This window comes from Lytechinus variegatus, chromosome 16, assembly GCF_018143015.1.
Source record: "Lytechinus variegatus isolate NC3 chromosome 16, Lvar_3.0, whole genome shotgun sequence".
Taxonomy (NCBI): Eukaryota; Metazoa; Echinodermata; class Echinoidea; order Temnopleuroida; family Toxopneustidae; genus Lytechinus; species Lytechinus variegatus.
This window is the reverse complement of record NC_054755.1, coordinates 24,167,379-24,311,557: the sequence shown is the minus strand read 5'-3', so window position 1 is coordinate 24,311,557 and position 144,179 is coordinate 24,167,379. Positions and strand designations below refer to the sequence as shown.

The 144,179-nt window shown below is 36.6% G+C and overlaps 3 protein-coding genes across 3 annotated transcripts in view; 2 read left to right on the top strand and 1 right to left on the bottom strand.

Moving 5' to 3' along the window:
- Nucleotides 1–69,000: 69,000 nt before the first annotated feature.
- LOC121429785 (thialysine N-epsilon-acetyltransferase-like) lies at nucleotides 69,001–80,332 on the bottom strand. The gene is made up of 5 exons (XM_041627016.1): nucleotides 79,911–80,332; nucleotides 75,504–75,642; nucleotides 73,285–73,461; nucleotides 72,047–72,087; nucleotides 69,001–70,772 (listed from the first exon to the last, which is right to left on the bottom strand). The coding sequence occupies exons 1-5, from the start codon at nucleotides 80,022–80,024 to the stop codon at nucleotides 70,557–70,559; spliced, it is 687 nt and encodes a 228-aa protein (XP_041482950.1). The 5' UTR covers nucleotides 80,025–80,332; the 3' UTR covers nucleotides 69,001–70,556.
- A 10,360-nt stretch (nucleotides 80,333–90,692) lies between these two features.
- Nucleotides 90,693–125,029, top strand: LOC121430300. The gene is made up of 9 exons (XM_041627579.1): nucleotides 90,693–92,014; nucleotides 93,184–93,328; nucleotides 99,643–100,828; nucleotides 103,840–103,955; nucleotides 109,959–110,096; nucleotides 111,111–111,267; nucleotides 113,476–113,617; nucleotides 121,953–122,101; nucleotides 123,172–125,029. Exons 1-9 carry the CDS (start codon nucleotides 90,798–90,800, stop codon nucleotides 123,519–123,521), a joined length of 3,600 nt encoding a protein of 1,199 aa, XP_041483513.1. The 5' UTR covers nucleotides 90,693–90,797; the 3' UTR covers nucleotides 123,522–125,029.
- A 13,975-nt stretch (nucleotides 125,030–139,004) lies between these two features.
- The window catches only part of LOC121429883 (echinoidin-like), a 5,462-nt gene continuing 287 nt past the window's right edge, over nucleotides 139,005–144,179 (top strand). Inside the window, exons 1-3 of the mRNA XM_041627139.1 lie at nucleotides 139,005–139,224; nucleotides 143,150–143,327; nucleotides 144,020–144,179. The exon at nucleotides 144,020–144,179 is cut by the window's right edge and continues 287 nt beyond it. Coding sequence (XP_041483073.1) covers nucleotides 139,094–139,224; nucleotides 143,150–143,327; nucleotides 144,020–144,179 — 469 coding nt within the window. The 5' untranslated portion in view covers nucleotides 139,005–139,093. The remainder of the gene's footprint in view (nucleotides 139,225–143,149; nucleotides 143,328–144,019) is intronic.

Below are 144,179 nucleotides of genomic sequence, written 5' to 3'. Positions count from 1 at the left end.
TGATTTATCTCTTTTAAATTTGACAGCTGGAATGCAAACCATTATGGGACACATCAGTGCCATTCCGGTCAATCTCCAAGATGAGTGTGTGGGAGACGTCCTAAGATGGTTACATGACGTCACCATGAAACAACCTGACGCAAAAAAGGAACAAACCAGTACGGGAGAAAGTCGGATTTTGACGTTGGTTGCCCGCCATACACAAGGGATGTAGTTTGCAGTCACACATGACAATGGACAAAAAGCAGAACGACCGCCATTTCGTCCAATCAACATTTAAATGTACTTTGACTTTCATTTCGCAAACTTTTCGTAGTTCACCCCTTTACAATGTTTACCGGCCCCTTTACCCATTCATTGCCCCTTTATTCTTTTCCTTGTTTCGTTCTTTTTGTATGTGTTCCGGACCATTCGTTCATTTCTATCACCATCGACGAAGGCACGAATCAAAACTATCATATTCGATTTGTGGTCCTGCCGGTTATAACACACATTTTGCATGCGACATGCACGAGCCTAAAGGCCTCCTCACACCCAACCGAATTATTTTATAATTAACCTGAAATATGCCTTAATTGCGATGGCTGGCGAAAGGCATTTTTTAGGAAATCGCTTTCAATGGTAACTGATAGTAAATCATATTTACCCTTCGTGTTTGGGTTCGTACACCTTCTGAACTAACAGCTACAATTATTCAAATTCGCGCGGAATTTTGAACATGTTTAAAATTTCCTGACGAATTGAGAAATCGTTGGTCATCTGTTTGAATTTGCATCTCTTATTTAGTCTGCGGTTATCATGGTTATCGTTAGTTTATCGTTCGTGTTTTATTGTCGCGCATAGTCCCTCATCGCGCTTTTGCCAAAGTGGACCGATCTCGAAAGAATCCTTAACGAAGCAACACGATGACACAAAGCACACGAACGCCCGGTCTATTCCCTCGTCTTCGTTTCTAATCGCACGCCATATCAAACCATTGCTCACTGTTCGTTCGCCTTATTGGGTTATATCAAACATTCGCTCGCCTTCGGCTGCAGTGTACTCAAAGAGGTGAGCCGAAAAATTGATATCCTTCGCATTTCATATTTATCTTTCGCTTACCGTTCGTTGATAGAATTTGAGACTAGTTACTGATAGCTTGATTTGACGGAAATTTTATTTGAATTCGTTGAATTCGCGTGCATTTCGTGCATTTTCCCATTCGTCACCTAAGCTTCGTCCGCCTACGTTCGGTCAGGTGTGAGGGGCTTTTAATATTGGAGAGGGCAACTGAAATTGATATTCATATCCTGTGGATCAGCTTATCAGACCATGTAGTATTCGGATCAGTGGTACACGAACCTCAAGATCAGACGGAATTGTAGACGAATTACAACTAGTAGGAAATACGACTTTTTGACTAGATGCTTACTTTGGCCATTAGGGCCCCTCCGCCCCCTCTCTCTCTTTTACTACCAAGAAAAAATAAAGAAAAAAAGAAAGGAAACTGGACAAAGTATATTGTCGTTTTTGTCTCACCTGCATAGCAGAGTGAGACTATAGGCGCCGCTTTTCCGACGGCGGCGGCGTCAACATCAAATCTTAACCTGAGGTTAAGTTTTTGAAATGACATCATAACTTAGAAAGTATATGGACCTAGTTCATGAAACTTGGCCACAAGGTTAATCAAGTATTACTGAACATCCTAATAGAGTTTCATGTCACATGACCAAGGTCAAAGGTCATTTAGGGTCAATGAACTTAGACCATGTTGGAGGAATCAACATCAAAATCTTAACCTGAGGTTAAGTTTTTGAAATGTCATCATAACTTAGAAAATATATGGACCTAGTTCATGAAACTCGGACATAAGGTTAATCAAGTATCACTGAACATCCTGCATGAGTTTCACGTCACATGACCAAGGTCAAAGGTCATTTAGGGTCAATGAACTTTGGCCGAATTGGGGGTATCTGTTGAATTCCCATCATAACTTTGAATATTTATGGATCTGATTCATGAAACTTGGACATAATAGTAATCAAGCATCACTGAACATTTTGTGCAAGTTTCAGGTCTCATGATTAAGGTCAAAGGTCATTTAAGGTCAATGAACTTTGGCCATGTTGGGTTTTTTTGTTGAATAACCATCATATCTCTGTAAGTTTATTGGTCTAGTTCATAAAAAGTGGACATAAGAGTAACCATGTATCACTGAACATCGTGTGCGAGTTAGAGTAGTATTCAAAGTCAGCACTGCTGCTATATTGAACCGCGTGATGCAGGTGAGACGGCCAGAGGCATTCCACTTGTTCGGAATATTTTATCAAAATCCATTACAAAAATATATAGTATGAAATTTTGCCCATATCCCAAGTCTAGTCGCCTCATTTTTCTTCTTTTTTTAAAACCTCATTACGCTTCTTATCACTAGACATGAGCTTTGCAAGGGGATTCTAATATTTATCTTTTTAAGGAAGGGCGAAAATATGAAAGTAAGAAAGAATATCAGCAATTGAACTGGAAAATAAGGGATTAATGACTGTTTGAAATAGAGATCATTCATTACATACGAAATTTCAAATAAACATTTATTGAAGTAGACTGTGCCATATGATAGGATTATCAGGAAATTGGTATTTTTAATGGGCATCTTTCTTGTAGAAGCATTCCTCTGGAAAAAAGATGTTATACAAGATGCATTTTTCCTTGTTTCAGGAAGTAATTAATTCGAAAAAGAATAATTATATTTTTGTGGTTTGAGCAAACTCTATAGCAGTCTATATTCTCATAACAAGATTATACTATCATTTAAGGCTTTGTTCAAACTTTTACCGACTTTTTTTCTGACTTTTCTTCAATTTGATGACATTTGAAGGTTTGCAATGGTGATACTCGTGGAAAAGGTTTACGGTACACCATGTGGAAAGGTTAAGTGGATTGCGGTAGAAGTGAAAAGGAGATTCGAGAAAGTGAAAAGAAGAGGCGAGAATGTAAAAGGTTGAGGTTAGTCTTTATAAGGACTAACCCTTGGGAGTGTTTCATGAAAGAACGTTTTATCTGACAAGTCCTAGGGACCGTTTCATGAAAGTTGTCACCAATGACAAGATATCTTTCTCCGACAATTACCATAGTAATTACCGTCAGAGGCAATTAAGAGCTTCTCAGCCAATCACAAGCAAGGATTTCATTGAAATAGTCAGCACTGACAACTTTTATGAAACACCACCTATTTTATTCGACAGTTGCGGTGCTGCACCATCCTAAGTTTGCTCAATCTCGAGATTTTAGCCCGATTGGCCCTCTTCGCGATTATTCTCGAGATTCAAGAAACCCCGTCTTCACCATCGCAAGAACAGCGATTCCTGCTCGAGCGAGGCATCGATGCATTATGGTCTGACACCGTGAATAAATAAACCCGAGTGCGTTTGCACCGACGAATTAGCGCGATAATTCGTAAAATAGCGCGCTATTTTGCAAATAGGATTGCAATCTCAAGATTAATCCTACGACCTAGCGCGATAATTGCGTCTCCACTGCAAATAATTTTGAGATTATTCAGATCGGGATAATTTGCCGGTCAGAAATAGCGCGCTAATGTGGAAACTCGGGATGGTGCAGACGGCCCTTTAACAGTGCTTCTAGCCAATCAAAATAAAGGACAGTTGTCACATCTGACAACCTGTCGGATAAAAATCTACACTCTTAAAATGTTGGGCAACATACTGACCACACAATAATTGGTTTAATAATGTATCAAACTCTGGGTAGTTTTCATCAAAACTGTGTAGTATTAACTCAAAACACACACTATTGGTTTAAAACTACCAGCAATTGGATTGGATTGTTGCGTGGACAGTATGTCAAGTTATCCCGGGGCAAATTATCCCGATCTGAACAATCTAGAGAAATGGAGACGCAATTATCGCGCTAGGTCGCGGGATTAATCTCGAGATTGCAATATCAAGTCAACTTGGGATTATTTGCAAAAGACCGCGATATTTTACGAATTATTCCGCTAATTCGCAGGTTTAGTATCCCTAAATTAGACCCCAAAGTAGCCAATCTGGAATAAAATTATTGGAAATGGTTTTTTGACTGATTTGAGTAGGTATGGGTGTCAACATTTACCAAAAAAAAGTTAGGATGAATACGGGTTGGGGAAAGTGCTTTTTTTCAAGGTCAAAGGTCAATGACCTTTGTTTTGCATCACTTTATTGTACGAAAAGCAATAAAGGAACAGTGTAAGAATGACAAAAATACATATACATTTACAGAGTAAAAGAGAGCCCATGACATGGTCACATTACTGCCGCAAGCAGGGCAGATTAACATAATGCAGGGGCGGATCCAGCCTTTGCCAATAGGGGGGGGGGGGGCCCGGAATTTTTTTCAGCCATATTTTCCCCGATCAGCCGCTCGAATATGATTTTTGCCGGGATTTATTGTTTCTTTGAAGGGGTAGTCCTAATGGTCACTTTTTAGCTTTATTCTTATGAAACATAAATGTACAATGTATAATACCATAACCCTTATTTATATAATGCGAGCGCAAAGCGCGAGCTAAATTTTTTGGAAACTTATGTACTTTTTCCTAAAATTTTGAACATTCTGGGAAATGTTTGTTTTCCTGAAAAAAAAATGTGTATGCAAGTTAATAATTACTACGAACGTAAAGAGTGAGCAGAAATGAAGTGATGGAAAAGGTACTGTTAAATACTTGCTTGCGATTAGCCATGAAGACGTTACACATTTTTAAAAATCAAATAATGCGAGCGCGAAGCGCGAGCCGAAATTTTTTGACATTTTTACCTAAGGAATGAAAATTCATAGCACGTTTTGTAACTTAACAGAATAGGTATATAATTAAACATGCGAGCACGAAGCGTGAGCAAAAAATTTCGAGATTTAGACCTACTGAACAAGACACTCTATTCAATTAGTTTTTGTAAATCATGAAAAGGATGAGTAAGTGGGGATCTTCCTTACATTAATAATGCGAGCGCAGAGCGCGAGCAGAAAATTTTTGTATACGTTTTGAACTGCTCGAAATTGTACCTGTTATGGACTGCTTGCATTTAGCCATGAAGATGTTACATATTTCAACATTCAAATATTGCGAGCGCGAAGCGCGAGCTGAAAAATTTTGACCTGTTTTACCTGAATAATGGAAATGCTAAGCACTTTTTGTAATCTTGGAAGGACTCTAAGTATATAAACTAAACTTTATTGATGCGAGCGCGAAGCGCGAGTGGAAAAATTCTGGACACTCTATTCATTTTTTATCATGAAAAGGATAAGTTATTTATCCGCGAGCAGACACTTTTTGATGTTGTGATCTGAAACTGGATAATGATTTAAATAGAGAACAATCTGCGTATTTGAATTAACATGTGTTTTAGATTTCGACCTAGAATTTGGGTATTCTAAGTACCTTTCTTATCATGAAAATCAATAAAGCGAGCGCAAAGCGCTAGCTAAAAATATATGATATTCCGATCTATCAAAGGGTCAATTTAAGCTCTGTATTGCAAACACTTTGTGGGAAAATTGTGAATTGTGATGGATCACAGTTAAAAAAGAGCTGATGTATTTTATTATTATTACTTTGAGTTTTTACATAGGACCGGGACATTCTTTAAGGGCATTATGTCATCATATGAAAATGATGACATATATTTACAATTTTGGAATGAATAAATTTGTTATCAATCAATATCAATATGATGACTATCTTCCTATTTCTCTTCCTAAGCATGAGAGCGCGAACTCTGTTAATATTATGGCCTGAAAACTGGACATTTAAAGCACTTTTGTAATTATGAATAAGATGATATCTGTCAATTCGAGCAGAAATCGCGAGCCGAAATTTTTGATGAACTGTCATCAAAGTAATTTGATTTAGAATTAATATTGGGATATACATAACTCACTAATCAAAATGCTAGCGTGCAGCGCTAGCTGATATGTTTTGAAAATCTGACCTGAATAGGAAACTTTTTGAGAACTTTATGGAATACAGGAAAATAATTTGTACCTGACAAATCAAATTTTGCGAGCGCAAGCAGAAAATGATAATATTCAGACCATATTACAGACATTTTTACAGAGCACTTTTTTAAAATCAATTTGTAAATCAAACAAAATAATGAAAGTTCAAAATTTTATATCCTAAGAAATAGATTTTTCAAAAAAATATTTTCAAAGTCTTCCCCTCATGTTATTTTATTCAATCATGTTCCTCCTTTTACGTTTGCCTTTCTTCTTTTCTACTCTTTTCCCTTCTTTTCTTTTTCCTTTTTTTTTCCTTTTTTTTTGCTCCGCCAATAGGGGGGGGGGGGGGGGGGGGCCGGGCCCCTCGGGCCCCCCCTGGATCCGCCTATGATAATGTTACAGTTATATATAGTTAAACTACCAAATAAGATGGAACATTCGGTGAAAGTATAATAAACTGTTAATCATCAAATTAATTTGTAATTAAAGTAATTATAGGCCTGTAGATAAAATCATTTTAGATAAAAACCAAACATTGAGAAAAAAAAGACCATGACGTATGTGGACTCATGCATTAGCATGAATTACACTGTGAATTGATGTGTACAACTTTACGCTATGTACGCAGAGGAATCTGATTTTCCCATTGGACGTTATTTTTTGAGTAGTATATTACGAAAGATGATGTCACTGCCAATTTAGAAAGGTTGTCTCTGAAAATTTTGTAAGGGGTTGGTTTGCCAAATTCATTTAAAAGCATTTTAAGTCGTTTTGTGTTATCCGGGGTAATGTAGCCTCTTGATCCCACCTCAATTGGAAAGTATTTTACTGAGTAGCTGTTGGATTCAATGTCAGAAATGAGTGGGGCGTATTTTCTTTCTTTATATTCATGTGTTTTTTCTGTATTGGTTTCAAAAGGGACCGAAAGTTCCAGTATCACTAGTTTCTTTTCATTTTTCCACAATGCACATATATCAGGGATCAGATTCGTCTGCGTACATTGCAACGGGACGGTAGATATCCCCTGTTTTTTGGATTCTGACTTGAGGTCGGATGTAATATCTACCTCCTGGTTTGATGTACCTTTCCGCAATGTTTGCAATATGTACAAAAGAATATTGTCATGCCGCCATGTATAACGACCTTCGTCAAGGGCAACGGGACATGCGTTAAGAACGTGGTGAACCGTTTCCCGGTTATTACATCTATTACATATATACTGTATAATTGTATCTCTGAGATGGAAAGGTGCAGGTTGGTGATAATGGTGTCAAAATGCACAAATTCATACCAGAATATCAAATAAAATAAAATTAAGTACCTAGAATGCACATTCACCGATAAAATTCAAGGTCAAAGCCTTTCAAAGGTCAATGACCTTTTTTACATTATATACCATACTGCATAATGGTATCTCTGAGATGATAAGGTACAGGCTGGCGATCATGGTGTCAAAATGTACAGATTCTTACAAGAAGATAAAATAGAATGAATTCAAGTACTTAGAATTGACATTCACCAATGAAATTTAAGGTCAAAGGTTTTAAAAGGTCAATGACCTTTTTACATTATATTTACCATACTGTATAATGGTATCTATGAGATGAAAAGGCACAGGTTGGTGATCATGGTGTCAAAATGCACAGATTCTGACCAGAAGACCAAATGAAATAAAATTAAGTACCTAGAATGCACATTCACCCATAAAATTTAAGGCCAAAGGTCAATGTCCTTTTTAACATAAGATAATGATAATGGTATCTCTGAGATAAAACATCACAGGTTCGTAATCTTGGTGCCAAAATGCAAAGATTTGTACCAGTAGATTAAACAACACCAAAATCAGTATACAGAATATTGTTTCACCCTTGAATTCCAAGTTCAGATGAAATATTATATATATATATATATATATATATATATATATATATATATATATATATATATATATATGTATATATATATATACATACATATATATGTGTGTGTGTATAATCTGTATGACATAAAAAATAACAAAACATTTATCCTATGTGTTCATATTTGTGATAATGTAAATAAAGATGGCTAATTTGTAATGAAAACATGGAGGTTTCATAATTTCAGTCTGAAGTAAGGTCATGGAGAATGTATTTAGGGGTCAGAGGTCAATGAACTCTTTCCAAAATATTAGTGGAAATTAAGTTTTAAAAAGGTGATAACCAAATAACACTTCTTCATATACTGCGATGCATTTCCAAAAACAATGAAAAAAAATGAAATGGATTATGCAATTTGAAATTTGATGCATCATAATATCTAAATCAAGGTTGTCGTGTCTTTTTCTCTCCAGCGATAGTCCATTCATCTCATTAGCTTAATCTTCTGAAAATGGATAGGATAGGTCTAAATCTCATGTCACAGCTAGCATCATCTGAGAGCATTTCCAAACAGCAGAGGGATGACGATGAACATGAAATGAAGGCCATCATTAGAGCTGCAGTTTTTGTCATAGTAAATGGCATGTATCTCAACTTTAACAAAGATGAATTCCCGTATTATTATTAATTCCCTCTCATTGCGAGCTGCCAGAATCTCTTGAGATGCTAATGCTGCATGACAAAACTTCATATCTGCTCTCTAGCTGCCGTAGGTCACCCATGATGCTATTTCTACTAGGTATCAGTTTGTACAAGGATCATGTATTTGGTCCAGAACAACTGATTGTTATCATGCATAGTAATGAAATTCAAAAGGAGATAATAGCTTACAAGTACACATCCATTGACCTAACAACACTCCTACAGCACCAATTCCAGTTCTTGAGGATCAAGCTGTGCAACATATCAATAATAATATAGATCCTGGTATGTTATCCCTTGACAGAACATAAGGCTTTCATTGAATGGGCCAGATCAAAGTCCTGAAAATGTCAGGTTTCCAAGAGTTTGATTACTCTTTGCTGAAGTTGAGACACTTAACTGCATTTACTATGACAAAAGCTGCAGCTCTAATGATTGCCTAATTTCAATTCTTCATCATTGTCCCTAGCTATATGAAAATGTTCTTGGATGATGCCTATCTTTTCCATTTACAGCTTAAGTTATAGTATTGATTGTAGCATTTGAGGTTAGTGAAATATTGCTACAGAGAAATTAGTACCTTGATTTAGATTTATAAAATGCATATCTAAATGCTGCTACTTTAGACAACTTCACCATTTCAAATTATATCATACATGATTTTTTTTACACTTTTGGCAATGCATTACTACAGTATATATTAAAGAGTGCTATTTGATTTAAATTTCACCTCGAACTTGTATTTTGACATCATCATTGGTCCAGGAATCAACTATTAAATTTCTGTTCATTTTGTGAGTCTTTTTCCCATCAGAATCACTATATACCTACATGCCACAATCAAGTTATCGACCTATTTACTTAAATTTCCAGCCGTTTTTGACAGTTCATTGACCATTATGGCCATTATTTATCCTTATTTCAAAGTGAAATTATTAAACATCCAAGTTTTCATTACAAATAGCTATCTTTCTTTCTATTATTCACAAAAAATGTGAATATAATGGATTAATTTTTTTTTGGGGGGGGAATCATGAATGGATATATCAATATTTATTAACTTTTGACCTTTGACATTGGATATCAAAGGTGAAGGATAATTCTTTAATATTATTTTGTGCCTTGTTAACTTCTTGCAAAAATTGCTTTTTGACACCAAAATCACCAATATGCAGCGTTTTATCTCAGAGATACCATTATACGATATATATAACCTATGTAAAAAGGTCATTGACCTTTGACCTTGAACTTTATGGATTAATATGCACTCTGGGTACTTATTTTCATTTTATTTGATCTTCCTGTAAGAAACTCTGCATTTTGACACCAAGATCACTAACCTGCGCCTTTTCATCTCAGAGATACCATTATACCGTATATGGTATATAATGAAAAAAAGGTCATTGACCTTTGAAAGGTTTTGACCTTGAATTTCATTGGTGAATGAGCACTGGATGTACTTGATTTTATTTTATTTGATCTTCTTGTAAGAATCCGTGCATTTTGACACCAAGATCATCAACCTGCGCCTTTTCATCTCAGAGATACCATTATATCGTATATGGTATAGAATGTAAAAAAGGTCAATGACCTTTGAAAGGCTTTGACCTTGAAAGTTTTCGTTTAATGTGCATTCTGCGTACTTAATTTCATTTTATTTCATATTGTGGTAAGAATTTGTGCATTTTGACACCAATATCACCAACCTGCGCCTTTCCATCTCAGAGATACCATTATACAGTATATATGAAAAGGTCATTGACCTTTGACCTTGAAAAAAAGCACTTTCCCCAACCCGTATTCCTCCTAACTTTTTTTTTGGTAAATGTTGACACCCATACCTACTCAAATCAGTCAAAAAACCATTTCCAATAATTTTATTCCTGATGGTTACTAATTACGGGATACTAGTTCAGACGCACTCGGGATTGTTTTATTCACGGCGTCAGACCATAATGCATCGATGCCTCGCTCGAGCAGGAATCGCTCTTCTTGCGATGGTGGAACCCAGGGAGCTCCAGCCAGCGAACCGGGCCTGAGCCCAGGACTCGTTCGTGTAATATTAGAACAGCGGGTATACTCTCCAAAATGGGGCAGCCGAATGGGGTCGCAACAGCAGCACAAATAAAAGGGGGAAAAGAAACTATGCACCTACCTCGATTATATGGATGAAGGTCTATATTGTGAATCAGAATTCTGACATCGAGGCACAAACTGGACCCTCAAAAAAGGAAAAGTTATGTCTCGTTTGTTCTCCTTCTTTCAAAATTGAAAACAAAATGGCCGATCGATAACGAGAACCTACGCGACATGGAGGTTTAACTGTTCCTTTTTTGAGGGTCAAATGTGCCTCGATTTCAGGATTCTGTGTCTCAATAGACCTTCATCCATATAATCGAGGTAAGTGCCTAATTTATTTTCCCCCTTTTACTTGGAGTGCTATTGCGACCCCATTGTACTCCATTTTGAAGGATACCCATGTCTGCCTAGTATTACACGGACGAGCACTGGTGGAGACGCGGTTTCTTGAATCTCGAAATATATCGCGAAGAGGGCAGATCGGGCTAAAATCTCGAGATTGAGCAAACTCACCGTTCACGTTATTAGCATTATTTTAGGGTAGGGTGAAGTTTTATCGATGATTTTTGGGGCTTTCGGACATCGTTCTGAGCAGTCAACGTCTCCGCCTATCCGCAATTTTGATATCGTGCTGAACATCTTCGAACGTAGAGGGCAGTAACACACGGCTGTGTGCTAGCTGTCTTCTACATTAGTTGGTACTTTGCTAAAATTGAGCTTGCGTTTGTGATGTTTCCCAGGCCCCGGCCTGGTTTTCCCTAAATTTGCAACTGTAAATAACTCCGAATAAATAAAAAAAATCAAAGAACTTTTATGACCCCCAAGGATTATGATTATTTTGCCTTAGGCCGATTTCATTCTAATTTATCCTTACAAGATTATAACTACAATAGTATTGCCGTCATAAGTGAATCCAGGCTACGTGCCAGTCTCACCTTCTTTCATTTTTTTTCAAAACTATTTTTTTTATTTCGGCGTATTATCAAATATGGACCAACATATTCAGGAGGTACTTTTGACACCATTGCTGTCTCTATTCAGAATATTGTTATCACCATGAAAGGCCCTGATACATTGCTTTGAATTCTATCAAAATGCCCTCAAGCTATAAGCCATTGAGATAATATGCAAAAGGCCATTTCAAAAGACACTTCTTTTTCAATTGAGAACGCTCTGTATACACATAAAACCACAGTATTGTTGTTATTATTAATATCATAAAAACACTTCTATTGGTATAATTATCTCTGTTTCGGTTGACGGCATGGACTTTACCCTAGTTACATGGTCAGTTGCTTTTCTACGAAAATAATAGAATCACACAAAGATTGGGATAATTATGACTTGACTTATGACGCGCCTAGTATTAGATACCTTTTGGGTATTCTGTTTCGGCTGGAGGTAATACACTGTTTTTTTTTCTTTGGGTCCGTAGCCATTGCCAGTATTCTTATTCTCTTGAATTAGTAAGAATATCATATTTGGCGCTTACGAATATAGCGGAACGACTTCTCTATAAAGCGCTTTACATGAATCATTGAAGCATGCGCAATGCGCAATGACGTCATCTCGTAGGCAGTCGTCTATTACGACTTGCGATTCTAAAAGTGCTTATTACCTTCGTAGTCGTCGTGTCCTACACGTGCCCGTAAAACAGTTTGTGTACGTTGCCTCCTCTCTGTATCGGTTCCAGCAATCCTATGTCGGCATGGTAGGGTAAGAGTGATGTAGATTACATGCCATAATCAAGGACATGAGAGTTAGTCTGCAAACACAGACTTTTCAACCAATGACGTCTAGTTTGAATACTAGACTCCAATGATTCAGTCTGTGGTAGAGCCAGTCATAGTATGTAGTGAATCTAGTCTCACTAATTCAGACTCTGTATCATGCAATATGCAAATTGCGAGAACTACACTGCAAAAATGAAGTGCTATTTTAGCACCTTTATAGTGACTGCACTACGAGTGCTGATTTTGTAGTTTAAATTTGAACTAAAAGGTCAGCCCTCGTAGTGCAGTCACTATACAAGCACTGTTAAGTGCTAAATTAGCATTTCAGTTTTTATAGTATAAGGGTCTGTGCCTACAGACTAAAATAGTGTACGTATAATTAGGAACCAATGGCATTATATTTTCTTAACTATAAAACCCGAAACTTGTCGGCGAATGTGATTTTACTAAGGTTTAGCACTTGAATTTTACACACGAATAGCACGTCCCCATTGAAAATGCGAAAACTCCCTGTCCCTGAGCAACGCAATTTATCTTCATTTTTTTTTTACATCGTTCACAATGCACACTGAGAACAATAGGTTCAAATTTGCACCTTTAAAGGTGCAGAATCGGGGGGGGGGGCACTTACATTGACGAGTGGATACCATGCGCGACCAAAAAAACACGTAAAAAGGATGTCTTTTTCACGATAGGGTACGTTACGTACGTAACGTGATAAGGGTGTCAAAAACACAAAAATAATGAAAAAGGGTATCTATTTCGCTAGGAAAATTACGTGTTTAGGGTCGAATTTGCCGGGATGATAAAACCAAATTAAAATGTTTTATAAAGGATGTCCTTTTTGCCCCAACACTTCGTGTTTAGAGTCCGATTTGCGCGAGGTGTTGAAGGTGGGGTCGTACTAAACCAAATATTAAAGGTAAAGCCGAAGGACCCGTAACAATAAAACATTCCTGTACTTGTCTAGGGTTCATTTCAGGGAATATTTGCCAGGAGTATCGTTTTGTTTCCAATACTTGTTAAGGGTAGGGTTTCACACGCCAATACTTGTTAAGGGGTGCATTTTCAGAATATAGAAATTACGTGTTTAGGGTGCTTTTCGAGACCCCATGGTCGCGCATGGTATCCACTCGTGAATGGAAGTGGCCGCCTCCCCCCCCCCCCCGTAGTCAAGAGCTCTTCCCACTATGCTAGCGAGAAGCGTTGATACCGGAAGGGGTTTTAGCGAATGTATGCAGAGAGTTCGACGAGTCCAGACTTACAGGCTCTACGAAAGCCATATTTTTCCAGTAAATTCAGTGTTCTTTTTTTTCTTGTTGGCGATTGAGAGATTGAAATAATAAAAGGATATAGGATTTATGTAGCGCATGTATCCACCTTTAAAGGTGCTCAAGGCGTTCCTATATTACCCCGGTTAGGCTATAGTCTCCCAGTGCCGGTGTGGCACAGCTTGTTGAGGAATTACTTCCTGCCGGTACCCATTTACCTCACCCGGGTTGAGTACAGCACAATGCGGGTAAATTTCATGCTGAATGAAAACACGCCATGGCTTGGAATCGAACCGTCCCTCATTTTGAGAGAGTCTTAACATCTAAACCACGGGGAGGCCGAGGTGGATAAAAAAAAACGAGGCCGAGATGGATTACAAAGAGAAGGAGGGCGATGTGGGGGAGAAGGGATTAATGTCATACGTGGTCTTATAATTCAAAGTCGTGTGAATGAAAGTGTGTCAGACTGGTATGCAATGTTTACCTGGAAACAAAATACAGCCTGAGTGACCTGTAGAGCGATATTTATACAGAGAAAGTATTTCTTAAAGGACAAGTCCACCCAACAAAAACTTGATTTGAATAAAAAGAGAAAAATTCAACAAGCACAACACTGAAAATTTCATCAAAATCAGATGTAAAATAAGAAAGTTATGGCATTTTAAAGTTTCGCTTATTTTCAACAAAATAGTTATATGAACGAGCCAGTTACATCCAAATGAGAGAGTTGATGACATCACTCACTATTTCTTTTGTATTTTATTATATGAAATATGAAATATTTTGATTTTCTCGTCATTGTCATGTAAAATGAAGTTTCATTCCTCCCTAAACATGTGGAATTCCATTATTTTAACATTTTGTGCTTCAGGCAAGGAGGTCCTAATTGTCAAATTCGTAAGAATTGAAATATTGTATAATTCAAACAATAAAAAACAAAAGAAATAGTGAGTGAGTGACATCATCGACTCTCTCATTTGGATGTAACTGGCTCGTTCATATAACTATTTTGTTAAAAATAAGCGAAACTTTGAAATGTCATAACTTTCTTATTTTACATCCGATTTTGATGAAATTTTTAGCATTGTGCTTGTCTGATTTTTCTCTATTGATTCAAATCAACGTTTTTCTGAGGTGGACTTGATCTTTAAATCGCAATTGGTTTCTAAATACAGTATGTCAAAGAGTGTTGAAAGGTGAAAATGGGAGTGACGAGCCCGGGGGGGGGGGGGCCACTTACATTGACGAGTGGATACCATGCGCGACCAAAAAAACACGTAAAAAGGATGTCCTTTTCACGATAGGGCACGTTACGTACGTAACGTGAAAAGGGTGTCAAAAACACAAAAATAATGAAAAAAGGGTATCCATTTCGCTAGTAAAATTACGTGTTTAGGGTCGAATTTGCGGGGATGATAAAACAAAATTAAAATGTTTTATAAAGGATGTCCTTTTTGCCCCAACATTACGTGTTTAGAGTCCTATTTGCGCGAGGTGTAGAAGGTGGGGTCGTACTAAACCAAATAAGGTAAAGCCGACAACCAAAGGATCCGTAACAATAAAACATTCCTTTACTTGTTTAGGGGTTTATTTCAGGGAAATATTTGCCAAGAGTATCGTTTTGTTTCCAATACTTGTTAAGGGTAGGGTTTCACACGCCAATACTTGTTAAGGGGTGCATTTTCAGAATATGGAAATTACGTGTTTAGGGTGCTTTTCGAGACCCCATGGTCGCGCATGGTATCCACTCGTGAATGGAAGTGGCCCCCCCGGGGTGACGAGCCGGCTTGAGTGACAATTATGTTGCACAATAGTGTACCCACAGGGGAGACGAACACTGGTCCTTTGCCCATATCTTATGCATCTCCCTATATCACCCCCACGTATTTTTTTTCCACATGTGTGCGCTCTGACCAAGACTGGGAGCATCTTCATTCTCCCTCGAATGTGATTTGATTAGATTTAATTTGAAAATGTATTTATGAAAAACACACATGGCAGCCCTAAGCTGAAACGGTTTGAAAAGGGCTGGCTGGAGGAGGACCTGGTGAACTTACAATAATTTAGAGTAAAGTCAGACTGTCAGTGATTTAAGGCTTTGGAGACTATAAGGGTTACGGCCGAAGAAAGATTATTCTTAAAAATAATAAATGACATCAGTGTACAATTGAAAGGAAAATATTGGACCGAACTGAGAGTGCATCCTACCAGGTTAGTTTTTAATTAGAAATGGAGGTCGAAATCAGCCCCCACTCATTCCACGTAGGTATTCGAAATCGTTAATAATTATTCAATTTCAGTCACGAACTTGACTATCAAGATGAAAATCCAGTTTATTAGAGCATAGATTTTTCTTTTATTTAATTGAAAAGATCATGGCTCATCTCAAACATGTCATAGCGCCCCATTCATGGTCTATCCATTCATGACCATTTTTATTATTTTAAAACCTTTGCCTAAGTCAAAGTCTACCAATATCGCATTAACCTTTTACCCGCCTTTTGAGTGGCATTTCAATTGCATGAGGGTTGTTTTTTTCAGTCAAAATGAAAACCAGGTTCAGAACATACATCTAAAGAGCAATATTGCAACTTGATTTATAACTAATGCACAATCAGGAAATCGATGGAATTTTGAAGAGTTTTGTTGAAGCACACCCCTTTCTGCAGCACACCGATAGCGTATTTTAGCATACACTTCACAGACCCTTTCTACAACGTTATGAATCTATTGAAAATGTCCGTCAAATCACAATGGACAGATAAGAGGTCATTGTCGAAAGTTGGTGGACCTGCACAGCACGTCCATTTTAAGATTTGGACTGGACAACAAATTGCAAATATGCTGTTTGTTCAGAGTCCAGGACGACACTGTTGTTTTGATTCACAGATTTTCGACAAAGCCTGCCTAGTTATTAAGGGCTCTTGACAAAAGATTTTCTGCGTAAAGCGTCTGCGAGGTGATTGCTAAAATGCTACCAGCTTGTTTATTTATCATCTTACCCCTCTCATCACTGGCATACAGATGATGGGGAAGGGGGGGGGGGCTTGGGGTCCGTGGACCCCACTAAAAAATCACTATCAAGAAGATAAAAAGAAAATGAGTGAGAAAAGAAAGGAAACGGGGTGAAATTTAGAGTCGTTTTCGGAATAAAACATCAAAACCCATTCCAAAAAATATATTTTGTATAAAATTTTTGCCCATATCCAAAGTCTACCCTCGCGTATTTTTTCTTTTACTCGTTATGCTTCTGATCACGAGAGGTAAGCTTTGAAATGGGATTCCAATATTGATGATTTTTTTTTTCATGTTAGAGACAAAAATATGAAAGTTAGAAAGGAAATATCAGCCAATGAGCTTGAAAATTAGAAATTAATGACTGCTTAAGAGATCACTCTTAATATTCAAAATTTCAAATAAACATTTAGTTAAGTAGACTGTGCCATGTGATAGGATTATCAGGAAGTTTGTATTTTTCGTGGGCATCATTCTTGTCGAAGGGCGCTCCGCTGGAAAACTTAAAGACTTAATTTATTCAAAGAATGATTATATTTTTGTGGTTTGAGCAAACACTACAGAAAAAGCAGCAGTCTCTATCCTCATAACAACATTCTGCTATCATTTTGGTTAATCGGATTCGTTCAAACTTTTACCGACCTTTTTCTGACTTTTCTTCAATTTGATGATTTTTTAAGGTTTGCAGCGCGGTGGTGATACTCGCGGAAAGGGTTTACGGTACGCCATAAAAATTGTGGAAACGTTAAGTGGATTGTGGTAGAAATGAAAAGGAGATTCTAGAAAGTAAAAGGCAGTCAACGTGCCAGAAACGTCGATTTTTTTCTCCTTCTCTACAACCCCTACTCGGTGACTCCAGCCAGCCTTCTCCCCTTTTCTCCACGATTCCAATTACTCAAGCCTCTCACTTATCTGTTTTACAATACTTATGAGGACCACGCTCATCTCAGTAAAGAATACTCGTCTATGTACCTTCACACCTTCAACCCTTCCACTTTCAGTTTTCACTTTCTCGTCTCTTCTTTTCACTTCTACATGTACATCTACCCACTTATTTCTTTGCCTAGTGTACCGTAGAACTCTTTCGCGAGAAAATAATTTGGGCTTGATTCTCAGAGTACTTGAGGAAGAGACAGTGTACGCTTGATCACCTTTCAGATGCAATTTTCAGGGAAAAGGTTTAGCATTAAATAGATTAAGGGGTCTCAATGCTCTTAACTCGATAAACCTATATTAAAGAGCTAGCTGCCCAGGTACGCATTAACCCATTAAAGATATAGGTGGCCAGGCATCTCGCCCCTCGATCTCTCTCAGCACCCACTTCCCTACATTCAACTCTGCCGTACCTGACCCCAGGGTTGGTGTCAGGGTATTGCGACAAGGGTCCAGGTTGAGGGGTAGGGTTGAGGAGCTAGGGGTTATAAGACGGCCTAAAGGTTCCCTTTTTTCCTCACACGAATATTAGGGGTATTTGGCGATTGAAATGATCCGAAAATCTCCCTTTTTATGCTCTTCTTCTCTTCTTCCTTCTTCCATTTTCTTCTTCTTTTTGCTCATTTTCTCCGCGATTAAAAAAAAAGAATCTATTTGAGAAATCACGAGGGTGGTTGCCTCAGTCATTTAAGGCATCAGCCCCTGCCTCGACCCCCACCCCTCGTCCCCCTTTCCGAAAAATAATGCGCATTAATACCATTCATTACGTTGGGCACAACCATCATGACGGAAGTTGGTCCATGGAGGTACCTCCATAGAGCTATTAGCTCCATGGTTGGTCCATGACATATATCTGACAATTGTCCATAATAACCAAGGAGGTCTAACTGACAAAGAATGGTGATGATGATACCAATAGATGTTTTCGTTCTATTGCTGTTTCCTTGGTTAAGTGATCAGGGATTCGAGGCAAAGGCATTGTCTACGCAAAGGAAATTTGCAGATCAGACAATGATATTAAAGGGATGCTCTAGGCTGAAGATACTTCAATAAATAGAGTAAAATTCACAGAGCAAAATGCTGATAATTTGATCAAGATCGGATAACAACGAAGTTAGTGCATTGTAAACATTTGCACTATTCTGGTGAAAAAGTGGCATGTCTCAGTTCCTGAATATTCATTAGGTGGGCTGATGATGTCATATCCTCATTGTTTCTTTTGTATTTTAATCTATGTAATTAGGTTTATTTAAACATTTTCTACCAAGAAGTAAAACAACTGGACTGACAACTGATTAAGTACATAAGTTATTTATTGCTGCAACTTACTTAATCTTTATGGAGACACATCATTTACACGTGTATGAAAAGTGAAACATATATGACTTCACGTAATAACATAAGAAAAAGGAATGTGGGGAATGTGACATCATCAGCCCCCTAATAACATGAATGATATAACGTATATTCATGACGACGTGCATAATATCTGTTTTTAAAGAAACATTGCTAAACTTTGATATTCAATAACTTCGTTATCCGATTTTGATGACATTTTTATAGCATGTCGCTCTGTGAATTTTACTCTTTTTATTTAGACATAAATATTCTCAGCCCGGAGCATCCCTTTACAATCGTATTCCCCGTTGATCAGTAGGATCACTGTCAATTCGGACACCATCGACACCCAATTTAATCCAGAGAGGTGGCAAAGATCTCACGAATCTGTCAAGTCACTTTAAAAGTCAAGTAAATCTTCTTCTTCATGATGTCTGAAGGATGCTCTGTAATAGATCACTACTGTCTTGTTTGAACTGTAACCTTGTGCGGTAAGTTGCTTTGGGGAATTCAGGTCCCTGTTTTTTTTCTTTTATAAGGATCTTTGGGATTTTTTTAAATGGATTTTGCATTGGTTTATGATGACTGATTTGATTACGGGGGTATCTAGCAAGGTATTAAGGGAAACAGTTAAAGAGGATATTCACGCTGAAAGCACTGCTGATGTTACAATGATCATGGATTATCGTCATGGAAGCCCTTAAACTCTAAAAAATGAAGTGCTAATTTGGCTCTTAAAGAGCGTGTATAGTGACTGCACTTCGGAGTGCTGATTTGTAAATTGAACTAGACAAATCAGCACTCCGAAGTGCAGTCACTATACACGCCCTTTAAGAGCTAAATTAGCACTTCATCTTTTAGAGTGTAGAGAAGGCGTCTCCACAGACGAGTCCAGGGGCACCGGAAACTAAGGGGGGGGGTGGTGGGGGCGGGTTGGTGGGCCTCAGCCCCCACTTTTTCGCAAAGCTGCAGTACTAAAACCTAAAAATGACCCTCTGATTGTAATTTTTTTGCATGGTCACCCCCCCCCCTCCCGTCAAAACCCGGTTTCGCAGCCGCTGGAGAGAGGGCACCGACCTTTGGCAACACAACAGATAGGAAACGAACACGAAAGCGAAAACGGTTACAAACACGAATTATTACCGAAGATGGAAACAGCTTAAGAACAAATATATAAACTAACAATAAGAGAACATAATATTGTTTGAAACGAACACCCGTTAACGATGTTGCCAGGGAAGTGGAAGGCCACTTCCATGATGTTACAAAGCGCTCGCTTGCTAACCACGTGAAAACGTATTCCCTCTAAAGCTATATCTCTGTATTGATTTGACATTTTCTTTTTATTTTATAGCGTTATCATTTTTTTTTATCCAGGAAAGCATATAATACCCATCGAGCTATATAATGAAACCCCCATTCACCTGGATGGAGAGAGTTCCATTTTTTTCTCTTTCAAGTAACCCGTCGTAATAGTTATGAATACAGACTAAGCTGAATACAGCTGACAGATAAATAAAAAATAGGCATGAATAGCTCTACCCCATGATAATAGAAAACTAGTCAATAATAGAATATGCATTGAATTTCTAACCCCCTTATGATCCCCTAAATGAGATGTATAGCAACAGCGCCCCTCCCCATCACTTTCTGTATGATAGCTGCTCTGTTTTGGTTGGCTTTAGTTTAAAGCCAGCCTGACACTTGCACGATTTTGTGTCACGCATTGGCACGACTCAAGTCGTGCCAGTGCGCAAACTAGTCGTGAACTGGCGTGAAGTGTGCGTAAACACGTCGTGACTCCGTGCCATGTCGGGACGAGAATTTTGAAATGTTCAAAATTTTGGTCACGACAAAATTTAGCGACCGGGTCGTGAACTATACGCAAACTGTTCGTGAACACGTCGTAAACTCGCCGGGACGATGCGGGAGGATGCGTGGCAGTGCGCGCCATGCCACGACTGTCACGAATAGTTCACGAACAGCTCACGTCGAGTTCACGAGTAATTCAGCACTACACCGTCCGAATTGCACAAACTCGTCGTGCCAATGCGGGAAGTGCGTAAACTATGCGCAAACTATGCGTGAACTCGTCGTGCCAGTTCGTGTCAATGTGGACACTGACGGGCACGCATTCGTGAACTATTCATGAACTCGTCGTGAACTTGTCGTGAACTGTGTGTGAACAAGTCGTAAACAGCGCGGGAGCCTCCCAGTTCGTTACCCCAAAATGGCACGACTTGCCACGACAAAATCGTGGCCAAAAGTCGTGTCTTTTGCGTGAAATGCTATCCAACTTCAAATGCTCATTCCTTCGCACCAGGTTCGCCTATTTTATTCTCTCGCATGAAATAGCTTTATATCTTGCAACTTTGACAACAGTCAATAAAAAAATTGTGTTCATTGAAGTTACTAGAGGTGTGTCCTTTTATGATTACCAGAAAAACAAATCGTCAGAGCATCTGCGCTTTACGCCAATTATGACATTTTTTTATCATTAAGGGAATTGAAATAAATGAATATGATTACCGTATCAAAATGCAAATTCGGATTTCCATCGCACAGGTATAAATAATAACAAATAAATGAATGATAAAATGTTTGGCGTTCTTTCATGATAGACGGTTTCGCCTTAATTATTGCGAAAAAGGTGTTTCTATTTAGAGATGAAGCGTTTGATATATATATAAATATGTAATAAGAAGGTAAACATTGCAATTGTTACGCTAGATAATTGAACGATGCATTCAGTGACAACTATCTTGAGTGTTTTAGTAAAAGTTACTAATTCACACAGCAAAATGATAAAAAAATCAAGTCTTATAACAAATTAAATTTTAAAGTTCAGTAAAATATGGTAAAATAAAAACCTATAAGCATCGGAAAAGCATGCGTTTATGAAAATTTATTAGGTATACTAATGATATCATGCAAATTCTTTCCTTTTCTCATATTATAACATGAACTTGAAAACATTATTATTTCGTATTTTCATACACGTATGTTTATATTTTCCTTGTAAATGAATAAGTTGCAGCAAAGAATATTCATGTATCAAGTTGGTTGTCAATCCATTTTTTTCACTCTTGGTAGGCAAAAATTTGAATAAGCATAATTCTATATAATAAAGTACAAAACTGATATAAAGTGGAGATGTAACATCACCAGCTTGCTCATTGCAACTTCGCGAAGACATTCATGGAACTGGATCACCGAAATAAACTTGAATTTTCAGTGTTTTGTTTGTCTGATTCTATTTCATCTCTCCAAATGATATTACAGCTTGGAGTTCCCCTCTAAAAAAACGCATACATTCGTAATTCCGAAGCTTCGTTATTCCGAAGGTTCGGATACGCCGAAGGTTCGTCAGTCCGAAAACGAAATGATTAACGAACCTTATTTCGTTTTCGGACTAACGAACCTTATTTCTTTTTCAGACTAACGAACCTTATTTCGTTCTCGGATTAACGAACCTTCGGAACAACGAACCTTATGTCGTTCTCGGATTAACGAACCTTCGGAATAACACCACAAATGTTCGGATTAGCGAACCCTTTTACATTTTCGGATTAACGAACATCGAGGTATAGGCAATTTACGTGTTTCGGAATTACGAAGTGTAACCCTAAAAATGTATTGAATACTCGAAAGGGCTAAGGGGGACACCGTTCTGATGACGGACGACTTTTTCAAGAAAAGAGCAATATGCATAATTTTTGGAAAATAGTAATATGGTAAATGATTTCAAATGTATTGCTTACATAGAGATTTATTCATAATATAATGTCGTTCTTTTTTAAATCGTTGCAATGGATACCCTTTCCATAGGAAGGGCTAAGTAAAGAGGGATCGATTTAAAGGAAGTAAGTTACACCGCCTTTTCTTTTACCTTCGACAGGGTATACAATCCATGAAGAAATTAAACTTTCAAAGAGAGAGAGAGAAAAAAAACCCATGCAAGTAAAAAAAATTCTTGCAGAGAATGCTATCTGAGTGTCTTAGAGTAGTAAATGAAAAACCGACAACCCTTTTTTTTCATTTCTTCCAGATTTGTTTTTATTTTATTTCGGACAAACGATGATTAAAACATGGTAAACACTGTTTGCATTTTGCTGCAAAAAAAAAATCTTGCCCCAGTTTACTATTTCGCGGAATCTGTTTTGTCTGAAAGATATCTCTTTGTACTTCTTTTAGAGCAATATCTATTTATAGCAGTCCTTTCACTGACTTATTTAATTCTGAAAAATGGTTCCACTCAGAAGGCATTTAATGAGCCTACTGAGCTGTCAGTTTATAGTCGAGGAAACAATTTTAGTGTTTTGATTGCTGCTTAAGCATGTTAAGTGTGTTGCATCACTCCCTCATCTATACGCCAATAGAGATGGAACGCACACAGCAAAAACTGTGGTGTTAACCGGTGTACATAGAGGACCACACCAATTATTTTACACCGGTGTTTAATTGGTGGTGTTAGTTTACACCTATAGGTGTTATTAAAACACCTATGGCTGTTACATTTACACTCTTTGGTGTTATGTTCAATTTCTAGGGTGTTATTTTAACACCTCATGGTGTGGTCCTCTATTAACACCAATAGGTGTCAGTTTTAACACCGCAGTTTTTACAGTGCATGCCTCACGAACGGAAAGCCGTTGAAATGAATAGGATTATTTTATCTTTAAAGGTAAAACGAACCAGCAGCCTACATAATAACCCCTCCTGAAGGCCCCAAATACTCATATCTGGCCAGGTTCTTTACCCATATTGCAACATTCTTCAAAGTGTAGTCTTGTGTTATCGGCCCTTTTAAATGGCAACACATTAATTTACTGCTCAATACACCCTTTTTATAATAATCATGATATCAAGAAGGAAAACAGGGTCATTTCCTCTCAAAAACATTTTAGTTTCTCCATTGAAATGACATTGTTGACTGATTTACCTTTTCTATTACTAATAGTTAAGTCAGTGGGTATATTTTCAGGCTAGCCATTCATAACAAATACACACTGCAAAAACTCCGATGTTGATTTAACACCAGCCCGGAATCTATGTTCACACCAGAGAAGTTTTGAAACAACACCAGTTTGGAATCAAATCCGTTTAATTGTAATTGGTGTTGTATAAACACCTATCTGGTGTTAGACCGAAACCAAACTGAAGTTTAACACTTCTCTTGTGTGGACATATATAGATTGTGGGCTGGTGTTAAATTAACACCATTGTTTTTGCAGTGCAGTCAATGAAAGACAACACACGGTTCATTTGGTTCATTCCCCCTTCAAACCGAACATGACTAGCCTTCGAACTGCAGCTGAATTTCATAATGTTATCCGGAACCTGTCAAGCGAACTTGAATGTTAGATGTACTTTCGATAGATGATGGAGTTCAAGGTGCCGCCTCAGAAAAGAAAGACTACAGAGGGAGATGACAAGAGACAGAGGGGGAAGGGGGGGGCGGAGAGAAAGAGAGATGGAGACAGGGGGGGGGGGAGACGTGGGTATAATTCCGTTTCATGGTGGGGTGCTCACTTACAATGCCATAGCGCAACTTCGGCGGGCAAAAGCAGAAAGAAAAAAAGGAGAAGAAACGAAAAACAATGTCATGGTTTTAAAAAAAATATTTTGCCTTATGGTTAAAATATACAAACATGTCTCCACTCGGAGTACCATATTTTCGACCTTGCTGTGATTACTTTAAACTGTTTGCGCACTCCCTTTCATCCCCTAGCTGGGTTGCAACCCTATACGACATGGGTGCCGATTCGTGTTCGGTCACTTCGCTCTCTCGCACTATGACAATAGCCCCCCTTACAGCAGTGACATAGTTCACCCCGCTAGAGTTTCCGCATTGTGGAGAAACAACATGATTTACATGTATGTGCCCTTGAACAAGAAAATCGCACCTTTATTGTATGCCGTATTGTATACCATGTTACCGGTTAAAATTCTTGTTTACATCGGTGAAAGATTATTAAAAAATAGCAATTTCATCATGTTCACCACATGGAAAAATTCACCTTTTCTTCTTTTTTGAACAGTCGCTATGTCTTCTCACATGCTTTAGACCCTAGCTGAAGCGTGCATGGTTTAATTTGTTTTAAAATAAAAATCATTTTCTCGCACAATCGCTTCGCTCACTCACATATATATATATACTGCCACTGGCCTATTATACTTATATCTGCCTATAATTCGAATCCTGTAATCCAGTACGTAGTGAATCCCAAAATCATGGACAAATTTAAACTAATTGTTTGTTTAGATCCATATCATGGGGAACCTTTCGATAGATTAAGCATTATTTTATCAAATCAGTTTTGATGACGATATGACCTAATTTTATGCGTTTTTTAATTCGAGTTATAATTCAGTAGGAAATATACATTCAAAATTACATATTAACACAAAATTGGACAACCATGGTAAAAAAATATTCCAGTAGATAGATGAAAAGATTTCAACAGAGCGTGTCACCCATTTGTTATCAGGCCGGGTGGCGGCTCCAGGGGGAGGGGGGGGGGGCATCCGGCCCGTGCCCCCCCCCCCCTTTGAGAGTCGTAAAATATATTTTTGGTGGAAAATGTCTTGCATTGGGAAGCGCCTTGTTTTCTTTGCTTGTCAACAAGTTTGTGAACATAAATGCCCCTCCCCTTTTGGAAAATCACGGGTCCGCCCCTAACCAGGCCAATCGTTATAATTGTTCACGAGAGTGGATCACCAATAATTTACTCTGCCAGGAAAATGATTATGTTGTTATGTTGGAAAGCCGATCCCCGCCAAACGAGCGCTAGACTAATCAGAACGTAATGGGATTGGAATTGCATTTTCTATCAATGGATTATCACTCAGCTCAGTTCAGGTGAAATTATCATTGGGCCTACCAGTAGGGTTCCCCTCTTGACAGTTGAATTACGTCATATTTTACAACTTACAGGAAAAAATGAACCTTAAAGCAATGTAGAACATAAGAAATACAACTATAAATACATAGACAAACTATAAAAACATAGACAACTCCCCAATAGTGTTGGATTAAAATGACGATATTTACATCGCCTGAAAAAAAAAACATATCAAGAAGCAAAAATATAGCATCAGGTTATAAGCAGATTTTATCATAATTATTATTATTATCAATGCTATTATTATATTATTATCATTATTACTATTGTTATCATTAATATTATTATCAATATTAGAAGTATCATCATTGTTATTTTCTTTTGTTTTAAACTTTTAAATTTCGAAATCAATTGAGGTCATTGTTGTGGTCCTTAACTCTACATGTTATAATGTTGTGCTATGTTATATGCTTCGACGTCTGTCTTCCGTAATATAGTTCGCTTTGTTCCGTTGTGCTCATTATATTTCTTAAAGACGTTAAACAGAAATCAATAAAATCAAAATCTAATATAATCTAAGTCAATGTATATACCTGGATTCATTGTAAACAGAAATCCCATGCTTGTTTGAAAAAAAATCCTTGAACCTATACACTATACGCTCTGGCGGATCCAGGGGGGGGGGGGGCAGCCGGCCCGTGCCCCCTCCCCATTGAGAGGCACAATTAAAATTTGTATTAAATGCAAAAATGCCGTTAAAACAGAAGTGCCCCCCTTCGAAAGTAAAGACCTTTTTATTTTGTTATTATTATTATTTTGCTTGGCATTTATTTCGTGGACGAAATCTCCTTATTTTATTGTTGAAACTTTTTTGGGGGCTTGTCTAATTTTTCATCGGGAAAATGTGCCCCCCGCCCCTCGAAAAATCGGCTTATGTCGAAAGGGTGGGTGCTGTCGCGTTAGGGTGCGTCAACGTGAACGCGAAGATTCGTCCAAAGCCCCCCCCCCCCGGTTTGGCCGAAAGGGTGCGTTGGGAGCGCCACGTCGCGTCGCGTTCACTGGAACGCGCCCTTTCGTCCAAGGCCCCCCCCGGTTTGGACGAAAGGGTGTGTTTAATAATAATAAACAAATAAATAAAAATACAAATATTTATAAGAAAGCTGAATATAAGGTATTTTGTCAAACATTGCCAATTTGCACGTAAATTAGTGGATTTTCAATCATTTAAAGCATTGACAGTTTGAGGTAAAGAAAGAAAAGTTCAAGTAATAATAATATTGATAATAATAATAATAATAATGATAATAATAATAATAATAATGATAATAATAATAATTATGATAATAAAATCAGATACCCACCCTTGCAATAAGCCACTTGGCGCCAATTTTTCACTCCAAATTCATTTCCATAAATTCACTCTTTGGGGTGAAAACTATTATTATTATCATTATTATAAGTATTATTATTATTATTGTTATTATTTTTATTATTCTAAGTAATATTATTATTATATACAAACAACACGCACATATTATTATTATTATTATCAAAATTATTATTAGTTGAACTTTTCTTTCTTTTCCTCAAATTGTCAATGCTTTAAATAATTGAAAATCCACTAATTTACGTGCAAATTGGCAAAGTTTGACAAAATACCTTATATTCAGCTTTCTTATAAATATTTGTATTTTATTTATATATTCATTATTATTAAACACACCCTTTCGTCCAAACCGGGGGGGGGGGGGCTTTGGACGAAAGGGCGCGTTCCAGTGAACGCGACGCGACGTGGCGCTCCCAACGCACCCTTTCGGCCAAACCGGGGGGGGGGGGGCTTTGGACGAATCTTCGCGTTCGCGTTGACGCACCCTAACGCGACAGCACCCACCCTTTCGACATAAGCCCGAAAAATCCTGGATCCGCCCCTGACTATATGTGTTATACATGTTAATGTCGGAAGTAGAATGAATGAAAGTGGGCTAGGAAGATGAATATTAAGATAAATGTCTGGATGAGCACTGCTCCATTTATGTTATACTTAAGACCACGGAAAAGGACAAACATGACAAAGGCACGTATCGCCTTGAGGAATGGTATTAATCCATATAATCAGATAAATCGGGAAAATAAATGGTAAGCGGATCTCAGTAATGTCATTAAAAATATCCTGTCCAGTGAGTTGTACCTCAATGATCTATCCATGAAAATAATGACTCTCGAATATTGTTGTCATCAATAAAACAAGATATAATCCCGGATAAACCATGTATTGTCAAATGATTTTGAAAAGGATTCGTCAGGTTTACTAGAAAATGTATACAACTATTCCATATGTCACGGTCATGTACGGGCATGATGATTTTTTGTTGTTGTTCTTAGACATATATTTTGGGTCATATCCTCTTTTTATTCTTTCCTGTTCCTGTCGAGGGGAATAAGCTTCTGGAATCATATTTATGACAGGAGAGATCAGATGAATGTATTCAAAGAATGCAACATTTTACTTTTTTAGGTTCGAAATACTTTAGAGCCTCTTTTAATGGCATTGTAAATTGTAATAAATTAGAATCATAAATCAATGATAAATTGTGCTTGAATAGACTTATACTGAATTCAGAATTCAATGGGGAATACAGCTTGTGATATATAGATCATAGAGCTATTTTGACATCGTGAGTAACCTTGATCACGTCAATGTAAAATCTTTATTGAAAAGGCGTATCATAACCCTTGCAAAAAGCTGTATTTTAGAGAAAAAAAACAGAAAGCAAAATAGAGAACATTATCGATTGAAGGGATGCTCCAGGCTGTAGATATTCATATGTCAATAAATAAAATAGAATTCACAGAGCAAAATGTTGACAATTTGATCAAAATCTGATGACAAATAACAAAGTTATTGAATTTTAAAGATCTGTATTATTCTGGTGAAACAGTTCTAGGCATGTCTTCATGAATATTCATTAGGCATGTTAGGTGACCTGATGTCATGTCCCCACTTGTTCTTTATAAAATTAGGTTTATTAAAAAAAAATTCTACCAAGAACTAAAACAGTTGGATTGACAACTGATGAAGTCCTTTAGTTATTTATTTGCTCCAACTCATGTCATCATAATGGAGACACATCATTTACACATGTATGAACAAAATATGATTTCATGTATTAACATAAGAAAAAGGAAAGTGGGGATGTGACATCATCATCCCATCTTATGAATATTCATGACGACATGCATATAACTGTTTAAAAAAAATATTGCTAAACTTAAAGATTCAATAACTTCGTTATTTATTTTCCGATTTTTAAGCATTTTTGTATTGCGAATTCTACTCAATTTATTCAGATATAAATATTTCTAACCCGGAGCACCCCTTTAAGGTTTGATGGAAATCCGTCAAAGAACAACGAAGCTATGAATTTTCAGATTTTCGATTTTGTGACGTCACAGACCAGCAGCTCCTCCATGAGATCAGAATGAAAAATATATATATATTTTCTCGAAATTGTTAAAGTGATTCAATTTCTATATATTTCGATATATCATTAAATACATCATATCACACCCCAACAGCTCGGGGGGGGGGCGTCTTCTTTCTCTCCTACCCCCCTCCCCTCCCTCTCTTCCCTCTCTCTATCCCTCTCTATTCTTTTCTATTTCTTCTCTCCCTCTCTTGATCAAGCGAGGAAAGAGAGAGAGAGATCATCTTTAAGAACATTTATGAAAAAATATTAAAATTCAGGGCTTACATTGACGACTGAGTGGATACCATGTGCGACCCCAAAACACGTAAAAAGGATGTCTTTTTCAAGATAGGGCACGTTACGTACGTAACGTGCCCTAAGGGTGTCAAAGACACAAAAATAATGAAAGAAGGGTATATATTCCGCTAGGAAAAGTTACGTGATTAGGGTCTCATTTGCGGGGATGATAATACAAAATTAAAATGTTTTAAAAAGGATGTCCTTTTTGCCCCAACACTACGTGTTTAGAGTCCGATTTGTGCGAGGTGTTGAAGGTGGGGTCGTATTAAACCAAATGTTTGTGTAAAGGTAAAACCGACGACACAAGTCCGTGACATGATAATATCCTTGTACTTGTTTAGGGGGTCATTTCAGGGAATATTTGCGTTTTGTTTTCCAATCCTTATTAAGGGTAGCGTTTCACACGCCAATACTTGTTAAGGGGTGCATTTTCAGAATATGGAAATTACGTGTTTAGGGGTGCTTTTCGAGACCCGATGGTCGCGCATGGTATCCACTCGTCAATGGAAGTGCCCCCCGGGACATTTTCGAATGGGAAGGTGGTGTGATCCTCCCGCTGGGTAGGCTTACGATCACGGTGGAGCTGTGTTTGGACATGGCTCCATGATGACAGCTTTTGATCCTGTAGTTGTCGATAATTCATTGTCAGTGCGTATACGCCTCGTTGATTCCATTTGTCATTGTACCATTGGATTATTTGAGCTAATACGCTATTTATCAGTCTGGATATTGTTGTCTAATGGTTCATAAAAGGTCGTATTTTCATTAGATATAATGATGGCATTGCATACAAAGCTGTCCTTTTGGCTATTTGTTTAATATCTGGGACACTCTAAGAATGAAAGAAATAGAGAAGAGAAAGAAAGACTCTGAGGGGGGGGGGGCTCTGATGGTAAGGCACTCTGTCGGATCCCACGGTAATTTTTTTTTTTTTTTTTTTTAAAGTGCACATCTAGTTACCAATAATGCATATAGCATTTCCATTTATTTCAAAGCAGGATAAAAGAGCATTGTAGATTAAATACCTTGCTCACGGGCATAGGTGCCGCGGCCGGGGATCGAACTCCGGACTTCCCATGTATAGCCAGGCGCCTTAGACCACTCGGCCACGGCACCTCCACGGCACTCCACAATGACGGAGTGAAACAGAATGGACGTGCTTATTCAAATATTATCAATAATACGGCACGTTGTATGTCAGGTTCGAATCCCACGTAATGCATTTCCTCCTCATTAAATTAGTACTCTAGGCTGAAAAAGATATGACTTTAACATGCTAAGAAAAAATCAGACAATCAAACACTCACAATTTGATAAAAATCGGTCAAGGAATAACAAATTTGAGGCATTTCAAAGATTTGCATTATTCCGGTGAAACGTCTTGAATTGAATTTTCAATGAGCAAACCGATAATGTCATATCCCCATTTGTTCTTTTTTATTCTATTATGTGAAATTAGGTTTATTCATTTTTTTCCTCGAAGAACAAAAAAATGTATTGACGATTGATTTAGTGCATTAGATATTCGTCATTCACACATGTATGAAAAATGAAACAATTATGATTCACTCTCGCGCTTTGCGCCTGCATTATTCAGTCAGTCATAAACATGATAAAGGAGAATGAAACTTTTGGAACAAGATAGCTTGTGTGTGAACACAAAAAATTCAAAGAAACAGGTCAACAAAAGTTTGAGAAAAATCGGGCAAATAATGAGAAAGTTATGAGCATTTGACTATTGCGATCATCATTGCTATGGAGATCCTCACATTGGCAATGCGACAAAGATGTGTGATGTCACTTGAGAACAACTCTCCCCATTACTTAAGTGTATATTTCACTCAAACTGCCTCTTTTATCACATCCATCAGTAGACCATGTATTCTTTCTATAGGAGCGCATGTAATACAGATTTTAAAGAATACATCATGGATAAGAGTTTGTATCACCAAAAGAAAAAAAGGAAAAAGAGACATTTTACGGGTATTTTATAGTCCATCAAAGAGGAGGTTGTTCTTATATGACACCATACATCCTTGTCGCATTGCCAATTGGAGGATCTCCTTAGCATTATAGTGATTGCGATATTCAAATGCTCATAACTTTCTCATTATTTGTCCGATTTTCCTCAAAGTTTCTTTGTTCTCATTATTTGATTTTTCTGTCTCGACACAAGCCTGCTTGTTTCAAAGGTTTCATTCCCTTTTAAACATTATGTTCATTACAAAAAAATACTTGCAATGTCCTGTTATCAGGTCAATCCAGGCACATTTTTTGTGTGTGTATGTATACCTACCAGGGCTCACAAGGCCTCAAGCCATGCTTATCGTGGAGTCCTGATAACTTCTTTCTTGAAAGAATTTACTTTTCCACAGAACTGAAGAAATAAATAAATGGAAAAAAATAAGCTCGCGTTTCGCGCTCGCTTCCATGCTCCTGACTTCATAGAAATACTTTTCCTATAATTATTTTTTAAGTATAGGCCTACGGCTGTTTAAAAGACGTCACTTTTGAAGTTGTTGTACAAAACATTGCAGATCGCGCTTTGCACTCGCTTTGACGTGTTTGTTTGGTCCAGTAGCATAATGAGCCAAAAATTTGAGGGGGCTCGATATGGCGTATCGCGTTAATTGATAAGAAGTACGTTGCAAGCGAGCGAAGCGAGCGAGCAAATATTTCGACATCTTTATTTAAAAAAATCAAAGTTTATGATAGATTTTGACAAATATGCGGAAGATAATATCATATTTAACCTTATCCCTTTCCTTTTTTTTTGGGGGGGGGGGGGCTCTTGCCCCCCCCCCACATGCACGCCCTAGGACTAGACCACCTTGGGTCATGAACCGATTGGAAACGGATTGCTCACTTCTGATATTAAGCTCCACTTCATCTAATCAATTGTATCATCATCAAAATTGCATAAGTGTTACATTAATTACATAACTCTGATTACGTAATTATATGGCGTGTCATCAATTTTGTCCCATAAAGGCGATAATTGCAGGTTATCACGGTTAAAATGAAGGAGTTTGTTGAATTTATGCAAATGACGAGCCATACGTAATCAGGGTGATGTAATATCAATGTATGTCTGGACTGACAACGTGGATATTATTAGTCCATATTGTTTTTACCAACATTTTTACGAAATTCATGTGTGAACAGGAATCGTATGATTTATAATTTATTCCTTGATTTAGCATGCTTTTATCAAAACTAGCAAACACGAAATATTGAATTCCGCGTTTTTATTTCAAATTGAGATAAAACTGACGAAGTTACGGATGATTATACAGGTTTTTGGTGAATGCATATCATGAATATGTTCAATGGGTAAACTGATGATATATCCCAAGTCAACTTCACATGACATCTTCCATACTATTTTGTTTTGCACAATTATCATTTATTGTCTTCGGGATATCGAAAATATGAAATATGTCATTGAAACAATGCGAGATTGAAAGTTTTGTGAACTTGTTGTTTTCAAACCTATTTTGAGAAATCTTTCATTTTTAATAACTTAACCTTTACTCTATCTATTTAAATGCACCTAATACAACTGTATTTTTTTCTTTTTCATTTGGTTTATACTATTAATAAAAAAGGGGGGCAGACTCTACAATCTCTGCTTTTATCACCTACCCGCATTACCAACACGTTGAATAATATTTTTTATTTTATCTTTTTTTATTTTTGTACATATTCTTTACTGACATTTCAAACTTTATTACATCGTCGACTTTTGCAATTGTTGGAAGTGTATTAAGTACATTATATCGCTCTTTAATCTTACCTTATCTTTCATATTGTAATGTAGTTTGGGCAAACACGTATCCAAGCCATTCTTGAAAAAATATGGTCCCTCCAAAATAAAATAGTACATATCATTTCTGGAGCTAACAATATGCCGTTTATACACATTGATTCATTGTTTGATTTAGAAACTCCGAGAAATCAATGAACTTCAACATTGTATTTTTATATAGGTCTGTTAACTTCCAACTTTCACCAAAATTTGGTAAGATATATTTGTACCTATTTAAACTGTTTATAATTTTGACAATCCCTCTAGAAACCAAATATATATTTAAAAACATAGAAAAGTTATCTTTCAGCACAATATTCAGTAGGCCTATACTGGTCCTAAAATATAGAATGATCTTCCTGAAAATATTAGAAAGAGTGGCGACATCAAGTTTTAAAGGTCAAGTCCACCCCAGAAAAATGTTGATTTGAATCAATAGAGAAAAATCAGACAAGCACAATGCTGAAGATTTCATCAAAATCGGATGTAAAATAAGAAAGTTATGACATTTCAAAGTTTCGCTTATTTTTAACAAAATAGTTATATGAACGAGCCAGTTACATCCAAATGAGAGAGTTGATGATGTCACTCACTCACTATTTCTTTTGTTTTTTATTGTTGAAATTATACAATATTTCAATTTTTGCGAATTTGACGATTAGGACCTCCTTGCCTGAAGCACAGACTCTTAAAATAATGGAATTCCACGTGTTCAGGGAGGAATGAAACTTCATTTCACATGATAATGACGAGAAAATCAAAATATTTCATATTTCAAACAATAAAAAACAAAAGAAATAGTGAGTGAATGACATCATCGACTCTCTCATTTGGAAGTAGCTGGCTCGTTCATATAACTGTTTTTTATGAAATGAAGCGAAATTTTGAAATGTCATAACTTTCTTATTTTACATCCGATTTTGATGAAATTTTCAGTGTTATGCTTGTTCATTTTTTCTCTTTTTATTCAAATCAAGTTTTTGTTGGAGTGGACTTGTCCTTTAACTATAAGTTTGAAAAATGTTTTTACATATACAGTACGTGCCTATCAGGTAGCCAGTTCTATGACATTATCACTATGCATTCGTTGTTGCCGCCTTTTGTACTATTTAAAGGACAAGTCCACCCCAACAAAAAGTTGATTTGAATAAAAAGAGAAAAATTCAACAAGCACAATGCTGAAGATTTCATCAAAATCGGATGTAAAATAAGAAAGTTATGACATTTCAAAGTTTCGCTTAATTTCACAAAAACAGTTATAGGAACGAGCCAGCTACATCCAAATGAGAGAGTCGATGATGTCATTCACTCACTATTTCTTTTGTTTTTTATTGTTTGAAATATGAAATATTTTGATTTTCTTGTCATTGTCATGTGAAATGAAGTTTCATTCCTCCCCGAACACGTGGAATTCCATTATTTTAACATTTTGTGCTTCAGGCAAGGAGGTCCTAATCGTCAAATTCGTAAAAAATTAAATATTGTATAATTCAAACAATAAAAAACAAAAGAAATAGTGAGTGAGTGACATCATCAACTCTCTCATTTGGATGTAACTGGCTCGTTCATAAAACTATTTTGTTAAAAATAAGCGAAACTTTGAAATGTCATAACTTTCTTATTTTACATCCGATTTTGATGAAATCTTCAGCATTGTGCTTGTCTGATTTTTCTCTATTGATTCAAATCAACATTTTTCTGAGGTGGACTTGACCTTTAAAGGATAAGTCCACCCCAACAAAAAGTTGATTTGAATAAAAAGAGAAAAAAATCAACAAGCATCACACTGAAAATGTAAAACAAGAAAATTATGACATTTTAAAATTTCGCTTCATTTCACAAAATAGTTATACGCACATCCCGGTCGGTATGCAAATGTGGGAACTGATGACATCAATCACTCACCATTTCTTTTGTATTTTATCATATATGAAAAATGAAATATTCTTCAATATTTTCTCCTCATTGCCCTGTGAAACAAAGTTTTATTTCTCCCTGATAATGTGAAATTACCATTGTTTAACATTTTATGGTTAAGTCAAGTTGATCCTTACTGTCAAATCTGTAAAAATTGAAATATTGTACAGTTCAACCAATAGAAAAATAGAAATAGTGAGTGAGGGACATCATCGATTCTTCCATTTGCATGTGACTAAATTGTGTATAAAATTATTTTGTGAAAAATAGGAGAAAATTTAAAATGTCATATAACTTTCTCATTTTACATCCGATTTTTTCGGCAAGTCCCTCCGTTTTACTTTCAAATACAAATGTCATTTCAGATAAATTTATTTACTCAATTGTGTTCTTTAAATTTATGATTATGTATATATACATATTATATTTCGTAGTATTTTCGACCTTGTTTTGTTATGTTTATTATATTATTTTTATGTTCATTATATTACTGTGAAACGGAAATAAATAAATCAAATCAAATAAATCAAATTTTGATGAAATTGTCAGCATTATGCTTATCTGATTTTTCTCTATTGATTTAAATCAACATTTTCCTGAGGTGGACTTGACCTTAAACCATGCATATTCATCTTGTATCATGCGAATGTGCCCACTCTTCTTCTACTTGCTCGTCTCTCTTGCTCTTTTCTTCACCTCCCTTCCATGTCTTTTGTATTTCGTTACCTTCCCTTAGCCATTTATTTTGGTATTTGTTGTTTAGTTGAATATTTATACACTTACAGGCGTATTCCAACACAAACACCTGCTGCTTTCTTGTACGCCCTCTCCATAGTACGTAAATTATTGTATGTACATTCATTGTTATATTAGTACACTACTGATCTTTTTACTTTATGTTAAAACAGATGTAACCTGTGTAATTTCAATCGGAAGAAAATAGACGTTTAATTGAATTGCACTGAATTGAAGCGAAAGGAAATGAAATGATTTTTCTAACTGGAAACAGGCTATAAAGCTAATTTGATTGCAAATTATCTTTCATCCGATTTCTGAGTGTCGATCTTATGCAATCAAATCAACTGGGCGTGCAGAATGCTAATCTCTGTTATATTATCCCGGTCTATTAACGCTATTTTCGTAAAATCATTTGAAGAAAATTGGTCAAGCATACACTTTAACTGGCCAAAACCTTTCAATCTTATGTATTTCTCTCAAGATCTCAGTTTCTCAGTTCTGCGAATTCTTTACCCCATTAACAGAAATTCCTTCATCTTTTCTAACCTTATAACACTTTACCAAAGTTTGAAATTTAAATGAATCGTTCTTAAAGAATTTAGTCTGTCATAATTATCTATACAATATATCGCACATCCTCTTACTCAAATCATTGTGTGTGGGACGAAAGTCATTTGAGACGGTTCATTAAACTAGATACAATGAAAGAATCAGTTGGATGCAACACGTACATTCGTCAGCTTTGCCTCCTTTAAACCACCTTCATCTCCGATATTGGCTTATATTGGACCTTCGTTGTTTCATCAATTATAGTAACGCACACGTATTTCAAAGCGACTATAGAAATTGATGAATCTCGCACCCCCTCCAACGCTCCTTTTTAAAGCATTTTGCTTATGATAGCTGGCCCCTGCATTTCAACTCTTCAAATACTTGTTTATATACACAGTAAAAACGCTGTTAAAGATTTTATACAACGCTGTTTACTATAATTATGAACCTTACAGTATTTGTTTAACCGTTTAAACAATCATGTTTAATTTATTGAAGATTGGATATTGAAAATTAAATTTTGTTGCTTAAGATATAAACACTCGTTTATATCTTTATATAGTGAACAGTGTTGTATAATTTTTTGTTTATACTCTGTATATTATATATATAGTATATATACATATATATATATATATATATATATATACGTGGAAAACCAAGATGCTTATATATATATATATATATATATATATATATATATATACACAACAAAAAAGTAAGTCCCCCTTGAACAAACATCAATAATTTCCGAACCAATTCGAATTATTGATATATTTTTACATGAGCGTGTAGGTAATTTTATAGGCTACCCTCTGAGTAAATGTTATGGACATATTTTACGTCATGCTTCAGTGAGCACCGTCAGAAGGCAAAAATGTCACTTTTCAAAAGTCACAAGCCAAATATCATGACTTTGATTCCATTTTACTGGAACTAATTCCACATTCTCATCATGAAAAATAGTCAGAAGGCTTGTAAAAGGTACTTTCTAAAGTACAATACAACTTTTTCGCTTAATTTCATGGTTGAATAAACACGAGTCCAAATTTGCAATAATTGGATTTTTTACACATTTATATCACTAAGAATGAAAGAATATGATGACAGTTATTTTTGGGAAGAGTATCTTCAACAATTTTCATCGTTTCACGGTTCAATGAACATTTATTGAAAACAAAAATACGATTTTCAAATATCATAGACAAGTATTGTTTCATTTTGGTAACTGAAAATGATCTTTTCTCAACTTTTTCGTTATGTTCACGACCATTTAACATGCTTCAATGATTCAAAGGCGTTTAACTAAACATTCACGCTTGAATGAACATGTGGATTGTGATGCTCTATTTTTTACGTTATTGGAAAAAAATGCAATTCGTAACTATGGATATCTGTTAAAAACCTCCTTGCATAGTTCATTTGATTTGATTTTTATGAAAATCCCGATGTTAAATGCATCAGTGAGCACATAATATTCGAAAATTATGCAAATGAGAAGAAAGTTCAAAGCCTTGGCCCCACTCTGTGCCGTGTTGAATGGTTATTTTGGTGTGCGCGCCTTTTGGATAGTGTTACTCTGAAGCCATGTGCGAAGTTTCATGAAAAAACTGTTGGCAGAAGTAGCAAAAACCGTCCATGAAACAAACCCTCATTTCATATTTGTGAAAATTTTGACTTCTTCTCTCATAGACTTGTGTACATTATGAGTGCATATGTTTAAGAATAAGTAAACCCTCATTCAATATGGTGGAACTTTTTTTTCAAGGCTGTCTTTAGCAATGTCATTTGGCAGTAATGTTTTTTAGCCTATGGGCAGAATTCTGTACAAAAATGAAATCGATATGTTTATTCATGGATGAGTGAGCACGCATCAAAGTGGGAAAATTTGTATTTTCAGTGTCACAGACTCATTTTAAAGGGTCATAAAGTGCATATTGAGGGCAAATTCGGTTTCAAATATTTTTGTTTTATCATCCATCATTTCTATCACCACGCACTTTTCGAACTTAAAACATTTTCATGGTTGAGCGAGCACATTCGAAAACTTAGGAATGAATACTCTTTATACGGCTTAAATGTATTCTTTTCGTAACAATTTTTCATGACCAGTTTAATTTATGGGCAAATTAGTGGTGGACCCAGAATTTTAAAATGGGGGAGGGGCCTATAACCGGGGGAGCCACCAACATTTTCAAATTTTAAAAACATGTTCTAAAGCAAGTTGTAAAGGATACTACCATAACCCCTATGATGATACGTCAAAATACAGGGGCCACGCAACGGTTTTCAAAGTGGGGGGGGGGAGGTGGGGGTAGCAGAGCCAAAAGTGGGAGGGTGGGGGCTGACCATGCAAAAAATCACAATCGTATAGTCATTTTTACATTTTGCACATGCTTTTTAAAAAAGTGGGGGGGGGGGGCTGAACCCCCTCCCCCGCTTCCGCGGCCCCTGCAATACAATGCGCTCACTCAACCATGAACATACGATATCAAAATTGTGTGTGGAGTGGCTAAATGATGGATAGTAAACCAGTATACCACCATAAAATTCACCTAAAAAACAACTTTTGTCTAACATTGTATTTGCACAATCTGAAACACGCGCTCTTGTGACTTTCAAAAATGGTCATTTTTAATTCAATTTTTGATTATTCATGCATGACCCAACCGATCAATTTCATATTTCCCCAGGACTTGCCTAATGAGTGTAGAAATCTACCTACGAAATATCATATCTCAAAATAATTCCGTTCAAAAGTTACAGCAATTTGATTTAGGGGGACTTACTTTTTTTGTTGTGTATATATATATATACATGTTGTCAGGAAAAAAAAATCATTATGCATTTGAAGAGTTCAAACATGTGTTTAAAATATTTACTTGGTCCAGCTTAGAGAAGGCTTATAGACAAGCAGGTACATGTGCTTTGAATACTTTAAAAGCAAGCATTAGAAACGATTGATACCCCCCCCCTCTTAAAGGCATTGTTTAACTTTGTGAGCAGCCGATTTAAAAAATTATCAAACCAAGATGAAACATGTGTACAAGTGCATGTATTAGAACTAATAAACCCTGAAAACAACCATTATTGAGAATGAAAAGCTAAAACTGCAAGGCAAACCCCAATTTTGTAAATAGGCGTCTTATAGACGCCTAAATAGTACACATAACTGTATGGGATGAAATTAAGATGGTGTTTCCATTCACTTTATATTTCAATTTTTGAAGCACTAAATGATTTTCGACCGCAATTTTTTCAGGGCTTCATTTTTGTAACATATCACAGACATAGGTGACAAGTGTGACCTTCTAGCTCAGATTTTTTAAAAGTCAAACCAATGTTAAACAATCACTTTAAGAGTACAAGTGTACCAGGTTTATGTCATATTTTAGGGGTTACAAATATTTCTTATTAGACGAAGCATTTTCATATACAGGTGTCGTAAATAACCAAAAGTGATCTAGCATTGTATGGTGAGTGTAGATGTATACAGATACAACAGGAAGTGTCTTTAATTAATAAGAATGTGTTGCTTTATGCACTCATCTGTTATTGAAATCCTTTGAATTACTTTATAGAAATTTTACAGTCAGACCTAGGAACGATAGGGTATATTAGGAGGTTATTATCTGTAATTCAGGGAGAACCACCTAAGCTAGAATAGACTACAGATGTTCGTGTAGGCAGTATAAGTTATAACTGAGAGACTACGTCGGCGACGAGATAACGACCCTAGCTGCCCCCGGTTCTCCACCGACATGACTGGTCAAAAATCATGTCATCATTGGGGGCTCGATCCCGTCCACTAATTCGTTGAAGCCACATCTCTCTTATCTGGGGGCTACTCATCGAGGGGTAACACAGTCTGCGGAGGCAGAGGCCGAGTGGAAGAGACATCGCAACCTGCGGAGGCCAGGAACTGGACCGACCACCATCAGGGCCGAGTGGGGCATGTCGATCAGACCAGATAGGATGATGGAGGCTCACATCAACGATTACCGTCAAGTTAAGTTATATTTTGTTATCCATAATCCACATCTATGTATATTTTCTTGTACAATCATTGTCAAAGAAATAGTGAAATTAAATTTTTTTTAACTGTGATCCTCAGTTTTTACGTATTCCTTATTTGGTGTCAAGCAGCAGTAGTTAAATAATAAAAAAGTCACTTCCCATGCACGTGACACATGTATATTATGTATGTTATCTGCTGTCCATAATGTTAAAGTCCCAGTTGTAAGTTGATCCAACAGTTTGTATGGTTTTTGTCATATATATAATGATTACTGTGATTTTACGATTCGAATTATCAATAAAAGCAGAAACGCCTGCAAAAAAAGAATTTGTCTCTCTCTCCCTCTCCCTCAATGTATCTTTCTCATTTTCCTGTCTCCCATCCCTTTTCTATTTTCATTCTATATTTTTTCTATCATTTAATTTCAGAACGTAAATGGGTGACTCATTCTAATACCCATATATTTTAAAAGAGATTCCCACGCCCCTTCATCACTGATCAAAACCAATCTATGGTTCGGATCCGAACAGGTAATCTACATTTGAAGGGGGCTTTCATCTGAAATCATTCAACTTTACGGTGCTAGCTGTCGGAATTCTTCATCATACACGGGGTGCAAAAAGGAACTAAAGATTTTTTTTATTTAAAAAGATGACTTATGGTAATCAAGCACTTTGGTGAACTGGGAGTTATACCCGTATTCGGACAGAATATATCTTTTCTATAAGGTTAGATGCATTTTCAGACAGAGCCCCCGAATTTTTTTTTTTTACAGGGGGTGCTGGTTTGAATTTGACGAGGTAAAAAAGTTTTCTCTACACAATGAAGGTCAGGAGAAATTTGACAAGCAAAAAAAATGATAAAAATAAAAGTGTTTCGCTTCAAAGTGAAGGTGTTTTTTTTTGGTCCTGGACATATTTGACAAGCAAAAATAGGGGGGGGGGTAGCTACAAAAGGAGGCGATTTGGGGTCCAGCAATCGGCAGTGGCGTAATGAGCCCATCCCCTCCCCCCCCCCCCCCAAAAAAAAAAAACTGAGTGAATAAATCGAGCAAGCAATTGTTTTTTCTTCATTGATACATCAACTAAGATTGTGACAGAATTCGTCCTGATATTCGGAAATTAGTATCATATTTCATCCTTTTCTCATTCCTGTTATCTCAGTCCCTTTTTCCTTTTTGCAGTTAGATTTTTGGGGTTAGGTGGCCCCGCGAACACCTCCCATCTGTAGACCAGTGGCCATCGAAACACCATCACAGGTTTTCATCTAAAAGGGATTTAGCGCCTTGTAGCAATAAACAATATCATATCTATATACCAAGTTATTAGAAACGAATACAATGGAGGTTCGCCATGTCAAACACACTCACCTCTCATCTTCAAAGGGAATAATAGTTTTTTTTCCTATGAGCCGTGTTATTCTTTAACAGATATCGACATCTGACCGCAAGGACAACAATACAATTAAATGCTTGGATTTTCCCTCAAAACTATTCGTATATTCTTAATGTTCACGATAACACATGTACCGTAGAAACTGATAATGCAAATGAGCAAATACCAATATCTGTAGACTACTTACAAACTGCCACTCCCTGTCTACATGTTTAGATTACTATCTCTTTTCATGGTGAATAAAAATACACGAATTATAATTTTCTCGCTCAATTTGGTTTGATCATTTCCCCGGCCCGTGAATTTGTTGGAGTCTTTATTTGAGTAAAATTCTCCGATGATCGTGATGATAAAATTTGCATTTTCTGTGTATCATTTTAAATTTTTTATGGAAGTTAAAGGGATGGTCCAGGCTGGAAATACTTATATTTCAATAAATAGAGTAAAATTCACAAAGCAAAACGCTGAAAATTTGATCAAAATCGGATGACAAATAACAAAGTTATTGATTTTTTTTTTTATAAAGATGTGCATTATTCCGGTGAAACAGTACTAGGCATGTCTTTATGAATATTCATTAGGTGGGCTGATGATGTCATATACCCACTTGTTCTTTTGTAGTTTATTATATGAAATTATGTTTATTAAAAAAATTCTACTTAGAACTTAATAAATTGGACTGACAACTGATTAAGTACATTGGTTATTTATTGCCGCAACTAATCTCATCACAATGGAGACACATCATTTACAAAAGTATGAAAAAATTAAGCATTCATGATTTCATGAAATAACATAAGAAAAAGGAAAGTGGAGATGTGACATCATCAGTCCACCTAATGAATATTCATAACGATGTGCATCGATAACCGTGATAACTGCTTTCACAAAATATTTATAAACTTTAGAATTCAATAACTTCGTTAATTGTCATCCGATTTTGATCAAATTTTCAGCATTTTGCTCTGTGAATTTTACTCTATTTATTTAGATATAAATATTTTCAGCCCGGAGCATCCTTTTAATGATTTGAGTATGCTCGATGTTTTTTTTTTACAGGTACTATACATGGTGAAGGTATTTTGCCTCTTTGTTCGAATACAGAATAATTTTGTGAATAAAAAAGAAATTCTGATTAAATGGGGACAATCCTCCACATGCTTAATGACAATCCTTCTTCTGCAAATTGTAAAGGTTGAATGTGTTTGGTAGTAGATCATATTTATTTAGAATGACATTTTATTTAATCCATTTTTTGTATCTATGATTCACCCCCCTAAAAATAGTAACCAATAGATAACATTTGTTGTGTAATAAAAATTGTATTAAACACGAATGTTGTGAATGCAGAAGAAAAACATTAAATCAAGCACTCTGCATTCCGTGTGAAATGTTTAAATGATATATTTAGTTCGTTGTTCGGTTTTAGATGTACTCGATCTATTTGATTTTGAGATTATGCAGTGAAAGAAAAAATCCCTCTAACAACTACAAACATCTGTCGATCATCATGATCATGCCAATGTTGCCCCTATTTAGTTGGCTTAAATTGACCATGTTCATCTCCCAGCTGATGCTTGAGAAATTTAAATGCAAGATAAAAAACCACTTTAATCTGTATTGAACTGTTACACACTCCAGCACAGGTGTGTAAAGTACCGACATGTATATATATATATCGGGTGAACCAATCGCAAGGAAATAAATAATGTCGGTGCGTCGTGGTCTAGTGGTTCTGACTCTCGCCTTTCAAACAGAGGGTCGTGGATTCGAATCCTAGCCATGGCGTGTTTTCCTCCAGCAAGAAATTTATCCACACTGTGCTGCACTCGACCCAGGTGAGGTAAATGGGTACCGGCAGAAAGTAATTCCTCAAAAAGCTGTGCGCAAACAGAATCGGTAGACTAGCTTATATAGCCGGGGTATAATATGGGAGCGCCTTGAGCACCTAGCAAGGTGGATACGTGCGCTATACAAAACCTATATTATTATCATTATTTTATAGTAATACAAAATAATGTAACCCTTTTATTTCATAGGATGTGATAATAAATCGTCAACTTTCCATGCGGAAATATTTATTTACATCAGTTTGATTCTAAAAAGGTATCATCACGTTGATGTATATTGTCTTCTTGACAAACACAGCATTTTGCATATCAGCATTTTCTTTCCACATTAGGGATCTGCTATAGAAAATAATGACGAAAGATAGTTCAGTTTATGCGTGTTCCAAAGTCTGGAATACTCGCCCTTTGAATGGTAATTTTAGAGAAACACTGTATCCTTTGCATATATCAAGAATAAACATGATAAATCAAGAATATATTCCTCAGGAACAATTTGGTGGGAAAATAATTTTTAATTAGTACAATCACAAAATTATATTGTCATAGTGGAAAAGACATTGAGATTTATCATTTCCAATGAGAGGTATAGAGCCATCATGTATCAAGACGATTCCAGCCAATGCTGATAATCTGTTCTTCGTTTTTGTGCTTTAATAAATCGATTCTCCAATTTGTTTCCAACGTTAATATCTTCAAGACTCCAGTGGATCTCATGTTCTATACTTGTGGGCCCCACCCCGGACATTTATCTTCTTCAATATTTTATGAAGGGGGCCTCATGTCTGCGCACCTAATTATTTAACTTAAGAAGAAACGCGAAATTGCATTTTATTTCACACAAATTTTTAGTTGATAATGTTCCTTATATTCTTAGTGTGCCAAAATCTCATAAAAATTTGAACGAAATATATGATTTTCTTGGTAAAAACCCTCAGCCAGACATTTTTAAATTCGATATTTTCCCACCTTGAGCCAGATTTTTAAAATGATTATTTGTCTATGTATTGAAGGTGTAAAGTTTACGGTCGTTATTATTTTTACCAGATTTTTACCAGGTTAAAATATTATTTTTTACCAGATATGCGGGTGCGCAGACAAAGGACTGCATGCACACAGACTTGGGGGACTTTACCATACGTATCAGACCCCTCCCCCCAAAAAATGGGTGCTGGTGGTACGTTTACTAAAGCGACATGAATGGCCTAATTTATCACTGAAAACAAAATGACAACACAATACCCCACGTTTTGGGGTTTTCTCGCAAAAAACACAACAAAATATAACATGATAAAAAAGCAAAACACATTCGATAATTTTATGCAATGACCAACCCACCTCTCAACTCGAGTCCCTCACCCCCTCCATGCCCGGATCTGATCAACCCACCTGTGTCGCTTGATAATTTTCTGCCAATTTTATCAATTGTAGGATTTTTCAAGAGATTGTACAACAATCTCTTGTGGTTTACATGCCTGTATACCCCTCATCTCTTCCAATATTTACAGATTCCTGAAGAGCGCAGCTGCAAGGTCGTGCCTGGCACGGTCCTCGAATGAAATGCAAATGTAAATACCCTTTCATAAACCCATCCTCCAATTAGCCGCCTAATGCGGATAATTCAATAAAAATTGCGTTCACAAACTCCGAAAATAATCCGCAGTATTTTTACGAGCGCACGTCCTGAAAAAGGCGGATAATCGTCATGGCAACCGCACACACCCCCTCCGATGTGGTTGCGTCGGAAAAGGGTGACCTTGTCCGCGTTACTTTCGAAATGCGTTCATAAAGTCAAAATCTTATGCGAATAATTGCAGCATCAAAATAATGCAGATAACTCTGGTCCTCCTCCGATTTTACGACCAAATTACGCTGCTATTAGCCTCATAATTGGGTTTATGAAAGGGGGATACGACAGAGAATTATAACAAGGAGATGTGATATCTCCTTGATTATGATATCAACTCGTCGCCATCATTAGCTCATTTCATAAACCTATCCTCCAATTAGCCGCCTAAAAGAGTAATGCGGATAATTCAATAAAAATTGCGTTCATAAACTCCGAAAATAAGCCGCATTATTTTTACGAGCGCCCGTCCTGAAAAAGGGGGATAATCGCCATGACAACTGGACACGCCCCCTCCGATGCGGTTGTGTTGGAAAAGGGTGACCTTGTGACCGCACCATGGCAATTATCCGCATAATTTGGAAATGCGTTCATAAACTCAAAATCTTGTCCCGATGCTGCTATTATGCGGATAATAGCAGCATCAGAGTAATGCGGATAACTCTTGTCCTCCTCCAATTTTACGACCAAATTATGCTGCTATTAGCCGCCTAATTCATTTTAATGGGGTTTATGAAAGGGGTATCAGATCAATTTAAAGTTCATGAATTGTGTCTTGTATTCATTTCATGAGCAGTAAGAAACCGAACTGAGAAGTCGTGAACAAGCAGTATACGATTTATTAATTTTTCTCAGGGGTTCCACCACAAACTAAAGAAGTCGCATTTATTATGTGGCAAATTACAATTACTGGTATTAATAATATCTGTTACAATAATTATGATAATGACGGTAAACTTACCCAGGGTAGCCACTTGAGTTCCGAAAACAGGTCTCTCTGTCATGCCAGTGGGTCCTGCTATTATTATAACACCGGCTTTAGCTCGGCTACCTCGGCGCTCAAGCAGTCAATGAATATCTCCCTACTGGGTACCCACTAGCATACCTAAGGGGGGGGCAGACTGCCCCCCTGACGAGTCACAACTAATGCAGGGGACGCACCCCTGCCACCCTGACGCACCCCTGCCCCTGACGAACATTTTTTTATCTGGTACGAAATCAGTTATTTGTGGTTGAAGACCTTTTCTTTTTTTTTTGCTTGTGAATTGTTTTTCTGGTACGAAATATGTGGTTGAATGGTTGAAGACCTTTTTCTTTGCTTGTCAAATTTTTTCGTAGATGAAATATCTTCCAGAAAATTTCCCCCCCCTTTTGGAAAAACCCGGGTACGCTGCTGTGGGTACCCATTCACTTCACCTGGATTGAGTGCATCACAAAGTTGATACATTTCTTGCTGAAGTAACACTCGCCATTCTAGGAATCGAACTTATACGTCCTTTAGAATTAAAAACGAGAGTCAAGACCACTAGACCACGACACCCCCACGCACGACTATTACTATTAGGGAAGAGTGGGTACGAGCTTAGCACTGTTAATAAGTCTAGCGTTGTGGCGGAGTTGTTACAGCGCGCCTGTAATCCAAGCTCCGTTGCACTGTAAAAAACTGTGATTTTACAGAAAAAAGAAGATTTTGCATAAAGAAAAAAGAGAATCATTCTCTAAATTCATAAAACAGGAATTTTTCTGCAATTTAACAGAACTGGTCTGTTTAAAAGGGGGGAAAAGGTGTTTTATTCAAGGAAATTTTTTAAAGATTCCATACACCAACTACCATTTTCCTGTAGGATTTCAGGTGTTCTCGAGACTCTGATGCAAGAACTTCTTTTGTTTTAATGATATATTTTCTAACAGTTTGGAGAAGGTAGGAATTGATGCAGAGGTTCGAGGTTCGAGCCCTGGTCACATCTTTCTAATGGTGACGTAAAGGTCGCACACACATACACACACACCCAGGCGTTGTGGCGTACACCTGTAATCCTAGGTACCTGTGGGAAAGATTTGATGCAGAGGTTCGGGGTTCGAGCTCTGGTCACGTCTTTCGAACGATTGGTCCAATACGTTCATTTCTATTCCTTTTATTTACCTTCCTTTCCTTTTCGTTTGCGTTCCTTTCTGTTCTTCTCCCCCTGGTTTTGTCCCTTTCTCTTTAAGTTTATTTGAATGTAAAGAGAACACACCTCATGCATTAAACTAAAAAGTTGTGCTATTCAGAAATACGTGTAAACTGCGGTGTTAAAACTGACACCAATCGGTGTTAATAGAGGACCACACCCTGAGGTGTTAAAATTACACCCTAGAGAATAAACATAACACCAAAGAGTGTAAATGTAACAACAAAAGGTGTTGTAATAACACCTGTAGGTGTAAAACTAACACCACCAATTTAACACCGGTGTAAAATAACTGGTGTGGTCCTCTATGTAAACCGGTTAACACCACAGTTTGTGCTGTGTAAGACTCAGGTTCTTTATTACAAAATGAGACCCCCACAAACACAAAAGAAAACAAAATGGGAAGAAATTTTCCTTTTTCGTTCATGGCTTCATGTATAAACTTCTCTTTTTTTTCTTGTTCTGGTGTACATTCTTTCTACATTAGTCATCTGTTAATTTGTACCATCCCTAGAATTTCATGAGTCCTTCTCATTTTAATAGACATTGAGAGATGTTTTCAGTCATCCAAATAATTTCAAAATAAAGCATGTTTAATGTAAGGTCTGCCCACTGTGAAGCGTTATTTTGGTCCACAGTGATATGACTTTTATGAAGTAGATCAACATGATTTATCGCATAATAACTTTACTCGTGGGATACCTCAACATGCTAATAACGGATTGTAATGTTTGGTATTAAATTGTTTGTACCTATGACACAACCGCGTAGCCAGGATTTCATATTGGAGGGGCGGTAAATGCACGCGAAGCGTGCCTACAGAGCGCGCGAAGCGCGCTCCCTAGGGGGTGGGTGCAGGGATGGGGAGTTTCCGCCTCCCGCGCGAAGCGCGAAGCTTTTGGTGTTTCATAAATTAAAGTGAAAAGGAGCCGTCTCTCTTGTCTCTAGTATCAGCTCCAATTCAGTTGACAATATTGTGATTTTGAACTTTTTTTTCATGAACTTTGTTTTCAAAAGTGATAGTGAGCGAACGCAAAAAAAAAGGAATACAATGGAGGAAATTAAAACAATAACCCCGCGCGAAGCGCGAAATCTAAAGCGTTTTTTTTCACTTTTTTGCCATGAAAAGGGGGACCGATATAATGGTATTCTCAAAGATATATTGAATATTTCCCTTGGATACATCAGATTTGATTACAAACAATTTAGCGACAGTGCATAACTCGCAAAACAGAGGAGAAGTATAGTGTAAATGCCGGGAGGAAGATATTCCTCCCCGCGCAGAGCAATGAAACTCTGAAATTTCAAAGGGCGGACTTTTCATCAAATGCAGATATCTTTAATACCCCATCGGCTTTAATTCAATTGATTTTCTAAGATTATTGAACTTCATTACAAGGAAAGTAGTACGTAAAAAGTTTAAACTTAATTCTGTGATTGAAATTATATAAAAAAGTATGCCTAATTTCTTTGACTTATCCTGAAGCGCTTCACTTTGAATTATAAAGAAGTCATTCGAATTTTCAAACTGAGGGCATAAAACAGGACAGGAGATGAATGTGCATGGAAATGACATAAAGTTTAATAGAATTTGATAATAAATATTGTACTTTTTATTTAATACGACACGAATCTTATACCTTCCTCTTTTTAAATTATGAACCCGGTTACCCCAAATTTATGGTTGGTTAGTAATGAGCTGAAAAGCGGACTCTATGGAAGTGACGGCAGAAATTGATATAAAGATTTTACCCGCCCGGAGCCGATCCGTCTAGAAGTTGCGCGATCAGTTAAAAAAAAAGATAACTTCATATACTTCGGCGTTCATATACTTCGGCCTAACCTTACTCTAATTCCATGCCCTAATGTATAACTGGCAAGAAACACATACAGCTGAGGTGGAAGAACAGGGTTAGAGAAAGGATGGGAGAAACAATGGAGAACTTCAATATTATCATTTAACCGCGCACAGCGCGGAAGCAAAATTCATATATAAATTTAGAGCAAGAGTGAAGGAGTTTCTCTTTTGAGACAAAAAATAAAGAATAAAAAAGAAAAAAAACCGCAAAGCTACCTTTCTTCCTTTTCCTTTTCTCCTCTCTTTTTTCCTTTTTTTTTCTTTGTGGGGACTTTTTTTTTGGGGGGGGGCGGTACTTATTTATTTGTGTATTTCAGATGTGAATTATACTTCTATATAAAAATAACATTTCCTTGGAATCAATCCTTCTCTTTTTCCAGGCAAAATGTCATCTGTTTAATCAGCCCATTCGCTACAAATATATTTTAAAAATGTAATTAATCACAGTTAAAATCCCTTTAAATGTCAAGTAACAAATGGAATGATGTGACAAATAATAGTTGAATAAAAAAAGCACTGGAAAATATATTAGGTCAGTACAATGGGGGACGGGGGGTGGAAAATTTGTTAGAAGAATTATTTTGGCCAAGAAATATACTAAAATCCATATCATTGGAATACAGATGGGGTCTTGCCCCCCCCCCCCCTCCCCCCCAAAAAAAATGACAAAGAAAAAGGGGAAAAGGGAAAGAATAACGGGTAAAATTTCATATTTTCCTATCAATATTATGTCAAAATCCTTCTCAAAATTATATTTTTTGTATTACAAATTCAATTTGTTTGCCTTATACGCCTAGACCCATCGTGTGTGTTTATTTTTTGTTTTTTGTTTTTGTCCTAGACATGATATCCTTCAGAATGCAATATATAACAATGAAGATTTACTTTTATTATCAATAATGGCAAGAATTACATATCAATGTAAGTCGAGTACTGATGTTTATGGACATTTTGAGCGGTATTTTCTCTTTCAACGTGTTAAAATCCCTCATCTCTTGAAATGTAGGTCATTTCTTTTTTTTATTCCTTTGAAAATTTATTCTTTTGAAAAGTATAGTGTTATTTGCGAAACATTACGCCACTGATCCATATTATGTGGTTGTTGTAGACATGGTTCTTCTGAAAACATTAAATAACAATGGAGATTTTCTTTATGATCAATGATGGCAAGAAATGCATGATGAGAATCGAGTAGCTTCATTTTTATCATGTTTATGGATATTGGATATCATAGAGAGCAGTATATTCTCTTTTTAAAAGATACAATCTCTCATCTCTTAAAATGAAAGGTCATTGTTTCCTATTTCAATTCCTTCGAAAACGCATCAATTTATTCCTTTGACATTAATGTTACTCAAACTTCTGATTCATATTATGTCGTCGTCGTAGAAGGCATACATCTGAAAACAATAAATACCAATGAAGATATACTTTTTTGATCAATAATGAAAAGAATTACATGATGGAACTCAATCCTATGGATGTCAATTAGACTGGTATATTCTGTTTCAAAAGGTAAAACCCAACATCTCTTGAAAAATGTAGGTCACTGCATTTTTTTTTAAACCTAGAAAATGTGTACTATTTCTTGGCATGGGTGACGATCAAAGGGATGAGGATGGGGGTATATATCCCCCATAGTATCTCAGGTGGGGGGGGGGTGTAAAATCACCCCCAATGATTCACGGTAGAATACAAACTATAATAAAATCAAAATCTCTTACAAAATTTGTTTTTTTTTTGTTTTAAAAGAACTAATATTTTGCTCACTCGCTTTGCTCGCTCACAGTTTAAAAAACAAACAGATTTTGCCCCCAGATACCACGTACGGCCCACTCAGAATTTTGGCTCATTTACGATGTCCCTGATGCCCTTTCTAAGCATAGAAATGCCCCCTCATAAAGAAAGATATTTTTGTAAGTCATCCCCCATCTTGATATCCGATCGACGCGGGTACTTAGTAAGCAAAACGTTAACCGATATTTGGAATCCTTGCACAGTGTACATCATCATATCTTTTGAAGATTAATGGTGACAAACTGTTCCAAACACACATCTACATTTATCTTCGAAACATACCCTTCCATGTCATTTTAGATGATCTTCTCACAATGAAATAGACCGCATTTATCAGATTTATTTGACATCTTAATCCGACGAGTATCCCAAAGGAATTATAAAATCATTAGCCTGGAGGACAGGTTTATCTATTAAAAAGATAATGCAGATAAATTTATTAATTTAGTGTTTTCGATTTTATCACCCTTCTTATCAAACACTCATAAATCGCAAACATACATGCAATCATGTAATTATAGGCGAATTGAGAGAGGGGTTGTGACGTAGACACAATATTTATCAATGAGTCAATATCAAGGTAAGAAAATCTAAGACGAAGTAAAAAAAAAAATGATTCAAGGCAATCCATTATTCATTTCAAATGTTCAAATGTTCAAATGTCATTCCGATTATAGCCAGCTAATCATTAATGTTAGATGCGCCTCAATATTAAGGTAACCTCTGAGAAAATAGGTTAATTAGTTTTCTCCTCTTCGGTAAAATTCTGTTGGGTACACCATTCAAAATGTTCATAATCAATCACATAATTAACTGTCAAGAATATGGGAAAACATGTAATAAACACGCATGGCTGTACGGTGGAAGGGGGGGGGGGGGGGCAGGGGTTACTTGTGCGACCCCTAGATATTTTGAAAACTTAATTCGTTTCCTTATTTTTATTTTTAAATTCACGAAGAGTATTATTTGGTTAATTTGCTTGATTTTAAAAAGGAAAATAATGGAATTCGCTCAATCAATCAATCAATCAATCAATCTCACTTTACAAAATGCAAGAGCTCTCCCGTGGTAAGCTTGGTTGATTCGCTCCCTCACTTTCGAGTTTCTTTTTTCCACGTCTTTCTCCCTCCCCAAGACAAAAAAATCTACGTACGTCCATGGGCAGGATCTGAATTAAAAAAGCTTTGACATTTCAGGTCACTTATTAAAAAAAAAACAGTCGATGATTAGCCAATGTGTGGTACGTTCACTAAGTTTGTCATACGAAATGATAAATTTTCATTTTGTTAATTTGAAAAATGAGGAGGGTCTATATTGAATTATACTAGAGGTTAAAAATTACAGCAATATCAATTAAGAAATTGTTTTTGATTGAACATTCAGTGTCTGTTTGATGGAGAAAAAACATGAGGCCAAATGTAGATTAAATAATTTTATATATGACTTAGCCCCTAGCCGCTGACAGGAACTCTTTTTTGCAATAATTAATTTTTCTATTAATTCCAGATTTGACAATAAACTTATAAACTGCTTATACGCCAGGTATAACTCTAAAGAACTAAAGGTAAACAAACTTCGCTCACTATATAAAAAAGTTTCAACTCGCGCTTCGCGCTCTCATCGATCTAAATCCTTAGGAAGTACCCAGTCTTATTGTAGAACGTAAGCTGATAATGTTCTTTCAACTTCTTTACAAATGGTGTAAACAGGGGGACTAGGTGACCATGGACACAAAGCGTTTCACGACTAAGAAAAACAATAGAAAAAATAGAAAAAATTTGCTCGCTCGCAGCATTATTAGGAATTGATTTTACTTCATACGCCGTGCACGACCCCCTTTGGCTCACTTGGCCACTGCCTCCGCCCCTTCAAAATAAAAAGAAAATACTCCCTCACAAATACAAAAAAATTCATGGAACCAGTGGCGTAACGACGGGGGAGGGGCGTGGGGGGCACGTGCCCCCCCCCCACCAATCGGCTGGCCAAAAAAAAGACGGGGGAAAGGAGAGCGGGAGAAAAATAGAGAGGCGTAGTAGAGACAGAAGAAACTAGTATATTCTATTATATTAGGTTATACATTATATTTTATTTATAATATATATATATCATGAAACATATTTTGCTGAGGGCCTATGATATTGTGTTCATCATTCCTGGTGCTCGCAATTTCTGTTGAATGAAATATATAATCCTGTTGTAATAAAAACATCCCGTTTTCAAGTCAATATACACCATATACATGTATTTCCACGAACTTCGAGTTATTGTTTTATGTAGTGACTTGCTTCTTTGTCATGACTACTTAAATAGATTGCCCACTTTTAAAGTCTAAATAAAAATTATTCCCAGTTAGTTCTTGCGTTAGTGGATTGGTGAGATATGTCTGCTCTTCATGAATTCCTGAAAAAAGTCCTTAAAATTTTCCCTTTACTGGTCTGAATAGGCCTACTCTATCATAAATTTTCAGCTCGCGCTTCGTACTCGCATCATTTAGTAAGTGAAATACGTATGGTCTTAGTGAACAATTACAAACAAGCCTGAGAATGCCCCTCTCCAGGTCTCATATTAAAAAATATCAGCACGCGCTTCGCGCTCGCAGTATTTGATTAGTGAGATACATATCATGTTCATAATAACAATGAGTACAAAAAATGCTTCTTGTGTTTAGGCGTAATTCTTACAAAATCAGCAAGCGCTTGACGCACGCATTAGATGACTGGTGAGATATGTATGCTCTTTATTAATTCATTAAAACTATAGTCCTTTTGTCCCTGTTTGGGGTTAATATATACAAAAATTTCAGCTCGCGCTTCGCTCTCACATTGTTAGTTTAGTGTGACAGGTACATATCATAATTACAAAATATTGCTTATCTCCCCTTTTTTTTTTAGGTCTGATCGAATGTCAAAAATTTTCAGCTCGCACTTCGCGCTCGCATTATTTAATCATTGAGATACATATCTGTTTAATGACACAGTCCTTACAATGCTTCTATTAACTCAGTATACCTGGCAATTGAGCGCGCATTGCTCGCCTAGTAAGTGACTCAAAATTTTTGGTGGTGCCCCTCCCAATGCCGTGACCCACGGTACGCCACGGTATGGAACTCCCCGTCATGCCCATTGGCATAACATTCGAAGATTTATAGTAAGGAAGGTGACAAATTACATCTTTAAACACTACCCCTTATGTCATTTTAGATGAGTTCCTCGAGATCAAATAGACCACATCTATCAGATTCATCTGCCTTAATCCAAAGTGTATTCCAAAAGACTTATCAGTAGCCTTGAGGAGAAGTTTATCTACAAAATAAAATAATGCATAAATTCCGATTTTATCCCCCTTTTTATCAAACACTCATAAATCACAAACTACAATGTAATAATAAGCAGATTGAGGGGGCGGGGGGGGGGTAAAATCGACAAGATAACTTGAGTATAAGTGGGTCAATAACAATATGAGAAAAGTTAAGACGAAGAACAAAAAAGAAGGCAATAAGCGATTTATTTTATATTAATTTTCAGTCATTTCCAGTCTGATAGATTTAATGCGCATTTTACGATGCGCGAGGAAATATCTTAGTTTTGTCCTTTTGTTGATATCCTCAATGGTGAATCGTAAATGTATTTTCATATGCTCGTTAATCAATCAATTTATTTGTTATAAAGAAGATGGGAAAAGATACTCTTCTTGAACTTTTTGAAATGCACGTGTGTCTACATGTATCTATAGATTGCAAGGGGGAGGGGGGGGCATAAAACTTCTCTGAATTAACGGTCTGAGGAAATCCATTAGAGATATGGAAAAAAATCATTGTATGGTGTCCGCAAAGAGGAGTTTCAGTCGCTTGAGAATACATAATCATGGAACAATTTATATTTTTTTGGTTGTCAAATTCTTTTTTTCTGACCAAAATCATTTTCGTTTTGTAGTGAAAAACTTCATTTTTTGGTTGCTTGTTTAAAATATAAAACCACCAATCGCAAGCTATCACATTTCAGATTTTATTATTTTTCTCGTAAAATGGGAGTTAATAGATCAACATTTTATATCTAGATCCTCTCCAATTATTGCTCTTCATTTCAAGGGGATATGTTACATTGCCATGTTTACCTTTCCAAATGAAGCAATGCAAAGTTTCAAGGCAATATGTCATACTCTGATTAATCTTTTCGATATGATTTCTTGTTTTATCACAGAAGAATGATTAGGAGACTTTCATTGCTTCTCAAACTCTTTTTTTCTGATCAAAAAGATATTAATTTTGTAGTAAGAACCTTTATTTTTATTTTATACTTTAAAAGATAACCAACACTCCTTTTTAAAAATCGTTCGGGGGGCGCTGGGTCGAGGGAAGTCATCATTCGTAAGCTATTATTATTCAGATTTGATCATTTTCCTCGTAAAATGGGAGTCCATGGATCAAATTATCTAGATCTACTCCAATCATAGGCGCCGGAAGCGGGGGGCAGGGGGGGGGCACTTGCCCCCCCCCCAAATAAAATTATCGGGGGCAAAACAAGATTTTGCCCCCCCCCCAATGTGCCCCCCCTAAAAGTAGAAAAATTATAAATTATTTAACATGTTTAAGGACAAAAGTAAACGATAAAGGCACTTTTTTGCCTAAAAATTGTCATTTCCATTGTCAAAATGAAAAAATTTCGCTCCTGACGGGGCAATTACATATTATAGTAAGCCTCGCGTCTTTAGACAAACATGTCCCTCTGTGGAACATACCTCTGATAAGCCCCTTTTCCATCATATTACAGTGTGATAACGTTTAACCTTTTAATGAATATATTTCAGACTAAAACTGAACATCTCGAGGTAGGCCATACTCTCAATCATCCAATATCTCACCTATCAATTTTACTTCTTCCGAAGAAGCAAAATTGATAGGCGAGAAATTGGAAGATAAATATTGAAAGTAGGTCCTGGAGTAATATTTCTTGAAATAGTGTGTAGTTCTAAAAATGACTGTAAAACAGAAATGGATAAAGAGTTAGAGCGGATTGAGTAGTTGGATTATTGGATAAATGAGAAGAATGATGCTAGTTTGAGTCGGCGAATGGAGTGCAGAGCAGAAGCTAGTACTCATCTATCAACTACTCAAGCCTCTTCAACTCTTCAACATTTTCTGGTTTACTGTCTTTTTCAGGACTACGCTCATTTAAACAAAAATTACTCGACTATCAACTGTCCACTCCCCTATCAATTTCACTTCTTCCTCTATCCACTTTTTCGAATACTCCACATGGTGTACCGTCAAGCACATCCGCTATTGGAATGTGATTGTTTTCTTCTAAATAATGTTACATAATGTACATTACGAACTGCGGTAGTTTGTTAATCAGTTCATGATTATTTACAAGTGAATATTTCCTGGAATTCGATATTCATCATTTCCTAGTTATGGTCACATTTCCCCAGAAAATATGTAAAGAAAAAAGAAGATTTTGAAGGAGTCATTCAAAAGTGCTTCCCAGCCATACAAAACATGCAAAAGGAAACATATAAATCGAGTAATGTTTTAAAGTTTAATGATTTTTCAGAAAATTTTTAAACTGTTAGACAATTAAGCTTGTCATTTTTTTTTCCTCCAGTTACAAAATATGACACGTATTGCCGATGCATGGATAATCAGGGACTATCTCCAATGCTGAGGTCAGAAATGATTTAAATAGAATGGGGATTTAAGTGCTTATCGACGTCTGCCACCTCAGAACAGTATGACATTTTGAAACACAGTAAAAAAAAATATACAATGCTGTTTACTACATACAGTAATTGTTTAAACAGTTTAAACAAGTGTTCAAATCTTAAGCAACAAAGTTTAATTTTCAATATCTAATCTTCAATAAATTAAACATGATTGTTTAAACGGTTAAACAAAATACTGTAAGGTTCATATAGTAAACAGCGTTGTATAAAATCTTAAACAGCGTTTTTACTATGTACTTGACTAGCTACCCTCTTCCCCTATTATGACTGGCAACCATCTTCCTTGATTGTGTCTAGCGACCTCATTCTTTATTATGAATGGTGACCCCCGTCATTGATTATGACTATCGACCTCTATGAACAGCGACCCTTATAATATTATGATTTGCGGTGCTTGTGACAAGCGGGTATTATGACCAGTGGTCCTTATGACTAGCGGGTGGACCCCGTTTTATTTGTCTACTTTAACTAAAATTAAACATGTTACACTGTTGGAAAGGAGGGACCCCCCTTTTTTATATTGGAACATATTTGGGATTTCTTCGAACTTGCCTTGACCAGTAACAATATGTCTGAAAAGATAATGGATGACGCTCATAACAAAGGCATTCCCGGTCAATCAAATACCCCCATACTACCATTTAAATCTTTTCATAGAGCGGTCACCTTTGTGACGAATCCTGACCTTAACACGTTATTTGGGTCAAACTCGTAACAGATTTGCCGTTGGAATGCCGAATAAATAATGATATATTGTGAGAGCCTAACCCTTCAATTGTCAACCAATTAAAGAGAAAGTTCACCCTGATGAAATATTTATTGTAATATTAGCAGAAAAAAATCAAATATCTTAAAAAGTTACTAGAATCTTAGTTTTTTTTATCAGTGACGTCATATACGAGTAGCTTCAAAATCAATGGAATGTTTTGTCTAAAAAAAAAATGAAAATGGGTTTATTGTGCCTCAGTCAGCGTACAAAATATTTCACACCCGCCCCTAAAAGAAGAATTTTTTAGCCCTCACGAACAACTAAAAAAATTGAAATTTATGCATTTTATATTACATAACACATGGGGCAGCTGCTTGTATATAGAGAACTAGTAAAATTCTGATAACTTTCTTAATCTTTGTTAAATTTTCCTCAAGCCTACACCAAATATTCTTTTTTGTGGTATTTTTACAAGAAACTTTTCATCGGGGTGAAATCCTTTAAAACACGGTGAAGAAAAACAAATTCAGGGCATTGGTATGGCCGGAATGGGGTTTCCTTTGTTACAATCAAGATGCAATATAATGCGTTTTCTTTCATTATACAAAATGAGTACTTCAAAACGGAAACGAATAAAGGTCAGAAAAGAGTAGAGTAATTTATAATGATTTTCGATAGAAGAACGATTGTAGTCGGTCCGCGACCACTTTTGGGCGTCATCTTAACAAAAAATCTTGTAAATGCATGCCTCAGCCCTATTTTTCTTTTCCCTTGATTCCCCCCCCCCCCCATTTCTTCTGTTAAAATAGTATTCCAGGCTGGAAGTGATTTTACCTTATTTCACAGATAAGATAATTCACAGATCAAAACGCCGAAAATTTCATTAAAATCTGATAACAAATAACGAAGTTATTTATTCATTTTTTTTTATTCTAGCAATGTTTTGGTGAAATATTTTATATGCACGTCGTTATGAATATGCAGTAGATAAACTGATTTCACCAAGTCCCTAATTTCAATTTCCCATGTTAGTACATGAAACCATAATTATTCAACATTTATTGTGTGACTCCAAGAATATTTGTGAATGTGTGAATGCAAGTTGTCAATCCAATTTCGTTCATTCTTGGTGGATAAAATTCGAATTAATACAATTTTATATAACGTAATACAAACTAATAAGCATGATAAGTGGGTATATGACATCGTCAAACTGCCCATTGCATACTGTATTCATGAATACAAGCATAGGACTGTTTCATCGAAATAATACAAAACTAATGTCATAATTCTCTCATTCCTAGTGCGATTTTGTCTGATATTATTTTATCGGTTCAACTAAATCATATTTACCTTGTTATAGATGATTTGAATGTTATATTCTGTATTTTTGTACAAGTTTTTGTATTATGAATAATTATTTGACTTTGTGAACAGTGTTTTGTTGATGTACAATTACTTATATTATTTTGAACTGAATGATTTTAATAAATACTACTACAAAATTTTCCGCCTTGAGTACCCCTTTAAGGATGTCTATTGGGGAGTGGCGTGTTTCCCCGCACACGCCGCCCCTCATTTTTTATTAACTTTCTCTTCTTTCATTCTCTCTTAAACCATTTTCATACTTTCCTTCTTTTTCATTGATTTCTTTGATTTCTTTTTCTACAAACTTTAGATAATCGCAATAATCGCAAAAGAATCTCCAATTTGTTAACCAGTTAGCCTATCATATTCATCAAGAGTTGCTTCCCTACGAAAGCAAAACATTGTGAATTATATAGGCATAAAATGCACGAGGGACATGGTAATAATGGATGTCCTGTAACCATGGTAACTTGTCCCATTTGTGGACATTGTCAACACGATGAAACTAAGTGGTCAAAGCTTCTTGGAAAGTCATCTGAACGATTTAAAAAAAAATCTTAAGGATGAACATATTGGTGTGGAAGAGGGGTTGAATTCAATGCAATATATAGCCTGCATTTTGATTTTTCATTGCCGTGTAAATCATTTTTAATGAAGATTTTGTACATTATCTACTAATTGTAATGTTTCGAAAGACTTTATTCTATGAAAGTTATGTAGAGTCCCAGGATAGGCTGGTCAACATAACCAGTGTCTTGGTGAATATAAGGCCCTTCTAAAGAAGGGGGTAGCAGCACTCTGTGCGGCGCCGCTTTACCGTTCTATTTCTATTTTTAGTGGTAATTTCCTGGAAATTGCAGTTCTATTTTTAAGCAAGAAAAATGTTTCAGTAAATTTGTAAGGTTTCATACACTGACTACCACATTTCTGTAATTTTACACAGAGTAAGAAAGACAATGCAGTGCTGTAAGATTACAGGTGTTCTCGAGACTTTTATGTGGGAACTTTTGTGTTTTTAAGGAGAAATTACACTCCCCCCGCCATCCCGGCTTTAAACCCATGCATACAAAGCAAATTTGATGAAAAATATCACAGCAATACGTCAAAAAAGTTTTGTCTCGTTGAAACAGACTATTCGCAAACATAATTTTATTTTACTTTTAGATTCAACTTATACCATATCATAACCCCCCCCCCCCCCGTTTCTACCGACCATTTCATTTTATTTTCGAGTGCTTCTAAACCCGTTCTTAGGATCCAAACAAGATTTTTTTTTCAAATGATGGGCGTTCTACTTAATGCTTAACGACGATATGATGTTTGTGACCCATTTTTTAAATATACAAAATACAAGATTCTTGCAGATTTCATATTTTGTTATCAGCCCGTATCATAGCCAGTGGCATTAAATTAAGACTTCGCGAAAATAATACTGTGACGAAGTGTTCTCCCCTTCTCATTCAAAACGAAAAATATTCTCACGTCGTCCTCTCTTCTCACGTTTCATTTGTCTTTTGTCCAAAGTAAATCAGATATTTACCGAATTGTACCTGCTCATTTCGCCTTTGACATTTTGATAAATTTGTTTGACGTTTGAAGAACTATTTACTGTCCGTTATCGCTAGTGCGCAGAGTTAACTCCCTCAAACGATGTATGTGCTTGACATGCATTGTAACTGTCACAATTGCACAACACTCTAAAAATGAAGTGCTAATTTAGCTCTTAAAGACCGTGTATAGTGACTGCACCTCGGAGTGCTGATTTGTCTAGTTTCAAATTTGAACGAGAAAAATCAGCACTCCGAAGTGCAGTCACTATGCACGCTCTTTAAGAGCTGAATTAGCACTTCATTTTTTAGAGTGAACTTTATTTCTGTCATTGGCGTGGTTTACAAGATTTTCTCTTCGTGATATGCATTTTGTTGAAAACCGAAAGCAAGTATAAATGGAAAAAGGAAATGAATTTGTAAATGCTCTATGACCAACGAAAGCCTAGGTAAACCATTCGGGATAGTCTGTTAGTAGAATGGCGGTTAAAATTGGGGATGATATAATATTCTTTTCTTCTTTGAACATGTCAGCACGAGCATGATGAAAGATTTGGGATGTTTTAAACCGAGTTTAAAAAAAGCATTTTTTTCTATTACAGAAATTCGAATTTTAGTTGCCTTATAATCTTATTCATCTTTTAAAAGGCGACATATTCGAATAAAAATCAAGGATTTCGTAGCGCCTTTATATAAGATGGATTGGTTTTTGACAATTTCACAATGCTCATTATCGAAGCTGATAAATGTTAACAGAAACTTCCTAGTTGGTTCAACAAGCAAGCTGTCTGCGTGTCAGGGCCATGGCAAAGATTTTTTTATAGGGGTGTCTTTTAACGAATTTACAAGCAAAAACAAAAACAAACAAATCAGTTAAGGCAATTTTAGTAAAGTAAAGTGTAGTAAAGGTGATTTTGATTATACCTATACTGGATTTCCAGTATCTGCTGCCTATGGCGAATCGTGGGGTGCTTTCCCTGGGTCGTGCATGTACAATTTAGATTTTATTGACTTTGTTGGTTTCTAACTCTTTTTTTTCAAATATGTTAATTTCAGATTTTTTGTGATTGATATTTAATGGCTAGGCAAATAAATATAAGTGTGACAGTTAGGCCCTATATTTGAACATGACAATTTACTGTTTCCTGACTGAACAATAAATAAATTGTGTTTGTTCTCTCATATAGGTCCATGGTTATCCCAACGGACCAGTCTTGCACTTATCCATTCTATCCTGAGAGCGGAATGGTTACAACCTTTGACCAAATTAATGTTTGCTGCTTGTTTCATCGCTCGGAAGCAAATACATGTAGAATCACTCTCCATCTATAATTCCTGTTAATCCAAGAAGATAAAATCCCCACTTAATCTCTTTTTTTTACTTGTGGTATAATCTTGAATCGTATTCCTAATTAGCATTTTTAATCTCTTCTATGGCATCAATGTGAACAACCGGTGAAGGACACTGTGCTATAATGTAAACCGTTTTGTTCCGGAACAGAAAGAATCAAAATTCCTTGCTTACAAACGAAGCAAATATAATCACTCTCCATCTATAATTCTTGTTAATCCAAGAAAATAAAATCCCCACTTAATCTTTTTTTTTTACTCGCGGTATAACCTTGAATCGTATCCCTAATTAGCATTTTTAATCTCTTCTTTTTGGAGCAATGTGAACGACCGGTGAAGAACAATAAAACCATTCAAGTGATAGACTTATGTCCCGGGGGGGGGGGGGGCACTTCCATTGACGAATGGATACCTTGCGCGACCATGGGGTCTCGAAAAGCACCCTAAACACGTATTTTCCATATTCTGAAAATGCACCCCTTAACAAGAAATGGCGTGTGAAACCCTACCCTATTGGAAACAGAACGATACTCGATCTTGGCAAGGATTCCCAAGTATAGCGATATTTCAATTGTTATGTCACGGACGTCGGCCGTCGCGACGGCCGACGTCCGTGACATAACAATTGAAATATCGACGCGTCGGTTTAACCTTTACCTACACCGTTGGGTTACTCTAGTGTTTGACTCTTGGGGCAAAAAGTACATCCTTTATAAAACATTTTGTCTTCTACCCTCGCAAATTTGACCCTAAACGCGTAGCTTTTCTAGTGAAAATAGATATACCCTTCTTTTCATTATTTTAATGTTTTTTTACACCCTTATTACATTACTTACGTAAAGTGCCCTATCTTGAAAAAGACACCCTTTTTACGTGTTTTTTTTTTTTTTGGGGGGGGGTCGCGCATGGTATCCAGTCGTCAATGTAAGTGCCCCCCTCCCCCGGGACTTATGTAAAGGATGTTGTCTGGGTTAATGACTTGGTTAAGTATATTCAAGTGGTAGATGAAAAGATTAGGATCAGATCGACAAATCTGTACCACGTGATTAGTTTGTTTTGTTTTCAAGAAAGAATTAGGCATGCTTCCCGCCATGTGTTTGGTATTAAATCAAGCGGGACACGTGGTGCCAACAAAATAATACAGACACCAAAGCGAACACAAGGTTGTTAGAAAGAAAGAACAAAAAAACAAGAAATCAAGAATAGAATGAAGAGGGGGAGGAGGGGGGCTGGTACCAGAATGATTGACGTATAGATGCACATTTAATGAACATTGACACAAAGTATGCCCATTCACACCATCATCAAGAAAGCAAATGAGAGGGATGGTGATATGAAAGGGGGATAAAGAAAAAGAAGAAAAGAAGAAGAATACCATTGCATATGCCATATATTTTTCAAAATTAAACTTTATTTGCAGTCGAACTACAACACAGCATCTATGAATAAAATTTTTCAATAATATATTTTTTAGTGCGTCCAGGAAGAAGTAGAAAAGAAAAAGGAAAAGAAAACATGAAGAAGAAGCAGACGAAGGAGACAGGGAAGACGAAGTAGGAGGAGAAAAAAGAAGGAGGAGGAGAAGAAGAAGAACAAAAACAAGAAGAACAATAACAACATCAACAATGACAAGAAGAACAAGAAGCTAAGGAAGGGGAGACAGAAAGAAAGAAAGTAAAAACGAAAATAATAAAAAAAAAAAATTATGAAATACAAAAGAAATAGCGTCATGGGTTATATTATTTATAAGTTTGCATACCGACCGGTTGCTTGTTAATAACTGTTTTTTTAAATCAAGCAAAACTTTAAAACGTCATAACTTTATTTGACATTCGAGACATCCAATTTGATAAAATTGTCTGTATCAAGCTTGCTTAACTTTGCATTTTATTCAAATCAAATACACCAACTCCCTTCATGAGCGGCTTGGGCTGTTCCACTGGCGTACAGATAGAGGGGCTTGGGGTCTTGCCCCCCCCCCCCAACAAAAAAATCCCGACCAAGAAAAGAAAAGAAAATCAATGAGAGAATGGTGAAATATAATATTTTCTGATTATTATGGCCCGATCTTTTACAACATTTGAATTTTTGTATGAAAATGTCGAAATGTTTGCTTGCTCGCTTCGATCGCTCGCAATATCTTTTAATAAATCTTACGCGATACGCCTTATCCCCATTGATTTTTGTTTTTTGTTTTACGCCTTCTGCATGTTCGGTCTGTTCCTAATTCCTGATCCTCCCCATGCACGGTAGTAACTTCAGTTTAATATGAAACCGCTCTGCCAGCGGGCATGATGATTGGGGGGGGGGGGCACTCGAATTTGGAAAAAAAGGTAACGACGTGCGGCCCTTAAAAACTGAAACCATATTTTAAAGAACTGAAGTTGTTATAAAATGAGGGGCTTAAGAAATAGATGGCTGTCTCAGGTGCCTGGGAACTGGAATTTAACATGAAATGGGGGTCTTCAATATTGACGCCTGAATGATGGGCTCAGGAACGGGAGAATTAACGGGTGGGTCAATGAAATAAGAAGGTGAAAGTAATTCAGTGGCTTGGGAACTTCTGGGAGGGCGTCCGCAGGGGATGTTAAGGCGAGGCCGGGGCTAGGATTAACAAGACGACCGAATCTTTCATGTTTCTTACTTCTTTTGTTTTGTTGGTATGAATCGGCTGGGGATCATACCACATTATCAAAATAATCGAACTTTATGAATAGCGCTGTTTCTAGTAGATATTCAAAATGGCGCGAATCGCAATCTTCATCATATCCATTTCCGTTTTCAATTCGATTGTTGCTAAAGCCACTATTCATTCATGCATTGAGTAAAAAAAAATCAGGGCGGCTGTGGGTGGGAATTTTCATGAAAACACAGTTGTATATTCTGTTAATGGTACTCGTCTTGAAATATAAAGGAGAATGAAGGCTAACTCGCATCCCCATAAAATATATAAATAAAAAATACAAAGAAAATGACATTCTTCTGTGAGTCACTGCACAGACGGTTCGATAAGACTGCCTCACTCGAAAATCGATTGAATCATTCACAGATTGTCTAAGTTTCCTTTTGTTTGTGAAGACGACACATATCTAATCAGCTCTGATTACAGAATGAGTGACGGTGTCACTGAACAAAGCACGTGCGAAGGGATAATCGCAGCGTCTGTCTGAATGCAATTTCACCCCCCCCCCCCCCACACACAGATAAACTCTGCGCCATAGAAAGTGAGACAATAAGTGACAACTAATCGCTAATCGTCTATTTTATTTCTTGCACGCATCATTTTCTTTGTCTTCTCTTCCTCTTTGACATTTTCTCGAGGAAACTTTTTTTAGCATGTCTATTGCATCTTATTCGTATCTTAAACCTCATCCATCCTTTCTTTCTCTCTCTCTTTATTGTTTACTATTATCTCTCACTTTTTTTTACATTTCTCGAGTGAACTCGTTCTCCATCTCCCTCTCTCACTATATTTCTATTTTTCTCTATCTTTCTTTCTATCTATCTCCCTCTCTCGATTTTTTAAAAACATTTTATTAAAGGAACCATTTATCCTTTTATCTTTCTTTCTATTTATATCCTTCTATCTCTTTACCTCCCTCTTTCTATCTATATATATACATTTTCTTCGAGTAAATTAACCATTCCTCTTGTTCTCACACTCTCTCCTTTTTATAAATATTTGGGTAGACTCTCTCTCTTCCTCCTTTCTCTCTCTTTCTCTCTCTCTTCAAAATTTTCCCCGATTATTTTTTTTCTATATCTTTCTCCCTCCTTTACTATCTTTCATTTAAGCTTATCATCATCTTTTAATTCGTTATTTTCTTCCCGTCTCTCCAGAACTCGTTTCTGATCCTCCTTACTATTAGTTAGTGTTTTTATTGTCCCCGTTTTTACAATTCTTAAATTCTCTTTTCTATCGTTTCATTTCTAAAGCTCAAGAATTTTCCTGCTCTCCCTCTTTCATTTTTTCTTCAATGTTTTTCTAGTCCTTTCCTCACATTCTCCATTTCCTTTTCACTTCTCTCCCTTTCTTCCATCCCTCGCCACGTTTTTTTTACCCTGGAACCATGACTCAAAACATGATTCTGCAGAATCACGATGATTCTAGGGCAAAAAAAAGTGGCGCATAATTTAAAGGTCAAGTCCACCCCAGGAAAATGCTTACTTGAATAAATAGAGAAAAATGAAACTAGTTTAGTGCTGAAAATTTCATCAAAATCGGATGTAAAAATAAGAAAGTTATGACATCTTAAAGTTTCGCTTATTTTCACAAAATAGTGATATGCACAACTAGGTGAGCCAGTCGATGATGTCCATCACTCACTATTTCTTTTGTTTTTTGTTGTTTGAATTATACAATATTTCATTTTTTATGGATTTGACAATAAGGACCAACTTGACTGAAACATATACTATTAAACAATGCTAATTCCACATGTTCAGGGAGGAATTAATCGTTTTATCCCTTGACAATGAGGAGAAAATCAGAATATTTTATATTTCATACAATAAAATACAAAAGAAATAGTGAGTGGATGACGTCATCAGTTTCCTCATTTGCATACCGACCAGGATGTATAACTGTTTTGTGAAATTAAGCGAAACTTTAAAATGTCATAACTTTCTTAGTTTACATCCGATTTTGATGAAATTTTCAGTGTTATTCTTGTTGGATTTTTTTCTTTATATTCACATCAACTATTTTTTGGGGGTGGACTTGTCCTTTAATGCACCCTTGGTGAGGGATGAAGTAAAGGGAGAGAAGTGGAAAGGAAATGGAGAATGCGAGAGACGCCTTACATTCCTATCATCCTCTCGATTTATTCCAAGAAAGAGCTATGAAAAAATCGCCTTACGAAACATTTATCTTATTTATTTACGTTATTATGATTTTAATCGGATCCAGGGTTTTCCAAAGAGGGGGGTGGGGGCATATTTTCCCGAAGAAAATTTGACAAGCAAGAGAAAAAAAGTCCTCGCTTAAAGGGGGGGTGCACACTTTAGTGAGAATGGGATATTCAAATTACAAATTTTGATTATGCCTCAAAAAAGGGGGGGGGGGCACGGGTTGGACGTGTCACCGGATAGCCACTGCAGCTCGAAGGATAGGCCTATTTACAAACGGGTATGGGGGGGATTAGAGAGTCACTTTACTTGAGAAATATTCAATATTTGAGATTAAAAGACGCCGGATATTTTACGCCCGATACTTTTTATGGATGGTTTAATTGTATTTGGGAGAATGGGAGAGTAGTTTCAAGATTAAGCATATCGGATTCAGGTTGTTCGTGAGATTCAATCGCATTTCAGTCAGTTTCTTGAGGGAGTAATCTTTGTTGTCCGAAATCAAATAGTTCTGTCACTGTTACTGTTAGTTGTTTGATGAAGCTTTGGATTATATAAATGTGCTTATCCATTGAAAGACTCTAATAGTGTTGCAATACAGAAACAGCGTTGCAGCACTATATGCAACATATTTGCACGTAGTTGCAAAACTTTATCCAAGGCTATAATCCAAAGCTTCGTCAAACAACTAAGAGTTCGGAGAACTTTTGAATTCGGACAATTACTCCCTTGAGAAACTGACTAGAATACAGATGGATTAAACGAAACAAAAATTTATCCGATAGGTTTAATCTTTAAAGTACTCTCTCAAATACGATTAAAACATCCATTAAAAATATCGCGTGTAAAATATCTGGCATCTTTTGATTTAGAATATAAGATATTTATTATCAAAAATAGACAGAGAGCCTGTCATTGTGATCTCGTTCGCTTTGTTCCCTCGATTCCAACCCCTTTAACGTTTCACCTGGTCTCATCCCGATCTGTTAATACAAAAGTATGACTGTGTACGACCGTAGTAATAAAATATAAAGTGTCCGTATAAGCTCTTGTCATAATTTACTCTCATATTTAAAGCACCTTGGTTTCAACCCGGGGTTTCAACATGGACCTATTGTCATGATTGCTATGTTCATGATTAGTTAAAGCGACTAGCAATTGCAATACTTCAGGACATGTCAGGAGACGGATGACGTCTTTTCACGATCACATGTTAAATCAGAGTTTTAGTAAATACATCGCGTGAAAAAAGTGTTATAAGCCGATTTTCATACATAGTTTTTGAAAGGTATAATAGATTGGGATGTAGTGAATATAAAGGAGACAATAGAAAAACAATATTGAATGAAAGATGAGTAAACTGCAGAAAGAAAAGGGAGAGAAAATTGGAAAATAATTGGAGAGTGCGAGAGAGGTAAGGAAATGCAAGGATAAAACGTTTAATGAAAATATAAAGAAAGAGAGCAGGCAGATCATTGAGCTGGAGAGATGAAACTGATGATAGAAAAGAGAACTTTAAAATAAATGAAACACCCCCAGAGAGAGAAAAAAATACGGAAGAAGAAGGCGTAATGGATAGACACACTCTAAAAAATGAAGAGCCAATTATGCTTAGGAGCATGTCACGAGAAAAATCACCACTCAGAAGTGCAGTCACTATTACACGTTCTTTGACACCTGCGACAATGCAGACCTGAGAGGGAAATTGAACTGGGGTCCTTGTCTAAGAAATTAATGCAGTTACTGGGATTTTAACACACGATAAGTATATATACCACTAGACCACGACTTTTCCTCTATTCCATCTCAAACATTCAAATCAATACAATCTAAGATCTTGAATATATTTAGATATATGTATATGTAGATATATATATTTATTTGTAGTGTCTGAAAATCAGTTATGTACACATTAAAAGCAAATAAATAACATTTCACGATTGATAGGTGTCAGTTATCATGATTATAGCCCGGGGGAGGGGAGGAGTCGGGAGTCAAATATATTGCTGTACACACGTGTGACCCAAAAACGCGTTTAAAGGGGTGTTTTTTAAATTTTGGTTTTGGACGCGGTCCGCGCGTGGACTAGTTAAGGGTATCAAAAACACAAATTTTCAAGAAAAAGGGTAGTTTTGAAAGTCTGGTCATTGGTCAATCACAGAGTCAAACGTATTTAGGGTATGTTTTTCCCCCATAGCTTTTTTTTTAAAGATGAGCCAAATGTGATTAGGGTATTTACCCCCCGAAGTCATATTTTGGCGACAACTTGTTTAGGGGCCAAAATGTGTAAATAAAGCCCGCGAAAAACTTGTTTAGGGGGTTGGTATTTTGCACCCAGAGAAAAACTCGTTTAGGTGGTGTTTGGACATTCCTTGGTCACGCGTGTACGTGTACTGCAATTTATTTGACTGCCCCCCCCCGAGGGATATCGTACATACAAAATGACAAGTAACATGAGTTAATACACAGTGTAAATAATTCTGTTTGCCTTCATCATTACATCTTTTAATTCGCAGGAAATATTTTCTGTTCCCATCCCGAAAGCCTTCAGGGGGGTATACCCCTTTGGCGTGACAAGATTATAATTTTGCAACCAACATTGAATCGAATGATGGCAGGCCTATATCATAATCACAATAATTACAGTATGCAAATCTGTTTGTAATACAAATTGGATGGATTGCGGGGTCTGTATCATTCTAATCAACTATTCGAATCAACCACCCCCAACAAACAAAACAAAACAAAAAACACAGTCATATCACAGTCTCCATTCAGCGATATTCTCGAAAAATATGTGTTTTAAAATAGATTTTAAATCATTCATGTTTTTATCAAAATTCATCAAAAATAACAATATCTTTTAAAAATAGCATGACTTGTGTTTTGGTTTCATAAATAAAGAGGCCCAGTCTAAGTTTTAGGGGTGATTTCAACACGCTATTTTTAAGGTGTACCGTAAAACCTATGGACTTACACGCTATATAGCACAGATTTGCCTGCATTTGTCGAAATATCGTGATGGTATAAGTTTGGTAACAATAAAATTCTGCACCTTGACAAATGAAATAAAGCACTAAATTTTCTCCGCGTGATTCTTCGATCTCTAAAAATGTTTATTCCATGCTAGATCTCTCGTTTTTACTTTGCGGCGTCGATAAGGATAATGAGATAGCCGAGAGAAAATAGACCAATAAAATTTTTAACTGTACAATCGTTTTACGCTTCCCTGTGTATACAGAATGAAGCGTAATCTGGCCATGGTGGAAACTATGACCCAGTCAATCAATTACATAAAAGTTGATAAATATGTATACAGACGACTATCGCTGTTTTGAGAGTTCAAAACGCAAACGACACCCAAAAACTGGGTATAACCTCATCCGGGTTATCAAAAATATCCGGAGCCGGATAGCTAGACAGTTCCTTTTCATGTAAAACATTTTACTCCAGAACATCTCCCGGTTGGTATGCACAGTGTGTCTAAAACCTATAAGAGTATCTGTCTCGGGGCTGTCATTGCATTGAACGAGCGTTACTATCCGAATCCGCAGTCTCCTTGACTCTGCATGTTTGTCTCATAACCGAACATTGCCATCACAATCCGAAATGTCCAATCACGTCAAATTTGTCCAGACATTCGGTTAACGTCGGATATTCGGTTAACCCACTTCGTGAGCTTGTACGAAGCCTTCATCGGTCCGAAACCACGGCAATCCGAAACGAAGTACGACGTTCCATTATTTGGGGTTCTGAAGTTCTGCGATAATGTCACAACTCACACGTCGCAATTTGTGATCCGTTATTTAAGACAGGGATCCGGGCATTGGCAAACCGACTAACCTCGGCTTTGCCGATGGCAAATAGGTGATATTTGTCCTCTTCGGTCATATCCGTGGCGCCTATCCGTTTATACAGCTTCATGACATCCTTGTTCCATTCAACGACAGTACCCTGTACAGCTTTGCATCCTCTCTCCTCAGAAATCTGAAATTATAAAAATCAAACAGATTCACTATAGAGACAATTTCAAACTGAACAAAAAACAACAATAATTGTGAATAATAATTAAACAAAAAGTCAATATTTGTCTCCTGCCAACTCGTCCACTCACCACATGGTCTATACCTTCATTTAGTTTAATGCCATTCCGTCCATCAACATTTCGTCTAACAACCATCTGGTCCATTAACAAATCGGTCCACTCATCACTTCGTCCAATAACCAGTTCGTTTAAGACCATTTCGTCTCATAACCAGTTGGACTAATATCCGATTTATTTTCTTTCATTTTGCCCAAATGAACATTAAGTCTGATTAGACCAAATGGCATTTGACCAACTGGTTATTAGAAATAGTGGACAAAATGGCAATTAGACCGTGTGGACGAGATGGCAATGAGACAATTGGCACGAGAGAGATCAAATGAAAATAACTTCCAAAACAAAGAAATTCAGCGAAATGATAATAGGTTACTTATAAAATTTAACTATGAGCATGATGAGGGAAATAATTCCGATAAATGAGCATGTGAGACTAATATGGGGTGGGGGTTAACTGAGTATTTTTATCTAATGTTAAAATTTTTTACGAAAATCTAGAGTCAATTTGATTATTGCCAACCGTTGATAATGGTATGTTGTAATTTGAAATTATGTATTTAGGCAGTTTGATATCTTTCTCGAGTCCACTTTTTCAATAAAATCTCCGAAATTGTAGTTTGAGAATTTATCTTAAAAATATAATGTTTGGGTGCCGAAAAACTACAACGATTATGTAATTTCCAGCCCCTACCATGCTCAAATTATAATTGTGTGTATGAGATGAGAACATTTAAAAAGATGTGATTGTTCTTTAACTATGATAACAAGCGTTATTACAAAATAACAAATGCATAATTCATGATCTCAAAATCACTAGTCTAATAGACGGCCAATCACCTGATCCCCTTCGTCTGCTCATGCGCAAATTGTGATTAATGAAATCAGTGCACTGTAAAAACTGTGTTGTTAAAACTGACACCAATTGGTGTTGATAGAGGACCACACCCTGAGGTATTAAAATAACACCCTAGATATTGAACATAACACCAAAGAGTGTAAATGTAACAACCATAGGTGCTGTAATAACACCTATAGGTGTAAAACTAACACCACCAATTTAACACCGGTGTAAAATAACTGGTGTGGTCCTCTATGTACACCGGTTAACACACAGTGTTTGCTGTGTGGATTTGATATTGATATGAAGAATGTTTCTTACCTTGGCTATTGTGTGGAGAAGGGCAATGCCGAGACCGGTTCCTGAGGGGATAATTGAAAAAAAACGAGAAAACATTAACGTTTCACCGATCAATACACCTTTCGAAGAGTCAAAGCGTAAAGCCCTCCAATATCGATGAGTATATCATAGGATCAATCAATCGACCTCAATTGAAGGTGACCTGTGAACGAAGTCACTTGTGAAAGAAGTCACTGCCATAAAAAAGAGTTTGAAGGATATAAATCAAGGTTACAGACAGCCGCAATACCTGTGGGATGGATAATAACGATAATGGGTAATAATCTGTATTATCGATTTTTAAATAGAGTAATTGGGATGATGAAGTGATTCCCAAATAGAGTTCATTAATGTCGTATCCCAAACGTGCCTGAATAACTATAGTCGGTATTTTTATTTTAGATCAGCTAGGGGCAATAGGCAAGCGAACATTCACCTCTGGCATGTCTGCTTGTACTTGCCGAAAGATTTAAAAAAAATGCAAGAAATATATATTTTTTTACCAGATATATTCAACATCTGACAGGAGGGGCGACCACCCCGCCCTTTTATTTTCCAAGGTATAAACAAAAGACTGAATAATAATAATAATAATAACCAATTTTTGTATATCACTTTTCCCCAGAATGGCTCAAAGCGCTTTACAGCATATTATTATCCCGGTCATTGAATTCATTTCAATCCCGCACGAAAAATGCACACTTTCCACTCCCTGGGTAGCATTCCTTGCATTCATCGCAGCCTCATTATGGCGCTGGCAAATTCAAACATACAATACCCTTCGCGTATTACCGGGTACCCATTTAGCACCTGGGTGGAGAGTGGCAAAGTGTGGATTAACGCCTTGCCAATTAAAGGACTCTAGGCCATGGTGGGATTCGAACACACGACCCTCTGTTTACAAGGCGAGAGTCAGAACCACTAGACCACGGAGTATGAAATGAAAGAAGGGGAAGCAAAGGCATGGAAAGGGAGTCATTAATTTCAACTTTATCAATGTCTATATCTCACCCTTGTAATTTTCCTGAGATGTTGCAGGTCGTCTTTGCCCTCTACAACCCGCGGCGCCGCCCCTTTTCAAAACTTTGATAATTGCGCTGTCGTGCTGAGAGTCATCGTGGGTATGAGGTATAATGAATGTTTGTAACACACCGCCCTCCTCTACACATTTTTATACCTACTATACCAATGCCCGAAAAGACATCAAATATATTGCTCACCTCTGTATTCAGAATTGACGTACACATCTTCCAGATAGAGAAGACGTCCCTTCCATGAGCAGAAGCCCATGAAATAGAGGGCATAACCCAAGATGGACGATTCCTCGTTGGCCTCTTTGTCTTCTAAGACGATGCTCTCGAACACCGGGTAATCACCAAACCCATCTCGACGAAGATCTGAAGATGAGGATGAAAACAATGTCAAAATTTATTTTTAGGGGTAGAGAGCTGAGAAGCCTACAAAAAAATCACCCTAATAATTAAGAACCAATGAAATGAATCTTTAATGATGATGGTGATGCTAATTACAATGACACCAAATTTAGTTTAAAGTAGCTGTACTAGTAATTATAATGGCAATAATGACTGTAATTAGGATAATGATGATAAACCCCAGTCATAGACACGTATCTTCAAGGATCTACATGGCAATATACCGGCATGACTTGGGGAGGGTCCGGGATAGTTTTGACTCGTTTGACCCCTCGAGTGCTGATGACTACATTTCGCATCTATACACATGGATCTACACGGATCATGCCGGCGGAGCATGTCGTCTAGACACACAGCTCATTAGGGCGTCAATACGGATTAACTCGGCAGCGGCACGGACCAACACGGTAGCCTCACGGACCAACACGGTAGCCACACGGACCAACACGACAGCCTCACGGACCACCCATGGGGCCACCCAAAGACTGGGCCACCCCATATTGTTCCACCAGCGCGGCAGTGCCCGGATGATCCCGGATATGTTTTTAAACTCTCAACACGCTAAAGGACTGGCGCGTTGGATTCCCAGACGTTCACGGATCTCCCCAGACCATCCCGGATCTAATCCGGAGCGGTCTGGTGTCTATGTGACTGGGACTAAAATAACAGGGCCCCGTCTTTACAAAGAGTTGCAATATGATCCGATCAACCACAACTATGGAAAGCCAGCAACGTCTAAAATGCACACTGCAAAAACGCCGGTGTTAATTTAACACCATTTCGGAAAACACTAGAAAAGTGTTGAAACAACACCGGTTTACAATAAAAACCGATATTGTTTTAACGCTAACTGGTGTTGCTTTAAATGCCTATCTGGTTTTAGCCAAATGCCAAAACCGGTGTCGAACACTTCTCTGTTGTTTAATATAGATACCAGGATCGTGTTAAGTGAACACCGGTGTTTTTGCAGTGCATGTTTATTCAAAATATTTTCAAGATATGATGTATACTCATAATTCATTGTTTTCTTGAAACCTCAGTGTGCTTCTCTTTTAGTCTGCTGGGCAAACCCTTCACTCGATTTAAGGGCCTGAATGAGCAGCCTATTCATGCTTAGGTATTGGAACAGCAAGTTTTGTGTGTGCTAGTCTTTGCGTGGAAGCACACTTGTTGATCAAAGTTCCAATCAGGGTCTGTGCCTGCAGACTACCTATCTTTGTTCACAAAGTGCATTGTGCAAATCTCCTGTAGAAAAAAAATCTGACATTGATGGATTTCCATATATGTGGAGCGTTGTGGCCCAGTGGATAAGTCTTCTGACTTTGAAACAGAGGGTCGTGGGTTCGAATCCCAGCCATGGCGTAATTTCCTTCAGCACGAAATTTATCCACATTGTGCTGCAATCGACCCAGGTGAGGTGAATGGGTACCCGGTAGGATCAATTCCTAGAATGCATGAGCGCTGAAAGACAGCTCAAGCTAAAGCCGGGGTAATAATAATAACAACGCGCCTCGGAATAGAATATTTCTAGATAGATGGCGCTATATAAATGCCTATTATTATTATTATATAATTTGAGTTGATCGGACCAATCGTAACTCTTTGTATTTCAAAGAGTTACGATTGATCCGATCAATCGTAACTATGGACGGCCAGCAACGTCAACATCTATCATGCATGTTTGTTCGAAATATTTTCCAGCTATGATGTATATTCATGCATTCATTGTTTTTTTTTTAATTCACTGCGCTTCTTTTGCATACAGAGGATATTGTGCAAGTTTTCCGTAGAAGAAAAATATGACACTGATGGATTTCCATAGAGTTATTATTGATTGGATCAATCGTAACTCTTTGTAAGACGAGGCCCAGATCACATCGCAAATATAGTAATAAATTATCTGGTAATACAACCAGATGGGGGAGGGGTCAACGTTTAATGACAACTTAATATTCTAACCATCCTGATCATTAACATTATGAGATGAATACTATAAATAAGCTCACCATCTTCAGAGACTTCTACCCGATCTCCATAGTCTTCACTCTCTGCGAGTTTCCTCATAAGTACTGAGATCTGAGAACAGTCTTCAACCTTTCCTCGGCGTATCACATAGCGTACCATAGGCTTGGGCTTTGAACAATTCTAAAAACGAAATGAAAGTAGAAAAAGTCAAGTGTCTACGGGAAAATGCGGGAGGAATGTTACAGTTTGACGATATATGTACAAAAAGAGCTATATACGTATTATTTGCAGGCCGGACGATATATTCGAAACAGTAAAAGGAGTATCAAAATTACAAAAAATCGGGAGGGGGGTACATAAAGCATGGATGGCTAGTTATTGAACCTTATCACAAAAAATGAATTAGTTCAGGCTTTATTGAGGATGGGGAAACATGTAAAGTATTTTTTTAAGCAGGTGTTTCGGCATTAGTAAATATAAATCATAACATCAAACATACAAAATGATCAAATTGCACCGGTTACAATAGTATAGATATAGACATAATTAATGTAAACAATAATAAATAAATGTAAATGCAGAGGCCAGCTATCGTAAGCTGAAAGCTTGAAATAATACAGTTGAACTGTATCGGATTGAATTATAATTTTAATTTCATAACACGTGTAATTGTTTATCATAATACTTCAAGTCATCTGGATGGTTTCAATAATATAATTTATGAATGTAGTAAATAACGATGATTATATGTTTCTGTATATAGGCCTTACTATCTCATAAGCACACAACATTGTTTATTGAAATGCATAAACATTTCATATTGACTAGATGTTATAATTGTACATGGAAACAAACACTATTTATTACAAAGTTCTTTGTTTTAATAAGTAATGCATCTGAACATATACCGAATTCATCTTTGTATATTTGTAAAAAAAAACCCGACTATAGTTAGGAGAGCTTCATAACAAAAAAATATTTTTTTTCTTTTAGTCATCCTCAGGCACAAGTCGGTGGTAATTTTTTTCCACGTGTATATATTTTTGCTGTCCTTTGCCTGGAAATTAAATAAATTGAATAAAAAATAAAAACAAATTGTGCTTTTAACCACTATTTTCCGAATTATGCATTTATATTCCTATTTCATTTTTTCTTATTCTTTTCGATGTATCTACACTCTTAAAACAAATCAGTGGAATTGACTAGACAGGTAGTCAGCTGGGTGCAATTGATATGTCTAGTCACATTTCTGACATATATTCTAGTCAGTAACTCTGTTCTAGTAAAATACGACTAGAAAATAGTTGAATATAGAAAAACAGTTGCCCCCATGCAGCTGACCCTAATAACCAGTCAATTTTTACTGATTTGTTTTAAGAGTGTATGTGCGATACACATATATACAATGGGATATCATGCAGTGTAAAAACACTTTGAAATTTTGAACAGGTCGTTTAAGCTTGTCACCTTAGCAAGTATTGCTTTAAGCTATTGAAACTTATTGAAAAGTTCAAGCAAAAGTCATGATAGTTAGAGTGAAGGCTTAAACAACCTGCTTAAAATGTCAGACTTTTTAGAGTGTGACTATTTATACATGAATCCATGCAAAAATGGATTGATAAATATATAAAAAGAAATAAGTAACAATTACCAGGGGGCAAAATAATGTTTGTTTGCATGCATGTTTCTTTGACAGAAATCAAGATGGAATTGGTCCATTCTCGATAAAGTGATTGCCTTCATTGGATATCTCCACCGCTTTACTGGACCTTAGATCAAGGAGATGATATCTTCTTTCTTATGTGGGAGGGACACGCTGCATGTAAAAAGACGCCCGTGTTTCGTGTCTACATTTTTCTTAAAACTGTGTATTTATTCGAATTCACGGAAAAGCAAAATTCTTCATCACCTCATCACCACTTTCCTCTGACGGTTTCCTTTTGTGTCTTTACACAGTGAGTGAAATTGATGCACCGGTTCGACGAAAACAAATTTGCATTGGTTTCTGTTGTATCTCCCCATTATGAAAAAGGAAGTTCGTATATTTTGAAAGCTTTCATTCTTTGAATATGGTTTCACCCCCCCCCCCCCCCACTCCTTCCCCCTCGGTCCGACGGCCCTCTTTTCATTATTACTTAGTGCATTCCAATCTTTTTTATCTCTATTCTTTTTTTTTTCATCCCGTCTTACAAACTAGTTTTTATCCAACGGATTCCTTCACACAAAAAAACTTTTGGCTGGATTACTCACTTATAACGTCGTTAGCGACCTTGTTGTATTCATCTTCTTTTGAGTCACTCGCTTGTAATTGTAAGGATTTTTAGGTCATCTTATTTAGGCCAAGTAGAATTAAATGGGCATTTGCAAAGCATGACAGAATCCACGATTTATTTCTTCCTGATATCCCATAATAAAAGAAATCTAACATCGTAGAGTTGCTTTGTCATAGGAGCCTCAACGCATTAGAGGGATATCAGAACAGAAGCCTTGCCATTACAAATACAAATCCTCCTGAGTCTAGCTTGACTCTCTTTTATTTTACTGAATCTGTTCTTCCTTTCAATCTAGCATTAAGCCACGTAATGACTGTTCGATTGATCAGTGAAGGCGAAAAAAAAATTATTGGCGACAATGGCGTTTACTGATCAGTGGTTATTGTTCATGAATGCCTGCTTTATTACCGCGTAGATGGAGATAAAAGAAACTCCTTATTTTCTTTAAAAAAAAACTATTAATATATGCAATGTACAATATTGTTGATGGCAACGTGCGTTGTAAATCACGTGCTTATTAAAAAAACATACATGTAAACATGGCAAAAGAATGGAAAAATTCATATAGATTTATCTGGGTCTAAAAAAAAGTTGAAACATCGCACACCTCGAGCTACCGGCATGAAATAGTTCACTTCGTGGGGGTGCATGGTTTTGTACTAAAAGAAGGTCAAGTTCCCTTGTTGTAAATAGAGATTTGTTTATACTGTCGATTGGACTAAACTAGACTGATACATTTAAGTCCATGTTTCAACCATGTATCTATAAGTGTGGCGTAATGAGTCAAAAGTTTTGAGAGGGCCAGACATGGAGTGTCAGGTAAAATTCATTTTAAAAAAAGTTGCGACTGAGTGAAGAGAGGGAGTCAAATTTTCGACATTTTTTTGTTAGAAAAATGTAATTTAGTGAGAGATTTCGACATAACATTACAAAAAAAAATAGGGCAAGAGCCCCCTCCCCATTCTGAAGGCCACTGATCTATACAAACCAAAAATAAAAGATATATATCACAAGCGACATATGGGAGAGTGAGACCACGTTGATTAGAATACAACATTGCAGTTGCATATGAGTAAAAAAAAAGGCCCCAGACATGGCGTACGGAGTAGAATTTGTTAAAAAAAAGGTGGGAGAGCGAAGCAAACAATCAAATGTGATTGATTTTGAAATGATGTCTAGAATATAATTCATTTCACCCTTTACCTTTCCTTTCCTTTCTTTTTCTTGGTCGAGATTTGTTCCTTTTTATTTTTCTTTATTTTTTTTTCATTCGTTTATCATTTTGGTTACTTATCTATTTATTTTTATTTATGAAATTAAAATATCTATGCATTGATCCATTTTTTTTTTGGGGGGGGGGGGTCTTTGCCTGGCCCCAAGCCCTCCCCCATCTGTACGCCAGTAAAGCATTACACCAGAAGAAAAGGCCCCTGGAATTCAGAAAGACATAATCGTAAAGAAAAGACTGCACTGCAAAATAACATTCAAAGCCTGACCTAAACTGTAACCCGACAACCTTGTACCTTTCGAGTCAATATCAAAATCACAATCCCATACCCCAAGGTGAGGAAAGAATATTGTTATTGTCTGGTACGATACAAAAAAAATGTGATTGCATCTACATGTGTGCTCGAAGCATACGAAACGAAACGGATTGGTGACAAAAAAGACTTGTCAAACACAAACGCGCCCGAGATCAAATTCTTCTTAACGCGGCTTATTGAGCAAAAGTCATGACAATTTAAGGTCCGATAAGTAGATATATTTTGGGTTTATTCCCATAATTTCTGTTAATAAAATCCGTCTTCCCCTTTTCCCAGGCCCCAACCCGTGTATCGATAGTTGTCAAACTTTTCGATACACACATTATTTCCCAGCAATTATGTTCGTATACACTCACTCCTCCATGCATGTCCTCTGTTGATGTCCCAATTCCAGTCAACCAAAAGAAGAATACATGCTGTTTCAAATGATTTCCGCTCCACATTATGTAACAATAGCAGCAAGAAGAAGAAGGAGGAGGAGGAGAATAATAAGAAGAAGATGATGACGATGGTGAAGAAGCAGAAGATGGTGATGATGATGAAGAAGAAGAAAACAAATGATGACGAAGTAGAAAAGGAGGAGGAAGAGGAATAAGACAATGAGACAATAAAAAAAAATTCTTCTCCTCACCTCAATCTTATCAGTATGATCTTTGCCCATCTCGATCGCTCGTTTATCCTTCAGAACAAGATGAGAAACAGTATTGATAATTCCAGATATTTTTGAAGACTTTCCACTCTCCATTGGTAGGCGTATCAAAGAGTTTGAATTTAAATCCCTATCTAGTCACCGATAAACAAGATAAAAACGAAAAAACGAGTACTTCACTTTTAAATGCAATGTCCTGAACCGCGGTCCTGAACCAATTTATCGCAACAGTTGTTGAAATATTAGCCAAGGATTTGACGTTATCCGGTACAGGAATGTAATTTTCAGTCTCGTATGCGTTACGGATCTTCTGTTTAAGAGTGGCAAGCTGTTATGAGCAGAGCAGTGATATTGCTTCGCGGCAATAATGATGAAAAGTTTGCAATGCATTTGGGATATACGCTGTTCGAAAGGCCGTTCTTGAGCCTCGCACGCAACAATAATTTAGATAGGAAAATTTAGCTGGATATATCTGCGCATGTGCACTAGGAGTACCCTCATTCGTCAAATTTTACGGAGCTCACCAAAGGACCTCACAGCACGTACATGAAGGGGTGGGCCTAATTCTTGTCGGTGCTACTGGATGTGGGAATTTTCATATTTCTTACTGTTTTGTTAAATTTTAACCATCAGTGTTTGTTTGCCGGTACGCGGCAGATGTCAGGAGTGGGGGATGACAGTTGTGGTATATTTATTGTAAATGTCTTTAAAAAAATGACAATTACATATGATTTGACGCGACAATGGCAAAATAATGATAATTCCAAACATCACCACTACCGCATTGTGTCTGTTCTTTCATTCCATTGCTATTTACCTTATTCCCCCCAAAACCCTTTTCCTGCAATTACCACAATATGTTCAAGGAAATCCTCATTGGGAATCAACAACATCAGGGCAATAATTGAAAAGTATATTAAGAATTCAGAAGTATCCTAAAACTTCTGAATATGGTCAAGATATTTGAGCAGCTTGGGCTTTCTGTTTAGTTCTGAAAAAAAATCATAAAAAGCCCTCTGCATCGATGAGATTTATTCCGTCTCTAAAGAAAATAAAAAAAAAAATAAGTATTGCAAAGGACATCATATTGTTCCATGCTTCTATCCTCGGTTGATCCTCGCTGTTAAATAACCGCCTTTTCACACAGTAAAAAAAAATCGTAATTTGAACGATGATTCCAGTGAAAAATACGGCTGATGACGAATTTATAGCACGTGTGAAACAACATCAGAACATGATTAGAATCACGAACGCTAATCTTAATCGCGAATTCAATTTCTACTCCAGAGGTGAATTCCAGTTAGGTTTCACTCAAATCACAGTTTTCGGTGAGCGTGTGAAAGGTCCGATGATTCTAAAGACGAATTGCAATCATCAATACAATGTTGATTCAAGATTCACGTGTGAAAAGGCCCTAAATCACTTGGGGCATTCAAAATCCATGCTTATTTTTATCCTCGCAAGTTTACTGTTTCAACTCTATACAAAACTCTTAAAAACATAACGTACACTCCAAGAAGATTTTTATTTCTATTCATTTTTTTTTACATAAGCCTACCTAAAATATCTTACCAAAATTTCTTATCATATCGAGTGTCAACATTTTGTATCAATAAGTATCAAGTTTGGGTGTGTGTGTGTGTTATGTCACCTTTTCATTTCTCTAATTGGTCGCGTCATGAATCTATGCCCTAAAACTATAAATATGTTCGTGTGCTTGATGTGATATATTTAAACCCCTTTTAGTAGACACACCATGATTTTGCGATTTTTTTTTCAATTAATTTTGTTCGAAAGTCCGACAAAATTCCGCATTTCTGTGTTATATAGTAACATAGGCAGATAATAAATGCCCGAGTGAAATCGGTAAACTGCCGATTCGTATATTGCCAACTCGTCTACTCATCACAAGCATGTTAGGGCCTATACATTCATTCAGTGTAGTGTCATTTGGTCCAATAATCACTTCCTCTAATTTGTCTATGGCCATTTCATCTAATAACCAGTCGGTCTAAAACCCATTTTCTTTTCATCCATATCGCCTATTTGACATTTTTAGTCAATTAGACCAAATGGGTTTATGGACTTAATGGCTATTGGACCAGCTGGTTATTGGACGAAATGGTGATTGAACAAAATGACAATTATATTGACTATGTCGATAGTGGACGAATTGATGATAGACCAAAATAATGATAGTCATGATAGTGGACGAGTTGGTAATTAGACGAATTGGCATTAGACCAACTGGAAATGAATCGTGAAATCTATCAATATGTACGTACAACCTCTTGGAAACAAATCTGAAATTGAGTTTGAGAGAGGGAGAGAAAAAAACAATCTACCATGCTTGCATTGATATATATCATCTCCCACACTTCATGTAAGGCAATCTTTACTGTATACATTCAGAAGGGATGGAGGAAATCACTCTTTTCATTCACCAAACTGAAAGCGTCTTCATGGTGCCGGTCATAGAAAAGCTTTCAGCAAACCCGCTCACCTTTTACCCCTTTCTTCCCCCTATTGATCCGCCTCGCTGCCCACCTTATTCAGGATATTGATCACATACAAACATAAAATTGAGTTCTTTCATTCTATTCTTATTCTTCATTCCTTTATTTCGCTGAATCCCCATTTCATTCGACAGTTGATTGTGGAATTAGATGATTTATGAATTGTGAATTTCATTTTTGAATGCGTTTTTATTTAGACGTGCTTTCATCTTAAGCCGGCATTGGAGTTTTGATAGAGTATCCTCTCTCTTTTTATATTGTATTCGAAGAATTATATTTTATTTTCAGCTTAGTATGATTTGCATCCTACTAGTGTTGTAATATAGTACAATGTTAAAGAAATTTCTAGGTTTTGATACGGCGCACTATATTCTTTAAAAAAAATATGAATTTTAGAGCTAAACAGGTAATACATAACAGGTTATGGAGAATTGCATGGCTAAAACACATATTCTGCAGGGGCCACGGAACCGGGGTGGGAGATTCAGCCCCACTCTTTTTACTAAAATCAGGTACTAAAATGTAAGATTTTTAGTCATATCATCCCCATTTTTAAAACCTGGCTGCCTGACATCCGAAGCCAAGGCTCGAGTCCAAGGCCGGGTTAGAGCATGGCCATGCATATCGCAGCGAAAAAAATAAATCTTTTTTTAAACTCAAAATTTTCACAACATTCACAGAAAGTATCTACGAAATCCTTCGATTCCAGTTTTCAAAATGCAAACGTGTCCCCAATGACAAGCTTGGTCGTTTCGCTCCCTCGCTTTGGATTTTTCTCGGAAAAAAATTTCCCCGTCCTGCCCCCAAGCAAAAATTTTCTGCCTTTTGCCAAGGGATAGAGGATCGAAAATTGTCAGATCTACTGACTTAATGACAGATATCTTCTTTATTTCTGGAATAATCACAACATACTGTCCACAAAACAATTGGTTAAAAAAATAATCCAACTCTGGGTAGTTTTCAACCAATACTGTGTAGTTTTTCACCCAAGGCACACACACTATTGGTTTAAAACTACCCAGCATTGGGCTGAAGGCCACTGAAGCCCGAAGGCGAGGCTAGATAATATAGAATTCGTACTCCTTGAAGGACAAGGTCACGGAATTAACTTAAAGGTAATTAAGTCTTGAGGAAAGACAACACTGGTGATTACATTTCTTTGGAGAAGGGGAACATTGTTAGAGGGATCCCTGTTATCCCGAAAGATTCTCATGGCCCTGAGAACATTTTTTTTGCTGGGGTGCTGAAGTAAATTTGACGCAATAAAAAAAAAAAAAAAAATTTTTCACTATAATATGAAAATTGTCTTGGTCCCAAGAAATTTGTAGCAAAAAAAAGGTTTTAAGAAGGAATTAAGGTCGTTTTGGTCCAAGAAATTCGGCAAGCAAAAACAGTAAATAAACAAACAATAAGAAAATACAAGGTTTCTACACAAAATGGTGGTCATTTTCAATAAATTTCTCTGATATGACACACCCACCAATATACCAGTGCGGCTGCCTGTTGAAAACGATACACGCAACACCTCCTGTGAAAGTCTTGATATCAAATAGGTCTTTTTGTAATAAAAGTGTCGAAAGTTATACTCGCTATATATAGGCAATTATTTATTAATTTTACGCGATACGCCCATATTTAGCCGCCTCAAACATGTCAAAACTCACTACGCCACTGATAGCATTCACGTATTAGTTTATACCCCGTCTTCCCATTATGTGCTATCTTCAAATCTAAGCGAAAGGCCTTTACTGTTATTTTGCATATTGCTGGAAAGTATCTATATATAAAAAATAAACTTCTCAATAAATCAAGAAGAACAATGAGTCCTATCACCCTTCATCTTTAAATGTTGATAATGTTCAGTATGAAGAGCACGGAAGCATTTTTTTTAATTTATAACCTTAATTGCAACATAAATTTGTAAGATTGGAAGTAGTTGTTCATGGACCTACCGTCCGTGCGTTCTATTCAGGTTTGCTTGCCATTTAAAGTTCACCATGTTCATGTGAATATTGTAGGAAAAAATCAATTGAAGCGACCCAACCCCTCCGTTAGTAGTAGGTAAACAATGCTTGCACCCCCCCCCCTTCCCCTCATACTCATGAAAAATAAACTGTTTGAGACATAAGGGTGGGCAAACCGTGATAAAAAGAAATATATGTATGGTGGACTTTGAGGTCGAGGCAAGATTAGGGTCCTGCAATGAACGTGCCCCCAGAAAAACTTTGCTGCAAAAATATCAGAAAAATAGTAAAAAATATTGGTGAATGTTTGAGGAAAATCCGTTAAAGAGTAAGAAAGTTATTAGAGTTAAAAGTTTTGGATTTGTGACGTCATAAACGAGCAGCTGCCCGATGTGTTATGTAATATAAAATGCACGAATTTCAAATTTTGCATGGTTCCTGATGACTTAATTTTGTTTTCTATTCATGATTGGGTGTGAAATGATTTGTCTATTGATATACAAAAGGTACAGTGAAAACCATTATCAATTTTCTTAGAAAATGACATTTCATTGATTTTTTACCATTCGCTATGTAGGAATGCTGCTCGCATATGACGTCACAAATCAAATAATTGAAATTCTAATAACTTTTTAATTATTTGATGAATTTTTTTCAAACCTTCGGCAATATTTTTTATTATTTTTTCTGCTATTTTTACAATAAAGTTTTTGTCAGGGTGAACTTCCCCTTTAAGGGAAAAACCAAAAAGATATGAATCTAATTACACGTCCTTTAAATTGAAACACTTGCTTTAATGGTCATGATGGTATTGTTCTTTCTAAGAAAAAAAAGTAATTACGATGTTAACAATGCTGACAACTGCCAATAAAGATTTGAATCGTGTACATTATACCATGGACCTAGAGTGGTAGGTCCATGATTGTACCCTTTGGGACTGGAACATGATGAAAATTTCGTTTCCATCGAATTATTCAGCATTTTTTGATATGATGGGTATTTTTTCTGGTCGCTCACGCTCAGGGAAATAAAAAAAAAGGTAGCATCCTACCCGGGCCCCCGCTTGGAAGGGCGGGATGACCTTCTCGTCATACCTTATTCATGTTCCGCTCTATAAATAACCTTCTTCAAACAGTGAACATTCCAGAATGGATTCGGTCAAAATCGGGGAATGACACGCCACGGGGGAAAGTTCAAGTTCGGGTTTCGCAGTATGTTTTTTTTTCTTCTCCTTTTTATGGTATCTCAGTCTACCCTTGATTCTCTGGAATGTGGGCAATTATGTGATTATATTTCATGACGTGAGACATACAAGAACATGAATGTTTCTTCTTCTGTTTGACCCTTCTCCAAGAATCCGGTCTTTTAACAATCTTCCCGGGGGTGAATTAGCATCCCACCATTATGGATATCAAAGAACGTCCAGATTATATATAAAGGTTGTTTAACTTTGATCAAGAAGAAAATTCTTTTTAAGGAGACAGGGGAGAATACCGCCTTCACTATCAATGACTATAAACTAGTGAGAAGCTTATCAAAACGAAAGGGTAAGGCAAATAGCCAAGAAAGAAGAGGGGGAAAAGAAAGAAGACAAAATTGATAAAGAAAGAAGAAATAAGATAAAAATAACATCAAAAGACAGATTTGGTCCGCGTAATTCATGTAATTTGATTTCTTACAAATTCATGCCTGCAAAGTTGCTTGATGAAAAGTGTTTTTTTAAACTGGAAACCCCAAATTTTGATATATTTCATATTTTGTAATGTAATCATGGTCAATCAGCATTTTTTTTTAATGGTTAATTTCTCCGAACGAATCTTTCTGCCGAGTACCATAAATGACGTTTCTTACATGACTTATATCTTGAATATGATTCTCATTTGTCACAATAATGTTGCACTCTTTAAGATAGATTCAATTCAATTCAATTCTTATTACATTTCCATTCAAAACATAATACAAAGTAATATAAAACAATACAAATCAAAAACAATTTTACAGAAGGGCATTCTTACTTCGTAAAAAAACCCCAGTATAATATAGAGCATAAATGGATATGGAAATGAGATTGATAGAAAATGCTACTTAAGAATAGATTCACCAAACCAAACTCAAGCCTTGAAATTAAAAAAAAAAGAGAAATTTTCTTGGAAAAGAGTATTCCTTTATTGCATTATTAGAGCCTGTGATCTAACGCGGCGTCAGTGGTTCCTTTTCCCATGTTAATCGTGCTAATATATTAATTTTTTCGAAGACCTTATTACTTTTCAATTGCATTTCTTTGTGATTATTATGTGCTCGCATTATGAGAGTCACGATCGTATTTTATCCAATGGATAATGACAAAGGAGTTGCAATGTATGCGAAGTAAACAATGCAATGCAATACCAGTCACATGTGATCGAAAGGGAGGGGGTGGGGGCTGAAAAATAGAAGTTATTCGAACGTGGTGTTGTAAACATTATTAAATTTTGTAAAATGGGTTGTGCCTTTGGTGCCGCCATTTAGGGGAATGCTAAAGGGACAGTAAATAACACCCCACCTACTCCCCCTCTCCCTCACCGGCATGGCCAGGGAAAAGGAGTAGGGAATCTGAAAGTTACACCTGATGAACAAAAGGAGAAGTATACGGCTTTTTATAGGGTTTAAGGTGTGCAATGTGAGCCCCTACATGCTTCATGCCCCCCCCCCTCGATGCACCAATCCATGAATGCTATAATTTGAAAGATCGCGAACTGTTTTGAGTTTCTCTGAAGACAGGATTAATAAGTCACTTACGAGTCGGAGTGGATAATTTGTCTAGTGATTTATTGTGTTTCATTGTCACAGTCACGTTCTCATAATGTATTGATAAATATGTAAGGCCCGAAAAACAAAGACAATCTTTTCTTGGAATATTATTCCAGTGTTTACATCCGGCAACGCAATAGCATATTGACAATTCAATGTGGTGCGCGTTCGCCAGAAAAAAAAAATTATCGATGATCTTCCTCAATCTCGAAGCTTGCAAATCATGAACCCTATTTTGATTGCGAAAGATGTATTTTTTTAAATATCAGAGGCAAAACTATAACCATATTTTCTCTTTCACTTGACTTCTTACTGAATATTTGCGAGTTGATGGACCTTTGAATATCGTCATGGCCAGGATAAGGGCAATTTGATTTAGACAATAAAGGTATAATTCCGTTACCAACATTGATTTTAGCTTGTGTGGTTGATTAAAAACAACTTTTTCATAACCATTTTTATTAAAGGAAGACCTCGGTTTCGTTTCAGAAAAAAATATCAAAATGAAACAAGAGATGCACAATTTCTATATCAAGTCCATTATCAGCCAATCAACATTATCAAATGATTTCAGTGGCTTGAATATTTTATTTTTTAAATCATATATTTTTTAAATGCACCCCTGTTCTTTCACCTGAACCCCGTCCTACAATCAGTCTAATTTAAACTGAATGAACTCGTAGTGTATTGGGCATGTTATGGTGGTGTCAAACCTTGGCGTTTTAGACAGCGTATACCCGACGTATCAAAATTTCTCTAAAACGTCGGCATACGCTGAACTTTGATTTATTTTTTCAACTTTGGGCGTATACTTAGCGTATTCATAACGAGTTGGACGTATACATAACGTATTAGTAACTTATATCGAACGCTTCGTTAACTTATAAGTAACGTATTCCAACGAATGCTTAGCGTATTGCTGGCGTACACAACTTATGCCCTACCATGCCTACGATAGCCTAACTTACGCATAGCGCGCGGCAGCGTATCGCTGACGAACACGTGTCGTAGCCTGTAAAAAGCTAGGCGGCCGTTCGACTATTCAAATCATAACCGCACGATACATCACATCAACACCAACGCCATGCCGAAGAAAACTCCTGTGAACCCCACCTTTATATACCGATTACTATAAACGTTGTCAATACGCCATTATACGGTAGCTGTAAGTTATAAACACGTTCAGTAAGTTTTGTGGTCGTCCGGAGCACGTCTTCATACGTCAATATACGTTGGAGTTAAGTTACACATACGTTCAAAGCACGTTACTCATAGGTTAGAAGTAAGTTTTAGGGTACGCTGGACATTATCTCGACGTACATCGACTTATGAGTAACTTACGAGTAACGTGTGTCAACGTGTATCAACGATCGCGTAACTTGCCTACAACTTATGGCCCGCGTATGCGGGACGTATGAGCCAGCATACGTCGAAAAATCGACGACCTCGCCGTATGACGTATACCAGCGTGCTTTTGCGCACTCTTAACGTATGCAAAACTTACCCGTAACGTATTCGACGTACGCCAGTTCGCCAAATTCCTCATACGTCGGGCATATAAAACGCCAAGGTGTGACAGCGCCTTAAACAAGGTTTGTTCCTTTTTTGTGACATATATACAAAAAAAAACCGAATGTCTTCCAGTGATTACTTTGCAAAGAATGATTTCTCCCAAAATCTAAATGGAATATTATCGTCAGTATTACTGTCTATTATTATTATACATTATTGGTTTGAGAAAATTGCATTTTGATAATTCCGTGACAATGTAGTATTACCTCAATAGCAATATCAAACTTAAGCAAAGCAAAAAATGACTGAATGAAACTGAAAGACGGAATTCAGGCAATAAGAGGCAGATTTCATAAAAATCATAATTGAAAACTCGAAATAAAATTTAGAAGCTACTGAAATCATTTAAAGATGCAAGACATCATGATGTTTAGTAAGTAAGCCCATGGAGCTATCAATGGTAAGCCTTTGTGACACATCATTTTTTTTATTGCAAAGTAAGAAATTGCGTTTTCAGCGAATATCAAACGTAAGTGGGGCTATTTCACTAAAGTTGTCCACTATAAATAGATCTAAAATGCTCTTTTATCCTACTTTCAAATAAATGGAAATGCTATATGCATTATTGGTAACTAGGTGTGCACTTGTTTTAAAAAAATTAGTAGAGATCGCTGGACGGAATTACCAGCATGACCAGTGAGTGCATCAGCTCGGGGTCAATTTCCAATAAAACAGGGGCGGCGATCCTGGGGACCGGGGTGTGTGGTACAGTGTCCCCACTATGTGAAGCACTGAAAAAGCGACCTTTTTACGCAAGAAAAAAAAACACCCTGAAGAGCGTGTACTGTGCCCTTTAATCAGAAGAGGACCCATTCTAAGTGTCCCTTTTGAGTGCCCTTTCTCTTATCAGTGCCCATTTTTTTCTCCAAAAAATGTCCCTCACGAATATATTCTGAGCCCCTTTCACTTGAGAAGGACCCGTCTTATGTCATTAGCAAGTGCCCTTTTGCCATCTTATAGGTGCCCTTTCTCGCATCAGTGCCCCTTTTTACCCCCAAGTGCCACAGGAACATGTCCTGTGCCCCTTTCACCCGTGGACCTGTTTTATGTGTCAACGAGTGCCCCTTGCCTTTCTCATACATGTCATAGGTGCCTGTTCTCCATATCAGTTAAGTTGTCCTGAAAACAAAAATTCCGTGCCCGAAGAGCGCCCGGTTCCTTTATTTCGCGCTTTGACCAATAATTATACCATGTCTAGCCAGCCACAGTACACAGTAAATTTTGACTCACTACTTCAGACTCTGCTATTTGCGAAAAGCACGGGTCTGGGCCTGCAGACTAGGCAACCCCATCCCCTCCCCTCCCTAGCCATGCTACCCCAGGGCATACACTGGATGCAACACGATATAGTTCTTTTTATCCATTTATTGTGGCAGCTATCTAGCTGGGTCCCGGGTTTTTTTTTAATAACAATTGGCCAATCTCTCCTTGGCCAATCTATACAACAAGTCTTCTATCAGCCAATCAAATAGACGGATTTCAGTAGCTTATAGCTAATTCTTCATTTTAAAATGCCATGAAATTCACCCTGATTTTTTCCAGCTACACCCTCCAATAAACGACATTTAAAAACTTTTCAATGAGCTTATCATTCATGCTTATATCCTTCTCTCTGCTCACCAATGGCGCACTCACATTTCCCTGCGGCAGCCGTATGGCGATTCGAAAACAGCCGTTATAACATTTTTCGTACCAGCTCCATGTAGGTGGTTTGAATAAAAATGAACAAATCAGGTGTTTTCGACTCTTCGTATGGCCGCCGTAGGGGAAATGTGACTGCATCATAACAATAATAATCATTCTGTATTATTTACAGTACGTTAATTATTGTTGTCGGTAAATAGAGGATTTCTATATTTGGAACAACGCTTCTCGGTGGGAAAACCCACTGACGAAGTCACCTTATCGTGGGCTATATACGCTGTTGACAGTTGCAAGGTGGTTTTGTGGTGTTATTTTGATTTTGTTTTTAGACAATTCGAGGCGGATCCATTCATTTCACCAAATCCGTCATCCGGACCGTCACCATGTTGCCAAGGAAACCGAGGAGTAAAGACGAATCCAAGCAAATAGTTCAGTACGACATGACTGGATTTGTGAAGCAGTTCGACGACGACCGTCACTTCGGGTACATTAAAGTGAATAAGGCCTACCGTCGGGTGTTCTTTCATATTTCCGATGTCTTGTTCCGGCCCGTGGAGGTTCGGCAAGCCGTGACGTTCGATTTGTACGAAGGTCCGAAGGGGTACTTTGCCAAGTTTGTCGAATCCTCGAAGCAGAAGATCAAGATGGAAGATTCTGACTCCTCTGGTGATACAGAAGATGAACTCATTAAAAGGGGAGCAACTGGTACGGTGAAGAAATTCAACGACGACAAAAAGTTCGGGTTCATTCGAGTGAACGACAGGTACAACCACGTATTCTTTCACAGCTCAGAGGCAGTAGTCCAGTCCGCCATCAAAGCTCAAGATGAAGTGGTATTCGATCTGTATAAGGGTTCGAAAGGTCACTACGGAAAGTCCGTCCGGGTAGTCGGTCACAGTAAAGCAATCTCCCTGAGAAGGTATTCAGACAACGAATCACTTGAAGAATATCCAGATAGTTATGGAGCGATGGGATATTATGGCTACGACCACGATGAAGTCGAGCAACGAACAGGAGTGGTGACGCAGTATAGGAGTGACAGAGGCTTTGGGTTCATAGAAGTGACGTCAATGAACGAGAGGGTATTCTTCCATAAATCTAAAGCATACAAGCATATTCAAAATGGAGACGAGGTTAGCTTTTATTTGAACAGAGGTTCCAGAGGATACTACGCGCATTCTGTCGAATTTCTTAATCATAGTGGGAGCGTTGCATGCCACTACTATGGTGAATCCTGGATTAGTTACGAAATGGATGAAGAAACAAGAACTTCCGACTCCGATCACAACGTCCAGGACAGAGTTGACCGGGTAGAACGAGAAAGTGTCCGAGGGATCGTAACGCAGTATAAAGATGAGCGTGGCTTTGGATTCATTGTAGTGAAGTCCATGAAGGACAGAGTATTTTTCCATAAATCGCAACTGTCGCATCGCTCCGTCGAAAATGGAGACGAGGTAACATTCGATTTGTATAAAGGTTCAAAGGGATATTACGCGCAATTCGTCAACATGGTCAAGAAATCCTCCAGCCATGCCAGCGCGAGTTTGGATTTGGATGAAATACAATCACCATACGATGATGAATTGTACTACTGGGATTAGCTACAAACGGTGAAACAATATTATGTTATATCAATAAACACAAGCATGCAGACAAGCTAACATTTATTCATTTTTATTATTGATAATTTGTGCATTTGTAGCCATTCAATACTCGTCTAGTTGACTGTTATTTTCTAGATATAACCATGGAGCTATAGCTCTATGGTATTGTATTTAGTGTACGTAGTTCGTCGCTTGGTTTTCCGTTCTCTTTGTTTTTTCTTTAATAAACTCTGTATTCTTCCAATGTTGACAAAGCTACAGTTATATTGGCATCCTTCTCTTTTGTCCCCCTAATACTTAAAGGGCCCGGGCTGAAAGTATTTATAGCTACAAAAATAGAGTAGAATTCACTGAGCAAAATGCTGAAAATTTCATCAAAATCGGATAACAAATAACAAAGTTATTGAATTTTAAAGTTTAGCAATATCTTGTGAACACAGTCGTCATGAATATTCATTAGGTGGGCTGATGATGTCACGTCTCCACTTTCCGTTTTCTTGTGTCATTACATAAAATATTTTTTTCATTGATTCATACTTGTGGGAATAATATGTTTCCCTTATCATGAAATAAGTTGCAGCAATAAATATCCAATGCACTAAATCAATTGTTGATCCAATTTTTTTCTAGTTCTCGGTGGAAAAAAAGGGAATAAACCTAATTTCATATAATAAACTACAAAAGAACAAGTGGGGATGTGACATTATCAGCCCACCTAATGAATATTCATGACGACTCTTTACTCAGCTACATTCACTATAATATAACATATTTACGAATAGACCTGAACATATTTTGAGCTCTGGAATAATTGACATAGATGTAAGTGATCATTTGACATTATATGCATGTTTTAATTTTGACATACCATTTATCAGTGAAAATACTTCAAATAGAAAAAGACCCAAAGAAAGGAGTAAACAGTCTTATTCTATGTCATAGACCAATATTATCAACAATCTCGAAGATATTCGAACGTTTGATAATCCAATCGCTTAATGCCATCTTGTCTTTATGCAAAAATGATATTATGTATTCGAAAAAGTGTGGGTTTAGACAGGGCTACTTACACGGCATTACTTGAATTCATTTTTTTACGATGGCAAAGGCCTTTGAAAACATAACACTCACAATTGGTACATTTTTGGACTTATTGTATTATTAGTGATTCAATCTTATTTTTGAACAATACAACGTTACGGTGTAAGAGGAGTATAGCCCTTGACTGGTTTAGGAGTTACCTTCAGGGCAGAAAACAAAATGTTTCTATTGTCAATTTCTCTTCTGCGATGATAAATGCCAACATCAGAGTGCGTTATGTCGGCTTGACTTAACTGGATCTGGACCAATGTTAAAATGTAGAAAAATCTTCAGGATAATTGAAATGTATGATTTTACAGGATTTTTTCGAAGTGTAAACTTTTTTTTGATACGCACTCTATGATGATTCATTTGTGGAAAAACAAAAATCTCTTAGTAGTTACATTACCAGACAGTCTGAAAACTTTTATTAGATTTCAAACACAATTTCCCACGAACAACAATCGAATAAGCTGGACCCACTCTCTGGAATAGTTTACCCATCGATCTCAACTCTTGACCTTCAATGAACTCCTTTAAACGAAAATATAAAAAAAAATCATCTTATAAACTCGTAAATTGATTCTTTATCCGTTTTGTCTTTGTGTCTTTTTCTTTCTTTTGTTTTGTATGTTTTGCCTAGGTTAGTTCTGTTTGTAACACTCTTTTTTATGTTTACAACCGTTTGGGATTGGCCCTTGATAGGCCGTTGGATTTGGTTGAATTCCACGCATTTGTATTCTGTGTATTTTGTGTGATCCTATGTTACATGCCTATTTTATCACTGTAATTTTATGTGTTGTATGTGTATGCAAATGTGAAATAAATTGAATTGAATGTCAAACTTGTAAATTAAGCCTACCTGGGGGGTGTTTCATCAATATTTTCATCCGACAAGTTGTCAGATCTGACAACTTTCCTGGATTCTGATTGGTTGAGAAGCATTATGTTACTTTAGTAACTGTCAGATAAAACAGGACCTGTCGGATAAAACGTCCGACAAGTCCTTTCATGAAACGCTCCCAAGGTGTCATTATTCAAATCAATGACGGGTGATAATCGTGTTGATTTTTTCATGATAATGATGATAATAATAATAACAACAACAACAATAATGATTATGATGATGATTATGTCATCATTATTAAAATCACCACACCATTGATAATAATGTCATCATCATTACTGTGTGTGAGTCAGGACCATGATGTAAAACAGCCTCGGCTGATCATATGTTACAATAAAAATAAATAAAAATAAAATACTACTACTACTACTACTACAACTACTACTAGTACTACTACTAGTACTACAACTACTACTACTACTTCTACTACTACTGATAATAATAACAATAATGATGATGATGATATTAATTATTTCAAATACTCCTACTTATAATAATACTAATGATAATAATGATAACATTAATAATAATAATAATATGACGATAATGATGATGGTGATGAACATAGTGAGGATGATGATGTCGATCATGGAGATGATGATGGTCATGTTAATCATGGAGATTAAAATGATGATGATAATGATGATGGTGGTGGTAACGATAAATGACGGTGATGATGAAGGTGATGATGATGGTAATGGTGATGGAAATAAAGATAATGATAATGGTATTATGGTATGCATTATGGTGGTGATGATTATGATGATGGCCATGATGAGAATAATGATTATGAAGATTATGAAGCTGATGATTACGGCGATAATGTTGGCCAATAATGATGTCGATAGACAGGGGGATGGACGATGTGGATAATGATGCTGCTGCTGATAGTTTCACTTTTATTGCATCTTCTTAAAAAATAAACACATTAGACAACAAATAAAATGATATTTGGCTCGTAATTTAATTGAAATCAAACTCGAGTAGATATATTGTGGAAATAAATACGTTTCAGCAACCCCGACCACAAGATTATTATCCACACTCTGTGGTGCATTTTTAAAACTTAGAAAAATGGTAAGTCAAGATAGCATAACCTCGCTGTCATCTTTTTAAGATCGAAATTTGATTTCAAATTAGAAAGTGCTGACATCGTCAAAAAAATCCGTGGGGTTTCACAAAATACTCTTAATAATAATAATATTCCGCATTTATATATCGCTTAATACATCGGAACGACGTCTCTAAGCGCTTTACAGACATATTATAACCCCGGTCATCGGATCCTTGCATGCTCGCATACAATGTACATGTATGCACCTTCTCCACTCCCTGGGGAGCATTCCAACAAGAGTTCCAAGACTCAATTGCTAGGCATACTACATATAGGCTTTCACATCCTACCGGGTACCCATTTAACACCTGGGTCGAGAGTGGATTAACGCCTTGCCAAAGGACGCTAGGCCATGGTGGGATTCGAACACATGACCCTGTGATTACAAGGCGAGAGTCAGAACCGCTACACCACGGCGCTTCCACTCTTAATTTGACTTGTTGTTCCCTTTTGATTTGTAAGGGAGTGTGTACTACGTAAACCTATGGGATAATGCATTATGATAGTAATTGCATACTGTTTCAATTAATCTTTATACGAGTTGCGAAGCGAGTGAGCAAAGAATTACAGGCACTGATCTACTTGAGAAAAAATGATAACAAAAGTTTATGTTGGTCAAAATTTTTGTCAATCCAAACTCTATTTGTGGAAAAGATTCTTGAAAAACTTATTAAAAAAATAATGGAAGCCGTGAGGTGTAGGCCTACAGGTAAGGTAGAAAATAATGGCTTGTGACGTTCGTCGTCATTCGCGGAGCGGGGATAACGTGGGGGTGGCCGCACTCTTTCGAGCTTTTTCTCAAGAGGGTGAGTTGAGGGAGGGGAGCAAAATTAACGCACCCTTTTGGGGCAACCAGGGAAGCTTTTCACGAAAAAGGCTTTGGTTTTTTTTTACCTGTCGTTGCCTCCACCCCCCAAAAAAAAATCATGACCAAGATAGAAAAAATGAAAGTAAAAGAAAGAGAGAAGGGTGAAAAGGATATATTATTTAATGAATATTTATGTCAAAATTTGATACAAAGTGAGATTTTACAAGAGAATGTCGAAATTATCACTCGCTCGCTTTGTTCCGTCAATACTTTCTATAATGTTGCCATTACACCATATTTGGCCCGCTCAAAAATTGAGCTTATTCAAGCCACTGATTATTAGGAGAATTAGAAGAAAGCTTTATTTTTTTTCTTGATTTTGAATCGAATTGCATAATTATTGAAGTTCATAAATATTCTAGAGCTCACCACTCACGGCGAAAATAAAAACAATGGGAGAAGAAAGAAAGAAAGAAAGAAAAAAAAGAAAGAAAGAAAAAGAAGGAAAGAAAAAAAAGAAAGGGAACGAAAAGAAGAAACAGCAGAACGGGAATGGGAAAAGTGCCAAAAGAAAACTATAAAAACCGAAAACGGAAGAAATGGGGGAAACCACGGAAAAGAGGACATGTGAGAAAGAACAAAATGATCACAAAATACTAATACATAAGAATGATTAGTAAGAAATGAAACTAGATCAAAAGATGACAAAAAAGGCAAACAAAAGCGAGAAATGAATGTAAAATGGAATGGGCGAAAAGCTACATTGGAAAATTAAGAAAAGGGACAAGATTACACGAACAGGCTGTCGAGGATTGAAAATAAAGAACTGGAATAAAGATCGATGGCATGAATCTCTAAAGCTACCACTGGAAGGGGAGAAAATAAAGGAGGCAACTAAATTAAATGAATGGAAAACAATGAAATGTGGCATGCTATTTAGTTAACAAATTTTCGGCATTTCTCCTATTTTTTTAAGATCAGTATGCTCGATCTGTAATGAAAATCATAAGATCAGTATGCTCGATCTGTAATGAAAATCATAAGATCATAAGTCAGAAAAAATTGGAACCAGTGGGATTCGAAGAGGATCGAGGGTATTATTTTGAATTCCAGTTCATCGTGGCTTAGCCGTGAAGCAGAATAGCCTGGTGGTTGAGTCGCTGCCTGGAAAGCAGTAGATGGTAGGTTGGAATCCCACTGGTTCCATTTTTTTCTGACTTATGATCTTATGATTTTCATTACAGATCGAGCATACTGATCTTATGATTTTCATTACAGATCGAGCATACTGATCTTATGATTTTCATTACAGATCGAGCGAACTGATCTTAAAACAAATAGGAGAAATGCCGAAAATTTGTTAAATTATAATTTCCTCCTATAAAAGTCTCTTAATTTACTGACATGTTATTTGCTATAATGTAATAATTCATCACATAATTAGAATTCAGTTTCAAATTGTAATTTCTCTTTCTGGCTCGCTAGCGACTTTTTACACATTTTTTGTTATGGTGTGCCCCTTAAAAATATTTGGGTTATCACTCAACTGCGTTAAATCAATATGTTGTGTGAAAGTAGGTTTAAAATGGCTATATCAAGAGGATCCAGGGGCTCTGCATCGGACCCCTCCCGCATAGCACTGTCGTGTGGAAGAGCTCGGACCATGGCGCCAAAAAGTTTTACAACCAAACAAAAAAGAAAGGAGGAAAAAAAGAAAAGCAAAGGAAAAATGTAATACATTTACTTTGAATAGCATGTCAAAATCTATCTCAAAGTTAGATTCTCATGAAAATGTGATTTTTTTTCTCGCTCGCTTCGCTCCCTCGGCAACTTTTTGCCACACGCGCCTTACTGTGCCTCTCCCTTGTAGGCGAATCATAGAGCTTCGCCCACAATGCTCGCGCACGATCATAAAAAAATCCTGTTCACAGTGTCGTAAAGATCAAGAAAAAAAAGAGAAAGGGAAGAGAGAAGGATGAATGGTGATACTATTTTCAATTATTATCTATCACAAAATTGGAATTCTGTAATCAAAATATCAAAATTCTTGCTCGCTCGCTTCGCACGCAATTTGAATTCACACGCAAAATCTAACCGCCTCAATTTTGTTTGCCACATTACGTCTTTGCCTGGTTCATACCATGATATGACTGGGAAATGTTTGGCTCTTGACGCCCCCCCCCCTCCCAGGCCTGGCCACCGACCCCTGTTACGCCTCTGTATAGAATAGAAATAGCATGTTTTCTATCCAAATAAACAAATATGCGTTACAAATTTGCATAGGAGTATGATGACGCAAATCGCCTCAAAACTGGCTTATATTTACATCACAAACTGCAATCTGGGGAAATCCCCGAAATCCCCGATCTGGGAATCCCGAGTCCGTGACCTTTTGTCATGTTTGCGTTTTGACGAGCAACAATTGCATCAGCATGAATAATGTATGGGCGGAATTCACCACATAATTCGCAAGTAGCTGTAATACTCAAGCTCACTGAACTATCGCACGCCTGGAATTCTTTGCACGAGGGAGATCGAGCTTACCTATGCGTGTGGATATGATTATTGTTATCAAAAGCTCCCTAATGTCATTTTGATAAAATGTAGACTTGCATACACACATGTGCAGTATATGAAGAGTTTGGTTGCAAAAGGGGTTATCCACTTTGGACCATTCCGAGAAAAAAACGTTTTTTTATTCTCACTTATTGCAATATCCTTACGAGAAACTTCATGCATTGTCATGATGTACTACCCTATCATGCGAACATAAAATTGGGTATAAAAGAAATCTACCTGTATTCATTTATTTTCTATATATTCTTTTAGAAATTATCATTGTGTACCTAACCCTTTTTGCAAGCAAACTGAAATGAATCCAATCTATTTTTATTAAAAAAGTGACTTTTCTTTGCAAGAACATAAAAATGTGTATTAAAGAAATCTACCTGTCTTCATATTTTTTAAGATATTATTTTCCAAAAATATTTTGTGCGGACCTAACACCTTTTGCAACCAAACTGAAATTTGACCTAACCCTTCTTGAAAAAAAAATTATTATTAGCAATTTTAGCTCACTATTTAATGAGAATTTCAACTTTTCTTTGGTATCAACTTATAGAGCTTTTAAAAATCTACACATTGAGACAAAAAAATCAAATTTGATGAAAAATGGACCCAAACCCCTTTTCAAGTGCATGAGATACAATGTATCTCTTTCAGGGGATTCCATATTTTCATCTCGTAGACGCTGGAAGTGGCATATATATTTACATATATATATATATATATATATATATATATATGTATGTGTGTATGTATGTATGTATGTATTCGTCTCGCGTGACTGGAACTCTCTGCCCGGCCACAACTCCAGCCATGTCGCATAAATGCGTATGCAACGTATCGGACAGGCGCGAACTCTCCGCAGCAGTGTGAAAGCCATTCCGAAGTTTACGAGTCATTTATGTTGAGAGCAGCCTTCCATACCTTCCATATGGATGGGATTTTCCCACATACGTTTGCAGGAATACTTTCCTACGTCTGATCTATTACTCTGCAAGATTTTTACTTTTTTAATACTAATGTTATACGTGAACAATCTTTAACTCATTTTGAAAATCGCCATTAAAATCTAGTTGCCTGGTTAATATCCTAATTGTGACTATTCGTTGCCTGTGTTTGGGAAACTTGTTGAGACAAATATAGTTGAAAAAGAATAGCGAGTCTCTTCCGCCTGGTCATGTCTACCCTCGTACACAGTGATGCTATCGGAGTTGTTGTGGAGTTTAAACGAAAGGGCAATTTTGGGTTTATACGCCCATCAGACATGTCGGACCCTTGTCTTGATGACATCGATGACGTGTTTTTTCATATCTCAGACGTTCCGAACAGATCCATAGAACCGGGGGACGAGGTATGGTTTGATTTGCATTTGGGACCAAAAGGATACTTTGCAAAAGATATTACGTTTCAAACTTCAGATGATGAGGATTCCGTATCAGATTCCGAGGAGTATTTTTTAGAGGAAGGTGTACAAGGGGTTGTTACGCAGTACAGAGAAAGAAGTCGTTTTGGTTTCATCCACGTGAATGACACTTACAGCAAAGTATTCTTTCATATCTCAAAAGTTGAAGGGGAAGACATCGAAGTTGGAGATAAAGTGGAGTTAGATTTGTATTTGGGACCCAAGGGATACTTTGCAGAAGGTATCACGTTTCCAACTTCAGATGATGAGGATTTCGTCGAGTCAGGATCCGATTCTGAGGAACTTATTCAAAATGGTGTTCAAGGGGTCGTAACGCGCTATGGAACAAAAAGTCGGTATGGATTCATCCGCGTCAATGACACTTTCAACAAAGTGTTTTTTCATATCTCGGAAGTGTCGGGGGACTACATTGAAGTCGGAGACGAGGTCGAGTTCGATCTTTGTGTTGGTCCAAAAGGATACTTCGCTGAGACGATCGAGGTTCTAAATTTGGAATCGGGTGATGACGATTCTAATTCTGAGTCTGACGCTGATGACGAAACTGCTAATGAGGAGACACTTCTAGCTAGTAACGCATCTGGCGTGGTTAAGCGTTACCTAAACAGACGCCGCTTTGGATTTATTAAGAGTGATCATGGTGATATGACATATAACAAGATCTTCTTCCATATTTCTGCAGTCTTGTACCAACCCGTGGCAATCCATGATACAGTGCAATTCGATTTGTACGTCGGACCCAAAGGATACTTCGCAAAATCAGTCACGTTTAACTCTCCAACAAGGGTAGACACTGACTGCACTGAAATAGGTTTGGGTCAAAACGTAGGGTCTCTTGGCGGCTACAATCTTCTTCAAGGAACAGAGAAGAAAAACGATCATAAAGAAAGTACAGCAAATTACTCGTCATGTGCTGGTGAGTATAGGGAAATTTTATTTTTGCATTTGGTATTCTCCCGACAATTAAAATATTTTAAGGTGCCTTTCAGGTGCTTTCGCTCCACGTCGCACGGCGTATCCAAGAACACAGTAAATTTATTGAAAATGTCAGTCGAATATGACGATAAACACCTCGGAGGTCGAAAATTTGTGAACCAGACAGATCAGCAATTTCGTCCTGAGTTTCGGAGCTGAAGAGAAATTGCAAATGTGTCTTTTGTACAGAATCCATGGTCCCGTATAGCACATTAGCAAGAATGAAGATCCATACCTGGACTAACAATGTTGTTATCATGTCTTTACTATATTTAAAGACGTGTGTGTGTATAAAGCACTTATCTATTTCACACTCTTTTTACTTTTTTGGCTGAAATTCATACTTTTCCCTATAAAAAACTACTTTTTGTTTCAAAGTGGAAAAAAATGTTGTGGGGTTAGGGGTTATGCTATGGGTCAACAATACATGGCACCACCACAATGTCTGACTCATTCATTATTGGCCTGGGGCTGGTGGCTCAACTTGCCCCTATGCTCAACTTACCCCGCCTTCCCCTATTAAGAGGTATTCTAATTAAAGACGGCGATGATTAGACTCGCAAGATTATCGCGATCTTTCCTCCTTTTGATTCACACTGGAGCAAAACATCGCGATATTTCTGGACCCGTAAGAGCATCGCGGTCTCTTGCATAACACCCAGCTTGCTTTGCCTATATGTTCCATGAACCTTATTACAACAGGAAGGCTAAAGATATTCGTTCGACCCAACCCATTCGAATTTTATTCAATTTGATATTGCTGTTTGACAAAAGTGTATGAATATAATTGAAAATCTAACACTGGTTCTAGAAATGGTAACTACTGAACTTTGCCCAAATTGGGAAGATATATCAATGACTTTGGAACTATTGACTGGCGGAAGAATTAGGGCTATTTTACTGTTTCAGTTGATAAATTTGATTCCATCATAGTTATCTTTATAAATTGCGATTTATGTTTAAAATGAGCTGGCTAAAATCTCTGGTCAGATATGGAATGTCAGAGCCCATCCAATGGTAGTAACATTCGACCCGCTAATTTCACGGTTATTTTTTATGAAGTTTTCAAAAGTGCAATTTTAATACACAAGTCTATGGCAGGCGCGTAGCCAGGGGGGGGCGGTCGCCCCCCCCCCCCCAAAAAAAAAAAACGTCCCCAAAAAGAAAAAAAAAGAAGGGAAAAAAGAGAGGAGAAAAGGAAAAGGGAAGGGAGGAAAGGGAAGAAAGGTAGCTTTGTGTTTTTTCTTTGTATTCTTTATTTTTTCTCAAAAGAGAAACTCCTTCACTCTTCTTGCTCTAAATTCATATATGAATTTTGCTTCCGCGCTGCGCGCGGTTAAATGACAATATTGAAGTTCTCCATTGTTCCCCCACCTTTTCTCTAACCCTGTTTTTCCACCTCAGCTATCATGGCTATGTGCTTCTTGCCAGTTAAAGTTAAAATTGTATACATTATGGCATGAATTTGAGTAAGGTTAGGCCGAAGTAAATATATGAAGTTATCTTTTTTTTCAATTGATCGCGCAACTTCTGGTCTGGTCGGCTCCGAGCGGGTAAAATCTTTATATCAGTTTCTGCCGTCACCTCCATAAAGTCAGCTTCTCCCGCTTTTCAGCTCATTACTATAAACAACCCGGGGGGGGGGGCAATTACATTGAGGAGTGGATACCATGCGCGACTAAAAAAACACGTAAAAAGGATGTCCTTTTCACGATAGGGCACGTTACGTACGTAACGTGATAAGGGTGTCAAAAACACAAAAAATAATGAAAAAAGGGTATCTATTTTGCTAGGGAAATTACGTGTTTAGGGTCAAATTTGCGGGGATGATAAAACAAAATTAAAATGTTTTGTAAAGGATGTTCTTTTTGCGCCAACACTTCGTGTTTAGAGTCTGATTTGCGCGAGGTGTAGAAGGTGGGGTCGTACCAAACCAAATAAGGTAAAGCCGACGACCGAAGGACCCGTAACAATAAAACATTCCTGTACTTGTTTAGGGGTTCATTTCAGGGAATATTTGCCAAGAGTATCGTTTTGTTTCCAATACTTGTTAAGGGTAGGTTTTCGCACGCCAATACTTGTTAAGGAGTGCATTTTCAGAATATGGAAATTACGTGTTTAGGGTGCTTTTCGAGACCCCATGGTCGCGCATGGTATCCACTCGTAAATGGAAGTGGCCCCCCCGGATAAACAACCATAATTTGGGGGCAAACAGGTTCCTAATTTAAAAAGAGGAAGGCATGGAATTCGTGTCGTATTAAATGAAAATTGTTTTTATCAAATTGTATTAAACTTCATGTCATTTCCCTGTATACATTCATCTCCTGTCCTGCCGCGCGGAGTTATTATCATTTTAATTTCCTCCATTGTATACCTCTTTTGTGCGTTCATAATCACTTTTGAAAACAAGGTTCAAAATCGCAATATAGTCAACCGAATTGGAGGTACTAGAGACAAGAGAAACGGCTCCTTTTCATTTTAATTTATGAAACACTAAAAGCTTCGCGCTTCGCAAGGGAGGGGGAAACTCCCCCTCCCTGCACCTACCCCCTAGGGAGCGCGCTTCGCGCGCTCTGTAAGTGTTGGCACCTGTTGGCACGCTTCGCGTGCATTTACCGCCCCCTCCAAAATGAAATCCTGGCTACGCGGTTGGTCTATGGGGAATGTTTTACGCGCGTGACGCCTATAGGCAACGCGCCAAATCACCGCGGAGTTTCGGATCATTACTCGCGAAGTTAGGAAAAACGCAAGATGACTCGCGATGTTTCGTGCGGTCTTCATCGCGATGTTTCGTGCGGTTTTCATCGCGGAGTTTCACGCGGATTTGTCTGTTCTCGTTCAGAAAACCCGCACGAATCATCGCGATGAATTACCGCCAGTGTGAATACCCTAAACTACCATGTTGATCTCTCTACACATGCTAAATGATATTTCATGTGTTTATGTATGAAGGTTCGACCGGTACAACAAACTTTGTAACCTCTCGGATATCAAGAGAAAAGGGGAACGCTTTCTTCAAGCAAGCACGTGAGCATGACAGTGGCAAGAGCAAAATGGCTTACTACCTTGTAAGTAAAAAAAAATGACACCTCACAAATCCCCAGTGGAAGGAAAAAAAATAAGTCGTGAATACACATTCATTGTATATGGACTGGAAGAGTATGTTCTACCAAATAATTTCAAACCATATATATGAGGTAGAGCATGGACAATCAGGAGGTATTCTTTGCAGTGATGTAAATCTTTATTTTGTGCCAAAGTAAGGCATGACTACAATAAACACGATAAATGAATCCAGATGTCAATGATGTCATACAAAGTTTGTATTAAAATTCGTTTTAAACCACTTTTCAATAATTTACCTTATAATTTTGTAGTAATGAATCCTTCTTAATATAATCTCTTACGTTAATTTCATTAAAATTGAATTCGCATGTAGAATTATGACATTAGTAACTCAAATTGTTAGCAAATCAAAATTTACATCACTGCAAAGAATGTCTACTGATAATGCTCCTTTATCTTTGCATACTAAGAAAAATGAAAACAAAATAAAGGAACGACAGAAGAAAAGGGGAAGATCAAAGGGTATTTGTTGTTTCGGTCGGTGTAAAAATGGTGAAGGTAAAATTGGCAGAGGTAATAATGGCAGAGGTAAAAATCATGGCAGTGGTAAAATGGCAGAGGTAATGATGGCAGAGGTAAAATTGGCAGAGGTAATAATAATGGCAGAGATAAAAATGGCAGAGGTAAAAATGGCAGAGATAAAAATGACAGAGGTAAAACTGGCAGAGGTAAAAATGGCAGATGTAAAAATGGCAGGGGTAATAATGGCAGAGGTAAAATGGCAGGGGTTATAATGGGAGAGGTAAAAATGACTGCTCTAGGTAAAATACGGCCAGCCTTAAACCCCCATACAATGAATTGTCAACAAGCCCCTGCATGTACATAGATTAAATTAGAAGTGAATTTCACGGTTAGGCATTTCATCATGTCTTTATCGGCCTAACAATGCTATTTACGAATTCGTTCGTGGTGTACCGTGAAGGCTTTTCAAAAAGAAATCAAAGGACAGATATTTTTTCATTCAATATATCAGGAGCAAAATGAAACTGCACTATTCTCATTCATCATTTTATTACATTCCTTTTTGTCTGGCTGGTTTTTACATCTAAAGTATTGCGAGGTTTACCGATGCAAAAAGGAGGAAGAGTAGACTTAAGAGAGGTAGAGAGACAGAGAGGGTTAGGGGGCGGGGGGAAACATAGAGAACATAACGGGGAAAGCTTAGACGTTGAAATTGTCACCAATGATCGTGGTTAAATATTATGTCCTTATTTGTAATGTCGTCTGTACTATTCTTTTTAAAGGAGAATGAAACCATTGGAACAAGATAGCTTGTGTAAAAACAGAAAAATCAAAGAAACAGATCAACAAAAGTTTGAGAAAAATCGGACAAATAATGAGAAAGTTATGAGCATTTGAATATTGCGATCACTAATGCTATGGAGATATCAAATTGGCAATGCGACAAAGATGTGTGATGTCACTTGTGAACAACTCTCCCATTACTTTAGTATATATTTCACTTAAATTGCCTGTTCTATCACATCTATCCATAGATCATATGTTCTTTCTACATGAGGGCATGTAATACATATTTTTTTTTAGAATACATCATGGATAGAGAGAGTTTGTATCATCATAAGAAAAAGCAAAAAGAGACATTTTGAGGGTATTTTATAGTCCACCAAAGGGAGTTATTCATCAGTGACATCACACATACTTGTCGCATTGCCAATGGGAGGATCTCCATGGCATTAGTGATTGCAATATTCAAATGCTCATAACTTTCTCATTATTTGTCAAATTTTTCTCAAACTTTCTTTATTCTTTGATTTTTCTGTTTCTACACAAGCCTATTTGTTCCAAAGGTTTCATTCCCCTTTAAGTATTTGAATGACAATAAGCATGCGTTCCCAGGCTTGGCACTGAATATGTAACTGATTATGAAAATCAATAAATAATCTTGTTTTGACTGGTAAACCAATTCAGGTTCGATCGAGGGGGACCGTCTGGTTCAGATTCTTTGCATAACAGAAGATCCTGAACCTTTACCAATATGATATAAACGCCTTGATGGTCATAACCCTTGGAAGCGGAAGCGCTGTTGGGTATTTTGTACACCTTAAGCAGAGTTAGCAGACCCTCTTGGTAATTAGCTTGGTATACTAAAATGAAAAGATTTGATAAAAATCTCTGTTATTTTTCAGACAGAAGAAAAAACATTGTTTTATATCTAATTGTTATTATTTTTGTTGTTATTCTTTTTCTGACCCAAAATAACTTCATTTAGTTGAAATATATTTTGTTTCCAAATCCCCTTTAATTTTGGAGTGAATTTTTTTTCTCGGCTTTTTAACAAACCAGCTCCCCATATCTCTTTCATTTTTGCCTATGCCATCTTTACCTTTGCCACTTTCAACTCCGCCATTTTTTACACTGTTTAAAAATTTATACTTAAAAATAAAAAATTCCTGCAACATAGTCTGGAGAACACCTGTAATCTTACTGCACTGTGTAATCTTACATGAATTTGTGTAAAATTACAGAAAATTGGATTTTGTGCGTGTTCCCTTATAAATTTATTGTAATAAAACTGTTTTCCCCTTTTTCAAAACATATCTGATCTGTAAGATTGTAGAAAAATTGTGGAAAGGCCACCTGTTATAATTTACAAAATTATTTGTGTTTTTTCTGTAAAACCGGTTTATTTTTTTTTTTGGGGGGGGGGTAGAATCTACGGTTTTTTCTTTTAGTGTACCACGGCCACTTTTACCTTTGGCCTTTTTACCTCTGCTGTTTTTAAATACCTCTGCCAATTTTACCTCTGCCATTATTACCTCTGCCATTTTTAACTCTGCCATATTAACCTCTGCCATTGTTACCTCTGCTATTATTACCTCTGCCATTATTACCTCTGCCATTTTTACCTCTGCCATTATCACCTGACACCGTTTCTTTACACTGTATTTTATCCCTCGTTATTCAATTAAAAATCCACGTCACCATTATGTTGCCCCCGCCCCATATTAAAAAAGAATCCTATTTATTTCCAAGACTTTGACATATCTCTTGAAGCGACCGCACAACTTACGTTTGGTCTGCGACTCAATTTTTGAATAAAACGTAGTAGAATTTGATGTTTGTTTGTTTGCTTGAAATTTATTTCTGCGTTCCACATGTTCAACATAATACAACATAATCAATTATTACATAGATTTTACATATATATACATTTTAGACACACGTATAATTTACAATCTCTTTCTGAATATAAAAAAGTATATGAAAAATATTATTTAACTAAATTTCAGAATGCAGGAGACCGTCGTCATGAGCGATGACAAGAGGTCATGAGGATGAAGTGCAAGTGCAAGTGTAGTGCAAGTGTGGTGCAAGTGCAAGTGTACTGCAAGTACATTAGAAGATCTAGAGGAGGGGTCAAAATTCATTATTAAAAAAAGTACAAGTATAGTCAATGTGGCGGATTTGAATACAATGATATTAGGTTGCGCTTCATAGTGGCTTTAAAGGAATAAAGTGAGGAACACATTTTTGTAGTTGCGGGTAAATTGTTCCATAAGTCGGGGCCATGGTGTCTAATTGATTTATGAGTTATTAATAACTTTGGGTTTGTTTGGTGAAAATTTCCAGAAATACGGGTAGGGTATGTGTGAATTGTACTGTTTACTGAGATTGAATAAATTTTGAAATGAGGAGGGAAGTTGGTGGTTTTTGTATTTGAACATAAAAACTGCAACTTGCATGACATTCAAATCAGAAACCTTCAATATTTTGAGCTTACAGAATAGTGGATCAGAATGAGAAAAATAAAACGATCATGTACAGATACGAAGAGCCCGCTTTTGTAAGGTGAGAATAGGGTTGAGTTTGGTAGTTCCACAATTGGCCCAAACAATATTACAATATGTTATGTAAGGAAGTATTAGTGTATTGTATAGTAAAAACAGAGTTACTCGTGGTAACATAAACTTTAACTTAATAATTCTCACGGCTCGAGAAATACATAGTGTAACATGATTTATGTGATTATTCCAAGTTAAATTCTCGTCAATAATAACACCCAGGAATTTCGAACTCTTCTTTTCTTCGATTGTATTGTTGTCAATGTTAATATTAATTGGATTATTATTCACATGGATATTGTTATGCTTGAAATGTATAAAATGGGTTTTCTGAATATTGAGAGATAGTTTATTGCATTACGATACTGCAACAAATAAAAATGAAAATTTAGTTTCAAATTTGTTTTCCTTTCTTTTATTACAGGAAATATATCAATCAACGAAACAAAAAACAAAACATCTTACAAGTCTTGAAGACTTAGATGTGCAATCCGAGTTTGTGATAGTCCTTTAAATCCAAATAAAATCCAAGTTGGTTGGCGAAGATTCCTTAAATTAAAATTCACAATAATGGCAATGATGAAATTGATGTTAAAGCATGATGAATAACAAGAGTCACTGTAACGAATTGAAATGTCTGTGAAGACGATGTTGTGATGATGATTGACAGTCAGTTTCAGCAATCCATGGGTTGAAAAGCGTTCATTAAAACAGTTTGATGATGTCGATGAGAACTGAGAATTCCTCTCTCAAAGTAACTGCAAACAGTTCATTGATGGCGTGCAAATAATTCCACTGAAGATTAATGTTGTATTCGAGTTGGAAATAAACTATGCTCTGACATAAAGTCTTGTGTGAAACTCGGAGTTCTGATCTGATGTCCTTGAAAACACTACCAGCTTACATTCAAATTATTCACTATTCTGGAACCTTCTAGTATTGTCTACAAAAAGAACATTCTGCCAATTTCTAGAGCAGTCTACTTCTAGAAGAACCTTGGATGACCTCAGTGAAATTAACAATGTAAACAAAATAGCTAATCCTATTCCACTACCACTAAGAGTCTCTATTGTGTTGTAGTCTATAATTGTTTAGCAGTCTGTATCGTCTCTGTGTATTCCAGAAATAACCAAAATTATTCAGCCTATTCTAAAATAGAAATGCCTAACAAAGCTCTACTGAGACATTCTGGAATATTCTTAATCACTCTATGCTATAAATATCCTTGAAGAAGAAATAACTAAATAAATGAATGCAAATGATCTTACAATTCTACTGATATATATAAAATATGCTAATATTGAGAACTGGAATATCTTACTGTGTAATTTTCGAAATCACCGTACGAATAACTATGTTTAGATCTGTGACTATGCTATCATCCTTCTTAGAATAAAAGCAAATTTAATATAAAGACGTAATGACGTCATAACAGTCGTATGATTGGCTACGATATGAAAATAGTTTGGCCTTTACTCCAAAATAAAGGTTTGCAATCTTTCAAAATGGCTATATTAGTATTGTTTCAATATTGATTTTAACATCTAATAAAATGATACGTTCCATTCACATTTCCAAAAATGAGCAAACTGCGGTTTGTTTCAAAATCGGATCGCGAACAGTCGTAAGGTGTGCGGCGGCATCATCCATATCCATTATGTCCATCGTTCTTATTGGAGTAACGGTCGATTCAAAATCTAAAACATCTTAGTCGTACCTGGTGTTGTAATTACAATGAATATTTTATTGCACTTATCTGATAATTGATAAGAATAAAGACGAAGGTTTTTACTGGCTTTGGACTCAAATTATTCTGCATATAGTGCTTGTCGAGTTATTTTCACCAGTTCTCTATAAGGTCACCACTTCCTAGATTTTTAAAATATTCTTTCAGGTGTGGCATTTGTCATTTGTCTATTTCATGTTGAGTAGTCTATGTATATGAAAAAGCGATTATTCATATATTATTTTGCCAAAATAGAATAAGATATCAATAAATAGTGAAAACGATGATGATAAATTGGTCACAGGAAGAAGTTATAGTTAGAGAAGTATATAGTACCAGTCGTAGTCGTGGGGATAGACATTTTTTAAGGACCAAGCACAGGACTAATGATAAATAACAATATATTTTATGTATAGAATGCTTTGGAGTGTTACAAGAAGGCTTACACAAGTTCCTCAAAGGATGAGGATTTGGTTTCAGCCGCTAAGAATACTGGCACTACTTGTTGGAAGCTCGCTAAACTCAAGATGGAGGAGAATTCCTCTGAGCTGAAGGTTTGTAAAATGATCTACCCTTGGTATAATTAGTTCATATATAAAAGTACTCTCTACCAGCAGTCCGTGTGTAGCATGTTATTGATACCCCTCGCCAATCTATACACAGTAGATGCCTAGCGCCTAGCTGGAAGCCGGCTAGAAGGCATGAGGTTTTGTGATTGATTTGTTCACATCTATTTTGGTTGGAGTGGAGTTGCATTATTTTGTATATTATTTTGCATATTATTATTACTATAATTCTCCCCAGCAGCGCAGTGAGCAAGTGGCCAAACTAGGCGTAGCGAAAAAAATATCTAAAGAGTAACAAGCGAGCGAGTAAACCTGTTTTTATCTGTATTACATTCCCCCTTTAAATTTCTTTATTTTTACCCCCCCCCCTTGGTCGCCCATGGCACTGGGAGGCGAGGGTGCTTGAGCACCCACAATGTTGTCCTAGGGGTGATGCATGTATTATTTTCCATAGGCAGCACCCCATGAGTTCTGGTAGATGTGGAAATATTGAAAAAATGTCACCAAAATGAAATAATTTTTTTTTTTGGTGAAAGTTTTTTTTTAGGACTTGTCAAAATCTCTGGACCTAAATGGGTCTTCATTTTTCAGTGAAACTTTTTTCTTTCTTTCTAAATTTACATCAGCACCCCCGCCCCCCCCCGCCATAGTTCCCATCGTTACGCCAATTATTCTCACTATGGGGGTGGGTGGGTAGGTTCGAACCCCAGCCATGGCGTAATTTCCTTCAGCAAGAAATTCATCCATATTGTGCTGCACTCAACCCAGGTGAGGTGAATGGGTACCTGGCAAGGCTGCGGGGCTAATTAAAGCCAGGGTAATAATATCCAAGTCCTTTGGAAGAGCATATAGGGACGTTATGACATATTAAAAATGTGATGTGCGCTATAAAAGAACTACGTTATTATTATCATGATAATTATTATTATTATTATTATCATTAGTATTTATTATCATTATTATGTAAACCACTGATATTTCACCATTTCATTTTGCACCTAGGTGGTTCATGTGTATTTCAAATATACACTGCAGTATTTCAAGATCGCTTACGGGAAAAGGAGCTGCATGGTGGACGAGTGGTCGAATCATCTTGAGAAATCCATCAAGGAATGTCTGAACGACATCAGAGCATGGGTTGCACCAAGAAATGACCAAGGTATTTCCTGGTCCTTTATGAAGGTCAAGTCCACCCCCAAAAATGTTGATTTTTATAAATATAGAAAAATCAAACTAGCATAACGCTGAAAATTTCTTGAATTGAAAGTCGGATGTAAAATAAGTTGATTGAACCATACAATTCATAGTATTAAACAATGCTTATTCCACAGGTTCAGGGAGGAAGTGATCATTGTTTCTCTTGACAATGAGGAGCAAATTTGAATATTTCATATAAAATCAGAATATTTCATATAAAAAAATACAATAGAAATAGTGAGTGGATGATGTCATCAGTCCCCCAATTTGCATACTGACTAGGATGTGTATAACTGTTTTGTGAAATTAAGCAAAACTTTAAAATGTCATAACTTTCTTATTTTACATCCGATTTTGATGAAATTTTCAGTGTTATGCTCGCTGGATCTTTCTCTTTTTATTGAAATCAACTTTTTGTTGAGATGGACTTGTCCTTTAATGAGGGCTTGGGCTGACGTGACTGTGTCAATACTTATACATCGTTCTTACACGTAGCTTGAAATATCCTAAGGTTTATGATTTGTATCAGTGGCGTAATGAGCCAAAATGTTTGAGGTAGCCTGACATGGGTTATATGGGGCAAAAAAATTCTTTAAAAAATAACATTGAACTTTTTGATGCACAAATCGAATGTTGTGATAGATTTTGTCATGATACTCCGAGATCACATGTAAGTCATTTTCCAATCATTTAATATTATTTCTACCCTTTGTCTTGGTCGTGAAAATTTGTGGTGGTCCATGGCCCAAGCCCCCATTCTTTACGCCAGTGATGGCGATTACGGTGGTGGTGGTGGTGGTGATATAACCTGGGTAAATCTGTTCTTTTCGTTAAATGCATTATTAGTACTCTGATGATTATGATTCATTGTTAGTCGAGATTTAAATAAGCCAGTTCGTAGTTCCTTTCTGCGCATGATCAAAATATTTTACGCACGATCAGAGGAAGGTCATTTGTATTAAAGTGACATGGTGGTTTAAAATCTAATGAGATAAGCACCAACTTTTATGTCTTGATTATTCATATATTCTTTTGAATAGTGGTATTCATTTACATCCTCCAAAAAAAAAACAATACGTCCGCGAACGACTGGTATTTCACAGTTTGCCAAGTACATTGTGCAACATGCTATGCTATGCATTCAAAGTAGGAATGCAACAATACCTCCATAAAGTGTTCATTGGTGTGCTATTCTTGTCACCTGCAGCCTGTTGCATAAAACTTTTACCTGAGAAAACTCCGGTAAAAACTGAAAACTAAGGTTAGTCTGACTTCAGCCAATGACTTCAACACAGGGCAAAAACTCAGGTTGAAAATACCTGAGTTTTCTCAGGTAAAAAGTTTTATGCAACAGGCCCCAGGTCTATTCAATTTCTTCATCCTGCTATGTAAGGCAAGCTTACGTAAAATCTTGCTTTGAAATCTGCCTATCATAATGAAAGAAATGAGAAATGAAAGGTCATTTGACCAAAATTGTCCATGAAGAAACTACGAACTGGTCTATTCCCGAGATCAATTCGACTTTGGTTCTCGTGTTTGCATATAGTGTGATCAGCCATCCCAATAACGAACAATAAGTCGCCCACAATGAATTTTGAGATCTTTTTTTACTGACTATGAACAAGCACATCCTAAGCTGTAAAATTATGATTTGTCAAACTTGATCATCAATAACCCACTCAATTACTGGATTGAATGCAGAGAAAACAAAGCGAGGGCTTCCGAAAATGAGGAGAAAACAGCATTTTAAGTTTGTGTTCACTTGAGTTCACTTCCAATCAATTTGCAAAATCTTGGGTCAAAGAAACTCTTGTATTTTGTTTTCTATTAAGATTTAAAACTCAATTTTGTTTGCATTATAAAGATGAAGAAATATGTCATCAGATAATCTCATTTTTGTCGATATTTTTGCTTTTTGGCGACCAATTTACTATTTTGGCTATAACAGAGAACTTTCCCTGGCGACTTTTGGTGGTTTTTGGATGGTTGTTCACACACACACAAACCCACACACTTACACGCACTCACACCCCCTCTCTCTCTCTCACACACACACACAGTATTCCACGCACTCACCCTCACACACAAGCATACACACCCCACACCCACCCTCACACACATTCATATATATATATTATGTTTGTCTGTTTTACGGTATGTTTTTTTCTAGAACGAATTCGTGTCCTCAAAGAGTTTGTAGACTACATGCCAGAAAGTGGAGCTAAAGTCAGCTGTTATCTTCACATTGCTAATATCTACTTCAGAAATGGAAAGGATGCTATCAAGGAAAGGGAATACAATGGCTGTCTGAGGTATGCATAAAATGCAAGATGTTTTCATAACCATACTAAGATATTTGCTCGACTCGTTTCATATATTTTTTTGGTTGTGTATGTATTATTAAACTAAATTTGATTTGTCCCTGAACATATGGAATGAACATATCAATGGCCTATCGTTATTCGATGAAGAGTCTCCCGACTATCAAATCTTTATAAATGAAATATTGTATAATCCATGCAATAAAAAAGGGTGTGTAAGAGACGTCACCAACTCTCTCTCTTGCACGTCCCTGAGTTATGCGAGTTGTGCATATAACTTTTTAAAATTTCAAAATGTCATGTCTTTCTTAGTTCACCTCCGATATGTCTGATTTCGATGACATTTTCAGTGATAAGCTTGTTTGATTTTGATGTTTTTATTCAAACCATTTTTTTTCTAATGGGGGGGGGGTAGACTTGCCCTTTAAAAATAAATGAAAGTAGTTGCAATAAACAATGATTCCCGGGGGGCCACTTACATTGACGAGTGGATACCATGCGCGACCAAAAAAACACGTAAAAAGGATGTCTTTTTCACGACAGGGCACGTTACGTACGTAACGTGAAAAGGGTGTCAAAAACACAAAAATAATGAAAAAAGGGTATCTAATTCGCTAGGAAGATTACGTGTTTAGGGTCAAATTTGCGGGGATGATAAAACAAAATTAAAATGTTTTATAAAAGATGTCCTTTTTGCCCCAACACTTCGTGTTTAAAGTCCGATTTGCGCGAGGTGTAGAAGGTGGGGTCGTACTAAAACCAAATAAGGTAAAGCCGACGACCGAATGACCAATAACAATAAAACATTCCTGTACTTGTTTAGGGGTTCATTTCAGGGAATATTTGCCAAGAGTATCGTTTTGTTTCCAATACTTGTTAAGGGTAGGGTTTCACACGCCAATACTTGTTAAGGGGTGCATTTTCAGAATATGGAAATTACGTGTTTAGGGTGCTTTTCGAGACCCCATGGTCGCGCATGGTATCCGCTCGTGAATGGAAGTGCCCTCCCCCCGGGCAATGATTTCATGAGAAAGTCTGCAAAACCGAGGTTAATTGTCGCCTTATACATCTGGTACAGTTACAGTTCCCTGGGTTAAAATCATGACTTTCACTGAAAGTTTCAGTTTCAGACGCCTCCAGGCTAGTCGAGCACCACATAGCCTATAGATCTATATACATACGGTTCTTCGACAATTACCCCTGGACAAAGGGAGAGCATAAATAATTACATATTAGGTACAAATCAGGATATAATAATGTATATTTACCACTGGCCACTAACACCTTGGCCTTCCACATCCCAGCCAATATAATAATATCTACTTCAGAAATGGAAAGGATGCTATCAAGGAAAGGGAATACAATGGCTGTCTGAGGTATGCATAAAATGCAAGATGTTTTCATATACTAAGATATTTGCTCGACTCGTTTCATATATTATTTTGGTTGTGTATGTATTATTAAACTAAATTTGATTTGTCCCTGAACATATGGAATGAACATTTCAATGGCCTATCGTTATTCGATGAAGAGTCTCCCGACTATCAAATCTTTATAAATGAAATATTGTATAATCCATGCAATAAAAAAGGGTGTGTAAGAGACGTCACCAACTCTCTCTCTTGCACGTCCCTGAGTTATGCGAGTTGTGCATATAACTTTTTAAAATTTCAAAATGTCATGTCTTTCTTAGTTCACCTCCGATATGTCTGATTTCGATGACATTTTCAGTGATAAGCTTGTTTGATTTTCATGTTTTTATTCAAACCATTTTTTTCTGATGGGGGGGGGTAGACTTGCCCTTTAAAAATAAATGAAAGTAGTTGCAATAAACAATGATTCCCGGGGGGCCACTTACATTGACGAGTGGATACCATGCGCGACCAAAAAAACACGTAAAAAGGATGTCTTTTTCACGACAGGGCACGTTACGTACGTAACGTGAAAAGGGTGTCAAAAACACAAAAATAATGAAAAAAGGGTATCTAATTCGCTAGGAAGATTACGTGTTTAGGGTCAAATTTGCGGGGATGATAAAACAAAATTAAAATGTTTTATAAAAGATGTCCTTTTTGCCCCAACACTTCGTGTTTAAAGTCCGATTTGCGCGAGGTGTAGAAGGTGGGGTCGTACTAAAACCAAATAAGGTAAAGCCGACGACCGAATGACCCATAACAATAAAACATTCCTGTACTTGTTTAGGGGTTCATTTCAGGGAATATTTGCCAAGAGTATCGTTTTGTTTCCAATACTTGTTAAGGGTAGGGTTAAACACGCCAATACTTGTTAAGGGGTGCATTTTCAGAATATGGAAATTACGTGTTTAGGGTGCTTTTCGAGACCCCATGGTCGCGCATGGTATCCGCTCGTGAATGGAAGTGCCCTCCCCCCGGGCAATGATTTCATGAGAAAGTCTGCAAAACCGAGGTTAATTGTCGCCTTATACATCTGGTACAGTTACAGTTCCCTGGGTTAAAATCATGACTTTCACTGAAAGTTTCAGTTTCAGACGCCTCCAGGCTAGTCGAGCACCACATAGCCTATAGATCTATATACATACGGTTCTTCGACAATTACCCCTGGACAAAGGGAGAGCATAAATAATTACATATTAGGTACAAATCAGGATATAATAATGTATATTTACCACTGGCCACTAACACCTTGGCCTTCCACATCCCAGCCAATATAATAATATCTACTTCAGAAATGGAAAGGATGCTATCAAGGAAAGGGAATACAATGGCTGTCTGAGGTATGCATAAAATGCAAGATGTTTTCATATACTAAGATATTTGCTCGACTCGTTTCATATATTTTTTTGGTTGTGTATGTATTATTAAACTAAATTTGATTTGTCCCTGAACATATGGAATGAACATTTCAATGGCCTATCGTTATTCGATGAAGAGTCTCCCGACTATCAAATCTTTATAAATGAAATATTGTATAATCCATGCAATAAAAAAGGGTGTGTAAGAGACGTCACCAACTCTCTCTCTTGCACGTCCCTGAGTTATGCGAGTTGTGCATATAACTTTTTAAAATTTCAAAATGTCATGTCTTTCTTAGTTCACCTCCGATATGTCTGATTTCGATGACATTTTCAGTGATAAGCTTGTTTGATTTTGATGTTTTTATTCAAACCATTTTTTTCTAATGGGGGGGGGGGTAGACTTGCCCTTTAAAAATAAATGAAAGTAGTTGCAATAAACAATGATTCCCGGGGGGCCACTTACATTGACGAGTGGATACCATGCGCGACCAAAAAAACACGTAAAAAGGATGTCTTTTTCACGACAGGGCACGTTACGTACGTAACGTGAAAAGGGTGTCAAAAACACAAAAATAATGAAAAAGGGTATCTAATTCGCTAGGAAGATTACGTGTTTAGGGTCAAATTTGCGGGGATGATAAAACAAAATTAAAATGTTTTGTAAAAGATGTCCTTTTTGCCCCAACACTTCGTGTTTAAAGTCCGATTTGCGCGAGGTGTAGAAGGTGGGGTCGTACTAAAACCAAATAAGGTAAAGCCGACGACCGAATGACCCATAACAATAAAACATTCCTGTACTTGTTTAGGGGTTCATTTCAGGGAATATTTGCCAAGAGTATCGTTTTGTTTCCAATACTTGTTAAGGGTAGGGTTTCACACGCCAATACTTGTTAAGGGGTGCATTTTCAGAATATGGAAATTACGTGTTTAGGGTGCTTTTCGAGACCCCATGGTCGCGCATGGTATCCGCTCGTGAATGGAAGTGCCCTCCCCCCGGGCAATGATTTCATGAGAAAGTCTGCAAAACCGAGGTTAATTGTCGCCTTATACATCTGGTACAGTTACAGTTCCCTGGGTTAAAATCATGACTTTCACTGAAAGTTTCAGTTTCAGACGCCTCCAGGCTAGTCGAGCACCACATAGCCTATAGATCTATATACATACGGTTCTTCGACAATTACCCCTGGACAAAGGGAGAGCATAAATAATTACATATTAGGTACAAATCAGGATATAATAATGTATATTTACCACTGGCCACTAACACCTTGGCCTTCCACATCCCAGCCAATATAATAATATCTACTTCAGAAATGGAAAGGATGCTATCAAGGAAAGGGAATACAATGGCTGTCTGAGGTATGCATAAAATGCAAGATGTTTTCATATACTAAGATATTTGCTCGACTCGTTTCATATATTTTTTTGGTTGTGTATGTATTATTAAACTAAATTTGATTTGTCCCTGAACATATGGAATGAACATTTCAATGGCCTATCGTTATTCGATGAAGAGTCTCCCGACTATCAAATCTTTATAAATGAAATATTGTATAATCCATGCAATAAAAAAGGGTGTGTAAGAGACGTCACCAACTCTCTCTCTCTTGCACGTCCCTGAGTTATGCGAGTTGTGCATATAACTTTTTAAAATTTCAAAATGTCATGTCTTTCTTAGTTCACCTCCGATATGTCTGATTTCGATGACATTTTCAGTGATAAGCTTGTTTGATTTTCATGTTTTTATTCAAACCATTTTTTTCTAATGGGGGGGGGTAGACTTGCCCTTTAAAAATAAATGAAAGTAGTTGCAATAAACAATGATTCCCGGGGGGCCACTTACATTGACGAGTGGATACCATGCGCGACCAAAAAAAACACGTAAAAAGGATGTCTTTTTCACGACAGGGCACGTTACGTACGTAACGTGAAAAGGGTGTCAAAAACACAAAAATAATGAAAAAGGGTATCTAATTCGCTAGGAAGATTACGTGTTTAGGGTCAAATTTGCGGGGATGATAAAACAAAATTAAAATGTTTTATAAAAGATGTCCTTTTTGCCCCAACACTTCGTGTTTAAAGTCCGATTTGCGCGAGGTGTAGAAGGTGGGGTCGTACTAAACCAAATAAGGTAAAGCCGACGACCGAATGACCCATAACAATAAAACATTCCTGTACTTGTTTAGGGGTTCATTTCAGGAAATATTTGCCAAGAGTATCGTTTTGTTTCCAATACTTGTTAAGGGTAGGGTTTCACACGCCAATACTTGTTAAGGGGTGCATTTTCAGAATATGGAAATTACGTGTTTAGGGTGCTTTTCGAGACCCCATGGTCGCGCATGGTATCCGCTCGTGAATGGAAGTGCCCTCCCCCCCCCCCCGGGCAATGATTTCATGAGAAAGTCTGCAAAACCGAGGTTAATTGTCGCCTTATACATCTGGTACAGTTACAGTTCCCTGGGTTAAAATCATGACTTTCACTGAAAGTTTCAGTTTCAGACGCCTCCAGGCTAGTCGAGCACCACATAGCCTATGGATCTATATACATACGGTTCTTCGACAATAATTACCCCTGGACAAAGGGAGAGCATAAATAATTACATATTAGGTACAAATCAGGATATAATAGTGTATATTTACCACTGGCCACTAACACCTTGGCCTTCCACATCCCAGCCAATATAATAATATCTACTTCAGAAATGGAAAGGATGCTATCAAGGAAAGGGAATACAATGGCTGTCTGAGGTATGCATAAAATGCAAGATGTTTTCATATACTAAGATATTTGCTCGACTCGTTTCATATATTTTTTTGGTTGTGTATGTATTATTAAACTAAATTTGATTTGTCCCTGAACATATGGAATGAACATTTCAATGGCCTATCGTTATTCGATGAAGAGTCTCCCGACTATCAAATCTTTATAAATGAAATATTGTATAATCCATGCAATAAAAAAGGGTGTGTAAGAGACGTCACCAACTCTCTCTCTTGCACGTCCCTGAGTTATGCGAGTTGTGCATATAACTTTTTAAAATTTCAAAATGTCATGTCTTTCTTAGTTCACCTCCGATATGTCTGATTTCGATGACATTTTCAGTGATAAGCTTGTTTGATTTTGATGTTTTTATTCAAACCATTTTTTTCTAATGGGGGGGGGGTAGACTTGCCCTTTAAAAATAAATGATTCCCGGGGGGCCACTTACATTGACGAGTGGATACCATGCGCGACCAAAAAAACACGTAAAAAGGATGTCTTTTTCACGACAGGGCACGTTACGTACGTAACGTGAAAAGGGTGTCAAAAACACAAAAATAATGAAAAAAGGGTATCTAATTCGCTAGGAAGATTACGTGTTTAGGGTCAAATTTGCGGGGATGATAAAACAAAATTAAAATGTTTTATAAAAGATGTCCTTTTTGTCCCAACACTTCGTGTTTAAAGTCCGATTTGCGCGAGGTGTAGAAGGTGGGGTCGTACTAAAACCAAATAAGGTAAAGCCGACGACCGAATGACCCATAACAATAAAACATTCCTGTACTTGTTTAGGGGTTCATTTCAGGGAATATTTGCAAAGAGTATCGTTTTGTTTCCAATACTTGTTAAGGGTAGGGTTTCACACGCCAATACTTGTTAAGGGGTGCATTTTCAGAATATGGAAATTACGTGTTTAGGGTGCTTTTCGAGACCCCATGGTCGCGCATGGTATCCGCTCGTGAATGGAAGTGCCCTCCCCCCGGGCAATGATTTCATGAGAAAGTCTGCAAAACCGAGGTTAATTGTCGCCTTATACATCTGGTACAGTTACAGTTCCCTGGGTTAAAATCATGACTTTCACTGAAAGTTTCAGTTTCAGACGCCTCCAGGCTAGTCGAGCACCACATAGCCTATAGATCTATATACATACGGTTCTTCGACAATTACCCCTGGACAAAGGGAGAGCATAAATAATTACATATTAGGTACAAATCAGGATATAATAATGTATATTTACCACTGGCCACTAACACCTTGGCCTTCCACATCCCAGCCAATATAATAATATCTACTTCAGAAATGGAAAGGATGCTATCAAGGAAAGGGAATACAATGGCTGTCTGAGGTATGCATAAAATGCAAGATGTTTTCATATACTAAGATATTTGCTCTACTCGTTTCATATATTTTTTTGGTTGTGTATGTATTATTAAACTAAATTTGATTTGTCCCTGAACATATGGAATGAACATTTCAATGGCCTATCGTTATTCGATGAAGAGTCTCCCGACTATCAAATCTTTATAAATGAAATATTGTATAATCCATGCAATAAAAAAGGGTGTGTAAGAGACGTCACCAACTCTCTCTCTTGCACGTCCCTGAGTTATGCGAGTTGTGCATATAACTTTTTAAAATTTCAAAATGTCATGTCTTTCTTAGTTCACCTCCGATATGTCTGATTTCGATGACATTTTCAGTGATAAGCTTGTTTGATTTTTATGTTTTTATTCAAACCATTTTTTTCTAATGGGGGGGTAGACTTGCCCTTTAAAAATAAATGAAAGTAGTTGCAATAAACAATGATTCCCGGGGGGCCACTTACATTGACGAGTGGATACCATGCGTGACCAAAAAAACACGTAAAAAGGATGTCTTTTTCACGACAGGGCACGTTACGTACGTAACGTGAAAAGGGTGTCAAAAACACAAAAATAATGAAAAAAGGGTATCTAATTCGCTAGGAAGATTACGTGTTTAGGGTCAAATTTGCGGGGATGATAAAACAAAATTAAAATGTTTTATAAAAGATGTCCTTTTTGCCCCAACACTTCGTGTTTAAAGTCCGATTTGCGCGAGGTGTAGAAGGTGGGGTCGTACTAAACCAAATAAGGTAAAGCCGACGACCGAATGACCCATAACAATAAAACATTCCTGTACTTGTTTAGGGGTTCATTTCAGGGAATATTTGCCAAGAGTATCGTTTTGTTTCCAATACTTGTTAAGGGTAGGGTTTCACACGCCAATACTTGTTAAGGGGTGCATTTTCAGAATATGGAAATTACGTGTTTAGGGTGCTTTTCGAGACCCCATGGTCGCGCATGGTATCCGCTCGTGAATGGAAGTGCCCCCCCCCCCGGGCAATGATTTCATGAGAAAGTCTGCAAAACCGAGGTTAATTGTCGCCTTATACATCTGGTACAGTTACATGAACTTTGTAAAGTCATGAAATCCATTAAACCTGAAAAACGATCACACTGAAAAAATTCAACACAAATAAGCACACCTGGGACATTGTATTATCATTGCCTGGAAAAAGACCCGACAGACTGATGACATGTCATGCTTATTTTGCTTATTTCTCAGCAATTACACAATGTCGTCCAGAATCCTTGGCGCATTTTTTTTTAAATTAATTACTGTACAAAGTGACACTTGGTCATTTTATTGGATTTTGTATGAACTCATTTTCAAATCGTTACCACAACTGACCTACCACTTTAGTTTATTTTCAATCGTTTGTTATCATTATTGTCAACATCTCTATCATTATCATCGTAATCTGTTAGGTATATGGATGACTGCGCCGCGACTCTTAAAGAAGCAAGGAAAAGTTGTTCAGACGTTGACCCGAGCTTCGAAGTAAACATAACTGATCTGGAGAAAGATATCCACCACCAAAGAGATGTCGCTCAGAAATGTCTTGCAAAGGTCAAAGGTATGCCTTCCATCTCAACAAAACGATAAACTTTTCTCATTAATATTCAAAGTAACATATAACTTATTTTTAAAAAGTTCTGGTGGTTCGGGGTTTTTTGTTGTTGTCTCGCCTGTATAGCGGAACGAGACCATGGGCACCGCTTTTCCGACGGCAGCGGTGACGACGGCGGCGTTGTCAACATTGAAATCTTGACCAAGGTTAACTGTTTAAAATGTCATCATCTGATCATATAACTTAGAAAGTATATATGGACCTATAGTCCATGAAACTAGGACATAAGGTTGAGCAAGTATTACTGAACTCTGTCCGAGTTCATGGTCACATGGCCAAGGTCAAGGTCATTTATAGAGTCGATGAACTTAGACCGTGTTCCACATGGAAATCTTAACCAAGGTTAAGTCTTTGAAATGTAATTACTTAAAAAGTTTATGGATCTAGTTCATGAAACTTGGACAAAGGTCAATAGATCAATATATTTTGACCATGGTGTTGAAATACCATCATAACTTTGAAGGTTATGGATCTACATGTAATTCATGATACTTGGACAGAAGGGTAATCAAGAATCACTGATCGTCTTGCACAAGTCTTAGGTCACATGGTCAGGGTCTAAGGTCTGGTACTATTCATATGAATGTTTTATCACATTGCAATATTGTATTGCGTAATGCAAGCGAGGCTACCAAAGGTGTTACACTTGTTTTCAAAGCTTTTGAAGTATCATCACATTCATCATCATCATCATCGTCATCATCGTCGTCATCATCATCATTATCATCATTATTATCAACATCATTATCATCATCATTACATCATATCATCGTTATTGTTGTTATGATTATTTACCACTATGATGATTATCATTATTATTATTGGTATTATTATATTACTATTACTACTACTACTACTACTACTACTGCTACTACCACTACTACTACTACTACTACTACTACTACTTCTACTACTACTACTACTACTAGTACTACTTCTACTACTACTGTTAATGATAATTATTCAATTGTTTAGAAGGAACAGATACACCTTGTCCATTCTTTATCATTATGCAGAGGCACAGGAGCGTCAAACACAACGAAAGGAGGAAGCGAAGGAGAGGGAAAACGCAAAGATTCAGCTGAAAGCCGATCTAAAGAAATTGGAAGGTTTTAAAAAGCTTACCCTTGAAAAATTCATCGAACGGGTGTACAAGCAGTGGCCTCCCAAGGGGGTTGATAAGTCCAAGTTGCGCAGTCCATCTTCCGCGTCATCGAAGAGTTCGACAAGACGGCTCCTCATCCATGCCATTGCAATCTACCATCCAGATAAGGTGGATAAGAAAAAGCATGGCGTAAAATGGCATGTTTTGTGTGACGAGATTACAAAATGTCTGAATGCTCTTCTTGCGGATGTGAATACATAAATATGTGGGGAAAAGAAACAGCGCCACAGCAGAGGCGTCGGTCCCGCGGGAAAGCAGGGGGGGCATCTTCCCCCATTAAAATATTTTGTTGAGGGCAAATATATCGACCCCCCAGGGAAAAAAGGAGATAAATATTGTTATGAAGAAGCATTAAAAATCTCTATAAGACTTGGCATAAAATTACTATCTTAGATTTTTTCGACAACCCGAAAATTTTTGACATTATTTTTCACTCCCCCCCCCCCATCCGAAACATGGATTGCCGCCACCGCCTCAGAGTCAAGGAAGTTAATGAACTTAAGTATGTTGGAAGGATAAATAAGATGGGTGTGCTGCTACGGGTGGGGTGTTGACAGCCCCTATACATTTTCAAGCAGTAAGAAAATTTTTAAAAAAGAAAATGAAGAAGAAAGGGGAAAGACGAATATAAGCAGAGTGGTTTTGGTCACGTAAACCTATACCTATGTTATTCAATTAAAAGTCCCCCCCTTCCCCCTTCGGAAATTATTCCATGTATGTACGAGTTAATGTATTATTTATAGACATATTATTTTATACACACCGTTAACCATCAGAAATGACAAATATATTGTTTCCTTTATTACAGTATGACATACTGGAGAGATGTTAGCATGTGACGCCACATAATACGGCATTGCTGTTGATTTCTTAATACCAATATTTCTTTTACCTCTTTTATCAAATCCAACTTAACGCTAATGTGGTTTTCACTTAAAAAGAAAATGGACTAGCAAATTGGTTCTAATCAGTAGACAAATGGGATAAACTAATCGGTTTGAGGAAACTGAATAGAATGGCTCGGGTTTGACAAGTTGTATTTCAGTTTATAAATTCAAATCTGTCCTACCATTCCAAAGGGCCTAAATCCAATTTTGAGCAAAATTTATTTTTTTTTAATATAAATGTATGTATCTTAGACGTGGGAATCAAATGCACCATATCGCATTTGAAAAAAAAATCTTTGGAGAAGGTTGGTAAAAATTGATTGCAAGTTTTAGTTTTATTCTAAAAGGAGATTAATCAAACAGTTTTATTCTAAAAGGAGCTAAATTCGCTATGTAAAAGGGTGACGAATATCTGATGCAAGCCGTTATCTTTTCTTTGTGTTTTCTTTTCTTAAGTCATGATTTCGGAGTAATCTGAGCAATAACCAGTTGGTTGTGGGAGTTCCAGGTGTAAAAAGAAAGAACCATATGGATGTTAGCATCCGGCCATTTCTTTTTTATTAAATTGAATATTTTCCGATGTCTTGTGTTTCGGCACTAGCAGTGGTGTGGTGGGGTTCCAGTTCTTTATTTTTTCCATTTCATAGTGCTAGCTGTTTTGCTTGAAAAAAAAGTTTCCTTAATCGACTTGATATTTCATTTTAAAAAGATTTAGGCATGTCTTGCTTTTGCATTGGGGATATTGTCATTTTTGTCCTTGAAAGTAGCCAATATGTTTTTAAACAACGTCTTGTTTATGGTACATGTTTAATAAAAGTTAACTTCTTAGTTTATCTTGCTTCTTAATTTAATTCTGTTAGTTTGATAGTCAATAAAATTTGCACTTGGTTTTGTATGCTGTCTCTAATGATGATGACGACGATGATGCTGATGGTGATAGTGACTATTATGGTGGTGATGATGATAATGATGATGACAACGGTGGGGATGGTGATGATGATGGTCATGATAATTAATGATGATGATGACGGCGGTGATGATGATGATGATGATGATGATGATAATGATAAAGATGACATGACAATGATAATAGAAATAAATTATCGATGCATCCATGCTTTCAAATATCGAGTTTCAAATGTATTTTCAATGCTTACCCTTAAATAAATACATAAGTAACATAAAAGTCATATACAAATTTTACATTTCAGCCACCTTTTACTTTACGGATTACAAAAAAAACCCAATATTGTGCATCCTCGAAACGAGAAAAACCTTAAAAAATTAACAACGTTAGCGCAAAATAATTCATTCACCATTATGCAGTGAAAATTGAAAATACTCCCCTAAACATCAAGCGACTGTTTTTATTTATATTGACCATCTATATAAAAAAAATAATATCGTTGCTTAGATATCGTTGTTTGCTACCGGACATAAATGTACGACCCCGAAGCAACAGGAATAGTACTCTATACATGTGGCCATACGAACATGTAAAAAACAACATGCTCACGCTAGAGAAAAAGGTGGGAAACTTTGTGCGCGCTTGACCTTTTGGGGGTACCTTCATACGTGTTCCCTTTGCCTCATAATCTCACATAAGTAAGTAAACATTTGCAAATTCCTTTTCAATGAAATTAACTTGAGAATTGTTACTTTAAAATATGTAATTCACAATAGATATTAATGCAACCTTTCTAGGATTTTATCGTTAGATACCTATAAATGTTAATACTTAAAGGGGAAGTTCACCCTGAAGAAAACTTTGTTGTGAAAATAGCAGAAAAAATAGTAAAAAATATTGGTGAAGGTTTGAGGAAAATCCGTTAAAGAGTAAGAAAGTTATTAGAGTTCAAAAGTTTGGATTTGTGACGTCATAAACGAGCAGCTGCCCCATGTGTTATGTAATATAAAATGTATGAATTTCAAATTTTGTATGGTTCCTGATGACTTAATTTTGTTTTCTTTTCATGATCGGGTATGGAATGATTTGTCTATTGATATACAAAAGTTACAGTAAAAACCATTTTCAATTTTCTGAGAAAATGACTTTCATTGATTTTTCACCATTCGCTATGTAGGAATGCTGCTCGCATATGACGTCACAAATCAAATAATTGAAATTCTAATAACTTTTTAATTATTTGATGAATTTTTCTCAAACCTTCGGCAATATTTTTTATTATTCTTTCTGCTATTTTACAATAAACTTTTTGTCAGGGTGAACTTCCCCTTTAAAAGGGTGCTTAGAATATCGTTATCAGGTCGGGTTATCAAACACGGTTTTCCAGGGCGCCATATTGTCACTGAAACTCGCATTTCAGACTCGCTTTAGTGAATTATGCATATATATATATATATGTGTGTGTGTGTTTGTGTGATATTATACATGTACAACAGCTTTGGCAACTCTTTTAAATATTTTGTGAAAGAAATGGATGAAGAGAACAATGGTAGGCGTAGCTTAAATCAAGGTTTATATATACATGTATATAGTGTATCCAAAAAAATATCAAAACATCTTACTTCCTGTTGAGCTCCAGCTGCCATCTTCTTTCTACGAGATCAGTCTAACGACAAAAGATTTCTAGAAAATTTCGATGAGTTGCCTTAGTCGATTTAACTGTGAATTTCCAGAGAGCGGTGTTTATTGTCAAAGAGGTAATACATATTAAGTCGAAATCGGGTGGTCTCCAAACATGCCAAAAGTAGAAAGCTTCTGAGTTGAGTGGTAGTTATTGCTTTAAGTCAAGCTCTGTGTTTCCGATCCTGATTGTTGGACAAGGCAACAGATTATGAATTATCCAAACGGCTGGCGTAGTTATAATAGCTGAACTTAAAAAATCGGAGAGTTACGTTGTCTTTTAAATTAAGAAAGATTATTATCGGTGCACCGACTTTTCAGTGAATTGTTAGTGAATTTCCTGGATTTTCCGCAACCTTTTCATGACCACGTACTTCCACACAACCCTCGAACGCGCATGCCAAAATCACCTCACAACAATTGATTGGTTAATGGACTTTGCGCAATTGCACGCCCAATAAAAAGTGCGCGTGCGTATGCAGATTGGTATTCATAGGGCGTGTCTGACTGTGATAAGTGACACTTAAAAAAAAAAAAAAAAAATAAAGAAAAAATGGTCTAATGAAAAGGAAATTTAAATCCTAGATTAACGCTTAAAAATGTAGTTTATGTATTTATTAATCGAGGAATGTAGAATGTTAGAATCAGCTCATCCGAAAAATTTCAAGTAACACAAGTCACGTGCTCATGACCAATAAAATAACACGATACTTCGAAGACTGAGAGTATGTTTTCCCCTTTTATTGAACATGTTTTCCAATATCTCCGACGTTCAAGGAAGTTACGCGTTATCATAAACTTACCACCGAAACAGAAAAGTTCTTCTCTTATCTTTTTTTTTAAATACGTGCAAGTTGATTGCAATCAAATTTCAAAGAATCTTTAGTTAGGACATGTGGATAGACATCTCTTATCTGCTAATTATAACTGATGTCTACTAGCTGTGTTATCTATCACTGTAATATAATCTGTATTGATCCTTAGTTACAATGGAGTACAGATTGGAGGTTCCTGGGACTCCTGGGACTATGCGAAACTGATTTTGCATGATACCCTACCATGAGAACATAAAATTGGGTATAAAAGAAATCTACCTGCCTTCATATTTTTTATATTCTTTTCCAAAAAATAATATGTGTGGACCTAACCCCATTTGCAACTAAACTGAAATGGACCTAACCCCTTTTGAAAAAAAGTGATTATTCTTTGCCATTTAAGTTCACTTTTGAATAGGAATTTCAACTTTTCTTTGGTATCATCTTATAGAGCTACTAAAAAGAGCTAAAAAAAAGGCTACTTGACTTAAAAATCAAATTTGATGAAAATTGACCTGACCGCTTTTGCAAGTGAGCTCTTCAAATATTGATGATTTTGCCATACAGAGCGCGATTAACGTGCAATTTCGACTTCTGTGATCGTTAAATGCTTGAGCCCCACTTTTCTTTAGCCCTGTTTCGTTTCACACTACATCTCTCGTCCGGCTAACCCTGTTTTTTTTGCAGGGCCAGATAGTACTGTACTACTGTGCTAGCCCACTTTTCTAAAACGTATAGAGTGTGAAAACGGAGTGGGCTAAGCTTAACCCCGGGAAACTGGTGGGGCTAAGACCCCCCCCCCCCCTTAGCCCCACCAATTTCCTGGGGTTAAGGGAAAAAAGTGCAGTGTGAAAAGCATATAAGTGAAAGCCACGGCAGCTGATCATTGGAACCTGGGCATGGACTGTCCTAGTCCAGATTGGACCTGGGGGAGGGGGTTCTGATTTTTATTTGGCAACCAGTCAATTTGACTATTTTCGCAATAGTATATATTATATTATTAACGTTTTTTTACTTAAAATTGAAAAAAAGAAAAGTCAAATATTTATTTTTTTCCTTTCTTTTTTCTTTTTCTTTTCTATATTTTTTGTATCATTTCTTCTATTTTTTATTAGGATATCTACTAGGATTTAAAGTAGAGTAGGTGTTTCCCACAAATTAAAACCAGGGCTATTGCTTTAAATATGTTATATATATATAGGCCTATAGTATGCAAGCAGGATGGAGATGACAGAGAAAGACATTAGGAAAGTCACAGCTCCAATCCTACACCCGTACCGGAGTATGGGGATACGTCTGCCCCGTTGATGTAAACATCAACGTCGGTGAAGTCTCGATCTTTCCCGGAGACAAGACGCCTTGTCCCCGGATCTAATCACGAGGTTTAGGAAATAGTAAAAAAGAAATGATGTCTTAGAATATATTAAGGGCAAAAAAGTTTCATATCTGCTGCTTGCAGGACACTCATTTTGTAAGTGAAGACGAAGTTTCAATAAAACGTATTTGGGGAGATAATTGTTTTTTTAGTCATAAAACGTCTAATGCTAGGGGTGTAGCCATTCTCTTTGCGGAGGGTGTTATTTTTAATATAAATCAAATTAAAAGGTCAACCGAAGGGAATTTTGTTGCTTTAGATCTCCAGATATATGATTATAATATAACATTGATATCTCTATACGGCCCTAACCAAGACAATGTTAACTTTTATTCAGATGTTGAAAATGTTGCATTAGAATTTGAAAACCCTTTAACAATTTTTTGTGGTGATTGGAATTTGGTCCAAAATTTTGATAAAGACACATTTAATTATGTCCGTTTGAATAATCCAAACGCAAAGAAAAGAGTTGATGAAATGAAAACTAACTTAAGTTTGGTGGATCCATGGAGAGAATTACATGAACATGAAAAGATATTTACATGGCGCCAACCCACTCCATTTAAGGCAGCCAGATTGGATTATTTTCTTGTATCTCATGAATTAATGTCTCTTGTCAACAGAATAGAAATTCTACCGGGATATAGAACTGATCATTCGTTGGTGAAGTTATCATTGAATCTAAATCATTGTAAGACAGGACCGAGTTACTGGAAATTTAACAATTCATTGTTAAAAGATGATATTTATATAGAACTGATTAAAGGTGTTATTCAACAAACAATTGATACCTACTCAACTCGACCGGTAAGATCCGGTGAAAATGTAGTCGATGGTCAAAATCCTTTGTATGAGTTTAATGTAAGTGATCAGCTGTTTTTTGATACGCTGTTAACAGTTGTTAGAGGTGAAACAATTTCATATGCTGCAGCAAAAAAGAAAAAAACCGTTAATCTAGAAAATGATTTAGAGAAAGAAATTGTAAATTTAGAAAAGAATTTGGTTTTAAATACAAATATAGAAAGGGGGTTAACTGTTTTGAATGAGAAGAAAGCTCAGTTAGAGTCATTGAGAAAAGAAAATAATGAAGAAATAAAGATGAGATCCAGAACTAAATGGATGGAGTTCGGAGAGAAACCATCCAAATATTTTTTAAATTTAGAAAAGAAAAATGTTGTTAATAAAAGAATATGCAAATTGATTACCAATGAAAATAAGGAAGTAACAACACATGAGGATATTACATCAGAAATTGTTTCTTTTTATTCACAACTATATGAAAGGCACCCTGTTATAAATACTGATTTAAATGCAATGATAAACAATGATGAACTAAATAAATTAACAAATGCTATGTCACGGAATTTAGAAGGAGAGCTCTCCATCGACGAGGTTTATTATGCCCTAACAAATATGAAAAACAATAAATCTCCTGGTCTAGATGGATTCACTGTTGAATTTTTTAAACATTTTTGGAAGGAAATCCATATATTTTTAGTTAGATATTTAAACTCTTCATTTTTATCTGGTATGCCTTACATACAGAAGTTGGGAGTTATTACTTTAATCCCCAAAGGAAATAAAGATAGACACTATTTAAAAAATTGGAGACCCATATCATTATTAAATGTCGTATACAAAATAGGATCTACTTGTATAGCTAATAGATTGAAGAATGTACTCCCTCTTCTTATTCATGAAAATCAGAAAGGGTTTATGTCCGGACGCTTTATCGGAGAAAACATCCGCTTGTTATATGATATATTATTATATACTGAATTAAACGATATTCCCGGTTTATTGTTACTTATAGATTTTGAGAAGGCATTCGATTCAATTTCTCATGACTTTATTCGCAATGTACTACACTTCTTTAAATTCGGTCCGACCATTGTTAAATGGTTTGATGTGTTTTATGAAAATGCTCAATCTTGTGTTTTAATCAATGGACACCTGTCTCCCAGATTTTCAATAGAGCGAGGCTGTCGCCAAGGAGATCCATTGTCTCCATATATTTTTCTATTATGTGCTGAAATACTTGGCGTTTTGTTTCGACAATCAATGTCAATAGATGGTTTGAGGATGCCCTCTGGTAAATGTCATAAAATATTACAGTATGCAGATGACACTCTTCTGACATTAAACGGTTCAGAAAGAGAATTGAGTAGTGCTTTTGACATCTTGGAAAAATATAAAACAATTTCAGGTTTGACTGTTAATATAACAAAGACACATGCAATATGGATTGGAGGATACAAGAACAAGAAAGACTGTATTCTTGCCAACAGGAATTTGAATTGGGTATTTGATGAATACTTCAGATATTTAGGTATAGATTTTTGTACAGATCTTTAGAAAATGACAGTGCATAATTACAATGAAAAGTTTAAAGAAATCAAAAGTCAAATGACTTCATGGTTGAGACGTTACCTGACGGTCCTTGGAAGAGTTACGGTTGTCAAGTCATTGTTTGTGTCTAAATTAAACTACTTAATTCTTTCTCTCCCGAATCCAAGTGAGTTATTTCTAAAAGATGTAAATTCCCAATTTCATAGATTCATATGGGGAGAGAAACCAGATAAAGTAAGTAGAAATCAAATGTCTCAGAGTTATTCTGAAGGTGGAGTAAAAATGATAGACATAAATCTGCATTGCCAGTCATTGAAAATTTCTTGGATGAAAAAAATGATAAACGGTTCCATTGACGGTAATATTATTTGTCTTCTCCACTCTTTTTTGCATAAAACTAAAAACTTGGATCTTTATATGGGAAATAGCTATTTTTTTAGACTGGCACACGAAATTAAAAATACTTTTTTGAAAGAAATGTTCTTAGCGTATAGCACACTGTTATCTATGCACTGTAATGATATACCTTGCCAACCCTTATGGAACAATGATTTTATCAAAATAGGTAATAGCTCAATTCACAGTAGATCTCTAAATAATAGGGGTGTTCGTTTTGTTAATGATATTTTAGATGTACATGGCAATTTCCTCTCTTTGAATGACCTTCAGGAAAAATACAATGTTCAAATAAATTTTCTTTTTTACCGTGGATTATGTGATGCTATAAGAGACGGTTTTAGCAATGGCACACACTTTAGCAAGTTCCAAGAACCTATTATCCCTGATACAATAGCACTTGTTATGAAATATGATAAAGGTTGTTCACACATCTATACGATTCTTAAAAAGAAAAGAAAAGTGGAGTGTAAAAGTTTTCTTAAGTGGAAGTGTATATTCGATATGAATGATAAGCAATGGCAGTCGTATTGCTCTATTGGATTCAGTTTTACTACCGATGTGAATTTACGTTGGTTTCAGTTCAAAATAATGCAACGCATTTTATATACAAATGAAATATTGTTTAAAATTAATTTAGCTCAACAAAAAGAATGTACTTTTTGTAATGTACACCGTGAAACAGTCACTCATCTACTTTGTGAATGTACATGTATTAAACATATATGGGACAAGTTTGAACAATGGATATTTCTTAAAACTGGAAATAGAATATTTTTCTCTAATAAAGAAAAATTATTTGGCTTAAGAGGTTCAAGTAATCATGCATTAAATTGTTTATTGATAGTGATACGGCAAATGATTTACACTTCCAGAGTTAAACATCAATTACCTGTTTTTGATAATATCAAATTTGCACTTCAGAACTATTTCAAGAATGAAAAATATATCGCAGAGTCAAATTGTAAAATGGTAAAGTTTACAAAGAAATGGTTTCAATTACGTGCCATGTTTACATGAGGTGATCTGTTCAGTTCCCTTTCCATGTACAATTATACATATGAATATTATTGTTCATTTACTCCTCGCTTGTTTCTTAAATTGTTTACTATTATGTGAACCTGACAGTTCAATTTATATATTTGTTGCAATTACTGTTGTACTGTATTTTGTTGTTATTAATTTGATTTGTTATTGAAAAGATATCTTGTTATGTTTGAATAATAATAAAATCCCTGTGGAGGGGAAACAAATTGAAAAAAAAAAACAACTGGCAGGCCATAGATATTCATTCGAGCCAACCCATTGCTCAATTTTTAAATTTGATATTGCTGATTGACAAAAATGAATGTATATGACTGACAATCTAACACTGATTCTAGGGAGGGTACCTACTGAACTTACTTTTTCCAAATTGGAAAGATATATCACCATTACTGAACTATATTTTTACTGGCGGAAGAATTAGGGTCATTTTACTCTCTCAAGTGATGAATTTGGTCCCGTCAGGTGTAGTCTTCATAAATGCTGATTTATTTTTAAAATGAGCCGGTCGAGGTACCCTTTTCCGGTCAGATATGGAATGTCAGACATTTATCCTATTCACTGGTAGTAAACATTCAGCCCTCGAATTTCCTCCTTATTTTTTATGAATTCTTTTTAAGTGCCACTTTAACACACGAGTCTATGGGAAATGAATTAGGCCTGTGAGCCCCTTGGTGTTTGGAAGTTCCCTTTCTCAAAGCTAACATAGAGGGCACATGTCTCCCAATCTCTAATCAGCGCCAAGGGGAGGGAGATGAGTGGATACATAACGCTCAAAATAGTGTGATGGTGGGAGATTGGGTACGAAGGGGATGCTTGTTGGTCACCTGAGTTATGGCCTGGGTATGTTTGCAAGTACGGCAGATGGCCGTAGTTGTGATGTGTCCATGGTGACGAGGATTGAAAATCATGAAGTGGTGGATGGGGCAGTTTTTAAAGGTATATTTGTGAGCCCAGGTTATCAGGTTCAACCGTATCTATTTTATACCGTCACTTTGAATAGGTTGAATTTTGATTTGGAAGATCACATTGGACACCAAATCACATATGGGTGGAATGTGTTGTAAAGATGTTTGGGGGCATTATCATCACAGGAAAGGGGTAAAAAGTAATATATATATATAGGCGGAAAATATTACCAATAATCAGATTTAAAGGCAAGGTACTTATTTCTACAATATTATTAGTCCATATCAATTCTAACAAGCAAAATGGCGGAAAATATTACCAATAATCAGATTTAAAGGCAAGGTACTTATTTCTACAATATTATTAGTCCATATCAATTCTAACAAGCAAAATGGAGAAAGTGTCACAACTTACCCCGCCTTCCTCTATCTAACTAAACAATTGATGCGAACGCGAAGCGCGAGCTAAAAAAAAACGATATTCTGACCCAAAACCTAGGATTCTAAGCACTTATCAAAACACTGAACAAGATCAACATGTTTATAGAATTGATGCCAGGAGCGAGATGAAAATAAGTGATTTATTGACTTGAAACGGTAACATTTGACATACTTAAATCACAGCTTTCTGTAATACATGAAGATATTAATTATCTCACTAAATTTGCCTGTCAAAGAATACCAGCGCGTAGCGCGAGTTTATTTTTTTTATATTCAGTACTTTTTGTAAGCATGAACAGAATGCAATGGAAACTCGAATCGTGAGCAAAATAATTTGTACAGTAAACAAATATATCAGGCTTTGAGAAAGTATAGTGGAATTATTTATCCGAGGTTGGTCTGGCAATTACTATTTTTCCCGACATATGGATTTTACCCATACACTTAAGCGTCAACCTCTTCAAACACACCGCGCGCCGCCGTGAAAAGCCGCAAAAATGTGCCATTTCCCCCATTTTTTCAACCATATCTTTTGATCTGATTGGCCTAGTTCACCACAGGAAAAAGCATTAGAAAATTTAACTCTTCTTCTTTATGGTGATGTAAAAATCACGATTTTTTGTTGTGCCATCGCACCGTCATTTTTTGGTTATTTTCCATCAATTTGGTCAAACTTTCTGTGGTAATGAACTTTTTGACTGAACGCTTCCGGCTATATCTGGTGGTTTCTTGCCGGGAGTGGGCTATTTTTTACCACCGGAAAAAGATTCAAGTCATTCAGTTCATTCTGAACATTTTGATATATAAATGATTCTCATTGGATGAAAAAAAACCCGTCAAAATATTAAACAAATTGGAGCCTCCGTCTGATTTGGGGAACTTTGCTACATTTGCGCATTTCATTTCTCCACGAGGGAGGGGAAGAGAAACCCGACACCGGGTATCGATGAGATTGAATGAGAAAAAGATGAAGAAGAGAGGCGACATTTGTACTAATCTTCAGTAAATAATCACGTAGGCAGAGAGCGATGAGACAGCTAATGAATTGCATCTCACATTCCTTGAAAAGAAAATGACAAGAAACAATGCCTGCTGAAAATGAACAGTCTCAATAAATCGCCGTACGTGTCCCTCCCAACATGCCCACCTCCGTGTCACCCTTGCTCTAAATAGAACGGTCGCGAACCTAGCGTGATCCCATCCGATCCAATCAGATTCAACCGCACAGCTGAGCGAAATTGTACGCTTAGTCGGTTCTGTGTGTGCGCGCAGCGCAGCTGCCCGGGCTGATTAAAAGCTTCAAATTAGGTGAAAGAAATCGGGGGTTACAAATTCATATGGGGGGAACCCCGAGGGAAATATAGTAGTTTTGCCAGTCCAACCAAGGATTAATAATTCCCACTATGCTTTCGAATGAAAAGCCTGATATATGTCCTACTTTTAATAATTTATAACCAAAGCTTGCAAAGTCCGGTTAATTGAGTTGAGTTACCTACTTTTCTCCGAGCCATCGCGCTCAGCGGAGCGCAGATTAGTGCCTGCGCCGACGCATCGCTGGACTTGCCCGGGAGAGAGAGCGCGCTGGCCGGTACGCATGAGAGATTAGCTAGATTTTGTGAAATAATGACGTCAGACCTCGATATATCCAAAAATATATCGAGGTATGACGTCACACAACCTCATAGTTGAAATATATTCGGCCACATGATGCTATTTGAACCATATCACTATACAGGATTCAATCTATGTAGGATATAATTATATTGACTTAAGAATTGGATATTCAACGCTCCATGGTATCCAAGTGAAAAGATTAACCATGTTAACAGGGAATGCGAGTGACCGTTTTATGTTATGACCCAATATTTTTTTTTCTTTTTCCAATTATCCCCTTCCCTTTTTGTTTCACCTGCATAGCAGAGTGAGACTATAGGTGCCGCTTTTCCGACGGCGGCGGCGGCGCGTTAACACCAAATCTTAACCAAAGGTTAAGTTTTTGAAATGACAGCATAAAATAGAAAGTATATGGACCTACTTCAAAGACCAAAGGTCATTTAGTGTCAATGAACTTAGACCATGTTGGGGGAATCAACATCAAAATCTTAACCTAAGGTTAAGTTTTTGAAATGTCATCATAACTTAGAGAAAATATATAGACCTAGTTCATGAAACTTGGACATAAGGTTAATCAAGTATCACTTAACATCCTGCTTGAGTTTCACGTCACATGACCAAAATCAAAGGTCATTTAGGGTCAATGAACTTTGGCCGAATCGGGGGTATCTGTTGAATTACCATCACAACTTTGAAAGTTTTTGGATCTGATTCATGGAACTTGGACATAATAGTAATCAAGTATCACTGAACATCCTGTGCAACACTCTAAAAAATGAAGTGCTAATTCAGCTCTTAAAGAGTGTGTATAATAGTGACTGCACTTCGGAGTGCTGATTTGTCTAGTTCAAATTTGAACGAGAAAAATCAGCACTCCGAAGTGCAGTCACTATACACGCTCTTTAAGAGCTGAAATAGCACTTCATTTTTTAGAGTGAAGTTTCAGGTCACATGATCCAGGTCAAAGGTCATTTAGGGTCAATGAACTTTGGCCAAATTGGGGGTATTTGTTGAATTACCATAATAACTATGAAAGTATGTTGTTCTAGTTCATAAAATTTGAACTAGACAAATCAGCACTCCGAAGTGCAGTCACTATACACGCTCTTTAAAGGACAAGTCCACCCCAACAAAAACTTGTTTTGAATAAGAAGAGAAAAATTCAATAAGCATAACACTGAAAATTTCATCAAAATCGGATGTAAAATAAGAAAGTTGTGATGACATTTCAAAATTTCGCTTCATTTCACAAAAACAGTTATATGAACGAGCCAGCTACATCCAAATGAGAGAGTCGATGATGTCATTCACTCACTATTTCTTTTGTTTTTTATTGTTTGAAATATGAAATATTTTGATTATCTTGTCATTGTCATGTGAAATTAAGTTTCATTCCTCCCTGAACACGTGGAATTCCATTATTTTAGCATTTTGTGCTTCAGGCAAGGAGGTCCTAATCGTCAAATTAGTACAAATTGAAATATTGTATAATTCAAACAATAAAAAACAAAAGAAACAGTGAGTGAGTGACAACATCAACTCTCTCATTTGGATGTAACTGGCTCGTTCATATAACTATTTTGTTGAAAATAAGCGAAACTTTGAAATGTCATTACTTTCTTATTTTACATCCGATTTTGATGAAATTTTCAGCATTGTGCTTGTCTGATTTTTCTCTATTGATTCAAATCAACATTTTTCTGAGGTGAACTTGACCTTTAAGAGCTAAATTAGCACTTCATTTTTTAGAGTGTTAGAGTAATCAAGTATCACAGAACATCATGTGCGCACTAGGTCACATGCATGACCAAGGTCAAAGGCCAATGAACTTTGGCCGAATTGGGGGTATCTGTTGAATTACCATCATAACTTTGAAAGTTTATGGATCTGATTCATGAAACTTGGACATAATAGTAATCAAGTATCACTGAACATCTTATGCGAGTTACAGTAGTTTTCAAAGTCAGCACTGATGCTATATTGAATCGCGTGATGCAGGTGAGACCGCCAGAGGCATTGCACTTGTTTTATTCACATTTCTATTTTCTTCTTATCTTGCTCTCTTCACTTTTTTATAATATATTTTTTTTACATATTTTCTTCTTCGTGTAGCGCGATCGAAGCCCGCGGCGGGTGGGGTTCAGGAAGCATAGCCCTTGGCAGCTTTAGAATTATGATATCTCCAGAGGGCATATTTATATTTATATGAAGTCAACATCCTAAAATTACCAAGTTAATCATATTAGAACCTTTTATTTGTTTAAAGATATAGGACCAGACAACAACAAGATACACTACAGTGTTCATCACTGACGATGTGTATAAAACCTAAATTGCAATAGGTGGGGGCCTATTTAATCGTACTCTTCATAATTTTGATATTTCTTATTTGTTTAATTTCATGTATTTTTATATATTCCTGATTTTCTGTGAACTTTGTATGTGCCTATCTCCGGACTGCTTAACAAAGTCTTTATTTCAATAACCGAATTAAATTAAAATTGTCAATATTGGTAATTAGGGGGTTTTAGAAGGGAAAATGAGGAAATGCGAGCGAGCGTAGAGAGTGGACTTGGAAATTTGTGCGCATTTTCAAATCTATTTCTTTAAATATTCTTGCGTTTCCAATCTTTTCACTTCTAGTCAGGGGCGGAAATCTCTCCCAAAAGGTAGGGGGGACAAGGGTCTGGAAAATTTGACAAGCAAAAAAAAAAAGGCTTTTACCTAAAATTTGAGGTCATTTCAACGAAAATATATTTGACAAGCAAAAAAAAAAAGGTCATCTCGTCCCAAAACGCTCGTTTTATTCCCATTTTGAGTGATATAGTTCTTAGCATCACCAAAGACCCAAAATAGTAGGGGGGACATTTGATATTGTGTCCCCCTACTATTTTAAGTAGGGGGGGGACACGTCCCCCCTGGGATTTCCGCATATGCTTCTAGTGCTGCTCGTTAAATTTCTTATAACATTGCACAAAATGGTAATTAATAAATTCACGTTCGCCATGGAAAGCATGGGTGTAAAGTCACCGCCAAGATGTTTGAAATTGGGTTCTAATGATTATGGAGAGATTTGTCTTAAGTCTCCTTCATTTTGGTGCGACCCTCCCATTTGTATACCTTTACCTACCTGTATTATTTTCCTACTATTTTTCAATAAAACTTTTTGTCAGGGGAAACTTCCCCTTTGAAGCGGAAATTCGACGTAAACCGGATTCTGTTTGCTACTTCCGAAACTCATCCACGCAAAAGAAAACTTACACCACAGCGTTTTACTATAAAAACAAAATCGTTTGCAGAAGTTTTACTAATCTAAGCCGTGTGTTTGCCTAAGACCTGGAGAATATTTAAGACTTGATGAATGCTCAGGGGAAGATGCCGTTTTTCTTTTTCTCTTTGATTATCATCATGGCTGCGTGTTCTACCGGGGCACGGGCGGGATGCTGTTGTCCTACATACTGGACTGCTTTCGGACAAAACTGCTACAGGTAAAACAAAATGATCAACAAGCTTAATTCTTTTTAATTTGTTAAGTGGCTGTGGCATTGTGAATTTGAAGTATCGGACAATCGTAGATCAGGTTTGCAGTGATCTAAGGCAACATTGACAAACATGTATGGGGCGCAGTTTGTACCAAAATTATATAGAGCAATTATTTGTTATATAATCATTTTTTAACAAATAATATCAATTATATATATATATAATTAACATTTTATTCATAAATAATTACTATTTTATAATTTGGAAAACAAATAAAAATTATTTATAAATAATGAAAACATCATTATTTATAAATAATGGAAAACCAATAATCATTATTTATAAATAATGGAAAACCAATAATCATTATTTATAAGTAATGAAAACAAAAAATAATCATTTATTAATAATGGAAAACAAATGATAATTATTTATAAATAATGGAGGGTTGAATTGCTATTATTAATAGATAATGAAGCGTGGCTCGTATTTATATATAAATAATGAAAATTGTAAAATTATAAAATGATAGTTATTTATAAATAATATGTTATTTATATATGTATAATTGATATTATTTGTTAAATAATGATTATATTACAAATAATTGTTCTATATAAATTTGGTACAAACGGCGCCCCATAATATGGGCATAAAAATTATGGCTCTCGATTTAATATTAGTCATGTTAGTTAAATCAATGAGAATTAGATAAACATTATTATCAGTGCCAAAGCCTGATTACCGCATTTTATAAAAGGATGTCAATCAGCAAGTTAACTTTGCTCGCTTACTTTTATGTATTCATTAACGTTTTGCCTTTGTGTATGACCATCTCACCCAGTAAACTCTGACGTCATTATTTGCAATTTGTCGTTATTTGTGATGAACAACATTGATTTATCAGAAATTAGTCTCAATTTAAACAATATAATAGCATGGTGCAATGCTAACAAACTGACAATCAATGTTACGAAAACTGAATATATGTTGTTTAAAAATGGACGAAAAATATTTTGATATCAGGACAATCGTCACGGAAAGGAACTTTATTATATAGAATGTGTTGAATCAACATTATTTCTTGGTATGATAAAAACCTTACATGGAAGAAACAGGTTGACATTCATAGGCGGATCCAGATGGGGGCCCGAGGGTCCCCCCCCCGCCCCTATTGGCGGAGTAAAAAAAGGAGGGAAAAAAAGAAAGAAAAAAGTAGGGAAAATAGAAAAGAAAAAAGAAAAGGAGGAAGACGAGCAAATAAAATAAGATGAGGGGAAGACTTGGAAAATAAAAATAATCTTTCATGTCTCTATTTGTGATTATCATGATCTTGTTCAATATAGAGTTTATATCAAGTTTGGAAGTCAATATACAAAACGAACTTTCATTATTTTGTGTGACTTACAATTTTATTTTTTAAAAGTGCTCTGTAAAAATGTCAGTTTTACGGTCTTAACATTAAAATGTTCTGCTCGCGCCGCGCGCGCGCAAATTTTGGTTTATCAGGCACCTTTTATTTTCGTGTATTCCATAGAATTTTAAAAATATCCCTTTTCAGGTCTGATTGTAAAAACGTATCAGCTAGCGCTGCACGCTCGCACTTTGATTAGCGAGATGTGTGTCTCAATATTGATTATACAATAAATTACTTAAAATCTAAATTTTTATGACATTGTATGAAAAAAATTTAGGCTCGCAATTTGCGCTCGCTTTCATGGTTCGAATATATTAACTGATAAATCCTATTCATAATTACAAAAGTGCTTGAAATGTTCAATTTTCAGATCAAATATCATCAGATTTCGCGCCCTCGTTGGGCATTAATGAATAAGATATTAATTTAATAATTAATTTGTCCCTTTTGTTTCATCTCGTGCTTAGCAAGAGGAATAGGAACACAGTCATTATTTTTATAAGATGACATGCCAAGGATGTCCCGATCCTATGTCAAAACTCTTTTTTTTCAGATCAGAATATCAAATTATTAAAGCTCGCGCTTCGCGCTCGCTTTGATTTTATGATAAAAGATTTAGAATGCCTGGATCCTAGGTCTAAATATGAAACACGCGCACGTATGTTTATACAGATACTCAACTTGTTCTCTTATTTCAAATCATTTTCCAGTTTCAGATCACATTATCAAAAAGCTTTTGCTCGCGCTTTATGCTCGCATTATTAATGTACGAAGATTCCCTATTCAGAAGCGGATCTAGAGGGGGTGGGGGGTGGGGGGGTTGCAACCCCCCCCACAAAAAAAAATCCGGGGACCATTTTTTTTAAATCTTATCTTTTTTGCCAGTGAGTACGTATCAGTGACAAGCTGTTCATAATAAAAGTATTAGGCTAACAATGCTTATTCCAAGGTCCCCAATTCTTTGTATCTGTGTTGTTAAACTGGCCTTACATTACAGGAAAATGCAACTTAATTTTGATTTTACAAAGTTTCATGGGGGTTAATTTGGCAAAGACCTCTATACCAAAAAATAGTGGCATGAGTGGTGTTTTAGATGCAAGAAAACTCCATTTTCACACACAGATTTTCAAAAATTTTCCCTACTGTGGGAGCGGGGACACCCCCCTCCCCCTTTATAAAAAGCTGGATCCGCCCCTGCTATTACTCATTATTTTCATGATTTACAAAACGTGAATAGAGTGTCCCGTTTTTAGGTCTAAATCTCGTTTTTTTTCCGGCTTCGCGCTCGCATCAAATTATTGATTGTTTAGTTATATAGCTATCCTGTTCACTATTAAAAAAAATGATTAAAATTTTCCATTCTTTACTTAGAAATGTAAAAAAAACTATTGGGACTACACCTTAAAAAACCAAAAATCATCATCGTGCTGTCGATTGGGGAAAATATGGCTGAAAAAAAAATTCGCCCCCCCCCCCATTGGCGAAGGCTGGATCCACCGCTGGACATTGTCTGCAATGTGCTAAGCAAAAAGATTGGAATACTTTATAGATTGAGGAATTATGTAATAAATAGAATTTTAGTCATATTATACAACTCATTTATTTTTCCACATATAACGTATGGTCTGGAAGTATGGGGTGGGACGTGCAAAACAACCCTGAACCATATATTATTACTTCAAAAAACGAATAGCTAGAATAATGACGTTCAATTATCACTCTGCTCCTTTATTTTATGATATAAATATTCTCGATATTTTTAAACAATACCAATATTTGATAGGAGTATTTATGCACGAATTAATTAATAATCGGTTGCCACATAGTTTTATTGATTATTTTTCATTTATAGACCATCCTTACAATACAAGAAATAGAGAAAAGCGAAATGTTAATCTTGACAAAAATAATACCAAATTGGGAAAACAATCAATTTCATTTTCTGGTCCTACTTTATGGAATCATCTGCCAAGTAATATTAGAAACACCCCCAGTCGTATGATAATTAGCAAGTCGTTAAAAATAATGCTACTGGAAGATTATAATTAATTTGGTATGGTCATGATGGTAAAATACTGCCTGAAAACAAATAATTGCACATAAAGATTTTGTGAATAATGAAGATATTTTTACTTGTAAATAGTGTAAATATGTTCACTGAAAATGATCGAAATTTTCTGCAGCAGTAATAAGTAGAATTAGTATTTAATTTGATGTACAATATTGAGATTTAGTTAAATTCATTGTTTAAACTATGATAATGACATTATTTGGGGCAAACCTCGATTAGCATCTTGCTATGTAATTGTACCGGACAGTGATATTTGGTAATAAATTCAATTCAATTTCGTTTTGTGGCCATGCATGGGAATGTAATTTTCTTTTGTGTTTTAATGTGATCGATTATGACCATGATCCCCCAATAGCAGATTTTAATGTTTATTCTGTATTAAAAATTCTAATATCATTTGTCCCTGGGCCTCCGCCCTCTTTCCAATCCGTTCTACATGTAGGTTTTTTGCCTACAACAAAACTTGGGAGGACGCAGAAAACTACTGCCAGTCGTATAGTGTGCCCTCTCTCGGCAGTGGAGGGACAGTTATCGACAGCCTTGGGCACCTTGTTTCTATCCATTCTCAGGAAGAACAAAACTTCATCTCAACAGTTTTCACAACTTCCCGGAAAAAAGAGGTAAGAAAAAGCATAAAAATCAAGATCAGGGGGGGGGGAGAACAGGTAAAAGAGAAGGGTGTACTATTTTTTGAAAATCAGTGTCTAAATCTATCACAAAAATGGGATTTTCTAACTTAAAATGTCGACATTCTTCGCCCAATGCTCTTTATATGGCCCCTCATTTTTTTTTTTTTGGGGGGGGAGGGGGCTCATTATACCACTGGGTAGATATAAAAATATGTCTTTTGCATTCGTCTGAAATAATCACACAAGCCCAGCATGAAAAGAATAATATTTATAATAAGTTGCTCACAATTTAGATCACGTGATGACGGCCGAGTTTAAGCATACGTCCATGTTTTTTTTCATGTACATTGCACTCGCAAACTTCTATAAAATATTTTATATATCTCTTTACCCTGGGATAAACTTTCAATTCACATTCCATATTTTATTATACTTATTTCAGTTTTATGTTTATCTATTTGCATTTGTTCTCTAAAGCGCTAAATGATAGATTTAGGTTAATATAAGCGCTATATATAATTATATCTTGTCATCGTCATCATCACTAATATTAAAATTATTTTCATTTATCATTATCATATTATTACTTAAATCATTCAATATTATTATTATCATTATTATTACTATTTGTTATTACTATCATCATCAGCATTATTATTATTATTATTATTTGCATGTCTCAGACTGCACCGACGGCCATGTGGCTTGGACTACACGATATATCCACTGAAGGTGAATTCGAATGGACAGACGGGACTCCGATGGACTTCACCAAGTGGTCACCAGGACAACCAGACGACTATCGGACGCGGGAGGATTGTGGGCAGATGAGAAGCGATTATG

Bases quoted from the DNA above. Each gene is read 5' to 3' on its own strand.
- LOC121430300 (XM_041627579.1), top strand. From the start codon at position 90,798: ATGTTGCCAAGGAAACCGAGGAGTAAAGACGAATCCAAGCAAATAGTT. The intron at 93,329-99,642 runs GTGCGTTATGTC...TATAGTTGAAAA, and splicing joins TGATAAATGCCAACATCAGA to AGAATAGCGAGTCTCTTCCG. The intron at 103,956-109,958 runs GTAAGTAAAAAA...TTTTATGTATAG, and splicing joins GCAAAATGGCTTACTACCTT to AATGCTTTGGAGTGTTACAA.
- LOC121429785 (XM_041627016.1), bottom strand. From the start codon at position 80,024: ATGGAGAGTGGAAAGTCTTCAAAAATATCTGGAATTATCAATACTGTT. The intron at 75,643-79,910 runs GTGAGGAGAAGA...TTTCGTTTTTAG, and splicing joins ATCATACTGATAAGATTGAG to AATTGTTCAAAGCCCAAGCC. The intron at 72,088-73,284 runs GTGAGCAATATA...TTATCCCCTCAG, and splicing joins CGTCAATTCTGAATACAGAG to GAACCGGTCTCGGCATTGCC.